Genomic DNA, 109,415 nt, shown 5'->3' on the forward strand with positions numbered 1-109,415 from the left:
ACCGATAGATTATGCATATCAGTTTGGGTGGCTATCACATCAATCAATCTCTCAGATCAATCAATCTCTCAGATCAATCAAATCAAAGTAGAGCAACAGATAGATGATGCATATCAGTTTGGGTGACTATCATATCAATCAATCAATCTCTCAGATCAATCAATCTCTCAGATCAATCGAATCAATCAATCAACTAGAAATAGTATCGTAGCTTCTTGGCCTCAAGGACTTCTTGGCGATTTGAATTACATTGAAAGGAAGCATGTTCTGTGGTTCATCAGTGATACAGGCCGAACATGTGTCAGTGTCCACATCATGACGCATATATGCTATTTGAGGTTCTTTTTCTGGTCGTGTTTATCAAATTGTAGGCTGCATTAACCATGTGTCTACAAAGGTTTCAAAAACTGTGATAAGTAATGCTTGGGTTACTTCTTATAAATTAAAAAAATCCTTTTTTGTTCATGAAACAGATATTTAGAACTGTTATTTGGAATTATTTATTAATAAAGAAAAAACATTATTTTTGGATTTTGTTTATTGTTTGTTTATTTTATTTTGTTTTTTAGATTGGATAAAATAGAAGGTCTTGATGATTCAAATGGTCTACAAGGACTCCCTAGTGAAGTTTACACTCAGGTCCTCAGTAGGAATCCATTTGGATGGGAATCAACAGGTAATAAAACCACAAAACGCAGACCCCTTAAATACATCTACAGGCTTATTGGGTGTTTTATTCTTTAGTTCTTAAGTTGTCAAAATTATCAGTGTTTCAAAACTTTGTAGAAATTTGAGAAATTAATATTGCATATAACCAAACATGATGATGATCTTTTCTTTGTCTATATTTTTTGTTTTTTTGTGAGAGAGAGTGTGTGTTTTTGAATTAAATGAAACATAGCATCATGTTACACGCTTTCAGTTTACATACCTCTCTTTAGCTCTGTCCAGTTCACGAAATCACAAAATCATGATAATAACTGCAGGTGGGTGGGTGCAATAAATAGCTGTTAACAGCATGTGACCGAACTCTATTAGCTTACTAATCTATGGAAATCATCGTAGGAATAAACTGTGCATAATATTTAAGAACTTGCAACGAAAAAATAAACGTATAAAAACAATATTGGTGACAGTTCACTTCTAGCTTGGGAAATCTGTGTTTATTTGTGGTTTTGTTTAATATTTCCTCTATCCTCGTTTTTGTTTGTCCCTCTTTTATTCTTGGACCAAGGAGCTACCGGAGGCAGCAGAGAAGGTGATGAAGAAGATGATGATGATGTTACTGAAGCAGCTAAACATCTGAATATTATTAACCTCGGGATGGTTTAAGGTACTACTGTTGTGAAATATTAAAATCAGTCTTCCAGACGGTATTTGGCCAAGTTTATTCTTTTCTCTTCTACTGTTGCCTATTATCCTCTGTAGATTTGGAAAAATTCATTTCAGGTATGAAAATCTACAAATTTATCTACAAAACTTTAACAAATTTATGTGTTATATCAAAGTCTAATTTATTCTCTTTATTTGTTTTTATTTTTTGGAGAGGAGATGTGGGGGGATGGGGGGGGGGGGCATTCTTAGTCAATCAAAACCTCTTTAGCATCTCCAGCAGCAGGTTCCTCTATATAAGGTGTTTTGTACCTTGGTACAGCAAGAAGTAGTGTTTGACGACCTCAGTTAAAGAATCATCACACAGAAGAACACATAACAATGACAGAATCAAACAGGGATATATTTTGTATTCCAATGGCAGAAATATTGCCAAATGTGGCAAAAACTGAAGAAAAAATTCAGTCTAGACTTATCACTATTTACTAAACTACTAGTTTGGTTTTTTTAAATAAAAAATAAATTAAAATATGAGTATACTTTCTAAAATTGTATGAAAATAAGACCCCTCTGAACTCAAGTGAGAGATATGTCACTGTGGGTTGTTGCACCTAACGAATAATGCAGAGATATGTCACCTAATGAAAAAAGCAGGAGAAATTTTCTCGCCAATCAATCAATCAATCAACGTACATTTTATATAGCGCCAAAATCAACAGAAATTGTTCCCAAAGGCGCTAAATGTACCATAGCATGTATAACTTAACCTTGGTCATTGGTAACTTGTCAAACCTACACACCAAACTGTGCGCAAATCCATTTGAGATTAAATGGTGTCTTAGAATTATATAAACAAAACACAAAGATGGATACCCATAAGCTTTTATCATTATATTAAACTATTAACACATCAAGGGTATTTACATGCCAACTGAGTCATGTAAACACATGAATTTTTTCAAAGGCTGTGAAAGTTTTCTTAAATCCTAGGGTGAACCTCACACCCAGGTCAAGAAGGGAGAGGTTGAAATCTTTTGCACAAAACATTATGTTTTTTGTTTTCATGTAGTTTTCTTGTAGTTGTTCTTCTTTTTTGGGGGGTGGATGGGGATTTTGGAAGGGTTGAAAATTTATGGGAGATTATTTCTTGGTAGGAAAGAGAAATAATCAGGGGTATAGAAGAATTATGGGATTCTAGTTTTAAAATTAATTTTTATTATGTTTATGTCAAAGAATTATATGCAACGTGGACGGAGAAGTAACAGACAAACATAACTGAAACTAGATGGCCATGTATCATCACATCTTACGCAATTGTGTGTTTGAAATGAAACTGGCATATTGCTCATAGTCGCGCTTAGATATATGCAATGCGTCATATGATGTACTTGGGTGTTCTAAAAGTAGTAGAAAGTATAAAATTAATGAAATATTGAAATAATGTCTCTGCTACCACATTAATGTGTTGTATTTTATAATAATTAATGGAAAGGCTGGCATTTGCAATTCTCTACTGTTTCTGTGGACTCACCCGGTTAGTAAAGGATTAAAGGAAACCGTTTATCCTTGACATATTTTATATCACATTGTAAATGTGTCATTTTTGAGAACATAAATGTTTTATGTTTTGTCTTCAAGTTTTGTGTGTCCTATCAGAGGAACTGACATGATGGTCTGATTATTAGACTTTATAATCCAGTCACTTCAATGGATGAACCTCAGCTGTGGTCTGTTTGTTAGACTGTATAATCCAGTCACTTCAATGGATGAACCTCCGCTGTGGTCTGTTTGTTAGACTGTATAATCCAGTCACTTCAATGGATGAACCTTAGCTGTGGTCTGTTTGTTAGACTGTATAATCCAGTCACTTCAATGAATGAGCCTCAGCTGTTAAAATAGGTCATATCTTACAAGTTCAATGTGTCATAGAAGTACAACCTAAACTGAAATCAGTGTTGCTTAAGTAGCGGTCTAAACCATAATCTAATTTGTTTCTGTGCTCAAGTCGTCCTTTGATGATAACATGAAGATATAGCATTATCAGTGCTTTTGAGAGAGACTCATTAGTCTCTGACTTTGAAAGTTGTTAACAAATTTTGAAAAAAGCCCAAAAGATATCAAATTTTTCTTTATATTCCGATTTTGTTCACAAGATACTTTGCCACTTTCTGTTGTATAATTTTTGCTTGCAAGTAAAAAAAAATTCAAAAGTTTCTCGTGAACCCGTCGGCTCTGAAAGAGAACGGATTCAAAGATGGGAATGGGGTTGGTGTAAACTCTGTAGCCTTCAAGTTTATTACTTCTATGATGGATCATGGCATCATTAAAGCAGTTTTCTCTCTCCACCTCTCTCTCTTTTATGTATTCATGCTTTATCCAAAGAAAGATAACGTACTTACTAAACAATTTTTTTTTCATTTAATTTTTTTTATTATTTATTGTATTCTATTCTTGTATTCTGTTTACTGTGACTGCTAAAAAAAACATTCCAAATGAACCAAATTTATGAAAAGGAGAAAAAATATAAAGTTATTTAGGACATTTGCCTTGATGATGTAACAGATCTCTGCTGTCTTGTTTTAGTCATGAAGATAATTATTGTCAGATTTAAAACAATCCCATTTTGATTTTAAAAAGAACATCATAATGAGATATTGCATAGTTTTATGGAATATATTTATATATTGCAAGTAAATATCAACATTATCTACTACTGCGAAATGTCTTTGGTATTTGGTCAGCAAATATTAAAGAACTTTTGATGTAATTTTTTGTTTTTGTTTTTCCATGGTAATTTTTGTCCAATTTTTGTCCATTTTTTTGCAATTTTTTTCCCCCATTTTTGTCTAATTTTTTTTCCATGGTAATTTGAAAGATCCGCAAACCTTTCTGTGGTTGGTGCAGCATTGTAAGAGTATCATTGTATCCAAACATTAGATAAAGGATAACATTGATTTTCATAATCTGCTCAAAATGTCACTAGTAATAGCATCTACTATTGAAATATGCATTGTATCTACTGTATTACTGTTAACCAGCAGACCAAACACAAAAAGCTGATATTAAAGAATTCAGTTTCCATCTGACAAGCAATTTTCTAATTTGGAGAGCCTCATGTTGGTATGTAATATGTTACCTATCGGCTGTTGTCATCTCATGTGCTCATTTTCAGATAACAGAGAGAACATTTTGTTTGTGATCTGTTTTATCTGCTGGTGTTGGGTTATGAAGATAATATGATGACTGCACTGAGTTAAACAAGTGAAGAATCTTTCTACACTTAGTGACACAATTAACAGTTATCACACCATATATGAGTGAGAATTAAGAAAATAATGTAAGGGCATGTTTTGCCCTGTTGATCCTAAAAACCTGTGTTTCTTGAAACTAACAGATTCTTAGAACATTTGAGAAGTATATGAATATGTATGAAGCAAAGTACAATGCCAACCAATGCCTTGCTAGGAAATATCCATAGGAGCTGTTCTTGTTTGTGCAGGAGATATGGGCATATAGAAGTGTGTTCTTCTGTTCATGGAATTTACTTTCTATAGGAAACATCATTTTATTTAAGCCCTAGTGTGACCATAAGGTGGCAACGCTGTTTTATTTTCGAACAGTTTTGATCGACAGCAGAACACTCATTGAACTTTACTGTTTAGTGAAACATGTTTTATTGTCAAACAGTTATGATTCACAGCAGAACACTCCCTAAACTTTACCGTTTAGTATAACATGTTTTATTTTCAAACAGTTATGATTCACAGCAGAACACTCCCTAAACTTTACTGTTTAGTATAACATGTTTTATTGTCAAACAGTTATGATTCACAGCAGAACACTCCTTGAACTTTACTGTTTAGTATAACATGTTTTATTGTCAAACAGTTATGATCGACAGCAGAACACTCCTTGAACTTTACTGTTTAGTATAACATGTTTTATTGTCAAACAGTCACAGCAGAACACTCCCTAAACTTTATTGTTTGGTTTTGCTTCTTTGCCTTCTTTTGTGTGTGTGTGAAAAAACTTTCTGTGGAATTATTTGAGATTTTTTCTTTCTCTTTCTGTTATAAAATCCTGGTAAATATTGATATATTCTGGTCATGTTAACTTCACCAAGCACACACTTTATATAGTCTTATTGGTATGACACATGATGTGATATTTTCTACATAACATGTATTCATTATTTCTTCATCATTAAGTGCAATATAAATGTAATTATATTTATTCCTGTTTGGAAACAATTGAGTAAAATCCCTTCATCTTTTGTCTTTTATTTCTTTGCGAATATTATCTTTGTGATGAAATTAATCCCTTTTATTATTTTACCATTCAAATATGACATGTACTCAGTGGCGTAGGAAGGTACTTTTGAGTGGGGGGGCTGAAGACTGATGGCCGGCCTGGGGGAGGGGTCTAAGGGGAGGGGAAATCCCCTTTGGAATTTTTTGCATTTCCAGGTGGCCTAAGATGCAATTTGTTGCAATATAGCACACTTCAACACCCACTCCATTTTGTAAACTTAATTTTGTATTTTCACCTGGCCTTAGATGCAATTTGGTTCTCCAAATGAGATTTTTTTTCTCATTTGGAAATGAAAAAGGGGTTTTCTGACTTGCGAAGCGGGGGGGCGGAATGATACTTCCACCCCTACACATTTTTCACTGGGGGGCTGGCGCCCCCCAGCCCCCCCCCCCGGTTCCTACGCCCTTGCATGTACTTCAGACTCATGCATATAAACTTGATTGTTCATGTCAACCATTGGTAGCTAGGTGACATGGTTGATGTTATAGTACCATCTGTAAACTTCCAAACCATTAAATGTTGTGCAGTAATTAAGCTTGAGTGAGTGAGCTCGTTTCACAGCTTGTCCATAAAATATTGGAACACAGCCCAACTTTCGTGTCCCCTCAATTTCCCCAACCCTGCTCCCTCTCCGGAAAAATCATTATACATGTATTCAGTGTGGAATCCTTGGGTAAGTCAAAAAAACAAAAATTATGTTATCTGCTAGTTTTAAAGGTCACTAATTAACTTGTCAACCCTAAACAAGTTTCCATCTGTAAAAGAGCTTAAGCATTATAGTTATTTTTGTTATTGTTTTGGTAAATTTCCAAACTATGAAGTTCTCTAACAATGCAGCTCATTATCAGCTACAGTAGGTCAACTTTGCTTCAAAATAAGAAAGAAAGCCTCACATTTTGAACATTTCCGACTCGCTTTTTGGTAGGTTATGTGATAAATATGAGAAATAGTCTGGATGACGACATTCGTGGAGTGGGAGGGAAACTCACTAATACAAATTTGGCGACAAATTTATCATTCTATAGAAATATATTAGTGTAATGCATTCCTTATGTTTCATGAAAGGACTACTCGGTGCATCGGCTTGGACAAATTTGCTCGATATTTTGGCAACGTCACGAACAAAAACTATGCTCAATGTTTCCATTTTCGGCTCTCTTGTGGGTCTACTCTATACACTCATTTAAGTTGCTTTTAATTTACATCTCGTACATTGTACAACTTAATGAAGGGCCTAGTCTAGTTGCGATTAAACGTGGTAAACAGTTGTTCCTGTCTCGTCCATATACCCTTCTATACTAAACGATATTAACGAACGCCAATCGTTGTAGGCATAGGAAATACTGCCCCCACCGCCGTATACCGCCGACTGGGAACCGAGATGCACCGTTGAGTCGGAGGCGCTAAAGTCACCGGGCCAGATCGAGACCCTGAAGTTTAGCTTCGGTTAGTTAAGTAGAAAAAAAGATCAGGGGGTTCCTCAAGTCACCATCAAGGACCCTATAGGAGAGAAAACCAAAACTGAAGACAAAAAAAAAAAATCAGACTCGATTACAATGCTTAAAGTGCTTGTTCATAGCATTCTAAAACCCATTCACAATACTTGCAAGTACAACTTTCTCAGGCAAAAAGTTTCACTAATTCGAACCCCTTTTAGAAAAAAAAAAGTTATGCCGAATATTAATGCTACCTTGTAACTTCTGGAGTTTAAGACAATGACCTCTGGTACAACTACTAGAAGACGCCTCTTTTGAGTCTTAGTCCCGAGAAACGCTGTAGTTTCGTCCGAGACGCCAAAAAAAAGTCGCTTTGTTTGTTCACTGGCCCGGTTTTCCATTTATCCGTGTTTTTTTTTCAAAGAAGAATTTGAAGTCTCTCAAACATAATTTAAAGGGAGTGAAGACTCGCGCACAAAGACACTTCTGATGCTGTTAATCTGACCTAGTTTCGAATGAGGTGTAACAGAAGTGTCAGACACCACCATCGATCCCAGAAAATACACACACAGCTTGCTACCGTTGGTAATTAGACACTAGTGTACAGTCAATACATACAGTTACGGTCAATACCCGAACACAGTGTACATAGCAGCGAAGGGCATCTCGGGTCCAGAAAAAAGATAAGAAGATATCACGTTTCATTACTGTCTTCATTTTGTAGCGACAAGAAAAACAACTTTACTTGCAAGCAACGGAAAGTTAACTTTTTCAGAGGTTTGGGGCGAGTCTGCAATGCCTTTAAAGGTTGTACGAATTTCGATTTGAGATTTTTTCAATTTTATATTGATAAAGACCGTACTGCATGCTCGGACAAGAAATACATGTAACCCTAGGTTCGTTTTGTGTTTCGCTTGCAAAAATTTGGGGTTTTATTAAGTTTTCATCTAAGATTTTAATTCTGTTGATTCTGAAAGGCCACTGTGACAGACGCTAGGGTAGCTTTTCGCAGAAAGTGTACCTGCTTACACCACCGTATATATAAGGTATCGCGCCAGCCAGTACGGGACTTTTGCCTGTATCGTTGTAGTCTTGTTAAGACGCTATTATGAACCAACAATGACGTCACCAGGAGGTGGCCTGGGGGGGGGGGGGAGTAGACACGTGTCCTCCCCAAGAAAAACGTGCCGCCCCCCCCCCCATGATTTATAGTGTTAAAAAAATATTCAAAAACTTGATCTGCCTCAATTAAAACATAAATATCGGACAGACTAAACCCGAAAATTCTTGAACATAAAGTTACTTCAAGTTGCAAAATATAACACAAGGTTGCATGTAAGGACCCATAATTACCGTAATGACACCTCCTCCCCTTAGACCAGGTCGGCGTTCACAAACAAACATTGTGCCCCTAATAAAGTGGACTTTCCCCTCCCCCCCCCCCCAGTGCCCCCAAGATTGGAATGTCTGGCGACGCCACTGTGAACAACTTAGTGTACCTTTCTTTTTACAAAGCTCTTTTCTCGTATCTATAGATATTCGCTGTACTGCTCGGAGAACGCCTCCGGCAACGCATTCGATTAATACGATTGGTTGTATCGGACATCATATCCTCGGGCATCTAAAATACAATGGGCAAGCACATTCGTGATAGGCATAAACGGACTCTGAGGCATGTGTGCACGCGAGAAAAAAAGTATTACAAACGACTTGATCAAGACTAGCATCGTTGTAACAAAGCCCTCGCAATTTCCAAGATAGGAAGCAAGAACAATACCTAAGTCACCGAAACGAAAACAAAGTTTTAATAAGTATAAGCAAAAAGGTCTTCCGGCTCTCACACCTCTCCAAGATCAGTGATTTAGGCCTGGAGCGTGCTTTTTTTTTTCTTAATAACTCTCTACACTTATGTATCAGTGAAAACGTTTGTTTTATTTTATTTTGGTTCCTCGTGGAATTACAAAACCAAATGATATAACCTGTCATACAACTGTTTCCCATAATCACGTTTGAAGGGTCCCAGGGGGATCTGCCCTCACTTTTATCATTCCTTCCTTGAAACAAATCACGTTTATTTCCCATCGAGGACACGTACTGATAATTACATAGTCAAAATGTCATGAGATCTATTTTACTTTATTTAGACCTACAAGACGGAAAAAAGGAACAATTAAACAGCAAAATTGCGACCAAAATAATTTTGCTTCCAAGAAACGAACATACAGTTTGCGTGCGTGTTACTGTTACCGTAATTTATGCTGGGTTCACAAATAATATCAATCTGTAGTTGAATACATGTACCGTTGTACGTGTAGTTTAATCAATTATTATTATAATTATTTCATTTCTTTTATTGATTCGTTCAAAGTTCATTCGTAATTTCTATCTTTAAAAAAGCCGAATAGACCATTTAAGTACTATTTCTTTCCGCTTTTCTAATCGTATATATGTGATGGAATTGTACATAGAATCGTACATGGAATGGGATTGTACATGAAATGGAATTTGGGGTCGGAAAGTCTATGTGTTCTAAAGTGTTGCTCATGGGTAACACATTATTTAATAAATAAATGGTAAATAGTTATCGCTTCCCAACTCAGGTTTTCAATTAATTTAGGGGGTGGGGTGAAAGATGCAAGGTCACGGCTTATTTTATTTTACAGTTGAGTGGAAGAGAATTTCGTGTTGCTATTTTAGCAGAGGACTGACTAGCTCGGTAGGGAACAGTATAGGCAACCATTGTTCAATTAATTATCCACCATGACCCACTCAACATGTCGTTCATCGAAAGTACTCTAGCTACACATCTCAACCAAATCTCAACTTGCACTTAGAAAATAAATATTGTACGCTTGTGCAATGACAGCAGAAAAGTTAGGTAACCATAAGGCTGTTTGGCCGGAAGACTATAGGATGATGAAAGCATACTTTAATCAGTTAAGAAAGCAGGATTAACCTTAATACCTACGACACACAGTGTGGATTGCAATTAATAAGTTAGTCCAAAAATTCCAACCCAATCTTGTTTGGGTAAGAAGGCTTATATGCAAACTGGTGCTATTATTTTCATCATTGTAATTGTATTTGTCTAGCACAAGTTTCGATACTTGTTCGTGTGTCATAAATATTAGCCATTTTGAAGAAAGTATCCTTTTTGGGAGGGGCAAGTGGAGAGCCCCGTGGCTAACTCCCCCCGCCTCACCAATCCTTCTTCAATTGCTTCCATTGAATAGGTACCGTAACTCTGATTATTCTTTCTGAGAGGCTTAATCACCCTGTCCTCAATGATATGTCAATACAAAACGTGAACGTAGCAGTCATAGCAATGACATCGTAGTGTGTGTAAATTGATAAGTGCATCACCGATACAAAATGAAAGGCGCTCACGTCATAGTATACGGAAGGAGCTGTGCGAGGGGGGGGGGGGGGCGGAGAATTTCCCAGTGCAATCACATACTATATGAACCGTCCTCACAACACGACTGCTATGAAAACAATACACATGACCAGTTGGGGGAGACTATTGTTGCCCAATAGGTGAATGCAATCTAACCAAAGATACAAAACGCCCTCTTCATAGATCAGTACGGTACTTTAATACGGTCTTCACTGTTACATTATGAACAGCCTTTCACAGCTGCAGGTGCATTGACGCCTTTCGATGGGATTTCCTTTTTTTATCTATGCTGGAGTGGTGGAAAAGCTAGGAGGGAAATGATAGGGATTTCAGCGACTGAGAAAATACCTCGGACGAAGGCTGTTTACTATAAAGCGCCGTTCACTCAATGTGTACGATCAGGGGGTAGGAGCCGGGGGGCACTGGGGAAACGTGCCCCCCTCACCTCCCCCACTTTCTTCCAAAATAGCAAATGTTCCCTACTGGCAAATAAAATGTGCCCCTTTGATGAAGAACTGTCTTTTGGATATCTTAAGCCTTTGTTAATTTTAATATTTTATTTTAATTATTTATTTTTAGTCTGTACATGCTATTTTTAAAACGGCATCCCATATATCTTTGTAGCACGGTTAACAATAAACAATCTTAATAAATAGTATTGATAGCATATTAACACATCATATATATTTAAGTGATATGGCCGGTGTGTATCGGTTAATAGCATAACGAGTGGTGGTTGTGGAATGAGAAAGTGCCCCTCTGATGTTCTGCCCCCCCCCCATACTTTTTGGAAGCTTCCAACCTCCCTGTGTACGATACGAGACGATACGACAAAACAATCTGTGTTCACGCTATATACACGTGACACATTTATGCAAATAAGTCCATCATCGACGTGGTATTATACTTTGACGGGAGATGCTTGCCGTCGCCTGTCTTGCAACAATACATCCAGACACCAATCATGGCGTGGAGTACATATTTATGGAACGCGAAAAGCGCAACGCATTTCGTTGCCTCGATCGATTTCGCCTCCTTCTATTTCGTTGCCTCCCTTTATTTCGTTGCCTCCTTTGATTTCGTTGCTTCGTTCTATTTTGCTGCCTCGTTCTATTTCGTTGCCTCCTTCTATTTTGCTGCCTCCTTTTATTTCGTTGCCTCCATTGATTTCGTTGCCTCCTGATTTTGCTGCCTCCACCTATTTCGTTGCCTCGTTCTACATCGTTGCCTCGTTCGATTTCGTTGCCTCGATTGAATTCGCCTGGTTATGTTAATTAGGTATTGCAGGCATGCATTGGTGGGCGGAGCTTTTTTCTCCTTCGGTCGCGACCGGCCGGTTAACGCGAACGTTACCTGGTCGATCACAGTGCCTAGCACGTACTGAGCAGCCTAGCACCTGTTTGAACGTAGCAGCCACTAAGAGCAGCCCCTAACAGCAGCCAATAGTGTATACATCAACGTTACACCGCCGTTGGCCACTGATGTTTGTACACTGTGACGAGCGCTGGGTACGCTGTGGCGGGAAAGTGGATCCCCAGCAGCCACTAAGGGCAGCCTAAATTAGCGGACAATAATAAGACTGTTACTTTTTCGTACCTGTTTTAAAGCGATAATAATTAACGCTATGAATACTGTAAAATGCCAATAATTGCACCATATGAGAGAGAAGATGTTGCTCTTTCATGTGTTATAATTTTGGAATTAAATGGTGGACGATTTCTGCATCCATATTGAACTGAAACTTGTGATCCTACCAAATCTTGTGGAGAAAGGCGTAAATTGCGACAATTTTTATACCATTTCTTTTTTTTTTCAAATGTCTAAACAATTAATTTATGAGAATATGCAACAGTCAAGAGAGGTACAATGACGATGTTAAGTTATTCCTATTACACGTGGTATGAAAGAACAGTCAGTAACACTTTGATTTATTCAAATTCGATGGCTACAAACCGTTCGATCCTAACAGGAGTGGGATGCAAATGGGAAAATTAGCTCGAAACGCGCGGTAATGTGTTATGATCCAAACGTATTATTATTTCAAAATCGATTAATTTGAGTTATCGACCTAGTTAGGAGGTTCGGTTAGCATCACATCAAAAAATAAAATTTCTTCTTTCACGTGTTATACCTACTATCGGTAACACAGCCGATTTTTTTTTGGACCAAAAGTGGCTAAAAGTTTTAAAATATTGATTAAATTTTTTATTCTTCAAAATCGATTAATTTGAGTTATCGACCTAGTTAGGAGGTTCGGTTAGCATCACATCAAAAAATAAAATTTCTTCTTTCACGTGTTATACCTACTATCGGTAACACAGCCGATTTTTTTTTGGACCAAAAGTGGCTAAAAGTTTTAAAATATTGATTAAATTTTTTATTCTTCAAAATCGATTAAGTTGAGTTATGGAGCCTATTGAGATGTCCGGTTAGCACCACATTAAAGTAGACAGGTTCATCATTCACGTGGTATATCTCTACTATCGGTAATAAAAATGATTTCTTGACCAAAAGTGGCCTCAAATTTTAACCCGATACGGACATCTTTAAACGCGCATATATATACGTAATGTGTAATGACCAGAAAACTGTTTAATTTTTTTTCCCTTCAAAATCAATTAACTTTAGTTGTGGAGCCTACATTTTTCTGATCATTACACATTATGTATATACAGCGCGTTTAGAGATGTCCGTATCGGGGTTAAAACTTTAAGGCCACTTTTGGTCAAGAAATCATTTTTGTTACCGATAGTAGATAATAGAACGAGGCAACGAAATCAAAGGAGGCAACGAAATCAAAGGAGACAACGAAATAAAGGGAGGCAACGAAATAGAAGGAGGCGAAATCGATCGAGGCAACGAAATACGTTGCGCTTTTGGCGTTCCATACATATTTGCCTCTATACTTCGCCAAACTACACAAAACCGCATCATGTCGGAACAAGATTTGTTGGAAAAAAGTGAAGTAGTTTGTGTTGCTTTGCTCATATAGCAGAGCTACATGTAGAAATGAGAGATCGCTATGTTGTTTCTAAATCCGTACCAATTGCCTCCCATGCGGTTTTTATTCATATATTTTTGGCGGGACGTGTTTGTACGACCTACTTTACATATCCCACAAAGTTCAGAGGGAAACTCGAAATAGCAGATTTTCTTCAAAGGTCGTCATTATTCGGCTGCCAACGAATCATAAAGTTCACCGAAGTTGCACGTATTCACTATAACCCACACTAGAACTATAGATTTACTACCTATTGCCATTATGTATGTTCGTGCTCCATAGCATGATTACGATCCGTCAATAAACAATTTAAAAATAAAAAAACACATCGTATTCCGACACATTTATCAAACGACAAAAGTTGAAATGATTTCAACTTTTTGTTAAGTGTGAGCGGTGTCATCTTATTACATAGTTGAACCATAGTTGAACGAGGCTATAAAGATTCAATACCCATGTGTTGAAATCCGACCGTATATTTATCGATATCAGTCAAATTCTAGGTTAGTTTAGTAGCAAGAAAGGATCAGGAAGGACACTCAAGCCCCTATTGGAGAGGGGGGGGGGGGAACAGAAGACACAAAAAATCAGACCCGATTACAATGCTGAAAGTGCTTGTCCAAAGGATTCTTAAACCTATTCACACTACTTGTAAGTACAACTTCTCGGGTAAACCATTCTTCTCATTAACAACCCTATTAGAAAACAAGTTATGCCGAATATTAATCGTATACTTTGTGACTTTTGGAGTTTGAGACAATGACCTCTGGTACAACTACTATTAGCAAACAAGAAAAAGTCGGTAAAGGATAAATTGTCAAAACCATACACAATCTTGAAAACCTGAATCAAGTCCCCACGTAACCTCCTAAGCTCCAGTGTGGTGAGATTCAACAGTTGTAACCGCCTATTATAAGGAACACCCTTTAAGGAACTAATCATCCTAGAAGCCCTCCTCTGGACCTTTCGCGAGTACTTCCTTATCCTTATAGCAAAATATGGGTTCCAAGACTGCACAGCATACTCCAGATGAGGCCTTACCAACTGCTTATAAAGTCTAACAACTCTGTCCTCTTTCAGAGTACTTCCTTATCCTTATAGCAAAATATGGGTTCCAAGACTGCACAGCATACTCCAGATGAGGCCTTACCAACTGCTTATAAAGTCTAACAACTCTGTCCTCTTTCAGAAAACTAAACTATTTATCAGGGGTTCCCTAACTGGGGTGCATGAACCCCCAGGGGGTGCGTGAGTCCATTCCAGGGGGTTCGTGAGACGTTTCTGAAAGTCAAAACTAGAGTCCTTTTTGTTGAAATCTGATATATCATATAAGTTAGTAATGTACAAAACTCGTACCTATCGACAAACCCTTTTCGCGTTCCATACGCATATGTTGCCATAGTACCGTACCGTACATGAGATGAATAACTGAATTATGAAACAGACACAGGCCGCATGACTTTGGTGAAGTTGGTGTGCGCATGACAGTACGTCATGAAGATAAAGAGCTGAGAAAGTAACTGAAAGGTTGGCCAAAGTAATTATTATTATTTTGGAAATTGCAGATGACCTCCATTTTGCCCGACACAAAGCAAAGTTAGCATAAACGCATTCTTGAAAATGATAGTATAATGACTCAGATCGTGTCTCGAAGAGTTGGGGGTTCGTGGACAACTCTGACATCCTCAGGGGGTTCGTGGGGGGATAAAGTTAGGGAAACCCTGCTATAGATGCTTCACATCCGAATCAAAGTTGCTCTTCGAGTCACCGGTGAACGATCTTTCGACAAGTTTAATATTTTAGTCACGGATGTATTTTATAGGCGGCTGTTAGTGATGCTTTATAAACTAACTTTAGTTCATTTGAAACAATCATAAAAATATTACACGTAGACACGTCATTACTGTCATTTCCCAATAGAACTGGACTATTTTTAGGTATAACACGATTCAACATTGTCACGTTACTAAATCAAACCATTTTATTGTCTCTCACATACATATAGGTGCATCATTAATCCTTCTGTAACACGTATGCCCAGGTACACAGGCTATGGAAGTAGCAGAATTATTTTTAAACAACGAAGAACACGTATGAATTTGGCAATGCGTTTTACAATATCATGAAGATTTTGAATATAGCTAAACAGGGATCAATAAATGGCAAGTATAGGCAAATGGTTGCTGTAACCCCTTGCCCTAGCAAAGTATCAATTTAAACTGTGTTGACGTCACCGCAAACATGTTTTTATTTTTGTTGGCTGGTTTTCACTTCCTGTATTTCTTCTCACGATTCCTCCTATTATAGTTTACAACCAAGACTGGAAGAAGCGTAATGGAGTTAGCCAACCCCGAACAACACCCATCCCCTCGCCAACCCCGAACAATCCCGATCCCCTCGCCAGCCCCGAACAACCCCCATCCCCTCGCCAATCCCGAACAACCCCCATCCCCTCGCCAACCCCGAACAACCCCATCTCCTCGCCAACCCCGAACAGAACAACCCCATCCCCTCGCCAGCCCGGACAACCCCCATCCCCTCGCCAATCCCGGACAACCCCCATCCCCTCGCCAATCACGAACAATCTCCTCGCCAATCCCGAACAACCCCCATCTCCTCGCCAACCCCGAACAACCCCCATCCCCTCGCCAACCCCGAACAACTCCATCTCCTCGCCAATCCCGAACAACCCCCATCCCCTCGCCAACCCCGAACAACCCCCATCCCCTCGCCAATCCCGAACAACCCCCATCCCCTCGCCAACCCCGAACAACCCCATCTCCTCGCCAACCCCGAACAGAACAACCCCATCCCCTCGCCAGCCCCGGACAACCCCCATCCCCTCGCCAATCCCGAACAACCCCCATCCCCTCGCCAATCCCGAACAACCCCCATCTCCTCGCCAATCCCGAACAACCCCCATCCCCTCGCCAGCCCCGAACAACCCCCATCCCCTCGCCAATCCCGAACAATCTCCTCGCCAATCCCGAACAACCCCATCTCCTCGCCAACCCCGAACAACCCCCATCCCCTCGCCAACCCCGAACAACCCCCATCCCCTCGCCAGCCCTGAACAACCCCCATCCCCTCGCCAACCCCGAACAACCCCCATCCCCTCGCCAACCCCGAACAACCCCATCTCCTCGCCAACCCCGAACAGAACAACCCCCATCCCCTCGCCATCCCGGACAAACCCCATCCCCTCGCCAATCCCGAACAATCCCCTCGCCAATCCCGAACAACCCCCATCCCCTCGCCAACCCCGAGCAACCCCCATCCCCTCGCCAATCCCGAACAACCCCCATCTCCTCGCCAATCCCAAACAATCCCCTCGCCAATCCCGAACAACCCCCATCCCCTCGCCAACCCCCATCCCCTCGCCAACCCCGAACAACCCCATCTCCTCGCCAACCCCGAACAACCCCATCCCTCGCCAACCCCCATCCCTCGCCAAACCCGAACAACCCCATCTCCTCGCCAACAGAGATGAGACGAAGCGTACCCCAATGAAGGCAGAATCACTGAAACACCTCTCCCAAGCCCAACAGAGAAGGAGCGGAGCCTATGAAGACCGAAACCCCTGAAAACCCTCTCTTTGGCCCAACAGAGATGAGACGAATTGTATCCAATAAAGGACCGAACTATACGCGCAACAAAATGGCATGCTCGGTTCTTAATGACGTCAGAAAAGGCGGTCATTGTTTACCGGAAATGACGTTTTGACTGACTTTCAGACGTTACATTGGGACATTAATTAAGAAAGTTGAGAACAGAATATCACTTTGGTTCTTTTAAACATTTATTTCAATCGCTTGGATGATTTAACATGGACTTTTTGTAAAAGAGTAAATATAGAATAAATAATTCTTGTGAAATAAATATACAAATTTTAAATAACAAAACAGGACTTGAAAATACGATTTACTTAATGAGAATGAGAACATGGAAATGTTAAACATAAAATGTAAAATTTCGAATAACGTGTGTGAATAAATATATGTAACCTTAATATCTTTCTAATCTTTTACATAGTCTTCTACTTAAAATTATTTCCAAACGTCCAATCTGAAGTTCACCTTCACTCTAAATATTCCCCTTCAGTATTTGGTATCCATTTGGTAATGGAATGTTAAGTTATATATATATGTGGTGTACGCAGTCACGAAGGCACAAACCAACAAGTAAAAATTCTGCTTTTTAATGCTTTTTAAGTAAAAAATTGAGTTTCGTCTCACATTCGTTCTATACTCTCTTTCACTCTTCTCTGAAAGTATTTTACTTTTGCAAGCGACAGCAACAAAAAATAAAATAAAATTATAATAAAAATTATAATTAAAAAAAAATATATAGAGAAAATGATGTCCAATGTAAAGATACAAAACAATGATATAGACAGTTGTACTTGGAGCAGGGAGGGGGCGGGGAGTGGGGAGGGGCGGGGAGTGGGGAGGGGGCGGGTTAAGATATTAAGCCTTCCAGTGTAGAAATCTAAGAGGCGGGGTTCCCCCCCCCCCCCCCCACATGTGATGTGACAGAGAGGGAAAATAGAGTAACTTTTGTCGAGTCGCTCGTGGACCCCCAAGGACAAGGTCAAAGTCTAGATGAATAAAGGGCTGAAAACCAAAGCATAGATCCAGTTGATAGAAAACAAACTGATCAACGATATGAAACCCAAGGAAGATTTTGGATTAGTAATATGTATTAAATGGAAGACGCATTTTAACTTAATATTAAAGAGTAATATCAAAGATATTATAATTCTGAATTATATGACGTTAAATTAAAAATATAATTTATACAAGCCCTTCTTAAGAACTTAAGAATTGAATTGATAATTCGAATTGACCTAAGAAAACTAGTAGCCTAGGTAATTGTTGTGTTCTGGACGTTTCAATTTAAGAAAGGGGGATGTGATGTGACGTCATAAGTCTAATTGTCATGTAACCAGTCACACTGTTATATTATTGGCTTATCAGATAAGATGCTGGTTAAGCCAATTACATCCCATGTTATCTCATTAAGTATGTAAACTATAAATACTCATGTACGCTACTGTATACTATTACTCTCCATGCCTGCTGCTACTCCTTACGGTTATACTATACACAACATTGTTTATGGTTATTGACGTTACGTGAAATATATGTTCAAGAATCAAGAATGACTTTTCCTTCATTATATTGACGTCTTCCGGAACATATAATATGACACCCCCCTATGACATTGAAGAATTGTCCGCAAGTGTTGAGGTTGTATCGCATATACATGTTATATATTATGTCAGCCTGCTGTACACTAGAAATTGCTGTAATGTTACATGTACCAGAAGTAAGCGTGGTTGCGCCCCTGGAAGTAGGTATATTTTATCAATATTTCTATCCTTCACGAAAAACATAACTTAGTATATAAAACGTCATTTATTCCACGCAAACGATAATATGATCAGAAATTAAGTCCTTAACAACAAATGCAAAAAGCACTAGTCGATATAAGTTAACGTTTTGGTCCTTCAAATCCATTTTTACAAACTTAGAAAAATAGTTTACTAGCCGTTAACGTACGCCTCTATCTATATAAAAGTACACTTTGAAATACCTCACCGGTTTTACATCTATTGCTCAGTTTTAGCTTATAAAAATATATATAATTTAATTGGAACAAATTTATTTTACAACTTTATTGATAAAAAAAAAGAACGGAATTCACTTAAAATTCATCATTCCCATACGTCCCTGCCAGTTTTCCACGTTAAAGTGACATTAAAAAAAAGAGGGTGTGGTCGTTGTTCACGCGTCATGCCGAGTACTCTATTTTCGTCACGAATGTAGGACAGAATTTCTCTGTTTATTATGAATTCTCGATCCTTCAGTTTTGGAGGTCCTTGCTTATATAATAATAGGAAGGGCCCGATGGCTAGCCACTTTGTGCGTGTGTGTGTGTTTGTGTATAATGTGTTTGAAACTGTTACCGGTTCGCCAGGATTCGTTTATATGTACAAACAAGATATGGAATGGCGCAAGTAATGGAACAGGTTATCCTCAACTTAATCGGTGTTACAAAGTACAATGTCCTTTAACACCCAATTACTTAAGTTTCATAAAATAGAAGAAAACCTTATCTTCTCATTGGAGCTTGGAAGTAAAATTATTTTGTAATCCATCCTCTTACAGATTCGTCGATACTCATTGTTTTACTTGAAATAGACATAAGGTGAAAGCAGAATGTTCACACGCGTTTAAGACCACCTTGCACTATGCCATCAGGATGGCCTCATTCTTGGAGGTTATTTCCGTCAGCATTTCACTGTCTGTAAGTTCTGTCTGTCTGTTAACTCGTCGAATTGCCCTCATCTTAAAAGGGACGGGACAACGCGTCGTACCTGCGACCCCGTCAAACTCTGGCGTTATCTCGTCATCAGCCGGGAGGATCTCAAAGTGATGTAAGAGAGTAGTGAGGGCTACAAACAGCTCCTTCCTGGCAAGATTCTCACCCATACAGACACGTTTACCTATATAGTTAAAACAAACAAACAAAAGTACACGTGGATAAATGTCTTATTTATACAATGGTTTGTGTCGCTTATAGTTAACGTATTGTCTGTATAATATGCATGCAACTGGCGCCAACAGTGAGACAGCTTTAACTGGTAAGTATATATACCATAAGTCAGATATAAAAATATAAATAGATAACAATTCTACTTAGGGTTACGAACCTTAACCATGGAATGCTTGAATCACAACTTTCACACAGACTTGGTTGTGTATTACTTGGGTTATACCCCCCCCCCCCCCCCCCAAGATTAAGAATGTTCGACTCATCGTATTAAGCGGTGATGTAGCTACACTATATAATACACTTTAAATACACTCTCAAATTAAAAAATTGTCATAAAAAAAATTGTTATAGAAAAAATTATAAACCTTATAGGCTTTCGTATTTTCTGTTTATTTTTGGTTAATGTTTGTTAATGAGAAGAGAATGTCTTTCTTCATTAGCTCCATATCATAAATTTATTTTTTTATGCGGGCAATTTGTTTGAAAGTATAAGATTCGTCGTATAAGCAGCAGGCCTAAATTGGGTATTATCCAGCGTTACCCAATCCAAATGAAGGAAGTCAATATATATCGTATCATAGCAAAATGGAATCTCTGTATAATTATTATTTATCTTCTTACCAACAGAGAATGGCATGTAAGCTTGTGCAATCTTGACTTTGCCAGTTTCATCAATGAAACGACTTGGATCAAACAATTCTGGGTTTCTCCAATCTTTAGGGTCCATATGTGCCCCATAGATATTGGCTAGGATGCGAGTACCAACGGGAAGTTTGTAACCGTCCAAGACAACTGGTTGAGTTACACAATGAGGTATAGCAAACGGTATCACGTTACCAACTCGGTATATCTCCAACAACGTTGCCTGTATCAGATGATAAAGAGAAATTTTGTATAATAATAAATATGAAAAAAATATATATAATGCACAGGAAACAGACAATATTGCATGTTTATAACAAATTGTACTGAAACAAATAAAGGAGAAAAACCGTTCACGTAACACAATACCGGTATACTGATTAATATGTGTCACAATTTTGTATGGAATTCAAACAGTTTTTTTTGCGTTGATTCTTCAGTTTCTGCCACTTTAATCAGTTTTAAAAAGATTTGTCAGTGCTTTCAAAAAGTAGTAAAGCCTACTAAAGCCAACAATTTATTGATCAAAGCACGTGGAATCTTTTGTCAAAGCACGTTATCCTCCTGTTGGTTCATCTATGCATCATTTGAAGTGTTTTTTTTTTGGGGGGGGGGGTGCTCCCAGATCCACTGCACGGGTTATGCTGCTTCAACTCCCTTCCCCCGATCATTGACCCAGGGCCACCCCCCCTCTCTCTATCTGACTCTATGTCTCTTTTCAGCCCTGATCACCAACATTGGTGGTATATATAGGTTCTTAAAATATTTAAGAAAGACGGCCGTAAGAGAGAATGATTTCCCAGCGTATTAGATTTGACAGTTTAAAACTCACCTTGGTATATGGCAATTGGTTTAATTGTTGGTAATCGGGGACACAACCCAATCCGACGACATCTTCCATTTCTTTTTGTATCCGTCTCTGAACATCCGGGTACTTCACCATAGCGCATAGACTCCATAACATTGCGGCGTTAATAGTCTCCAAACCGCCGACGAAGATGTCGAGAACTATGTTAGGTAAGTTAGCTTCGTCTATTTCCTTCATCTTAGTGAAGTTTGGTTGATCGCTGGCTCTGTTTCCATACATCCCTGTTGTATTCATGTTGATGTCTGCTGCGGCTGGGAGAATTCCAATATGATCAATTTCATCCACTGCTTCTGCAGTGCGATTGAAATACATATCCAAAAGATCGTCACATGACCTTGTTCGATCCCGTAATCTCATTGTTTTATGTTCTTCGATCCTCTCTTTGATGAAACTAATAATGCCATCATAGCCTCCTAAAATATTCTGGAAAACTTTCTCAGCTTGGCCAAAGAATGGCAGAGTCCTCGAGGCTTTGGCTAAATTTTGCATGTAAGTATCTGCGTTGCGATGCAGGCGGTGAAATTCCGGATCGTCTGCAGCGTACCGCTTTCCAAAACAAAATCTACAAATGATATTACAAAAGGTCAGTTTCACTAATCCAGATGGGTCAATCGCTTGACCATTTTCCTTAATGAGAGCGTTTTTCATACACTCTACCTCCTCTTTTATGATATGTTGAATCTTGTCTTGGCCAAGTTGACGGAACAAAGAGAACCAGAAGCTACGGTGCAACCTCCACCCGGCATCCGGCTGCTCGTTTGCTACAGCTGTTTCATAGGATAAGAAAAAGTTATTGATAACAATATTATTATTTATTGATAGAAATATTTATTCAAATGGTTAGCGAGTGCAGGATCACGAGGGCAGGACTTTGGAGACTTTGTATGTGTAAGGATAGTTACGACCAATCCACTGACCCAGCGGCAGAAATGGAAACTTTTCAAATTCAATTTTTCACCTGACTTTAAGACCGCCGGTGGAGTAGGGATGAAGTCAGAAAGCTTGTAGCGGTATAGTTAACTGTATAGTGTACAGGGAACCCAACTATATTGATCAATTTGAATCAATGGGCTGCAGACATGGTGGTCAACGTTTGGTAAAACGTTAGTCATGTTTTGTCGACTTTTGATAATGACTATTGGGAGCTCTAGCAGGTCCGTAGTCAAGAATTCTGAGTTGGTGAACAGGCACCAACAATTTAAGGAGGGGCACAATATATCAGAATATTATAATTTCTTGTGAACATGCATGACAATGGCAGAGAGGCACAGTAGTCCTATTGGGCGCCTATCCCCTTGTGCCCCAACCTGTTTACGGACCTAAGCTCTCTAAATGGCAGCTTCATGAGAGGTTCTAACACCGGGATATGAGCTAAGAGAAGATGCACGAAGAGCCTCTCTTGATAAGACACAGAGACGGTTACGTAACTTCTACTCCCCTCCCTTCTCACCAATACCCTGCAGCCGTATTGCCCATGTATATATTCGTATTATCTGTATAAAATGTTGAATCCAAATGGACCCTTTCCTTAATATTCATTGATATGGTCTTTTTTTTGTTGTTGCTCTGATCATTGACACCATTATGGATCTTTTTATTGCTTGAAATATGTTCTCATAAAATATTACGCAATATAAATGAAAATTCCCTCACTATGTTTCATAACAATATAAACAGTTCATATACGACATTACTTTGTGGCTTATTTTACTCCGATTTTAATATGGTAGATTAAAGTACCCCACCCCACCCCTTCCCTTCCGCTCGACACCACACTTCCCATCAATGAGGGCCTTTACTCTCTCCTGTGTTACTAGAAATTCTGCACTGCACTGATAAAGATAAAAGGAATTTATTTTGGCATTACACCATATATAGTTTATACCTTTTCCTTTGAGGATACGGTTTAAAATCCAGTTGGGCCTTCCAGAGCAGGCGGCACCATTTTCGACTAATGCCCGTCTAATTGAGGTGCTTCCGTTTAATACAACGTGCCAACGTTTGCCAAGCCTCACCGAGAACATGTCCCCGTAGCGTTTCCTCATCTCGTGGAAATCTATATAGGGAGTGCCAGATAACCACGGAATATACCCCAGTAGCGGCACACCTGCCGGTCCAGGCGGTAACCCCTGCGGGATCCTGACGAAAGAAGGACATCGATAAATTAATTGGTTCGATTTAATTGAACTATTGGACAATCTTTTATGTCGTGGTCAGTACGCATATTTCAGTTATCATTTTAACAACGTCGTCGGTCGGTTACGCTGACCTTATTTATGGTTGCGGTCACCATAAAACAAAAAATCAATTTGATCTTTTTAGTTTCTTATTAAAATTATATATTTATTTCTCTTCAGATTTCATCAAACGGTTTATACCAAACAACTACATTGTATTGCTTAACCAGGTATTCGGTCGAAGGGCGGGGTGGGTGAGGGGGCTGCTCACGTTGGTATGTGATGTAATATAAATGTTGTGATGATACGAACTCTTTAAAATAATTGCCAAAATTACAGGGCTCCAGGTTACAAATTTGAGATGGGGGTGGGCAGGAGTTGGACCAATGTTCAATGGTGTTGAATGTAACCTCTGCTGTGGTACCATGACCGTGTGGCCATGAGGCTGTGGTGTGGAGCACATATATAGAGGAAGGGAACAGCCAGTGGGGAGGAATGCACGCAAACTTATTACAATACGTTCGAGGTAGGGACAGACAAATTCGCCTTTTAACGATACTTTACAACGTATACATGTGGATTACATCATTATGTCCGGAGGTGGGAAAGAATACTTTATATACATGCTAGGACCTCTGCATGACCTGACCTGGCCATATCACGTAACAGATGTAAAGGTAGGAACTTTTGGCCAAAACGGATCGGTTTGTATATCATTCATACTCTGTACTGGGAGGACCAATATATATAACATTCGAGGAAGTTTTGATAGTATCTTAGATTAACACAGTTCATCGATTCATTAGCTAAAGGAGACACGGAGGTCGAAGGAAAGATTTAATAGTCAGACAACTTCCTGACAATCAAGATAGGTTGTACTTTGTATGCTTCTCTATATAGGGCCTAGTGGTTGTAGCCCCGTGATAGTCAGGGAGACGTTATACATCGGTAGCAACTCCCTGGTTTATATAAGGTTCTGTTCTAGCATGGTGGTTAATGAAGCCATGCGGGGTAAAATCCCAACATGTTGGCCAATGAATAGAATTCCTACACACTCGTATTATCTAAACAGGTCCTCTCTCTCTCCGTCTGAGTCCCTGCGCATGAAGAAATATTACGAAACACCGGCTTCCACTATCATTCCACGAAACACCTGACAACACCACCCTAGTGGTATTAGTTACCATACTGCAGGTTACGCGAGAGAACAGGCAAGCTAAGTTTCTCCTATAAATAATTATAAAAATAGTGCTATAGAGTTGGTGGTTTGTTTGCGGCGACATATATCTTACAGTAGTTTACTTCCAGGTAAGTGCCCTGTGACATGAGTTCTATTCGGCGGTCACACAATTCTGTAGGACAGGTCTTCATGTAGGCATATATACATAGGGTTATACACTAGTAGTGTGTATTATCGTGCACATTCGTAGTCAGTCATAATTATTTCAATTCTCCTTCTTTACGAGCGAAGTTATATGAACAATTCTTGGAAAAAAAATGATCATGAATTCTTGACCCAAAACTCACAAACCCGATCACAAAATACATGCACAACAAGCAGATGAAAAGTTGTGCATGTCTTTCAACGAACTTGCTTGTACGTTACGAAATTACCCGCAGGTCTACCAAATTTACCCACACTTTCCCATGGCCCCAGTTGTAAATTATTTGCACGACACAACCACATGATTCACTCAGGGGACATATCATTAGGGGCGTCCAGAGCAAGGGTGGGCCTAGGGGACATTGACATCCCCGGGCCACCTTTTAAAGTCTTTATTTTACCTTTATTATTATTATACAATTACCAATTGGCGAAATTACGGGGTCGAAACGGCGCGCCATAATTATATACTCTCTTGGTCTGTCTTAATTATCGAAACTGTGACCTTCCTTATTGCGAGACTATGGCCTTCCTTATATCGAATCTTCGTCAGTTTTACGGGAATAATTTTTATTTGCTTGTGGTAAACCACCGTAATCGGAGATGCTGCATGTATAGGCTATTATATATTAGATCAAGGTTGACTGTACTCGAGTAAGGTATAAAGTTAAAGGGAATGATCAAACTGGCCAAGGCTGTCTTTCTTTAAAATCAATCGATGTTATTTTCTCTGCAATGAAATCAATCCTTTTATAATCAGTTTGCCCTTGACCTGGTTTTTACTAATCCTCTATATCCAGGGACTATCTTTCTTTCAAATAGCGCGTTATTGATTACGTAACATTCAACGTGGTTGTTGCAAGTGAATGAATGAGCAGTATATATATATATATATACCACCTATTTTTTTTTTAATGTTTTCTTCGCAAAGGAAACAAAACATGCATTTAGATTTATTGATCAATTGAGCTCGCATAACCGTAATAACAATTATTAAGGCTTGGTATAACTACAAATGCAAAAGAGGCCCACGTAACGATAGCCTTCGATTTGCTCCTCAAGGTGAGATGCGGGGGGGGGGCAGGAGGGGGCTGAAGGTTGGGGGAGCGGTTCGGGAGAGGTTGGGGAGAGGTGGAGGAGGTATTGGAAGCAATGGGCATTGCATGGGGATATTAGTTGTTGTGCAGACACTGCCAGATGGAATTTAAAAACAAGATTATATCGAGAGATTGACTATTTATACTCAAATCTGACCCCCTCCCCCTCTTCACTGACTAGGGCACTTTACTCGGGCCAGTTCCCGCCTACAACAGGTAGACATATATTTGTGTAGCAAAACAGTTTAGCACGAGAACGTACCATACCTGCCTATATCATTCAGACAGTTGAAGAGACAGCGTGACTCTTCTTTTATTATTTACTGTTTCGACATCAACGAAATCTTTGATAAGGGCCCGGGGTGATTATATCGTTATAACCGCGGTATTAACCATACATTTATTTCACAATTTAACGAGACCGTTGAGAGCGCCTGTTCGTAGGGAAAAAAACGATACGTTCTGTAATAAGGGTAGGCTTTAATAGTTATATAATATCGTCGATTGTTTCTCTGAGGAAAAGCAGTTATTGGAATTTTGCAAGAATCCATCACCCCTATAAGACCTCACACGCGACATAGAAAAAATAACAATGGTCCATGCCGTGACGATGCAGTTAATTTCTACGATACGTCGTAACTCCAGGCGTATCTTCGTGCATTGTTCGGACGATATAACTGACGAAGACCGCTAAAGTGGTAGGGGAGAGGGTAGGTGGGAGGGGTAGGTGGGGAGTGGGAGGGGAGGGGTGGGGTATAGCGATTTGTGAATAGGAAGTGGGAATCCGCAATCACCATATACTACAGCTTGTATCACACTCTTACGTGTTATGATATACATAGAAAAAAAAGTATACGCATAACAAGGTATGGTACATATGGAATCACATAAACAATACCGGGAACATAGTGTATGCAACGCTATATATGGATCAGGACGGTGTAACAAATAACTAAATATATCAACCTACCGACATACTAGGTCTGCGTCGATTTTCGAAAACCCGCATACCTATTCTTATCAATAATTCCCACGACTGATATGTTAAACTGAAACTCGACCTGTGACTTTAGCATACAACCTACTAAACTATAGATGTCTTTATCAGTATAGAATTGGCAACACCTCATAATTACTTATTTGATGGAAAGTGCGGGGGGGGGGGGATGAGCAGAGAAGGAGGGGTGATTCAGAGCGTTTCACTGTTTATTGCTTGCCTTTTGAAATATCTTAACCTAATTCAGACCGAGTTTTACTTTCCTGAATAAATATGTGTAATGGCACAATTTTAAGCAGTGGCGAGTTTTATGCAATATAACTTAATAATGTATATCCATTTCTGTCAGTTCTACTTCCTATTGCTTTTCTATGAAAGAAGCTTCTTTACTGTATATGCTAAAGCTATGTGCATGTGTATACCTGTACATTATGTGCATATGTATTCCTACCCCCCCCCCACCCCTCCAATGCGGTCCAACGTTCACATGGGAAGCGAAAATATCTGCTTAGATTGAACATTTAGATGTTTTGCATGGCGTGTGAACGTTTTCTACCCTGTTACACAGAACGAAATACAACCGTGTTGCTATAATAATTCCAGTCAAAACCACCGTAAATATTTTCTCACAGCCTGCAAAACCTACACCTCTAAGTTGCTCACTTGCCATACACAAATAATAAATATTGACACATTCATTTTTTTGATATTAGATGTTCAAAGGCAAAGCAGGCCAATAACTATACAGTGTTCAAAAAATAAAGTGTATTATTGAAAAATCTGCAATTATCGTTCAACTTCAAACTATATTTGTTATCGGTGATTGGTTCCCTGTGAAACGATCGCTTCCCAAAACCAACCCAAATTAGCTGATAGGCCTAGATTAAAAATAGAATAACTTTCCTCTCGATATGCACTGGATGAATATGGCCTTTAATATATCACCAACTTACGAAATACGAGTTGCAAACAACATTATGATGGAGAAACAAATTGGTGATACTTACCTACGATCACGAAAAACAGCCAATGTACATAAAAATGTACAAATAACGAACAAACACAGAGTAACCGAAAAGAAGTCCATTATCGCCAACCAATTTTTCTTTCTTTCTGCTTTCTCCGCGAAACAACGTGAACAACGAAGTAAGAGCAATGAGAGGTACTATTGCTGTCACCATGTGCTTTTAAGGAGGGAATTCACCATGTACACTTGATTGTCACGTGGCCAACCAGAACAGCCAATGGAAATAGCCTGGCGAGTTACCCATGCATATAGCCGGTGGTATGGATGTAACTTTGGGAAAAAGTAATTTGACTCTTTATACCATGCCACTTATCTCGTTAAGAAAGAAAAAAATCTGGAGATAATATTATTTTATGTCTACTGACGTTACGTGTGCAGTGGATTGATACACATGGTTTCAGTCACGTAGCCCAAGCTGCACCATGAATTTCGTGATATGCGCCAGTTTGTGAGCCATGGGAATTTGTACAAGCCTATTGCTTATTTTAGCAATACTCATATTGGTTGACAATCGATGTTGGATTCCCGGTCTAAAGGTTGGCATGTAAACATTATGGTATGATGGGGGAATTCCAATGTTTGCAAGGACGTTGTGACCCCACGGTCATAGCTTTGAATATTATTATTATTATTATTAATAATAATAATAATAATAACACTAATACTAATACTAATAATAATAATGATGATGTTGATAATAATAATAATAATAATAATAATAATAATAACAATAATAATAATAATAATAATAATAATAATAATAATAATAATAATAATAATAATAATAATAACTGGTTTTATATAGCGCATACTCCACCAAAAGTTGTTCAATAGTATACGCGTTACGAGTGCTGAAGGTTCAAAAACTAATAGAGTTGAGAGAAAAGAAAAGTTTTAAGACAGCGCCTAAATTGAGTGAATCCAACGACCTAAGTTCAACCGGGAGGGAGTTCCATAAACGTGGAGCAGAATTCAGAATCAGAAAAATGGCTGACTGAATCATGGAATAACGTATACATACGTATTCTCGGCGGTAGTTGATTGGGAATTGTTATCGCTTTCAGAATTCAAATAAAATAAAAAATCATTTTTATAAAGTATAAATTTTTCTTTCATGTAGTATGTATGAGTCACTATACGCAATCGTGCCTACAGAGACCGTAATGCCACTGAAGGAGGGGTGAACCCCTTTATTGGAACGTTTACACCCCTCCACTACCTCATTGCACTGTTATACTTACTCAACCCAAACCCACATCACCCCCACCCCCAGATGTAACAGACGGTGGGGGATAATTCCATCAGGAGTTAAGAATTAACAATTTGTTGTATATTTGCAGCCTCGATAACATCTTTACAATAGTAACATAGTGGGAAGCATTCTGCTGTATCACTATTCTTTAGTTTATGTTTCATAATTCGAAAAGAGTACTTATTTTTAAAAAGTACCAATGCTTAGTCCAGATCGGACATTTGTACTTCACAACTATTTCCAGTTTTGACTTACAATGGTTGTTGTTGTGTAATTTTGACAAAATGTCGAAAGTATTCATTACGGTACCTGATTAACAAATTAAGCCATTCCTTAATTTGACTGTGGTTGAGCTATATTTCAAGTAATACGGTCCGAGTCAAACTTTAGCAACACGGGCGGCGGAAGAGGGTCCAACCTGAACGGATATAAAGGTCGAGGTTCATGTGAGTTTGATTTTTCTGGCGCAAACCACACATTATCTCAAAACTCTCGACCAAAATGGATCCTATGTACAGTCCGTTCCAAACAAGTCAAGTGTCTGAATGTTTCTGAGCAATTTAATTTTTCATCAAAAGGTCACTATTTTAGTCTATTTACATATCAAAATGTTATACTTTATATACGTACTACGTTAAAAAGGGGGTACTTTGAGGTTTTCACTTATGTGGAGGGCGCTTGTCCAATAATATTTGACTCATATAATTATGATAGAGATCTTTTGTAATGAGCAAACTTCCTCAAACAAAATTTGATGAAATATCAGGAGGTTTGAAGGTCTAGCAGACCAAGGTACGCTAAAATCGGGGAACCTTTCCTGCTCATGTCGAACAGATGAGGTATGACAAGGTTGAGAAATTACTTCGACCATGAATTATCTCATGGGTACTATAAAAGATTCTAGATTCCATCTAGAATCTTGGGTAAATACTATAGCCTATATATATAGGCCTAATACATGTCGTTGAATCACGTTTCCTGCGCTGGTATCGTGATAAACTGGGGACTTGAATACATGGTGAAGGAAACAACAGCCTGGCAGATGGATGATGAAACTTCTGGCATGACATAATTATTTTGAAAGGTCAAAACGAATGGGCGTGGTCTCACTATATTGCTGCAATATTATATACGAAATTCGTTATTTCTTTGTCCTCTTATAGAATCGTACACGTAGGTAGTATCGTACACGTTAACGCTGAAAGATATCGATTTTTTCTTGACATTGAGCTTCCTGTTTTTTATAAGGTGATTTATGTGGTGCATATATTGTATGTCTAGAACAAGACTAGTCCCAGACTTTATTTGTTGTTTTTAACCGGCATTGATAAATATTAACGGCTTTCATAATTTGAGTGATTAAAGACCATCACGTCTTGTTTTCCAGGAAAGTTATAATCTCTAGAGATTGTGCACCCTCAATTTCCATGGTAACATAATTGATATACAATGTACCGCCGATCGGTATAATAATCAAACAGTAAGTATTCCAAAAGGGGTGTAGCTCGACCGGCCTATTTGTGGTCAAATCGAGATTTCCATTCAGACAGCTTACTATAAATTTACCATAGTTCTTCAAAATATTGAGAAACCCTGATCCCAAAGGTGCACATCTTAAAGGCATAGGCCTAGATCTTTTAGCCATTTACACATTATACGTATAGTAACTGGACTTTTCTTCTGCTTACAGGGTTGTGTTATATTTCATGGCATTTCACACACAGATCTAGATGCAAAATAATGTTTGTCTTATCTGTGATTGATTTTAAGACAGCATATATGAGAGCATATTTATGCATTGAGCCAGTATTTGGGAAGAAATAATTCCACTACCCATCATCCTCACATCCTTCCACCATATTCCCATTTCCCTCGCAAATCGTTTCACAATATTGTGACGGTGGCTCTCTGAGGTCTCCTTCGAGAGACTGATTCCAGGAGACCGTACTCCTTGCTCACAGTACTAGATTGAGAGAATGGCCCTCTGAGATGAGATATCCAGGCTCTCACGCTATAGTCTTTGGAAACTTTGTCGCACGCTTGACACACTCTTTGAGGGGTTCATATCGAGTCATTGTTATATATGTAAACCTGAGGGATTCCGTGCGTAACGACAAGGGGAAAGAAACATATAAGACAATGTTTAATCAAAAGTTTTTCTTTATACTTCAATGGGGTACACGTTGTCAGTCCGACACGTTTTCAGTCCGAAAATAAAACACACGTTTTTAGTCCGAAAAAAAAACGAGTTTTCAGTCCGACACGTTCTCAGTCCGAAAATAAAATCCACGTTCTCAGTCGGAGCTTAAATATATACTGTTCATTATATATATATATATATATATATATATATGTCTATATTATTATATATATATATATATATATATATATATATATATATATATATATATATATATATATATATATATATATATATATATATATATATATATATATATATATAACGGAAGGCCCGTTTAGTAAGTCGCTTTGACTTCACAATCATGCCGACACTCTTCTCCACTGACACTGACTCATAATTGACAAATAAGGAATAAAGTTTTAGAAAATACATTGGAATTTTCGGTCCCCCTGACACTAGGTATAAGTGTAAATTGCATTGATGGAATTAGAACCAAATAAACCATGACTATACAGGAAGCGGATTTAAGGAGCAAAGAACGGATAACATATGTTTGTAGAACTTGTTAACGGGTACCAAATCTTTGTTGAGACCGGTGATGTGAGACTTAATACGAAACATTCCAACGATTTCTTTACTATCAGTTCGGGCTGTCATCGTTTATTGGTGATATTATGGCATTAAAACTGCAGGCTTTCATTCCCCAACTGAAAACGTGTATCTCATTTTCGGACTGAAAACGTGTATTTCATTGTCAGACTGAAAACGTGTATTTTATTTTCGGACAGAAAACTTGTCCCACTGAAAACTTGTCGGACTGAGGGGGTGTACCCCCTTCAATGTACCACCGGTGTTGTTCATGGATGAAATATGTCATTTAAGGACTGCAAATGACAACGATAGTTACTAACGGAACGGCGTAAAAACGGTAACATTTTGAAAGCATTTTTGAAGAAGGAAAAATAAATGGTTCCAATTATAAGAGCAACGCGCCTAGATGTGAGTTTAGTAAGAATAATGCAACACTAAACAGCGGCGGTGTCACTGGTGTAACATATGCGAGTTACTCAAGTTTTATATTCCAAATCTGAGTTAAAATATTGCATTGGAAGCCACCCGACGTGAAGTTGTAATCCATTAGTCCTTGGGGGCTTCTCCCATATTCATGGCCTGTATTAATTTCTTTAGCTCCATGGTGGTGTCAGCATGGTATTAATGTATTGGTAAGATATGCATACTGTGCATATACAATATAATCCTATTAGATAGGAGTAGTGCTGTACTAGTGGTGATACCAGTTCTTTTTCATCTCGACTTAATTTTTCCTCTATGCTATTTTTTTTTTTTTCACCGGACAACTATTTTCATAACATAGGACTTTGGAAGCGATATTATTCCTGATATTGAATACACAATAAAGATATTAATCAGTGTTCCTTCGATCAATTTCTTCGAACGTCAGTTGGAACTTGAGCTAACTGTTTACTGTTAGTAGGGCTTATAGGTCTGAGTATGTGTAGCCTGGTCATAGACATATAGTTCTAATAAAGTTACACTAGTAAACCTCCATGGTCAGAGAGATATTGTGAAGATGATCAAATGTCTGTGATACCAAGTTTAGTATCATGTGCGACACTGGGCTAGGTTTTGCACATTTATTACTGTTGTCACCGAGTTTGCTGGTCGCATCGACGACTGCTGTTCTTCGAGAAATGAGAGCTTCATTGATACTGAATATGCATACATTCTCTAATTGGCTTGATTAAATCAAAAGGCATGGAGTAACAGAATACATGGATACATACATACAGCGGATACATTTTTGGATAGTTTCGAACATTAATTTCTTACTTAATGAAATCTTTTGGCAAATAAGCTTGGTGAAACCTTCTCATTTCTCACGGTTCTACAAATAAGCAGAGTAAAGGTCTGCTGTATGGCTAGAACTATACCACGCTATTATGGAAAAGTTTCTTGAGATTACGTAATCGATTTGCCTTGGTCGTAAAAACCTCTTTTTACCAATTAGTCTGCAACGCCTGCCTCATAGTTTTTTCTAGTATGAGGGTCTTTGTGTGAACGCTGAATGATTAAGTACTCTGTAGACATGAACATATTGCCACACAGTCTTCACACAAAGAGCCTAATGATGTTAATTGAACAGCCTGAGGTCGATTACGTAATCACAAAACTTTGCTGGCTATAGAGTGATATAACTGGAGCAATAAAGCAGATCTTTAAACGAAGTTCCACATTTTGAAAATGAATAGTTTGATGTATTTCCTTTTTCGAAACCCACGAATCAATGCAGTAAGCCTGATCACATCGTGACCTTCCAGAATGCAGAAAGTGAAAGTCGTCAGGATTGTAAACAACTGACAGCTGTTAAAGAAGATCAGATTGCATGTAGGCTACTGGATACCTTTAAGAACCTTCTAGAATGCAAAGTCATATGAATAAAATCATTCCAGCGATAAGTAGGATAACAATCTTTTACCTAACAGACAGCCAGAGAGCCTTCATATATATGGACCTGTTCACATCGTCATCGATTTCAATACCTTTAATCGCATATGAAAGCAAAGTATAGAATTCATTAAGGATTAAGGGTTTAAACGAAATCCTCACATCGAGGAAAATTATGTACCGGCGGAGAATCTGTTTCTACGTTATCGGTGCCAGTCTAACCGACAGCTTCCTCGAAACACTAAATCCATACAAATCACTTTTTAAGAAAGAGTCGCCCAGGAAACGGAACCTGGGCACGAAAATCAGACTACCAAACGACTGATCCGCCCTCAACCCCAGTCCCCTTGCATCGGGACTGTGACTGTGATCATCGTCGGGTGTGCATCACCATTTCCCTCGAAAGGGAACAGATACTACACAGTGATCTTAGCCAAAATGATTGCATCATCATGACCATTTCCTCTTACACTATTGGTATACAATGGCCACGATATAAGCTTATCTGGATTAATTTAACCCCCTAGTGTATAGTTACGTTGACCGCGGACTAGATGATTTAGAGTACAACGAAATTAACCATTCTCACAAGATCAGTTTTCAACGTAAAAGGTTATTTTTAAGTCGTATCGAGCTGTTAAGTGACAATTGTACTTAATCTGAAGTAATGTCTCAAAATGGTGATTTCATTGATGATTTTGTTTTTGTTACATATTCTGTTTTTCATTTGAAGCCCGGATATGGGGAAGAGATAGCCTTTGATTTTATTATTGGGGGCGGTGGTTCAATAGAATTATACGTGGCTGTTCCCCTTCACTCATCTCCTACACAACTTCCCCTCTCCCACGCCCCTCCTCGCATACTCTCCGTTTTCCCTTACCCCAAAAAATGAATATTTGGCTACATCTCTGTGTAGAACTTGGTATACGAACGTTCGCTACATACTTTCGGTGCGATCGATAACACGGAAAAGCCAAGTACAGACACAGAAATTTACACAGTATCAGCCCATCATGACGTAATCTGTATGGCACAAAGTTAACAATCAAAAGACACAGAAGCCGGGTTAAATTACTGTCTTTTCGTTCTTATGAGAAAGAAAGAGCTCTGAAGGGGTAAAACTAGTATTTTATTCAAGATATTCAAATATAGGTACACCGATTGCTCGTAAATGACTAAGTAATGGTATTTACGTTACGGTTGCCACCCAAGCGTGTGTCTCGTAATATGTAAAAGTGTAGAGCCTATTTGCGCGAAATCTTGTAAGGCAGCACTGCTAGTCGTTCATTAATTAGGCGTGTTTACCAGTTGTCTCAAACAACTGTATTTTTGTGTATGTATGAAATGCTACTCTGACTATTCCCAGATGTGTGGTAGGTAATCCGAATGCCACCTGTAAGCTATGTTGTTAATTTTACTTTGATGTAAAAGCCAATGATGAAGAATAGGCCTTTACTGCCTAGCTACTAAAATAGGCATTTTCCTGTAGGCTACTATAGGCTAGTTTGATGTCAGACTAAATTAAACTTAGCCATTGTCTCACTAAATGGTCCAACATTATAGGTCTAGTAGTTAGTGGCCTTAATTTGAGCAAATTTTTGCAGCAATGGGTTTTAATAAGTTTGTGCCATTAGGACAAAAACAGTGCATGTTTTGTTTTAAATGCCAAGCACTAATTTGGCATGATATAGTCTTGGAACCTTGGTTTTTAACTATTGGGTTGATTTTATATCACAGTGATACAAACTTAGCCCTGTTTGAAGTGTGATAGTAAGGATCTCAATGTTTATTTCACAAGAGTGAAGTCAAATGATAATGTAACTGTGCAAACTAGTTCCAAGTCATCAATATTCAATAATTTGTTCTGTTATGTCATTTTTAAGGGTTTTTTATGTGCGTGTGTGTACAATTAAAAAAATGAAGACATGGCCCTAGTTATGCTTTCTAAGCCTGTCCAGATTTTGTTATATTATCATATTTGTACAATTACAATAGTAATGTAACGCCTTGAGACTCCTCATATGAATTTTAAAACCCACACCACCAGATAGTGCCATACAGTAAATTTATATCTAACAAAAAGGCCGATATTAAGAGTGATACTTTTCCAGACATTGCCCAAAGTTTCATCTAAATATGTATACTATAGATACATGTACATGTAGCAAACACTGTGCAAAATTCAACTCAATTATTCGTAATCATATTTTTTCCCATTTTGTTAGTGGTTTTCAACAGTACAGATACAGTGTAAACATGTTACACATACTGTTCATACTGTAATTTTTGTTTCATGTCAAACATGACAATGATTTGTCAATATTAATACAGTTACTGAAACAATAACCATTCATATGCTTTTCCTTCTTAATAGTTACACAACATGGCGGACCCATCCAAACTTTTTGGGGAATGGCAGGCTTGTCTCATGAAAGGAGTTGACTGTGATTCATGGGGTTTGCTAGTGGAGGCTGTTGAAGAATATCAAAAGTAAGCTTTTCTGGTAAAGATCCTCTTGAACTTGCAAAGAAAAAATGTGAGGAATTTCTTGGCCTTACCTAATAGCCTAACATGCTATATGATAGCCAAAATATGTTATTCAACCTAGATGACATTGTTGCTCTTTGATGCAGATTTGATTTTACTGTAGTATTTCTTCGTGTTGACCCAACAATTTAGATTGTCAACCGTTTGTAATGATAGAAAACTGTCACAAGAAATACTGATCAGACTGTAAACTGGACTAATGAGACTATGAACATTGGATGTACAGTAGATGAGGTGAGGTAGCGTGGACACTTTTTAGCAATGAGAGGGGAAACTTAAATATAACCAGGAATAATTTCTGCAAGCACATGTTGACTATGTTGGTTTGTGATTCGTACCTAAATTCTTCCATACCAGTGATCTCATGGGGTTTCCTGTTGTGAGAGTGACTTTGTAGGCTAACCTTGAGCTTCATGATTTTGTGATGTAACCTGCCTGTCACACAACATGACAGCAGTTGTAAGTTTGTTGCTGTAGTTAAGACTACGAAGAGAAATGCACAAATTGAACTAGAAGTACACTGCTTTGCCAGGGATGCAACATTTATAGCTACTGTATCAATTCATTCAACATTGATGTTGTATCCCAAATTACCAGGACTTATCTTTGAATAATCTTGTCATGAAGTGTTCTCTATGTATTACATATCATTGGACTTTAAATTATTATCTTAAAGTGATATGATCTTGAAGTTAGTTAGCATTATACAGTTTGTTTTGCAAGTCCTTCAAGAATATTAGCAGTTAATAAGGCAGTACCTTTGGGATTTCAAGTTTAATTGCCACAGCTGTTTTGCCAACTCACTGCAACACACCTATATTTAATCTCTGGAATGCAGTTTCTTTGAAACCCTGAAATTTATTGAGGTTTTCACTATAATGTGGGTTTGGCTTTAATCCCAGTATACTTGTTACCAAAATTAAGATTCAACTTAGTATTGTCAGTAGATTAATGAGAACTGAAATAAAAATAGAAAATGCAACAATGTCTGCATGGAAAGTTGATTAAATGATGATGTCGCATCACCATTATGTGTTCAAGCCGCTTGCTGGGATCTACAGTTTGCTCATCAGATTAGTTCAATTCTCACCATCAGGGGATTATCAGATTACATCTTAGCCAAGGAAGGGCTTAAGCAGACTAAAATGGTGTGAAGAGCAGAAATAAAAGAGTTAACCAGGTTGAACTCGTAATAATAATGGAGACTGAAGCATCATATAATTCATGTTGGTTCTATTACGTCATACCATTTTTTGTACAGGTCCATGCATTTTTCCCATGAAAGGCATTATGATATCCCGAATTGCAAGTCAAGTGTTATTTGATCTTTTGTCTGGCTGTAGTCTATACCACACATGCCTGAAGACTGTCTGCTGACATCACGTTCCAAATGATTTTTTAAACACTTTTTATTTGCCCTTTGGGGTTCATTATTTAAGACGTGTCCGTAGGATTTTGTCTTCATTATTTAAACTGATCGGGTTAAAAACTACCGTGTTGATTTTGTGTTTTCCATAACTATATTTCAATGTTTTGAAGAATTTTACAAAATTACCCCAAATAACTTCCTGATTATTATTATTATTATTATTACTGTTATGCTATTATTATTGGTATCATTATCCTTTATTTATAATTTTTTTATGATCAGTTTATTATTTATTATTTATTTATTTATTTATGATTTATTATCTATTATTATTATAAATTGTTATAATTATTGTGATCATCGTCATCTTTGTTATGATTATCATTATTATTTTGAAGGTACAAATTTTACACTTAAGCAGAGAAATAATACCTTTCTAGATTAATACCAGAATAATACCTTGAAGTAATAAGTACAGAATGATAAGTCCAGAATAATACCTTTAAAAATGTTATTATAAACATGTACATTCACAAAAATTAAAAGAGATTCACAAAGGTTTACAAAGCTACTTTGTACACATGAACTTCACTGAACTGAGCTTGGGAACTACAGGAACATAGATTCAAGCAAAACAAAGATTTACAAAAGAATAACTAGAATGTTTGTGTGACATGTTGAACTGAAAATAAATTTACTTTTACTCTAAACAATCTCATTGAATTGCAGGAGGCACCTTACTAATGCCTGTACTTCTACTTTGGTATATATATCATAGTATTCAACTGAATCTATTGACCTGAACTCCTGAAGAACAATCAAAACTTTCTCTCACCCTTATGACATAGATACTTTATTTCTCATTGGGTTACAGGTTATCAAGACAGGTTATGTACGAAGTTGGCCACTCTTCAACGTTAACAAACAAGCAGAAGGTTGGTATGTATAAAGTAATAACTACAGGAATTCACTATAGTTTATATTCTGATCAATTTATAGATGGATTTCCAAGAAGTTCATGGCTCCCCAGCAAGAATTATTTAACGACCCTGCTATTTCATTGAGTCTCTGTGTTTTTTATGGGGGGGGGGTGTGTGGGTGGGTGGTGGGGGGGAAGTAGGGAACGTAAGAAAGACTGGAGATCTCCCAGGCTATTGGTAAAGTTGTCTGTTATTTGTTATTGTTACTTGGAACAATTAGATAAACAAAGTTGTGATGATTCCATATCAACATGTTTTTTTTTCCAAACCATTTGCCTTCACTTCTGTATTTTACCTGAGGGGGAGGGGAAGGGAGATGGAAGTGAGGGGCATATCAGTTTGATTACTCCAAGTTAGTGAAGTTTGAGAAGGAAATTAGTCTGATTCCACAGTAGTAATTTTATTTTGGTACCAATGGGAATGTTTCCAAGTATTAATCAATAAAAGTTTGAAATTATGCCAAGACATCTGTGATCTTTTTTATTTTATTATTATTTTTATTTTTATTATTTTCATTTTCATTTAGTTATATATATATATATATATTTATATATATAAATATATATTATATATATATATTCTTATCCATCCTCTAGCATGGTTCCATATTTATAGTACATTGCACAACATTTGTACCACACATAATACAATTGAGTGGTTAATGAATGAAACAATGGAAATATTTTCTTTTTCTCCCTTTGTCTTTTTGTCTTTTATGTTATAGCAAACTCTGAACAAAATAGCAGCTTGCCTGGAACTAAGAGCCCAGACATTGCAGGTAAACTTGATTAGATAAGTATTGAACATAAAGTTTGGTTTCTACAAATAATTACGTTTCACTTTGATAAATTTTTGCACCACTGGAACTATCTAATAGGTTCTAGTATCAGAAATTTGAAGGAAAGTCCCAAAAGTCATCGGGAAAAGTTCATAGATAATGGTCTAAACTGGTGTTTTAGTGTATGGTGTGTTAAATGTTTAAATTTCGGATGTTAACTAAACAGAGCAAAACCCTCAAGCTTGTGCAGTACATGTAGAGATGTTGATTAAGATACTGGTCTTTCAAGGCTCGTTCAATTCCCGCATCAATGGACACAGATGTACACAGTTTTCTCTTGGATTGGGAAAATAGCGTAAGCTAACATTGGAAGATATTTACAGTCAAGGAAGTTTCTTCCAGGAAGTAGATTAAAGTACTTAGACTGCCACAGGATGTAACTAGGCCACTATGTGGCTGATAATAACCACATTTGACAACAATTTGAACAATTGAATGGTCTTCAAAAAAAAACGTTTTAATCAGAAACATCTAAGGAAATAGCTAATTATTTATTCTATCATGAGATTGTTTTTTTTTTTTTGCGTGGTTTTTATTGTCCTTGCTGTGACTACTGGACTATTTGCCCTAGTTTGTCAGTCAATTCAAGGTCGTTTATTGTTACAATAAAATCATTCTCAGGAGTATGCGATTTTATATGTTCAGGCTAATAGAATGGATATTAACGGAAAAGTATCACAGCCAACAACTAAAATTAATGTCTGGAAAGGGATTCACATCAGCGTTATCAGGAATAGAGCTCCTGTATTTACTCAAGATCTATGGAAGCTATTTGACCGGTTCTTAGCCTCGGACAGGCATCCCCTACAAAGAAATGGTTATAAAAGGTTTTGTCACCAGTACAGAACTTGATAGGCCAGTCCGTGGATAACAGGACTTGTAGCACAAAGGCCACTGGTTGGAATTCCACACCAGCCAATATTTTATTCCCTCTCTCTGTTTGCATTTTATTATCAAGTCGGAAGTCCAAACACCATAGGGTTGATTCATAGCGCTGTTTAAAATAAGTTGAGAAAGATCGTCACTTCTTGTCCCAGAAGGAGGAAAAAGAATGTATATTATATATATTATAGAGATATAACTTATTGGAACATGGAAATTAAAGAACAACACATTCCAGTCACATAACCAACTACACCCCCCACCCACCCCTCCCTCTCCCTTTCCCATGGATCATTTTGTAAAAAGGGTGAAGTGGATCTCTCATTGAGAAAGTATGGCTGAACTTTCATTACAGACGGTGCAAATATGCTATTGCATATATATCATCGTATTAGTAGTAAACAGAACCAATTTCTCGGAAAGAGTAAAGTTTAGTATAAATGGCAACAAATGTGTACACTTTAGTGACACAAAATTGTGAGGGAAGAAAAAATAAAAACAATCACAAATTAAAGATTCAGGACAAGTAAAGTTCAATCTTTTTCTTTATATATATATATATCTTTACTTCTTCATCTGTCCTGTTGGTTTGCAGAAACCTCAGGATCGGGAAGGTATATCATTGGACGAGCTCAAGAGACTGGAGTCATCGTTAATCTCCTTACAGAACAATGCAGCTTGTGAATTCCCCGTAGACTTCAGTATTAACCCATTAATGACTCAAAGGTATGACGGCAACATCAATTTACAGCTTCTATTACTTTTCTCTTCTCTCTTTATTGTTTAAACATTTTTAAGATTGTCTTACCTTAATTTAAATATAATGACCCCACCCACTCCTCTACCCATCTCAATAACAGGTCACCTTAGTTAGTATATTAGGTACAGTAATTAAACATTGTAAACAAGCAACTAAGAGACTCATCACCCAAAAAATATGACCAGAAAATCATATGATTTTGTTTATTGATTTTGTACCATAAAAGCAATATTGACTACCCCGCCAAGGCCCAGATGTTGTAGATGCATCTCTGTCTAAGTGTACTTCTTATTCAAAAAATCTGGGCTTCACCCTTAGCATTACATTTAACACTACTAATTCTTATTGCAATCTGAAGAAATCTATGTTAAAATCGGGCCTTAATATTAGTATGGCCCTTATCAATGGTACCGCTGGAGACCAACTAATTGTATCATTTTGAAATTATTCTTGTGTTCTTGTGTGTGTTAAAGTAATAACATTCTTAACAGAAAGTGACCAAGCTTATGCGACAAAGATCAATAAGAACCCAAGTCGTTGACTTGGCATTGTGTGAAATATGTTGATTAACAAGACGGACTTTTGTGATAGTGAGCCGATATATACAAGCTACTCTGACTCCGTTTTTTGGTTCCGATGCTTTGGCATGCATCGGAACCCATGCAGTCAAGTTGGTGTATGTGCATATGGGTGTGTTTGTATGTGATGGCAATAGTTTGTAAACACTGTATCTCAAGAAGGAAATATGTGATTGATGTCATACTTGGTATATATGTGTTGTCATTGTCAGTTGATGATCCCTATTATGTTTGTTGGGGCTGTCATGCATATTAATGAGTGGGCGGGGCTTGACGTAAAACTCTGAAAATGTCGATATCTCTTTCACTCTTACATAGTAAGTACATGTTCTTTGCAACAACAATTTTACCTCATTCATATTCATGAGTGGATGGGCTTAATGGAAAATCTTCAAAAACAGCCTGTAAAAATGATATCTCAATAAACACAAATTGAATCATTGTCATACTTGGTAGGTAGGTGACCTAGGATGAGTAGACGTGCCCTCTTGTTTTTGGTTCTCGTCTCATGAACATTAACCGGTGGTCAAGGGCTTATGAGATCATAAAATTTGACCTCATTAATATTCATGCATGTACCTAATTTCATAGGATGTCAATAAATAGACTTTGTCCACATGATAACTGATTCCCGGTACCTTCCTTTATATGTTGCCACATTAGTCAATACATTTTGTTGTGCACAAGTTTATGAATCAACAAAATGTTTGGCCTACCACACTATGAATATGTTTGTGCATTGAACCACTAAACGTTTTCGTTTTCTGGTTATTAAATAACTTTTTTTTAAATATCTTTTTCTTTCATCAATCAAACATATTCCCTTTGTACTCTCACAGTTTTTGGCACTTCCCATTTCATCTACCAGTTAACATTTATCTCCAAACAGTCCAAGATGTTTCTTTCTTCAGAGTCATGATTTGTGTTAAACCTCTTTTTAATTCCGTATAATTTTCAGGTTAAATATTCAGAGAGGTAATTTTGAGATTGATTTAGAGGGAGATGAAATTGATGGACAACAGGTCAGAGATGACAGCGACGAAGATGAAGATGACAAAACCTCTCGAGCAGAATCTCGACTCCAAGATCTGAGAGTATCCCATGCAAGCATCAAACCAGCTGGTATTAAACAAGTTTCTATATCATCATTGTATTCTACTATTCATAAAGTCACCGTATCCATGGTAATAAGTCAGAATAATTGCAACATGTCAGATACCGGTACAGTTGAAATTTATAGATATAATGCTTGTTTTAGACAATTGAAATGTCTGATATAAATAACTATTAATGTCCCCCATCTGCTTGCAGATGTTTCTCGCTTTCTTAATAAACATACAATTTTTTGTTTCTTTGAATAAAGAATAAGCAAAACCAGACATAAAGCGTAAAATAAGGGAAACATGAAAGTGTGTCGCTTGTGTTAATGACCAAAAGAAAACCCCCAGGGATAATCCAATCCCTGCTTCACATGCCATCATTGACAGTTTCAACTAAATTCCAGTCCCACCGAATTTGCAAGTGTTAAAATCTCTTTCATATTTCTTGCTCTTTATTTATCTGTCAGTAGAATTCAGCATGAAGTCAGTTTCAAGTTGGATTTGATTGACACTGCTTACGATCTCTTTGGAACTTTAATTATGGGTACAGGGATGAAAAGGGTTCAGACTATTGTTCTCCCCCCCCCCACCCCCGACCCAACCCCCGGCTTCATGCCACCATCATGTAGTACAAAAAGCTCACAAGTTTAATACAGGGGGACACAGCTAATCTGCTTTAAATTGTTGTTAATGCACTTGCAGCACAGGCCTGTAGAAGACTGCCAGCAACATGAAGTAGTGCTGAAGATGTCTCAAGTCAGAAAATGTGATGTGATATTAATTTCTTTTCTGTCAACAGGAACTTTACTACCGAGGATACCCCCTGAAGCTGGAAAAACAAATCTTACCATTAGAATTGATAAACTTGGACTGAAGGACTTGTTTACTTATTTGGATCCGTTTTTAGTTGTATTAGTGAAGGGTAAGAAAAAATGGGCAAAGTAGTGAAAGTTAGGCGAAGGGTAGAGGATAGATAGAGACAGAAAAAGATTTAAAAAAAGCAAAAGAATTTGAAAGTTAATGTTGTTAATATTTAATGTTGTGTCAAAAATTTGTGTAATTTACAGATATATGTATTGACTTGACACCTCTGGCAAGTGTTTGCTTAGTTTATAAGGAGACTGGCTTATTTATATCATCACTGGATATTATGTATTTTACATGTTATTGTTTAAGCTGATCAATAGGATAAGAGGTTTACATCTGCCTGACAGCCAGTGCAAGTTTTTCTTTCCTCAAATTCCAATTTTGTCGTGTATCGGTGTTCAGCAGAAAAGTCACTTTCAGCAAGAATTCGCCAACCTCTATAGCCCACTGTCATAGCATATGTATGTAAAGCCTAGCCTACTATGCATATAAGAGTTTTTGTCTATAAGATGTTTTTGTCTATAACTGGTGTGGATAATTACTAACTTGTTGGTCAAGAATACAAATATATCATCTACTTGTGTATAGAACTCTGTTTCCCAAACTGTTGTCATGCCATCCATGGTGATCATTATTGTGACTTCTTTAGCCTTTGAAGAAGATCCTGCTAGGATCGAAATGTCAGGCCAACTTACTTTCACACATTCTCCTACACAGGCTCTCTAGTGGATAAGCAGTTTGCTAACAGTTTTATGTTATTTTGTTTTCTTTAGAGTAGCCACAACCCATAATGTTTGAGGGCCTAAAATTCCCCAGAGCCTAACCACAACCCATAATGTACTCCCTGGGGACTCATAATTAAGTTACACATCAACTGATTTGATTGCAAACAGACAGATTATTAAAAGAGCATATTGAGTTAAAGTTTCACCCCAAAGTGATGCCTGCATACTATTAATTATGATCCTAACGCTACTCAAAAACATTTACCAAACTTATTTGTGCGAAAAACGTCTTGAATCTTACCAAATTTAGGATGAACGTTTGTCAGCAAAATGGCTAGTTATCCAAGGATAAGCAACAAATTTAAACGTACTATCTTTTACATAGCCTATGCATTTCATGCATTAAGGTCAAGTCAGGTTGTCTCAGTACTGGCAATATTACATGTGAAATTTTGTCATCAGAAGCTGGGAATGAATCTATTGCGTGCCAGAAACATGGTTTACCAATCAACTTAGTGTTTTTTTTTTACAGCACCCCTGCAGCTCCTGACCCATGTTAACCCCACTTTTGGGTTTTGATATACAGTTTGGGAAAGCATGAGTTATAGAACACTGCTCTAGATATGCAAGTGAGTCTGATTATCAGTGAAATATCGTCGTTGAGTCATTTAGTACAGAATTTTACAAGCTCGGTGCTTTAAGTATTGGGTTATTTGACAATTTCAGGTGCAATGGTTAATAAAGCATGTACTGCTCAAATGAATTACCAGCTAGTGAAAGACAACTCAACTTTCCCAAAACTGTGCAACAAAATACTCTGTAATGTCTAATTTATAATCTCGTCCTCTTGATAGATAAGACCGGTATTGATGTCACCAGGTCCCAGGATACACCAGTCTCCACGGAGAGGGAGGATCCCTACATCTTATTCGGCGTCAATGTTGAAATACAGAAACCGTTAGAGAATTTACCACCAGGTTAGTCTCAGATTCAAGTTGCATAGTAAATTAAGTAATTATTTAATGTTACATTGTTATGTTAACATTTTCACATTAAAATGTTACATTGTCATGTTAACATTATCACATTTAAATGTTACATTTTCATGTTAACATTATCACATTTAAATGTCACATTGTTTTGTCAACATATCACATTTAAATGTTAAATTGTCATGTTAACATTATCACATTTAAATGTTACATTGTCATGTTAACATTATCACATTTTAATGTTGCATTGCCATGTTACATTATCACATTTAAATGTTACATTGTCATGTTAACATTATCACATTTAATGTTACATTGCCATGTTACATTATCACATTTAAATGTTACATTGCCATGTTACATTATCACATTGTCATGTTACATTGTCATGTTCCATTATCACATTTAAATGTTACATTGTCATGTTAACATTATCACATTTAAATGTTACATTGTCATGTTAACATTATCACATTTAAATGTTACATTGCCATGTTAACATTATCACATTTAAATGTTACATTGCCATGTTAACATGATCACATTTAAATGTTACATTGTCATGTTCACATTATCACATTTAAATGTTACATTTTCATGTTAAAATTATCACATTTAAATGTTACATTGTCATGTTACATTATCACATTTAAATTTTACATTGCCATGTTACATGATCCTATTACATGATCACAAATTCATGTTACATTGTTCATACCACCATTAAAACCATATATATATTTATTTGATTCTAACTGTGGATGTAGCATCTGCTACCTATTTACATACCAAAATCATGTTTACCTAAGAAGGCAAAAGACATGACATTTTCATCTCAGTTATAATAGTGAAACTCTATATCGGAATTGATATTGTCCAAAATATTCGAAATATTTCAAATCATTTTCTCCAAGAGATTTTAGTAATGATGAAAGCAAAGGTAAGTTCACAGACTTTACATTAACTTTGTTAGTATCATCTAGGATTTTGCTTTGAAAAGTGTGCACAGTTAAAATGTTAAAACCAAGAAGTTTAGGAAGCCTTTGCCTGACTCTGAAGTAGTTACACCATATCAACTGATAATGTTTTGGATATAGGTATTCTGTCTGAACAGTCAATTGTGGATAAAACAAAGAGAAACATTTTATTGTTGCTAGTTCAGGATTCTTGCCAGTCACTTGAGCAAACTAGTTCTGTGCTCTACCAACACTACGCTACCTCAAGTGTTCACTGGTATTAAAAATTTTACCTTCCGATTGCTTGGAATCCCTTTTTAATGAAATCTTTTGTTGCAAAAGAGCAAAAATTTGTATTTTATTCATGCTGATAATTATGTATGGAGCCATTGTCCACTACAGAAGGTTGGCAAAAATGTTATATCTGTTCATGAACAGTTTTGCCCAAGTCAGTTCTCAATGTTCCGTTGTATGTTACTTTACACGAATAGGTACACTGCTCAACTGAACATACATGGTGTGGTGAATTACACAGTATTAAGTTATGATAAAAATGACACATGGAATAATATATCCAGTACACATTGTGGAATGTTATGCAAAGTGATCAAATTTGCTATGCAAAGTCGTATAGCATCTTTTTTACACTGGAACCATGTCATTATATATTCTGACAGAGTTTAGAACATTCATAACAGCTACACAAACTTTGAACACTAAATTATACCCTGTGATGGTGTGAGGTAGTTTGGGGTAAGAAATTAAGCACACAGTGAATTATTCCATGCTTCTCTTTGTTTCTTACAACAGACTCCTCAAAACACCACTGATTCCTCTTACATCTCCAAAAACATCCAGCCTTCCTTTCCAACTTCCACTATATTCTTCTACACAACACTACTTTTTAAGAAAAAGTCGTCCAGGAAAGAACCTGGGCACGAAAACCAAACTACTGAACGACTGATCCGCTCTCAGCCCCTGGGATGTGACTGGGTGATCATCGTCAGGTGTGAATCACCATTCCCCTCGAAAGGGAACAGATACTACACAACACTGTCTCCTCTATCCTAAAACACACCCTCGGCTTCTCACTTTCCTTTTCGCCGTTCATGCCTCAGCTCCTCACCTCACAAAGGCCACAGCTCAACTCCCCAAAACCCTTCTACCTTCTTCTCCTCGTCTCTAGCTTTTTCCTTTAATCCTTTAATAAGTCTTTACAAGTCTGAGTAAGCCCAGCCTTTTAATCCCCTTAAGCTATCCCTAGGACATTTTTAAGCAGCTAATGTAACAAAGCACAGCTTTCTGCTCCCTACTTGCAGACTTCACTACAGATGGTGACTCTTTTTACTTGTTTTTTGCATTTAAGATTCTATGTTGATATGGATTTGCATAATATCTGCATATCTTATTTGGGGCTTTGTCTTCTATTTTTGCAAAGGTTCTGCCATTTTCTTTGAGTTCAAACACTACAAGTTAAAGAAAAGAGCAATCAGTACCAAATGTTACGCCTTCCTAGAGATGGACGAAATGAAACCTGGACCTCTGGTCATTGAACTGTGAGTTGTTCTGTACATTGTTAAAGCTGTATTTGTAAGTTGAATAGTGACAGTGAAATTATCCGTGTCCCTTCATGTGGTACTCACATAACTGGGTACCCCGCTCTATCTAACTTACTTGTGAGTTGTACTGTACATTGTTAAAGCTGTATTTGTAAGTTGCATGGTGACAGTGAATTATTCGTGTCCCTTCATGTGGTACTCACAATTTAATTGGGTACCCTGCTCTATCTTACTTGTAAGTTGTGAGTTGTACTGTACATTGCTTAAGCTGTATTTGTAAGTTGCATGGTGACAGTGAATTATTTGTGTCCCTTCATGTGGTACTCACATAACTGGGTACCCCGCTCTATCTAACTTACTTGTGAGTTGTACTGTACATTGTTAAAGCTATATTTGTAAGTTGCATGGTCACAGTGAATTATTTGTGTCCCTTCATGTGGTACTCACATATAATTGGGTACCCGCTCTATCTAACTTATTCAGCCTTTTAGCTAAGAGCGTGTGTATTATAGATCTACACCCTTCCAGGAGTCTCAGGATACATATTTGATGTAACATCAAAACGATCACAAGGTCACAGTCTCGATGTCATGTGACTGGTGCTAAGAATGGATCAGTTTGATTGTTTGGCTTTCATGCCCAGGCGATGATAGCGTGGGTAAATTTTCTTAAAAGGCACCCCTCTATCTCTGACCAAGAGATCTATGCTAAATCACGACCGTTTGTCTCTTCCTTATCAAATGAATTGGAAATCGATTCATTCAGTTGATGAAACGTCAAAGTTCAATATTCAATTTCAACATTAGCGATGTGATTTCGATGAACAAAGTGGCACATTATGTTTTGGGCCTTCTTCAATCTAAAATACAGATTTGTGAAAAGGAAATCAATTTCAATTCAAGAGCCCTTTCCCTGCATTAACCAAAACTGATCTTATGGTGTTGATTGTTTGCAAAGAAATCTGATCAAGTAGGAAAGGAATGGTGAGATATTTGTCATATTTCCAAGCATTTATGGGATTATCCTTTGCTTGTTTCTTCAGATATAAGAAGCCGACAGATTACCGAAGAAAGAAACTCAGCTTACTGACCAATAAAACCTTGTATTTACATCTCCATCTCACTCTTCAAAGGTCATAGGTGAAGTCTTATCTAATCCCTACACCCCATCCCCACCAATTATCCACCTTGAAATCCATCAAGTATTAATGTATTGTAGACAAAAATTCATGTATTTTCATAACATTCTTTTATGTGTCCTTTGAAAATTATGTATGTTCATTTTATATTTATCATTTTTTAAATGCTACAGTCTCTTTGGTAAATGACGTTCTTACCTTGCGAACCATTTGCAAAAGAAATTTAGCCTGAGATTTTATGTGTTTGAGAATGTTTGGATCATTCAAGTAACATCTTTGATATTTTATGCTACAATTTTTTTTTAAAGTCCTTGTGCTTTCTTCATAAAAGTATTGCAAATATTATTTGCAAGTTATGTTTAAACCATTTAAGTAATAGTCGGGCCTCCAAATCAGCAGGCACAATTCGACCCCGGCCATTGTGAGTATTCTTGGTTGCGTATGATAGCGGTGTAAGTATTCTTGAGTGAGGACAACAGTCTTATATTGTCCAGTAGTTATGATAGTCCTGTGAGTGGATATATCAAGTTAGGGAATATAACCTTTCATACCGTATTGGTAAGTTGTTAAGGCAAGAGAAAAAAACAGGAAGGAGGGATCCAGCAAAATTGAGAAAACCCTTGCCTCACATTTTATGGAAAAACATTGTATGTAGGTTTTGTATTCATTATAGTACACATTGGTATCTTTCAAAAGTTATAAATGCTCGCTTTCATGGTTGAACCAATGAGAAAGTGGTTCTGTGCAGTTACAAGTATGTTACAATCATTGGTACGTAACAGATTATGGCCTATGGTAAGATGTTTCTCTTTTGGTATAAAGATTCATCTTATACCATGTAAAGACCTCAACAATTAATTTTATTTATTTTTTTTTTGTAATTTGACTGAAAAGTTTAGTGGTTGCATTTGTTTCTTATTTTTCAAGTCAAAAAGCAGTTTTACCAAAATTTAAGTGTTTTTAGTACTTTGAAAGGTCATTGGGGAACTGGTTGTTAAACATAACACAAAATCAGTTTTGCTGATGAACTGCTCAGCCACTGTCACATTACTCTCCACTGCTACAAATATGAAAAAAATAATATAAATATGTCACCAATATATGGCTCTCGTAGATGGTACTACCCATTAACAGGCTCATGTATAAATCCAATCTTTGTGTTAATACAATAATTTACTAATTAAAAACATGTGCAGCTCTTTGTTTCTTCTTTTTTAATTTTTATCCTTGAATTGTTATAAATGCTGCTGCTAAATATTTAAGTACGGATATGTTATCGTGAGCAACTCACCTTGTAAGTGTGGTAAATTTAGTAACTGTAGAGGTTTTTATTAAAACAAATTAAATTGATCACTGGTTTTACTGTTTGTTTGCTGCTTTAATTAAGTGCCTGTCTGGTTTCTGCAGCTGTAATATGTATTGTTTTATATAATATGTAATAATAAAATATGTATTGTTTTAATATGTATTGTAACATGTATAAGTTTTATGATTGTGAACCGTAGTCATTTACAATTGTGATGATTGAGATCTGTATTCTGTATGAGATATGTATTTTGAATTAACCTATCTTTACTGCATATTTGTATTTCCTTATAGAGGTGAAAGGTAGTGAAATGTATATTTGTATTTCTTAATAGAGGTGGAGGGTAGCACCGTGATACAAGTAAAATAGAATCCCTTTGCATTCAGTCTGAGTCATGAATCCAAATGCATCCTTAAAACATAACAATGTTAGATATATACTGCCCTCGCATTGCTGCCTTAGACCAATCCACCATTGCTTAACCTATGCCACTATATCCCACCTTGAACACAACACATTTTACCCAGTGCAAGCTTGGTGACATCTGGACAATAAATATGTCGCCAGTGGGATGAATAACTTGTTAAACTACTCTATATTTCACAATGTTTATAATCCAGCAGACTTTATGTCTCGTGGAACAAGCAAGCACCATTGTTTCTCACCCAACCCTGATACAAAGATTCCAGGTACAATATACTGATTTATATCATATTTGTATTTTGTCATTGCTACAAAGCACCGTAAAGTGGACCTATAAAGGATTTCTTCTTGTTGACAGACAAAATGTTTTCTTTATATGTTGTTACCGAGAAAAGAAAAGAAATATTTGTTTTAAGCATAGTGCCTGTGATACCTTGATTTGGTAGTCCCTTACCAGTTACTTTTTTATGTTGAACATTTTTAATTACTAATAAGGTGTAATTAATATATGCCTTCATTTTTAGCAAAGTGAATTAAATGAGTACTTATGAGCTAGCCTGGTTTTACTTTCTCTGGATGTCTACTAGTATGAGAATTATAGTTGTATTAAAAAGTCTTAACCCTTTAACCCTTATATTGTAACCCACCCCCTCCCCCACCACTGAAACAAACACTCTCCCTGTGATACCTTGATTTGGTTCCTTATAAGCTACTTTATGTTGACCTTTTTTAATTTACTAAGAATGTGAAATTAATATGCTTCATTTTTAGCAGAGTATTATTAAATGAGTACTAATGAAATCTGGTTCTACTTTCTCCTGATTCTATTCCTAGTACTACAACAATTGTGTTAGAAAGATTCAACACTACTCCCGAAAATGTTACAAATTTTAGAAATGGATACAATCAGCCTAAAGTTTTAAAACCTCCTGCCCTCCCCCCCCCCCCCCAAATCCCCTCTTTCCAGGTGTCAGAGTGAAATGTATACAGTAATACTTATTAATCTCTGGAAAAAAATACTAAAATGTTACAAATTGTAGAAATGGATACAATCAGCCTAAAGTTTTTAAACCTCTCTACCTCCCTCACCCCCCCCCCCCTTTCCAGGTGTCACAGTTTAAATGTATACAATAATTCTTATTAATTTCTGGGAATAAAATACTTGTTGGCCACTTGGGCAGGGCCGTCTTAAGAGATTACCGGGCCCTAGGCCCGGCAATGGAGCGGGGCCCCTCAATCAAGTGAGTCCGAAAAAAGTTGCGTGAAAAATTGACATCCTTGACAATCGCTCAAGCATAGACATGCCTGCATTTACCACCCCTCCCTATGTCGCCCATAAAGCATAAAACTTTAGCTGAATAACATACGTGATATATCTAAAAGCTGAAATACATTCTAGAAGAGTAATCTTCCAGTTGCACTCCATCCCTTCCCTAACAATACTGGACTCACCATTTGTAACACCCTTGTGTTGAGTCTTTCAACTGAGGAAACTAACGGAACTTGCGGCATTTCTTGATCGTAAACTGTTGTATGATTGGCTGAAAGTCAATCTTTTTGAGGATGTCGCTTTCTATGCACATGGGAGAGAGCCTATGAAGTCCGAGTTGTCTGGTGTTGTAAGCCTTCGGGGCATTGTATATTCCAGGGTTGCCAACTCAGATTCGAATATTTAATGTCAAACTCTCAAGTGTTTCACCAACTCTCGTCACAAGTTGACAAGTATCGAATTCAATCAGGCATAATGGCCTATTCAATAAGTTTTCCTCCCAGATTAAGACATGGGGTTACTACGATTGCGGGGCCCTGGGCCAGGGCCCAGTGGGCCCATGCGTTAAGACGGCCCTGCACTTGGGGGAGGGGGGGGAGTAGAAACCCAAACTGTTTCTCTTGGAAACACATGACACTCTTCACTATTTGGTAAGTTAACTTTGGGAATTCATTTGGAAATTATATATGGGAAGTTCAAGGCTGGTAATCATATCTACAACTACCATTTGAGACATAATTTAGCATGGTAACTTTTAATGATCATAGGCCGACCCCATGTTCCACAAATTAATAACTATAATCCTATTTTAGCATGGTCACTTTAAATGATCAATGGTTGACCTCATGATTCACAAATTATTCTCTTCACCTTAGAATGCAAAAAAAAGACACAGACCAAATTTTATTTTGTCACTTACAAATTCTTTTAATTTGGAATGCTTTTAAAACAAACTTATTTCTGTTCATTTCTATACAACACAGAAAACATTCCATTACATTCTCACAAATACCCTTACAAAATATTTAAGTGAGTACTCCAAACTTAAAGACCTTTTAAAGCTCATTGAAGCTACAAATACTATCTTAAATGAAATGATGCAAGACCATAACTTATTATAGTTATAGTATAAGACTATTGTTATAGTATAAGACCATAGCTTACGATAGTTATAGTATAAGACTATAGCTTACTATATTTATAGTATAGGACTATGGCTTACGGTTCTTAGCAGACTATAGTTGCTTGTCCCACACAAGGCTTACTTCATGAGTTGAATTGTGTTGGGTTTGCAACATTCTGAATAAGTAAATCTGCAAACAACTCTCAAAGTAAAAACAATTGGCTGCTGAAAGGAATTCTAGAATTAGTAACTGTGAAATCTGATACAGCAATACTTCTGCATAGTTAATTACCTAATTGTCTTAAACTCCTTGTAAGATTTTAGTGGAATAAAGTAACAGTTGTGCAGCAGTGCGTCTTACGGTAACATACATCTCCTTAATTGGTCAGAGTGTGACTGAATCAACGCACACAGCAGCTTTTACAGATGGCATTTCAAAACAAACAAAATAATGATGTGCATTAGAAGTATAGTTTATTGTCATTTACAATTTTCAACTTGCTCATGACAAATTATAAAGTTTCTTCCTTTGGGGTCTTTCATTTCACAACCTTTGTGAGGGAAAAGTTCTGTTATAAAGTCACCTTCCATTGTACAGGAGCTACGTGGCACCATTTCCAACCATCGCAAAGCACAACGTCTTTGTTATACTCATCGTAGCAACCACTTTGTGGTGCAATCTAGAAAGAGCTTGCTCTACGTTGGGGTCAACTTTCAGCTGCTACTAAATACAGAGGCTGAATGTCAATAGCATCGCTAACCTGTCTAAATATTTCAAGTGGTAAATTTGAGATCCATTTCAATTTGATCATCACCAATCCATTCAAGTCTAGTTAGTTGAGTCGCTAGACAGTTTTAAATCAAGATTACGAGGTATTTGAAATGACTTCAGTCAATGCATTAATATTGTCGATGATGGACATCATTCATCTAGCGTCATTTCACCAGGCCATGTTTCTTCGCCTCCACCTCGTATATAAGAAGCCTCCACATCTTCACCACAAACACCTCCGCCTCCTCGTCCAGTACCTTCAAAACAAAGGGACAGCAAATTTAATTAATAAATAGACCAAACAACTCAGAAATCTATCATTGATGTCCTAACAAATACAAGGTTTCAATCAAAAGCTTGTAGAAAGATGTTTTTGATTTTTCCTTTTCTGTTGTTGTTACAAGATCAATAAAATAGCCTGGATGGAGAAATTAACTAAACACAATTAATTTTGAATAGAATTTTCAATGTCACAATTTTAAGTTAAAAACTAGTTTAAATAAAGAGAAATGCAGATTATTAGAAGATTACTTCAAACTAGGACTGTCAAAGAAAATTATTTCATTTGAGGAATCTCAGTCAACCAAATCATGTATCATCCAGTGGATGGCTAACATTGACTTACCATTGTGATATCATTTAATATGCTCTCTGGACCACTGTGCTCTAAAAGCTTTGTACAAATGAAGTCTGTTAGAGTTGGCTCTTCCTCTCCGATGTACTCTACTATCTTCTTGTTAATCCAAGGCCGGATTCTTCTTTCCATCAAGTTCTGAAATGGAAAAAAAAAAAATCCATAACGTACAGTGACAACTTATCAGCAGCACTTTTATAACTATGGGTTGGTTTCTAGGTAACACAAGACAATCACTTGAAGCAGCCAAAAACTAATGCTCAAAAACAAAGGAAGGAAACATGTTCCCTGTAGAAGTGGATCATGACAGGAAGATATACATAGAAATGCAAACGAAGATAAACAAACAAACGTTTAATAAACAGGTTGTCACAAAAACAGAGCTTGGAAAACTCATCGAAAGAGCAAACACAAAGCTTGGAAACTCATTGGAAACGCTAAGTCCCATTGTGACAACTAAAATTTTATCTGGAGTATGAGTTGTAAAAATGGATTATAAAAGTGGGACTGTGATTTGGTATGCATTGTACTACGGCTTCAGACTGTCACCCTCGGCAATAGGATGAGTTGATAAGGGTCGCCACCACCAACATCAGCATTGAACAGCCCGATCGTAAAATACACAGCCGTAGTATTCTGTGGTTCACTCTTTCAAATTTCTTTCTTACCAATACTTTCACTACTCTTTCAAAAATCTTTTGAATGAGAGAAATTTCTTTACTTTTTCGTTTGTAAGCAGAAGTTAAAAACAACACCTTCCTACAGTCGACAGCTAAGATTGCATTTGCTCCTACATTGATGCCGATACAGACAGAGGAGGCAAGTAAATTTCACTTACATTGTCAACGACCGACCAATCCAGTTGGTAGGCGAACAATTCTTTCTTCTCTGTCGGTATCTTTTCGATCAGACTCTTGATGGATTTCCTCTTCTCTTCTGCGACATTTGAGACGACCTTTGTCTCCTTGGCGACGCTGCTCACGGCCTTCATCTCTTCCTCTGAATAATCGATCGGGACGAGTTTTCTCTTCTTTGGACCGTGATCGCCCCCGTCTTCGTCCTGGTTGAATACTTGCTCCACCGTTAGCTTCTTCTTTCGTTTGCCTTTACCATTACTTGAGACATTCGGACTGGAAGACGATCCTTTGATATAAAAAAGAAGGAGGAACAAATTGAGATTTTTAACCATGGGACACTAGACAAATTATGGATGTCAGACATTTGACCTGTAATAAAATAAAAAACTAGAACACTGCTGATATTGTAAGCTCAACTGACTGTAGCTTAGAGTGACGTGTATCACCTATCGTGGGTCACATTCTATGAAATAAACTCACTTTTATTTTCTTCAAAAAAACTCTCCTCAGCTAAATCATGGACGCTTGTCAGCAAATCCCACCCCACTCCATTGACAGAGGAACTTTTCAAACATTTGGGCAAATCTCCACTCGAAGTTTGGAATGACCCTCGATCTGATTGCACACTTTCTCACATTACAACAAACATGTCACATTACCAAAATGATCCAATATATTCATAAAAATTTCACATTTATTATCATTTCATGTATGTACATCATATCACTGAAGACAGTTAATTTAGAAAAGGATATAAAAATACATATAAACAAAGAAAAGAAGAGATGGTATCCAAGGATGCTATGACCCATCGCCAATATTGTCTGTTTACATATTGAGAGTCTGTGCTCTCTTTTCTGCTAAAATGACATCTTCAACTTACCAAGTTTAAGTCCACTGAATCCCATACCCCTCTTGGTTTCTTTAGGAGCCTCTTCCGGTTCAGGTATTGGTTGTTCGGGGATAATCTCCTTGGGAGCAGAAACAAAACCAAAATAGCATATCTTTAAGATCAGTTCGTTTAGCTTCATATAAACTATGTAATGATCAAAGAAGTATTTGTTCATGTGTCGATGGTGTTGCCAAACTATCAGACGAAATGAAAATTCAGTGAAGGGACACGCCGTCCTTTGGAAGAAACTGACACACATTTTTTACCTGACATATCTGACAATACAAACAACTCTTAAGGACTTTTTAACTCATTACTTTTCATTTTAAGACAGATAATACTCTTCGTTATGAGGAGTTTAATTTGCATTAGTAGATCACTTCTATTTAAGTAGTATTCAACTACCAAAAAAAAAAACAATATCCTGTTCCAAATCAGAAATAACAATGAAAATTAATAAATTTAACATACTCTTGACATTGTCTAATTTTTGACCGACACCTTTTCAAGCAAAGACGCTATAATTCGCTTCACTGTATTGTGAAACATCATAAAGCAAAATAGCTCAGAAAACACATTTGACTCTTCTTAGGCCAACAGTTACAAAACTTAACTATTTATTTACATCTTAATCACAAACTCCACGCAAACTTCCGTCCGCATTTTAACCCTACCCCCCTAGTTACGTCTTTTCCCTCTTTTCTTCATTGTTGTGAAAAAATGTAATCCATCTCACCTCCTGGACTTCTGCAAAAGCTGGTTTCAGGTTATGATGGGTGGGTGGTTTCTCCTCCTCTGGTGGTTCCAGTTCCACCATTTCTTCCTCCTCCTCCTCTTCCTCCGGTTCCTCTTCCTCCTCCTCCTCTACCTCTTCTGGTGGTTCATCTATCTGACCGTCATCCTCTACCTCAATTGTTTCTTCCTTCGGTTGTTCTTTTGCCTGGCTCAGTAACTTTGCTAAATCTACATTTTCCAATCTTCTTTGTTTGTGACCATCTCTCTCCTGCTCCAACTGTGAAACGTAAAAGAGAGATGATTCGATTCTCTACGTCGTTTTCATCACAGAAATATTTCAACTTTGCATTTGGACTAAACCGGGCTAACTCCAACAGCGATATTCTTTGGTTGACTTCAAAGCTCATCTCTTTGTAGCAAGAGAAATGCAATCATTTTAATGAAATATTCAATTAACTTTTTTTCCATCAAAGCGTTTATAGTGTGTAGCTCGAAGCCCAAGAAAAAAAAAACCAAGCAATCCCATTCAGCAATCCCGAACAGTGTGATAAAGCTGTTAACAATATATAGCTAACCTCAAACAGATAAAGAACAATTTAATCTACAAAGACTAGGCTTCTGATGTTACTACGCAAAAACGAGCACTTAAAGAGGTCTGATAGGGGCATTTCTACCGCAGACTGCATTGGAATCTTACGAAAAACCTTGTCCGTCTGGAGAACCATGACATCACACCTTAAAATAACTTGACAGCCCAATGATTTGACTAATATGTTTCAAAACCTTGCAGAAAGAGCTGTTTCTAGTTTGGATCAGTTTATGACAAATAACTTTATCTAATGACACAATGATTATGGATTTGTTAATGTTTAACAGCAAATTAACTGACCCTTGCAAGTTCTTCGTCTAAATTTTCTGATCCTTCTTCCTTTAATCTTCTCTTAATTTCATGGATCTCCTCTGCCTCTCTCCTCCTGTCCCTCATATCCGCTTCCATCTCCTTTTCTCTGTCCTCTCTCCTCTTCTCAAGAGCTGCTCCTCTGCAAGACGGGAACAGAACACATGAAGTAGCTTGCAATATGCATGTAATGAAATGGGCGGTGTTTAGTACACCAATCAATAGACACCAAGAAGAAGTACCTTTTACACTTCCTAAGAATTACTGAATGTTTTGTCCTTGCCCCTCTCATATATATCTATATCTATCTATATCTATCTATCTATATATATATATATATATATTTATATATATATATAAATATATATATATATATATATATATAAATATATATATATATAATTGAAATTGTAAGTGAGTTTGAAAATCCAGAACAGTGGAAAAACTTCCAGCTGCCACCGGGATTCGAACCCAGGCCTCCCGCTTTATATGCGGACACCCTAACCAACTAGACTATGGTTGTATACGGTTGTATGTCCTGAGGTTCAAAATATATTACTGGGGGTGGGGGGTGTCGTTCTTTTTGTGTTTTGTATATTGCTATTATATACTGTAATATTTTGTTCTAATACTTTAATTATTGGGAGCCGGGCACTTAATGAAGCCTGAGAGAGTTTATTATTCTATTTACGTCACATCATGTCTCTTTTATCACTCTCTCTTCTTACCCTCTGATTATTGTATATATTAAATGCATTATGTGAGAAACAAAAAAATGATGTGAAATATATCAATATATATCTACATATATATGTGGGCAGGGTCAAGCGGTAACGGAGGGACATTTGACTGTTTTCCTTACACATTTTGTCTCTCTTTGCATTAGTTTGACGGAGTATGTTGCAATTTCTTGTGTGGTTATCAAGACAGGTAGTTACTTGCTTTATACCCATAAACTTAATTCTTGTGGCTGTTACTGTAGGGAAAATATGGCATGATAAACATCATGGTAACGGAGGGACACCAAATGAACACGTGTTTTCACACTTTTTTTGGAAGATGTCAAATCCACTGTTCTTAAGTTGCACTGACCATGTAACTTATATCAGGTGTTGGCTGGTACATTGCTTCACATACACCATGGAAAAATTAGATGAACAGGCATCAATTGTCAAATCTACAGCTGATTTCGTACAGTAACGGAGGGACAATTCCGATGGTAACGGAGGGACACAAAATGTTCAGTGTTGTTTAGTGTAGCCTTTTGCCTGTTTTTGCTGCTTAGATTCAATATTTTTATTGCTGTTGGACTAAAAGTTATATTACTTAGGGAAACAAGGATAAGAACATTTATCCAACAGCTATGTTCACCAAAACATTAGCAATTTTAGTTGTTAATAAATATGTAAGAAAAAATAGTACGAAATTGATTAAAAGAACAAGTTTAAACAGACCACTCTTCATCATTTAGCACTCTCTAACTGCATTATTAGCAACTGTTGGGAGGGGGGGGGGCTGGTGGCTAGTGCACTTCTAAACAAGTCAGTAAATCACATATTTACAATAGACAGTTCACATATTTACAATAGACAGTTCACATGTACTGTACTGTACCATGTGCAGAAAGGAAATTTCATTACAGTAGTACGACAGTCACATTTTGTCTTCCAAATACTACTAGTACCTTGCAGAAACCACTTGGTGCAATAATTGATACTGGGCTTAAAAGTGAAATGCTGCGGTAACTTCTAACTTTAATGATAAAACCATATATACTGTAATAATGCAGTGGTATTATAAAAATTTAACAACTATCAACAATAATAATACAAAAACATTTTGAGACATAACATGATACAGTTACAGTAGCTACTACTGTACTGCAGAGGTTCAGTATGCCTGAATGTAATATTTGTGGATTAGAAACTATAGATGAGTTAACTTCCTGTGATTTTTTATAAACTCAAAACAAAACAACAATATCATAAAAATAAAAGACAATATTCCAATCACAACTATGCTTTGAAGATGTCTGCAAACTTTTCTATTATTTTTAATCCTGATCAACAAATTTTGAGTTTGCTCTTGCTGAAGGAAAGTGGCTTTGGAAGCTCTTGCAAATGGAAGAAAATGTCCTTGATTCTCACAGCTGAAATATTGCTCACAGTTTTGAACTGGTTGGCAATCAGCAGTGTATGAATGAAAACTTCCATTCTGTACCTTCCAGCCAGTGTTTGTGGTGTGTTTTTTTTTCTAACTCAAAGGTAGCTTTACTTGAGTTCCATAACTTCACATTCTGAGGAACTTATTAATGTTAGTCAATCTGTTGTTCTCCTCACATAAACAGGAAGTCAAGAATTCCATTTTAAGAACACAACTGCTTAGCAAGTAAACTCCCACTGGCAGGAATCTGTGCACAATCTTGCATTAAACAATTGTCCCTCCGTTACCAGTAACGGAGGGACACTACTTCACTTGTTCTTTATTTTAGCATAAAAGTAGCTAACTCCTTGGTTTAACTTTTCTTTAGTGGTTATCCCTATGAAAGTGTTTTATACAAATTATGAAATTTTTCCAGCATTGAATGACTGAGAAATTAAAAAAAAAGTATTTTTTTGGTAACGGAGGGACAGGTAACGGAGGGACAAATCAGGTAATTAGCAATTACTGCTAATTAACAATTTACATACATTGAAGGGGAATTATTCCTGTGATATGCATAATATTGACCATGACTACTAGGCTGTGCAAGTAATCTTTTTAAGTCATCTTTGTACTAGGAAAAATTTGGTTTTAAAAATATCCCCAAAATTCAATAATTTTTGGCATAACGCAAGTGCAAATTGGCATGTGTTATATATGTCTATAACTTTTTATTAAATTAGTATATTTTTGTTCTGCAAGCACAGTGGTAAAATATAACTCTTTACCTATCTAGCCATACCACATTTGACCATGTTCTGTACATTTCCAATTTCAACCCAATTGTTACATTTCCCTTGACCCTGCCCATATATTCATGCTAAAATGAACATACAATCATTACAAATGTATATTTAACAGATGGGTGGCTTGCAGAACACTTACATCTAGTGGTTGAGACAAACTGAAATTATGCAAATCACATAAGGCAGGGTTTCCCTAACTTCATTCCCCCACGAACCCCCTGTGGATGTCAGAGTTGTCCACCAACCCCCAACTTTATTATTATACTATAATACGCTTAACAGTGCTTCGTAAAAGATCAAGTATCACATGCATGGTATGGTACTACTATGGCAACATATGCGTATGGAACGCAAAAAGAGTTTGTCGATAGGACGAGTTTTGTACATTACTAAATTATATGATATATCAGATTTTAGTTCAACAAAAAGTACTCTAGTTTTGATTTTCAGAAACGTCTCACGAACCCCCTGGGATGAACTCACACACCCCCTAGGGGGTTCATGCACCCAAGTTAGGGAACCCCTGACATAAGGTGATGACAAACCAATCTTTCTTTATATCACATTCTGACCAATATCTCAGCAAACTTTGTAATAACTGAAGTTGTAGATAGATGAAGATACCCCCAATACTATTTTTCTGCTCCTTGCATTATCCTTCAAGTGGTTTGCCTTACTTGTAATACTTGATGTCCTGTTTATCGTCATCGTAATCTTCCAGGAAGTCGTGTAAACTCCTCTTGTCCTTATCCACTTCAATCTTCTCATGTTTCTCCTTCTCCTTTGATTTATCGTAGTCTCTTCCCCTCTTCCTCTCTCTGTTCACCCAATTTTTGAGTCTCTGTTATGCATTTGAAAATGAAAATATTTCACAACTTGACCGGATAGGTTACTGCAGTGATCTTATCTGGTATATGAGAATTACATACAGAAATAGAAGAGAAAACATATCTCACAATGTGTTCCTACAGTGGACCAAACCAACAATGTTAATGCCATGTATATTTCATATGTCTCACATTCAATAAAGTTAAATATATAATAGCCAGATATTAAATATTCCTTCATAGTGACATAAAATTACCTGTACAAAATTTTTGGTAAACATTTTGATATTATGCTATACAATTCCATATAACAATGCAGGTCATAGGCAATGCATTGTTAAAATGAAGCCAAAAATAAAGTAACAACTAAAATGTTGACACTTGACAGAAATTGATGTTTTTTTCTGTCATTTCTGGTAGAATCTGAGATATTCATTCATCCATACCTCCTGATAAGCATCTTCTTTTTCTCGTAGTTTCCTCTCCAACTTTCTCCTCTCGTGTTCATCTTCATCGCTGCCCATTTTGTCTCTTTCTCTCTCACGTTCTCTCTCCCTTTCTCTTTCTCTCCTCCTTAACAGAAAGTATAAGAAAAAGAACAATAGTTTTGTTAATTGTTCGAAAGCAAAACGTAGTTAATGAAGGTGGAAGCAGAGGTCTCAAAGACTTACACTTAAAGTAGCTAACTGCATCTGCAACATCAGGTCTCATTCTACATAAAGGACTTTAATGAACAGTATATAACTTGTCTTCTGCTGTAGTGTCTTAAAGGTATTGCCCAGAGGAAAGTTAAGAAAAAAATTCTTGTTGAAATTTTGCTTACAATTCCAACATTATATTTTAAGCTATTTAAAGTCGAAATTTTCAGGTTGTATCATGTAAGTCTTGCAAATGATATTCAGGAATTGAATGCAAATTTCACCTGGATGTTTGAAATATGTTTCTCTTTCATAAGCCAAATATAAACTCTCCTCTCAACTGTCTTTCCAATAAAGAAATGGAATCACAAGATATTCTCTTGCATATCAAACAGACATCAACACAACACTGCCACTTTGACTAGGCCTTAAACAACACAATATTGACACTTACCCTATGCCTTAAAAACACAACACTAACAATTAGCCTAGGCCTTAAACAACACAACATTGACACTTAGCCTAGGCATGAAACAGCACAACACTTACACTAAGCCTAGGCTTTCAACCTTGGTATCATCTTTAAGTACCTCCTCGCCTACCTTTCTCTTTCACGTTCCCGCTCTTCTTCAACCCTCTCTCGTTTCTCTCTCTCTCGTCTCAGTCTGTCTCGTTCTCTCTCCCTCTCCTCTTGTTCCCTCCTTTCTCTCTCCTTGCGTCGTTCACGCTCCCTCTCTCTATCTCTGTCCCTGTCTCTGTCCCGCTCTCTCGGTCTCTCCCGATCACCACCGTCCCTCTCTCTTCGTCTTTCCTTTTCACCGCTGCCTTTGCTGCTCTCTTTCTCTCCTTCCCTTTCCTTTGAGCTATCTCTGTCAGTTTCATCCTAAAATTAAGAAATTCCACAATTTCACATGAAAAGTTTGGCCCAAACATTATTATCTGGAGTAGTATGTAATCTGATCAATTACAACACCCCAAAACTTTAGTCATGAGGTAACAACCTTTTCAACTGTTCTATCAGCATCAATGATGAAGAGTATGGAATAGGGACATGACTGTTGGCATTAAGCAAAATTTGATTTTCTTCATAAATATCTTCTGCAAATAGCTGCATCATTATCACTAAGAGGTGACTGACTTTCAAAAGAATACTACAGCTTGTACGAAGGACAACCCCTGAATTCTTGTTTAAAATTGTCTAAAGAAAATTGGTCTGGGGCTGCTTAGAACTTAAAATATCAATGTAACCAGAAAGCCAGCAAGCTCAGTGATTCCTTGTCTCATAAGTTTATACTGTAAATGGAATCACTTGATTGAAAGAGCAACTGAGGAAAATGTGCCCTGAAGTCAAGTACCAGAACATCATACCAGATACTTGATCATTGTAAAGGTATTACCCTTTTGAATGTTGATGACAGATAACTGTCATTACTGAAAGTGGAAAACCCTCTCAGCCACTTATAAGTGTGGTAAGCCTTACATGTTCATATACATGAACTTGCACTCAAAATCGAAAAGGATTATCCATTGACTTAGCAGCATCAAATAAAGTAAGGTATCAGGAATCAGTTGTCATTTTGACAAAGCATCAACCAGTCAATTCACTTGTAACGATTTTACAGTATAGAATTGTAATTCCAATTTCTAATGCAAATCCCTTTAAAATTTGTTGTCACAGTCTGACAGCCTAAAAGAGATTGTTTATATGCACAGGGAAATATTTAGCCATCCTACTAGTCATCTGGTATAAATCACAAAACAAATTTGCCAATTGGAGATCTATTGAGATAACCTTTTGACCCCTTGAGCCAATTTTTTCACCATTTAAGATAACCTGTTGACCCCTTGAAAAAAGGTTACTCACACTTCCTTTGGCATCATAACCAAACATTGATGAACTGCTGATTGTTCTTAGTGTCAATAAACTGTTTGATATTCAAATCACCAGGACATCTTTAGAAACCCGGCTCTGATTAAATAAACCTTATCCTGTGATGATCAAAAACTTAACAAATTCAGAAATGTTCATGAATGATGAACCTTACCTTATGAGTCAATCTAAAACGATCAATCTCTCTACTGATGATTTGCTTCTTATCGTCTTCCATTTCCAGATCGTCAATTTTCTCCTTTGAGAGTAAAATAAGGGGAAAAAATCCATTATTGGAAAACCCGAGGCAAGAGTTAATCGCAAGTGTGATTGCCCTACCAATAAAACTCGCTAAATAGAGATCAGCAATTGTATTTCACATTTAGCTATCATCAAAACTATGCACAGGAAAATGTAGTATTAGGCTGTCTGTAGATCACAACACATGTATAAACCCCTAACATTTAAACCTTTCTGTTGTCAGTTACTTATTTTATTCCTTCAAACTTGTTCCTGTTATGATTTGCTTCTGTATACATATCAAAAACAGCTGTCTTCATTGATTTAGAAACTTTTTGAAAATATTGTATGATACTAAAATCACGTCAAAAAATGCAGTTCATTCTCTTAAGAGGGAAGGAAGAAAACTATTGGAGAATTTTCAAAATTTTGGTTTGATTTTGACAAGTAGTTTAATAAATAATATGCAAAGGTGTCCAGATTTAAACTTGAATAGAATCTATACCAGCTCGCTAATTAACAAAACATTCGCCTGATGAAGACATCTCACAGTGTGTCTTATGTTGATCTTTCTTAATCTTATTTTGAGAAATATTCTGTAGGTTTGGCAAATTTTAATTATTTAACCATATGCAAACAGCTGTTTATCCAAATGGATATGCCAACAATTCTCTTCAGATCGATTCACTGCCACTTTCTGGAATGTATTGAAGAAACTGGTGTGTGATCCCTGTTTCATGGTAAACAGAATACTGTGGGTAACGACAGGCACCACCCGCAAAGTAATGGTTAACACCAGCAGGTTCTTCAGAACAAATCCTGTCATAGCCGATAACTTATTTTTTAAATTTATTCCAAAATTCCACTTCATTTTTTCTGTTATTTGATTCTATGAGGGACAAAATCTGCTTTGTGATAAATCTTTTTGCTTAAAATAACAACATTCTTTTTACTTACATCGCGTTGCTCCTTTGGTTTCTTCAACATTTTCTTGTTTTCATCTCTGTTGTTATCAGAAGCTTGATGAAAAGAAACAAAACAAGAAATTATAACTCAAATTGCCTAAATTGGAAGCTTGTTCACAGGGTCAAGTTCTTACCCTCACCTGTACTGACACTAAACTTTGAACCAACATCAAAGTTCCTTTTCACTTTTCTATATTATTAATTTTTTTTAATTATGTCAAACAGTGAAGATAAAGAATAGATAAAACATGTTAATATTCATATTCACAGCAAACTGAAAGAAATCTATCTTTACAAGGATCTTAGTCTTATCAACACAAATTTCAACCAAAGTAATACTATTTGTATCCCAACTCTAGAATTTGAGAACAAAATATTCCACTGGAAAGGACTGATTGCTAAATTAGGGATACAAATAATAAGCAGCACAAAAGTACAGGAAGATATCTTTGGAGTTTTAAGAGCAAATTATGGGAGAGTTCGCTTCATCTATTGTATTTTAATAGGAGCCTAATGGAAGTGAGAATAGTAACAGGTAAGTAAAGTAGGTGACCCCATGAGCATTTCTAACTTGCAAGACATCTTTGTTCATGCACTGGCCAAGAACTGCAAACTTCCTGGTCTTTAAGCTGTCCTAGTAAAGGACACTACCTCTAAAATGATGTCATGTTCTATCTATTACATATAGTCTAAGCTCATGCAGTATGATAATACAATGATTATTTGCAAATTTCTTTAACCTACATTCAACACCACCAACATTTTTGAAGGCAAAAGAAAATCTAAGAATAAAATGCTTTCTGTATTTTAATAGGAGAATATCATAGCAAAAATTTCAATTGAAGATAAGGAGTTACAAGAATAATAATGGAAGGTTGATGGCCTGAGCTAGATTTATTTGTGGAATCACTGGTAAATCTCCTTGAGAGGCACAACTCAGATAACCATATTGGACTGATTATAAACACCTATATGCATGGTCAGAGTATTAACAGTTCACACTGGACTTGTCTATGACTTAACCATACCTAACAGGGAATTACTTATCACACAGAGACATGAGTATTATCTTATGATAAGCAAACTTTATCAACACCACATTTATTATTTCAAACGTAAAAATAACTGAAGTTGTCTGTTCTAAGCATTTTGGTTTTGTTATTAATTCTCAGGTCTCTTTCGTGTTCTCTTAACCTTGTGACTCCCAAAACTTTAATAGCATCCTACTGAATCTCATGGCAAAAGGAAATCCTTGAAATTGGCCATTGTTTCCTCTCCTCTCATGCAAGCAGTACTTCAATGATAAATATGGAGAATAGTGAAGAAAGATTGGAAGGAGGAAATAACAGGCCAACTTACAAAAGGGAGTATAACTGGAGGTACGCCCCATGTTTCCTGGAATAAATAGAAACACGTTCTGGTTCCAGTGTTTGCTCATGTACATAGCAAACAATTGATAGGATTAAAATGGATAGAACATTTTGAATGTAATACAGTCTTGTCGCACACTAACAGTGCCAAACTGACGAGGGGAACACTTTAAATTCCTTCCGAAGATGACACGTGTAAAACAGCATAAAAGAAGAAAAGGCTCACTACCATTTTACCGAAGCAAATAGTTTTAAATTTTGAGGACTACACTTGAAAATGATCTAATGCTTTTGAAACAAATAAAATCCGACACAAGACATTTTCACTATTTTGTCTTTGAGGGAGTCAACTATATACAAAGAGACAAAAACCCAACCATTATCATTTACCTATGCCAAAAAAATAACTGTCATGAACGACTATCCCCCCTCCCCGCCCCCCACCATGGCTAAGAGAAACCGTTATGCACCTAGCAGATGGTATTTGTTTTCTATTCTAAAGTCATCTCTGGTGCTACCCTGAGTGTTCACCATTTGGTGGAACTATGAGGACACAATGTATTATGCAAATTGACATGATTTTTCAACATCACTATCTAGCAAACAGGTAGGGATTTTTTTTATGTTGCCCCTCCTTTAGTATGCCTACCGGACACAGCACAACATTTAAAAAAAAAAATTTTCATACTCAAAATTTATTTCAAAACAAAGGCTGATATGGATGCATTATGGCAAAGATTGAACAGAGGAGAAAGTTTCCTCAAATTCATGAATAATGAGATGTTTGAAATGAGTTTAATATGTTAAGTTTGGACGGTCCCACATCATATCACAGTCCATTGGTGAAATATATGAATAAAATATATCATATATTAACACACTGAGAAGTGTCTGCATGTTCGTAAAAGCCTTGCAATCAACTTTTTGTCTCATCACATTCCATTTCCACAACCAAAGATACCGGTTAACTTTAAAGAACAATGAAAAGATTAATCAAAAACAAAACAAAGGAAAGTGACAATCAAGTTAATGTGCCAAAGAAAACTGAGAGAAAGAAATTGCAGATGGAATGCGGATATTTGGGAGGAAAAGAAAACCTAACCAACATTAGTCAACTTATAGAGATTTGTATAACGAACAACTCCCACAGGTAACTATATAAAGAAATCTCTTTATTTTAGAGATATCATGATTTCATATCCCTTCCTTCATCAATATAACTAAGGACATCCATTAAAATTATGACCACTGAGGCTCAAACTTTATTATCTCATTATTCACTTTGTATGTATATTTGTTAAATCTTCAGCATTTCCTTCATTTTGGCATTGTTTAACTCTCACCATGAAATATGAAAGCAAACACACTTTAATATATTTTCCCCCTGGTTGTACAATGATATAACAGAACATGACAACAAATATTGCAATCCCTTAACACTTTATTTGTCATCTGTTGATGGGTTAGGTAATCTCCTCCTGTTAACTCGCAACATGTGCAAGACATTTGATCTGCTAACAAACTAACCAAGAGAGAGAAAGAAATATGTGACAGATCAAAGAGGTCTCTATCTTCCTACGAGTGCTTAAAATTAGGTGAGAGAACCCGTCCTGAAGAGAACATAAATGATCAGAGCGATCCTTACTTGAAAGGCAAACCTTGCACAGCAAGTCAACAGATACTGTTATAATTACCACACGAATGATGGAGAACGTTAGAGATGAACGGCTGGTTTGATTAGAAAGTTAAATGGAAAGTTAAAAACTTACGGGGAGGTTTGTTTAAGACTGCCTTATAATCGATGATTAGTTTGTTCATCTCCAACTTGATTCTTTCGTCTTCCATCCTGGTTCGATCGTCGATATCTTCCTCGGAGCTCTACGTCAGAAAGGATAAAAATAATAGATCAAACTTAAGATGGTCGCTCCAAACCTCTCTCGAGGGAGGCCAGAGCAAGATCGTATAGTCTTTCGTTTGCAAACTACGAGCCACTGCATTTTGATAAGCAAAGAATTAACTAGGACTCAATTTTTGTTTTAATTACAAATTTGTCTTCCTCTTTAGAGGAGAGGTTTTTGATGTCAGTCTGTCGTTGTTAGTTACATTCGTAACCGTTCCCAATGTAGTATCCCAAACTAGTATTTCTATAAGCTTTTTTAACTTATTACAAGCAATTTACTTTTAGCATTTCGATACATTTCTGCAGTCCTTTTCAAAGGGAAATGAGCTCTTCCTCAAAAGTGAAAACAATATATTTTATATCAAGCTTTCTGAACTTCTGAATATGAATATAGAGAGAGGGAGAGCTGATGAACTGATACGGATGCAAACTATGATCTCCCACGGATATGTTCAAAACAATTAGGGGAAAAGATTGTCTAAAAACGGTTCACTCCTTTCTTACTATAAAATGATAAAGCAAGATATGAAATGGTCTCGTTTTACCACAGCTGCCGTTAGTGAAAGTTATAAAGGAGAGCTTTATATGGACAAGCATTCAAGCAAGTTAAGTATATATAACCACAACCAGAACTCTGAACACCACTGCCCCTGTACTTGCAAGGCAGTACTTTAACTACAGGGTATGTGACTTGTTAACATTCCTATATTACCTTAATTGATATTTCTATTCCAGGTATAGTTTATGTGTCAAATTGTTATGTAGTCAAATGTTGTCTTTGCAGGGAAAGCTAAAAAAGATGTCGCTATTGCTATCCTATAGTACCTATACAAATAAATGCATCCTAATTAATTAACAAAGCTTGAATATAAAAAATAAACTAAATAAATAAAGTAGTTACACAAAGTAAATCTCTCCTGAGTAAGAAGTTATGAAGACTTGATCATTTAAAGTACAAGGTATGTGTACTACATTGCATGGTTCAGTCATTAGATTCTTGCCTACACTATCAGAATCTATGCACTTGGTCCTAGTTTCACATTCTCCTCTCAATCTTGTCACCTAACTGCAACATGTGTTCCCATCCGAACTCATTATATTGCTCAGGTATAGTGCATATATAGCATATATAAACTCATGTATAGCTTTAGATTACAAGAAGTCTAGACCCCCCATAAGTCTATCAAGTGTAACATAATTTGATGGCATTCTCATCAAATTTCTATGTTATAAAATTTGCAGCTATCTGATGTTATAGTGTAGAGGTTAACCTTTGGCCCTGAATAATATGAATGCCTTAAGACACCTTTGGGACCAAACAACACACAGTTACTGTAACTGGCAGATTGGACTGCGTGGACTGGATTTAGTGCTTAAGAGAGAGCAAAACTGTCAAGATTATGCAAGAAAAAGAGGCACGAAAATGGAGAAGGGGAAAAAAGCTGAAATCCAAACACCATTTGTGGCCTTTCTCTTTTGAATGGATCAAAATAGCCGTTCTTTTCGGAATGTATAACTGCGATGTGGAAAGGCCTTCTTACAAATAGATGTAACAGTGGGATGATAAATTTCAACTCCTCTTTCTGATATCGGGTGGGGGGGGGGGGGGGAATCTTCAAAATTAGAAGGGAAATAAAAACGCCTTTGCTGCAGATTTTTGTAGTCTTCCTTTATAACCCATATTTGAATACTAATGAAAATAGTAATGAAAAAAGCCTCGGTTTTCTACACCAGAGATGGAAGCAATACCAAAGGAAAGCCAATGAGAGAGAGATATAGGCGTATCAGAGAAGAGACTGTGACATAATGAATCTATGGGAAAGATCGGCTGAAGGAAGAGTAATACAGACTGTACTTACACTTTTATCATCCTGTAAAAATTAATAGAGTATTTCAAAACAGTTAATCCACAAACTGATGATTTTCAGTTGCAACAACTATTACCGGGACCTCACTTTATATGAACTACAACAATGCAGGAGTCATACAGCGATGCACTCCCATCGTAGTGTCTAGGGTCAAAACCTCATGGCATTAAATCATCATTGAGACTGTAAGTTTAATGCTGTAGTGTGACACAGGTACCCATGTCCCACTAGACACAATTTTTCCTCCGATCACATTACTCTACTTATTGAGCGTTCCCAGGGACTAAGATTCCGTACAAAGGTAGGTAATATAAATGAGTATCATTAACAGAACAAGTCAATTATGAAATGATTACTGTAATATCTGTAGAGACCTATTGAGGTAAACAATATCAGCCACTATATCTGCTACTTGTCTAGACTGTTCAAAGAGGTCCTTGAATGCCCCCTCCCCCCCTCAAAGAGGGGATCAATAAAGGCATTCTAATATATATGAGAAGCAACAAAACATCTGACAGCGGTTAATTGCAGTAAGAGGTATACTTTCATGTCAAAAATGTTACCGTCACATCTTGAGCTGTTAGGTTGAGGAGGGCATTCCTTATCTCTCTCTCTCTTTGCCCAATGTACCAGAATAACTGACTTAGATTATCCTTTTGTTTTCAAAACTTTCAATTTGCAAAACTGATCATAAGATTCAAGCTTAGTCCTTTTATTGAAACAAGTGCTTCTAAAAACATGGCAACGCATGAAACAAACCAACAGGCTTATCCGATGCACTCAGAGCAAGCCAATATAATTTAAACATGATAAGGTTCCCACATCACTCTTGGAATCTCATCAAACCTAGAAAATGTAGAATTTTAGTCTTGCCAAGTTGCCATTATCTTTTGTCCTGTATACATCTTGCTTTGAAAAGAGAAGAGTGTCTTTCTTGAAATTAAAGTTTAATAAGCCAGATTACCAAATAAATGGAATGTAGCTATGATGTTAATTCCTTCACCATTTTGTAGAGCTTAAAACACAACTGTACAGACAACTTGGTCAGTGAATAATATAGTCTATAACATCGTGTCAAAACTGAATCAACTGTAAAGCGCTCACCTCCTTGCCCTTCAGTTTGTTCTTCTCTGACAGGTACGTATCCAATAATGCTCGGGTCTTGGCATCAACTTTGACCTACAAAGAAACAAACATCTCTTCTGATGATAAAAGTGTTCAATGACATGTCAATATTTCAACAGTTAGTCTGTTCTTTCCAACAGCTAGTTAAAATCCATGAAATCAATAGAAATTTAGTGACCTGTTAGTAAATATATTTTATCAGAATCCAGAGCCAATTTCTCAGATGACAGAAAGAGGTCATACCCATAGACGAAACACTCTTGAGATAAAATGTCATAACACGCAACAGAGGTGCATCGACAACGTGGAAGTATGATGTCAGACCAAAACGTTCATTCAATTCAAAATTTCAAATTTTCCGTATCCTATAAATAATCTCATTTCCAATGATTTTATGACAAATATCAGAACAAACGTACAAACTCGAATGGTCAAAGACCCACAGTAAACAATTGTAAAAAACAATTTGTTACAGGAATGACCGACAGGTGAGTCAAATTGATTATTCGGGTCTTTTGACCTCTACAGTTGCGATAAATCACCCCTAGAGTTGTTAAATGAAACCATTTTATCTCCGGAGTGCTTCTTCGAGAGGGATGAACCTTGACTGGTGCACCAATCCGTGACAGCAGGGGTACTGCAGGGTGGTAAGACTTGGGTCAGCTGGGTCTGGTATCGTACCTTTTATGATCTCTCACCTCTAGATGACATTCCCAGTGACATCGATCAGCTTCTCCATCTTGGGCTGTCTTCGATGACGACAGTTAAGCTCTCCCGTCGTCCACCAAGACTCTGTTCTTCTTTCTCATGACTTCCACCAAAGATTAGGCAGGTGTAAGAAAGGTTTGTGAAAGGCATGCTACCTTGTTCCACATATCAACTACAAGACTCTATTAAAGATGTATCTCGGATTCTTTGTATCTCTGCATTTCATAGTGAGGGAGAGCAAGGGGACAGGGGGTGAGTATTTTCTCTAGCAATAAATGCACTAGTACCACAGCCATGTTGATATATGCATTGGAGGTAGGAAGACATCCCAAGGTAACGGTTTCAATTTTTTTGGGACTTGTTGATAAATAATACCGTCTCATCTTTCCAGTCTGTAGTTATCGTGTTAAACAAATATTGCATGCCTTTCACAGAACTTTCAGTGCAACCCATTACATAATTTAAACTTAACCTTAATACCATTTTCAGCTGACCCAAACCTTACCAATAACCATCACAACTTCTATAAAGTCGAGTTTATCTTTTTGTCTTTTATCGACTTGCCAGTGACTTGCAACTTTCAGAAAGCTCATACTGCTATTAAACCAACAGTAAATTAAAAACAGTAACCGATAAACTATAGAAAACCTAGGAAAGGTAGAATTAGGTAGATTCTAAGTTGATGCACCAATCAAGGTTACTGACTTTATATATCAGTAAGGGTATTAACATGTGTCAACAAATTAAAAAAAAAACTCTGTACCTACTACATTCACCATACCACAAAATTGGCTTTAAAATTCAGGGTCAACAGACCCAACAAAAAATGAATTTTATGCTACATCCTGTATAATGCACTGCTTCAGCAATTAACTACTTTTGCAACCGACAAAGAAGATATTCCAAGCTTTAATCACCTTTGCTTGAATATCCTCAAGATTTAAACATCAAGGTCTGCTTCAACCGTTTCTAAATTCATCGATTTCAAAGCAAACAAACAGATCTAGATTTACTAAACATGGCAAAAATCTCATAATTCCAATAAGATGATATTAGATAGTGGTCTTCCATAGCCACTACAAGCACTGAAATAATTACATTCAATCAACAACGAAAAAGGCAAAATGCTAATCAACAAAAATATAACTTTCTTTTTTTCTTTCTAAATCTCTGAATATAGAGAACAATAGAAAACCTTCAAAGGAAGAAGACAAATTAAATTCAAACACAATGGTAGTCCAAATACACAAATAAGGGTGGAGTCAGATCTTCTGAAACACCAATGAAGGAGTAGTAAATTCTTTCACAGAATGACTGGAGAAGTTCAATGGGTTTTGTTTCTATGAAGAGAGACGATTGCACTACTAAGTATCTGGCGTCTATACTTACCAACCAATCAATTCTCACATCTCTGGTTGTGGAACGCATCAAAGGTTATCAGAGGCAATGAAATTCCTTCCTTGGCTGTCACCCTCAAATCATGAAATGTTATTAGTGTCTTAATGAAATGATCATATTTTTTTTCAACTTACAGAGAATGGTTAAGGCCAAACAATTGCTTACGGTACAAGCAGAGTGATGCACCAAGGCCTACAATTAAGTGCCTGTCCCTTGGGAGTGTGTCCTGTGAAAAGTAATGTTCAGTTAAGGCTGAGGTTTCGTGGGATGTAAAGGAGAAAGCTATTGTTTCTATACTGTCGCTTTCTCTGTAAATCCATCCAGAATGCATGAAAATGTTACTTTTACATGCAGAGCCATTTTAACTGGCCACAAGTTGCTTTTATCCTTTCTACTCTAAGTGCTCACCAGAGAGCAATATTAAGATATCTAAGTTTCAAATTTATAAATAGTCCGGGTTGGACTAAGATTTTGTTTCTGACCGAGATTTCTCCCCGAAAGCTTTTTGTGTTTCCCACAAACTTGGTTTAAGTTAATTTTCAAACTGAGTGGTTGTACATACTAATTTAAGGATGGACCCCCCAATCAACTTTCTTGCGGGATAAATATATTCTGTAAGAGGGGGATTTTATTCGTACCAGTCCGCTAAGTGTACTTACCAGGAGGTTTTTATCGCCAAGAGTCAATTCATGCAACAGTCTTATTGCCCTCAGTGTATTCTCCGGCTCTTTGTACTCACAAAATCCAAACGCTTGAAGGTTGCCGGAGGCTCCTTGAACACGTTTCCAATTCAGTACTATTCCACATCTCTGAGGACATAAAACACAAGACTAAAACTAAAACAAAGATTTAAACATTCCGTGCTGTAACCCCTAATTCATTCAAGAGAGCAGCGAATAAAATAATTAACTAACCATGATATGAGTCTAATGACAACCGTTGTGAAAAGTTACCGCCTTCAGTACCACATGCTGCAAGAGGTCAATATCACTAAGCAAACCTGAAATTTCCAAAGTTTTTAAATTCTTATGGAGCCTCGGTCATGGATGTACGATACTAATCCTAGATATACTGATCCATAGGTTATATCAGTCTTAATCCGGTTACTCATTTTGGCTCTGACTTTGCGGTTTCAATATAACAGCTAAATCATTGTAGGAATAGTGTAAATTTGCACTTCTGCTGCCACCACATCTTGTTCGTACCCTGTCTTCATGTTAGCACATAGATGCTCATAATCACGGTACAAATAATAAAGGTACACATATCAATATATGATGATCATATCATCATATCATAATCAATAATGAAGGTACACATTATCAATAATCAATACCATAATCATATCATAGTCAATATATGAAGGTACACATATAGCTACAAATTGGTCTTTTTGTATATGACTTTTAAATAATTGAAGCAAGAAGTCACAGGTGGTAATTTTGTTGGCTATGTGTGTACCATAGCGAGGAGTAGTAACAGAACTAGGGCTGTGTGTTTTCGTTTAAAGACCTAAACGTTTAAACGGCCGATTTTTTGTTCATTTAAACGTTTAAACGTTTGCGAAAATCGTGAGAAAACGCCGAGCACGCGTAGCGAGCGAGCCTAAAGGCGTGGGGTCCAGGGGATCGCCCTAGGGCCCTGGTGGGGCGAAGACCCCGGAAAAGGAAAAGGAAATTTTTGCGTGTCTGGTGAAAAAAAAATTCGCAGTTAAGGATGCAAAATACTGACAACTTTTTTAATTTAAATTGTCACGAAGATGATGACAAATTTTAAATGACAAGTTAGAGTAGCTATATTACGTTATAAAATGAAAAGAGATTTAATCTGTCTTACAATCTTTGAAAAGTTTAACTTACAGAACCTCCGATATTATGAAACAAAAAAAGTTCGGCAAAGCCCCGTTTCTAGACTGCCTAACAATGAATAGCGCGCACTAAACGTACATCAGTTTACAACTGCAGTACGGTTTAACCGAACTTAAAAACTACGGTAGGATACTGTACATGTGCTCAGAATTTTCCCAGGTACCTTGCCAAACAACTGTGCACTCATCCCCTGTCTAACACCTGTTTGTTAACATTTTTGGCACGTTTCCAAGAAACATTTCATGGAGTTTTCCCATGATACACGAGACACAGTTCATACATGCAGCACAAGATATCAAGCTATGGCCATCTTTATGAAAGTAAACCTTGTAATAAAATATGTTTTAGGCCACACGGCATGATTAACTAATGCTAAACATTATTTCCATGTTCTTGTGGAAAACGTCAAGTTGGCAAAATACAATTAGTTGTGTTTTTGTAGTTACGTGAGATCCATAAAAGACGAGGTGGTTAGGCTATTTGCTATACACTTAACTATGGTAGGACATTTTTTCCGTATTTTGGAAATTCTAGAAAATACTTTCCTTTCCCCCCGCTTAACACCAGATGTGGTCTTACGGTTTATTCATAAATGGGTGTACTAGAGCCTTGTTTACATGACATTAGTTGCATTTAGCACGATATGCCAGTTTCGCGTGAATTTTTCGAAAGTGTTTTGCTGGATCTTTCGTAAAATTTGAAAGGACCGAACTTACTTTTCGTACCCATTGGTAATTTCTATACTGATTTTCAAAGTTTTTTTCGATCTCCAATCAATACATTTCCTTTGATCATGGATTTGAACAACTATTACCAAGTCGAGTATTCGACCCGGTATTGTCTGGTCGGAGAGTTCAACGTGATGGACAGGGATTGTAATCATTTCGATCGAACATGCATTGACTGGATTATCTGCGCCACCACTTTTGGCTCGATATGAAGTACACTTGTGCCGCGAATCAGGAAGTTTTCACAAAAGGATAACAGCGTTCAAGTTAAAGCCATTCATATTGCCGGATACATCGGGGGGGCAAAAGTTGGATTACGTTCGCGGTTTATGATTCGACTGATCTTAAGTTGTGTTGTTATTTCGCGTAGTAGACAAAATAAACACGGGAATTGATACGCGATTTTTGCCAATAATTTAATTTTCAGTTGATATCATAGTTTCGTTTAAACGTTCATCAGGTTTTATTAAACGTTTAAACGATGTTTCGTTCGTTTACACGTTTAGACGTGTAAACAGCACAGCACTAAACAGAACCATTAAGGTAAAAGCTTACCGCCAGCAGTTGTCGAATTAAAACATCAGGAGCTTTCTCTGATATATTTCCTACAAAGACAGTGGTTTTGGGTGCCTCGGGGCCTCCGTCACTTTTCTCTGGCTCCTTCTGAAAGTGATTGAAAACAAACCAAGTTGTTAGTGATTCTGGCGCTGACAAAAATACAAACTTCAAGTGTAACAGATTTACCAGGAAGTATAATCCATATCAATCCTCCCCATCATGAATAAGTATCAACATCCAACATGGGAGCTTCTATGAATATATTAAATATTATTTAGATAAGGAGTTACCATAATTAATTTTCCCATCATAAATAATGGACAGTAACTATGGACTGTAAATGCCTCTCTGTAACCTTATACCTGAAGAAATATTCTCAGAAAAGAAAACTATGGGTGGACTAAGAGAACAACAAATTCCACATATGAAAATAAATCATACATGGTTATATGCTTTCCATCCAAGTTGATGAAAGTGTTCATTACTTCATTAAGTTCAGAGCAAGTACTGATCAGAGTAACTTTGTAACCTCCTTTAACTGTCAAATATAATCCTCAGCATAATCTCTCCCTAGGATCAATCACAAAACACAGCTATGATCTCCTTGAAGGATTGCACTTACAGTCTCAGCAGGTTTGGGAGGTATCGGTGAAGGCTGGCTGTTCCTCAGATGCATAGACGCTGCTGTCCTGGCTATGATACCCTGACATGAAACAAAATATTCAAACGCTGAGAAACAACGCAATAGGTGACATCTCACTGAGAGAAACAACCCAAAAATAGGCAATCTATACATCAGGCTTTATTTACTAAATTTCAAGCTGAAAAATTTGACAACAGATTATATGATGAATATTCTTAGGTTAAGTGCTAATGTTTGAAGGAAGCTGGTTTATAGGAGACACCAACATGCTAGCAATGATCAACCTTCAGATCAACTGGACCATGTAATACTTTTTAGCCTTATGGTTATTTCCAAGAGCTACAGACATGGACAAATAAGTTAATAAAATGTTCTGGTTACAAGAAGTATAAAATATACTTCACAAGCACTGTGTAAGGCCTGCGCATTACCTCCAGATCTGAAGATATGCATGCAGATTACATAACTGGCATATGTATAAGTCTTGAAGAGTATATTGCACAAAAAACTGAAAGACATATATGCTTTACATACTTCTTAATGAATCATTTAAGAACCATTCTGTATCATATTGAAATGAAAAGATGAAAAAGGTACTACTGGAAGCTGAGTGAAAAATAGACGTCCTTGATTCACCTTGAACCTCATTGTTTACTAAATCTTTTACTTAAATCAAGCAAAAAGGAAAAATTTACATTAATGCAATCTTGAAGCCACAACTTACCCCAGGTGGTGCTGAAATAAGACCAACTTGTGTTGCAGGAACAAACACCCCACCTACAAGACAAAGCAAGTACTAACATTATTGCCAATGCCTTCTCAACATGGGCTTTAATGAATAGAATGGTTAAATTTTCAACATGATATAAAGTCTGAAATACCATATCATTCATAGGTAATCAAAACCTTTCTAAATTCCTGACTGGACGGAAATTTCATGTTTCAATTTGAATGTTTCTCAACATAATACTGTTGAGCCCCTCTTAAACTAAGGGATTGTAAGATCACAAATTTGTAAACATGTGACTTAGCACTGTGTCAAGGTATATCCTGCATGAATTACATAATTTCTGGAGCATTTTACAAAAAATGTTAACAATACCAGCCTCAAAATGCCTTTAAGAAATTAATGCATACCTGGCATGTGCGGGTTGAACGGACCACCACCTGCCATTGTTCCTGGTACAGCAGCAAAACCAGGCAAGCCAAATGCCGGCCTCCCTGGAAACGACATATTTCTATAAAGTCACCACAGAAATAAGTTGACGATGAAAGACCAGAAGTACCTGTGCAAAATAACATAATCAAAAATCTTATTACATTTACAAAAGGGGATGGCCTATCTACTTTTGAAACCTGCAACGGTTTCAGCCACTTAACTTACTGCTGGTAGTAGGCCTTATCTAATTCTCTCCCTACTGCTGGAATGTTATGTCGATATAATGAGTCGGGTTAGTTATGGCAGGCATACTCATACTAGGCTAGTTAGTAGTTGTTTATTATCAATTGCCTAGCCTAATTACTGATAAGACAATAACTAGGAATTTAATTGTTTTAATCCATACATGGGTTAGCCACTAGATTATTAGTTCTAGCAATTAAGACTAAATCTAGGCCTACAGCTACTGACTTACAAGTAACACTTACAAGTTACTTAATATTTTGTTATTTGTCATTACGTTCAGTACGAAGACTAGCTTAGGATTCGTTTTTGACTTGAACCACAACGTTAGGATAGACATCACTTAACATATGCGAATCACACGTTTTACATTAAAAATTAACTAGATAATACACGAAAACGATAAAATCAGATACCATCGTGTAAATGTGATGGGTTTTAATTTTGATTCAATAATCGCAAAAAGGAAGTGAACCTTTCAACTGGCAGTTTTCCTCGGAGAAGTAATATCGTGGTAGCCTAGATATGCTTTCCTTCTAGTTTCACGCGTTGTATGGCAATTCGTTGTAACCAATAGAGGGCGCTTGATCGAAATGTACAAATTTAAGAAAAGTATCGTACATAATTAGAATACATTGAAAACAAAGTATGATCATATTCCTGACTAAATTCTCATCCAATTTAGTACTAAATTTGGTTCATCATTTTATTATCACACCAAATTCATTTGTATTCCAGAAGTGTAAATGGTTTTAAGAATGCTTTGGTTATTTAAACAATTACAACATTTTTCCACGACACTAAACCAGGCGCGGCGGAACGGAAAAATTATTGGGGGGGGGGGGGGGGGGGCAGTGGCGTCGCCAAGGGGGGGCCGGGGGGCACGTGCCCCCCTGGAAAACCTACTGCCCCCCCCCCCGGGTGCCCCCCCCCATCTGAGATTTGGGTTGGTAAAAAAATATATATATATATATTTTGTTATATTCAACTCCCATCATCTGAGTTGGTTTTTCATAAGGACAAAGAAGCACAGTAATTCGTATTTTCTTCAAATGAGCTGCGAAAAAAATTAACAAGTTTATCCTTCAACGTCGGGTATCGAAGTCGTAACCCGCGCCATCACAACAGGTGTCGATACTAACATTGAATGTGTCAGTACTCAAGCCATACCAGCGGATATACAAGTCCGCTTCGCGAGCTACATGACTGTGAGAAGGGAGGGTACTGCAATATGTTGCCTTGGTCTGAGGTTGACAGGTTAGGAGCTGACGAAATGTGAGAATGTGAGGGTCCGCAGGCACCATACTTGCCTATATTTGTGGACCCATATATTAACCCTGTTGTGTAAGGGGTGCAGAGGTCATTTGAGGTCAGATGCTTGTAGGAACAAATGGCGAATGTTCACACCTGCATACTGAGCCATACTCGATGTGTGATCAAACTTTGGATTGCATGGTGAGATCCCTGATAGGAGCCAATAACGATGCTGGAACCTGTTACATCTTAATAGATAATGTGCGAAAACGAGAAGGACAAGAAAGGAGTCGGGGTCATGCACACATTAATTCAACAAATGTAGCTTTTATTGATAGGGTTAGGCATAATATCGACAGCATGTGGTTCATATCCTCCGCAAAATTCTGCGCCTTGTTAAAATCATTACCTCAAAAAGAGCAATTTCTGGAGATATCTTCAGATCGAATTTAGCATCAAATGTGGCAGCACTTTGCATCTAGCCCATCCTCCGTATGCGAAAATTTTCCAAAGGGGAGGAGGGGGGGCAGTGGCGGCGGAACCGGGGGGGCTTGCAATCTGAGAAATTGCAGGCTTGAGACCCATATTTTAGGGCTAGGTATTCGCAGCATAAAACACTCGGGAAGTGCCGTTTCCGGCCATCTGGGGGTTTGAAAAACCCAAAATTTTCTTGTACGCTCCGCGCCAACCGATGGTGGCGCTCCGCTTAGATAGTCTCTACACATTAGTCCCCCCCCCCCCAATAATTTTCCCGTTCCGCCGCGCCTGGAGGGGCACCCCCTCCCCTTAGACCCCTCCCCAGGACGTTAATCCGTATCCACCTAAGTGCCCCCATCAAATGCTGGTTCCCCCCTGTGCCCCCCAGACTGAAAAGTCTGGTGACGCCACTGGGGGGGGGGCTAATGTGTGGAGACTATCTAAGCGGAGCGCCACCATCGGTTGGCGCGGAGCGTACAAGAAAATTTTGGGGTTTTTCAAACCCCCAGATGGCCGGAAACGAGTGTTTTATGCTGCGAATACCTAGCCCTAAAATATGGGTCTCAAGCCTGCAATTTCTCAGATTGCACGTAAAAGTCTGTAAAAACATTGTAATTTGTATATTCGATGGTGTTTTAAGAGAGTACCTATTACTCGTAGTGTACTCGCAAAGACGTTTTTGAGTGTAGTAAGGGCAGTGGCGGAGCTAGGGGTATTGGTCAGGGGGACAAGAATGGTCTGTAGGGGCGCTTTCGACACTATCTAAGCGGAGCGCCACCACAGGTTGGCGCGGAGCGTACAGAAAATTTTTGAGTAAAGATACTCCCTAGATTGCAGGAAATGATCCTTTCCGGGCCTTGCTAATTTGCAGATAAACGGAAAATAAATAGGTGTCGCCATTTTGTCGAAAAATTACACCAAAAGAATATGGCAAATGTCAAAGGTAGATGAGAGCGCAATAAAATAGTCAATAATCGCGAATAAGTAAAAAGTAGTGAAAAGCTGAAAAGGGCGCCTGCAGTCCATTTGGGTCAGTCAGGGGGCATCCGCCCCTGACTGTATGGACACTCCGCCACTGAGTAAGGGGATGTTGGAGAACTGGCTGAAATGATGCAAGTCATTGGCCTAAGACGAAGTTGTGTTGCGCTTACCGGTACTCACACTCATTGCTTCCACTTTTCACGGGGCGTGAAGACGCGGTTGAGGTGACAATGTGGTCTATAGCCAGGGGACGGGCCGAGGGTCCCCCAGCATTTACTAAAATTATTACACCTATAAAGTATACGTGTGCATCGGACAGATCGACAAGTATGCATTGAAAAATGGGCAGATGCACGTTTCGGAGCCTTGGTAAATATTGGGGGGGCTTATCATGCATTTGCCCCCTCAACTTTTTCATTGGGGGGGGCTGAGCCCCCCCCCCCAAGCCCCCCGGTTCCGCCGCCACTGCACTAAACTGAAAAACTTCATAGCCCAGTCCTTTAGCTGGACGCTACCAGGCTGTCTATTGATCCAAGATCAATCAATAGCCTGTGTGCCAAGAAATGTAGGCACCAGAAAAAGAGAAAAAAATTAAATGATCATGGTGTATATTCTGATCTGTTTCTTTCACGTTTACTTTTGCTACAAACTTGCGGCATCTTCAAATATCAATATCATAAAAACGGACAGCCTATAGATTGGCTAGTGGACTGTAAATGTCTCCAAGGATGCATAGCTAGATTGCTTTTCCCTCCAGTCAAACAATGTTCACCAACGGACTATGTCAAAAGTTGAGAGGAAGGCTACAAGAAAATTGAATCCCTCCAAGTTACGCCAGGAGGATGCCGATTAAAAGCATTGAATGTTCAATCTAAGGATTTTTAAAATTTATTGTACGCTTCAAACATGCAAGAAGTAGACCACACCTCAAGCCCTATGACGTGATCAGACATGGATGCAGGAGGGGGGTGTAACCCTCCCCTGAGTCCCCTTTCAACCTCATAAAATATCCAATAGTATTTCTAAGTGTGTACAAACTTTGTGTTTAGACCTAATTATAGCCCTAATTTATTGTCTAAGCAATGTCACATGTGGTTGAACTTATATGGGAGTTGGTTTCAGGGAACTGCCCATAGCTAAACCCTTTTTAAATAACTCTGAATCCACCTCTGTCCTTTCCATAAAGGTTTATCCTTTATCTAAATCAGTCGGGGAATTCCGTTGAATTCCTGTGCAAGTCGCTGCCACAGATGGTATGTGAGGGAAGTTAATTCTTAAAGTAAGATTAAAGAAAAAAAAAATCTATAACAAAGAGGCGATTGAAGATGATTCAATCTGGAGGGATAAAACCTTTAAGGGCAGTGGGACGTTTGACAATCATGTGAGAGGGTAACCACAAAATCACCTTGAAACATCCAAACAAAATAGACCCTCTGTTAATTCTTTTTTTTTTCTTTCTTCAGCAAACAGCATTTCCTAATTACAATTTTTTTTTGTGGAAATTTAGAAAGCAAAAGGGCACTTAACCACTGCAAATACTAGGAAGGGGTTGTTGTCATTAACATAAAAGAGAACTTCCAATGTAAAGAAATGGGTACTTGTGATAACTGCACACAATTGACTGGGAGGGGCCACTTGCCAATGTGCCCAATACCCACCCCCCCCCCACCCACACTTGCTCCGTGCACACAGAAACCTGTATTAATAGTAAGATCTTTTGAGACAAATAACATAATCTGAATGTTTCTTTTTACAATGTTAGGTACATAACACTATGTACAATCAAACTATCAATTATATTTGCAATGTTTCCCTGATAATTATTATTATTATTATTTTTGTAAAATTTGGAATGAGAAAAATATTCTTGCTTGGTCTTATCATCATAGTACATGCTCGATAACAAGATTCTTGCAGCTGAAAGAAGCTATCATTCTTGTTTCGACGAATTGGGCAACAACTGTTTGGATACTCAACACTAACGAGCTTACCTGTCTCTCCGCAACCTTTGCACTCTCGCTATATTGTGTGCCGCCAAAAAAATAGGAAAATTTAAATTATGCTATTGGTCTCATAAGATCTTAGTAATAATAATATGAGTGAACTGTTCATATGCTTGAGTGAACCGTGCAATTCACACAGCCTGCACGGTAGAGCTAAGGTTGCAAAGGAGTGCTAAGGTTGTCAGGAGACAGCCTTGAGCAAGATGTAAAGTAACTTTAAGAATGTATGTTCTGCACACGACATGAAAAATAAAGAGATTGATTACGTGGTACATAAGTAAATATTAATTTACAACTTAGAATGACTGTGGGAATTTCCCACCTCTTTGCAATAGAACTTGGAAGTGCCATATTTTCAAGCATATATAACGCCTTCATGATGTTACAATAGTTTCTGATCAGTTACAAGACCAAACAAAATGATTGTTTTGTAAGTAAATCATTTGTGACTTTTATGTAAACAAGCCTTGAAACTTAAAGCAACAATAAGAGGAACTGACTCCAGGCTACAAGCTACGTGACATGCAAATGACAAGTAAACAATGGGTTATCATATCAGCATAATTCAAAGAGGAAGGCAACCCACGGTGTTGCATATCTAATAACAACATCACTATCATGAATAATTTATGAGCTTCATAACAACTTTTAAACATCACACCCTTAATGTAATTGAGAACGTCGCACTGAACAATACACCATTTGTACTTTTATCACTTTTGTATTATGACATTATATATCACCTTTGATTGTTACAGTCAGTTCTTATTTAGAATTACTGCCCACTATTTTTAAGAACTGTGTATTTTTTAGTATATGCTGTTAATGGCTGCTAACTTTTATTGAGTATGTGTAAACTTCACAACAACACAATACCCAACGTTAAAGACAAACCGTTACTCAAACAGAATTAAACGTGCTAATTGCCTTATACGTACTAAGATAAGTTGGCAAAACTTCAATCACTTTATCGTAACTTTTAATTAAGTCTGTTCAACATTTGTCATTGTTATCATATCGAAAAGTCACTGTTTCTCCTTTCAATTGACCTTTCATCGCGAAGGTATTAAGGGCAAAAGTCGCTAGCACGGGGCATCTTCATATCAAACTTGAAGAAAGCATCTTCGCTAGTTTGCTTCTTCATCAAGTGCATACGAACACGCTGTCAAAATTCTTGTGAAAAACACGCTGTGGCGTGCATGCACTGCGGTCACCTGTTTGTGTTTAAGAAGTATATAGTATACTCTAGCGCGTTCGGCGCGTCACAAAATATTTGTAGACCCTTGAAGTTGTAGCTAAATGTCCCTTGTAGCTAAATGTCTTGCTTATTTTGATCTCTTGAACTCTGAAAATTCGCATTTGTTACCATAGCGACCACCCTTTTTTATATTTCTTGAAATTCCTATTATACCTGTGAAAGTCAATTCAGTGCTTCCCCTTGGAAAAATAGCAAAAGGTACATTTCGACTACTCTTTTAATTCTGATGTAGGCTTTTGACCTTAGTTACCACATTTTTTGATAGTACTTGGCATATTCACTACATTTGTGAAGGTTGGAAGTCAATTCAATACCTACCCTTATAGTTACAGCAATAGGTCGCATTATTCCTAATTTGACATACAACCTTAAGTTGACTTTGACCTGTTACCATGGTAACCATTCATTTTGAGCGAACTTGCCAATCCCATTATACTTGTGGAGGTTGCATGTCAATTCAATATCCCCTCTTGAAATTCTACCAAAAACTTGCTTTTCAATTAATTTGAACTCTGACCTTTCACTCTGAGGTCTGCCTACCATGTTTGAGGAAATTCAACGAAGCCATTTAGGAGTTTTTTACACAAGATTGCTCTAAAAAGATATATTTGACCGTGACATTGACTACCCACATAGTTTGATAGACCCTGACATTCCTATTATACCTGTGGATGTTCCATATCAAATCAATATTTCCCCTTGAAGTTATAGCAGAAAGCACTTTTGACTTAATTTTACCTCTGACCTTTTGTTCCGAGGGTCTGTGAGACACAAAATTCTATCATGCAGCACCTTCCTACCAAGTTTGAGGAAAATCAGCCAAACCATTTTGGGGGAGGTTTTGACACAAAATTGTTGATGTAACATACAAACACCCACACAAACACCCAGCTTTTGATCCCCCCCACCCAGATATGGACTTCCTGTCACCCTTGGTTACCCACTATGGGTGACTCCCCTGAGAATCGCTACTTAGGAACAAAAAGTATTATCATAGCAACTGCTGTTATGGCAACAGAGACAGCTAGCTGCAAATGTCTCAACTGATCAACAAACTACAGTGTGTCATCCTCCTAATGGGAATGATGTGATAACAATGCACACAATAAAATAAAGTCTCAATTCATCTTGTCTCCAATGATAGGCAGACCTTGTTTATTTCCATGTTCCATTGCAACATACAGATAATTCAAATGTAAATAATCTGAGAATAGGCTGAGAAGGGTTTGAAGGGGGGAGTAGGAGAATTAGGGGAGAGGGAGGGGGAGAGGGAGGAAAGATGAAATGTTGTCCTGTATCCACACTCCGCAATGTCAAATATTGTCAATGTCAATTCAGAACGACTTGTTAAGGTCCAAAATTGGAAAATTTTAAACAAGTTTCAACTTCAAAAGTAAGTATTTTGTGAAACTTGAAACTGTGATATCATAGCTGACCCCCCCCCCCCCCTCTGCCATCTGGTACTTATCCTTGCTTTCTTGAAACTCTCATGTGTTATCTTTTAAATCACTGACCTTCAAGGTACATTTATAAATCACTCACTCATGCTATTTGCAGCAAATGTGAAACCACATAAAACCTAAATTCTCTGAAATACATATTCAACTGTAATAAACATTGTAATAGATAGGGCTGCTCTCTGCACATGTTGCTTCCTTCCATAAATCTCTTCTTCCAGAAAAGCAAATTGCGGATTTGGAGAAGACAAAAATCACAATCCTCGTGAAGCATAGTTCAACTCGTTTCTAATTCCTCATTTTACGAGATACTCTTTCTCTGTCTCTCTCTCTCTTTCACGTTCCATTCTTCTTTAAACGTTATCTTAAGAGTTCTCAGTGTCCAATATTTCAGTTATCCTGAGCTGTTTTGTTCCAACTGTGCTGTCACCATTCTTCTTTAATTGAACTTGAACCTGGGGAAAAGAGAAATAGCAAAGATTAAAATTTCTTTATGTTATCACTCCATCTTCCTCTACCATGTCCATCCCTGGACACCCCGATCCACATCCCCCATTTCCACAAATGCAGGTCAGTTTAGAAAAGGAAACCCCTTCTCTGACTAACACATAGTGAAAGTAAACTCATTTCCACCAGGATCACAAATGAGGTAAACAGTAACAACATTTACACTTACAGTGATTTGGGTTTTGGGTTTTTTGTCTAGTCAGAAAGATGGCAAAAAAAATGAAATAAAAAAAATTTAAAAAACAATTAGTGTTCATAATATACAGTATGCATGCAACTTTCAATCATTAATAGTATCAAATTAAGGAAAGGATTTATTAAATTTCTATTTCTATTTCAAAATATTCTGCTCCACAGATAGACATATATAAATATATATATATATATTTATATATATACATACAGACATGAGAAGGATTATTTGACAATTGGCTGTCTTTCATCACCCAACAACTTGAAATCCTCTGCTCTACAGATAGACATATATATGTAGACATAATGAGTAGACAAAATAACTATCAATGTAGACATAAGCGAACAAAGATGAAAGAGGAAGTGCAAGAAACACAAGGAAACGATCAAACAAGGAAATTCATGTCACGGTCACGCTAAACAAAACCTTTATAACAGTTCAAAGATGATTCTGAAGCAAATCTTGCTTGCAATGGATAACAACTGCAAATCATATAACAACATTTTATGAATGGTAACATGATCCTTTGATGACTTCCTAGCTGACCTATTAGAAAATGAATTTGTATTGGTTTCACTTTCAACAGTAGATAATATTCAACAGAATGCAACATGAAACTTTTCTGTTTGGTCTGGCCAGGGGTCATGGGGATGACTTCTTCTGTAATTAAAATTAGAGACGAACACAACTTTTGATAATTTTTATAACATAACAACCATCAGAACGGCGTCGAGATTGGGCTGAACTTTCATAATCAGTACTCAGCCCTCGTCTTGAGAAGTGTTGCAAGTGTTCAGAAGGCAGCCCCTGGTGACTAAGATCTGACAACCACACCAAACCACTACATTACCAACATGACAGAAATAACAGCCAAAACTTATTTCCCTGATACTAGAAATAAAACTGGGGGCAAATGGTATGGACTCACATCTGTGACATAAGGTCTTAGGGTTCAAATTTCTACCTTTCTCCTTATGAGCCCTAAAAAGGTTGAAACCAATCCTGGAATGGATTTGTCTTGTTGGTGTATTGACTTACTTTCAAATTCATATTTCTGCAGTATCTCATTTCACATATTTAGTACATACAGTATGTATTGTATTTATGGGAAAACTGCTACAATGAGGAATGGCTAATCTTTGCATAGATACGGAATAGCAAACTCCGCATAGAATATGGAATAGCAATTTGGCTACAAAAATGAAAATTGAACAGCCAAGAAATTGGTTTGCATAGCTTTGGGGAATACTAGCTCAATCTCCGTACAGGGTCACAGAAAATGACGGTGGGAGTGCATTTACAGTACATGGACATTTTTCATAGTGGGCATAGACAAAATTGACAGCTGCTCTTGTGGTACAAAGGAAAACTATTATGTTTTGGGTAAGTTTCAAAAACCTTCTGTTTGGTTTTTCTTGCCCTATCACTTCAATTAACATTTTGGTTAGTGCCTATAACAAATAAATTTGTTATCCAATTTTGGGGCAATTTGGAGTGTTTGGCTACCGGTTGGTCAAGTCCTTTTATTCCAAGGGCTGATATGTGCTCGCTGAGTCATTCACATTCAGAGCATGTTTCTAGACTACCCACTGTACTGTATTCCACATACAGGTAGATAACAATAGATCAGGTAGATAACAATAGATCAGGTAGATAACAATAGATCAGGTAGATGACAATAGATCAGGTAGATGACAAATAGATCAGGTAGATGACAATAGATCAGGTAGATGACAATAGATCAGGTAGATAACAATAGATCAGGTAGATAACAATAGATCAGATAGATAACAATAGATCAGATAGATAACAATGGATCAGGTAGTTAACAATAGATCAGGTATATAACAATAGATCAGGTATATAACAATAGATCAGGTAGATGACAATAGATCAGGTAGATGACAATAGATCAGGTAGATGACAATAGATCAGGTAGATAACAATAGATCAGGTATGTTGCATCCTTTGAGAGACGATTAATTTGTCTGATTATGAAGGTACGAGACGTTACATTATGTTGATTTCAATAGTTTTCGTACAGTATAGTCAACTAGAGCACAGGTTTTACAATTTGCAGGACGAGTAAAAAATACGTTCAATACATCAGCAGTCTCTTACAGATTGAAACTAGCTCGCACTAGAATATCCCGTAAGTTTGGCGGTTACTGGACCTTCTAGAAAGACTGACTGTTAGGCAGTCTGTGTTCTGAAGAGTCGGTAGGTGTTACTGAATGTTTGGAAGACTAGGGGTGGTACTCAAGCTTTTGCTGGCTTGTTTTGTAATGTCACAGTCCGGGCATAGGGAAACTTTGTACTTAATGGCGTATTCAAAAAAGGGTTCCCTTTAAAGTAAACATTTCCTTTGCTGTATATATACACACCTTTTGGCCATCCATAACATGGAATCCCTTCTTCAAGGCTGCCTGTACCGTTGCTGGGTTAGAAAACCCAATAAACCCGAAACCCTTGGAGAATCCTGTCTTTTGGTCCTGTCAAGAAACAAAGAGAATGCAAACGTCACCTTTTATTAATATTTACAGTATCATTTTATACATGCAACAGCAACTTATTCAATAACAAAAGATTTCAAGCATGAGTTCATTTATTATCTTTTCCTGCCCAGTTTTCATGAAACCATTCAAGAAACACAATGTACTGTACCATCCTGTCCACACTTCTCTGACAATGTACATGTGTGCTTAGTCTCACACTGACAAGATCGTAAACGTAAATACGTGACAAGGGTAAAATGTATGAAAGTCTTTCACAATGAAGATCCTTGCCAGTTATTGTATACATATCCTTAAACTGCATACATGCTCTTTGAGTTATTTAAGAATATTTCAGTGACCACTGTTTATCTAACTTTTCTTTACACTTTATTTCTCTCTCCACCTCTTTCTCTCCACATCTCTCTCTCTTTCTCTACTTCTATTAGTATGAAAGTCTTTCACAATGAGGATCCTTGCCAGTTATTGTATACATATCCTTAAACTGCATACATGCTCTTTGAGTTATTTAAGAATATTTCAGTGACCACTGTTTATCTAACTTTTTTTTACACTTTATTTCTCTCTCCACCTCTTTCTCTCCACATCTCTCTCTCTTTCTCTACTTCTATTAGTTACCCTTTTTTTATCCCTTTTGGCTTCTTTAGCAATATCAGTTACAAGTGTTACAAGTTACAAGTGCCAAGGCCTCTTAAGAGCTTCTACTGATTATTGGGAAAGCAACAACTTGAGATGAATCAACTGTAAGCACTTTTGCTTAATACCCTATGGTAGTTCTCAGGCAATGCATCTCACTAGGAGTCAACGTTTTCATGCAGGACAGATGAGAGAACGAACCACTTGATTTACAAAGAGTTCACTTAGTTACGCATAGCCCTAGACAAAGTTTGAACTTCTCCCCCGTACAAAAAAGTCAAATTTCTCTTCCCTTCTGCAAGGCTCAATGAAACTGAGGTGTAACACCTGATATTAACACAATGTACTGTGGCTTCTGATTGGTGGTATCACAGTTGGTCAAGCACAGAACTTGTAAACCTGAGATTGCAAATTTTCCATTTTTGTTGACAATATCTTTGCCCTAGATACTACACTACATTTATGCAGTCCATGGTATCTTGCAAATTTGTCAGGGGTGCTATATCCCAACTATGACGATGAAATTCATCTGTTTTTTTTACCTTTCCTATTAAAAACAAACGTGCCTCATATTTCATTTAGATAATAAAGTCAGGCCTTAGAGCAGCATCAGATGTTTCACTCCTTAAGAAAAAATTCTTTGAACTTTCTGAAACACTGTCAACTAAATGCAAGGTACTGCTGATGACTATGTTAAAATATTTGTGGGAGGTTGAAAGAGGAGGTGTTCATTCCCTGCCCCCCCCACCCCACCCATCCACTCCTTCCCCATCCCTTGATGCATGCCTGGTTCATACAAGCAAAATTCACTTTTCAGTCACAGTAGTAACAGGGTTGCATTAGTTTAGTCATGAAAAGTAGCCATCTGGATTTGGCAAATTAATAAAACAAAATAATAATAAACTAAATAGGACAATAAAGTCATTGATGATGCATATCCAGTGATTAGGTTTCCTGAATGTGGAGTAACATAACAACTGCCAAGTCGAGTTGCTGCGCTGAGTAAAAAATTGATTTCAACTTTCTTCATTCTGAACTTTGGCAAAGTAAAAATCAATCTGTCAATTGATAACAAAAATTGTAATAAAAACTTCCATCTTTTGTTTCCTCACTAGGGGTAATTTACGGTTGCAATTGATTAATAAACCAGAGAGCCGGCAGGCCTAGTGACTCTTTACCTTATAAGTTTGTACTACAGTACAGTATATATGTAATCACCTGACTGATAGAAGAACTGAGGAAAATGTGTCCTGAAGTCAGGTACCAGAACATCAGAAATGAGTTCTAGATTTAAGTTGATCATTGCAAAGGTATTACCCTTCTGAAAAATGATGACAAATAACAGTCATTTATGGTGGAAAGTGGAAAACCCTGTCAGCCATTTAAAAGAGGAAAGGTCAAATCCTGACACAGAAAAGTTATTCATCGGGAATGGTTGAAACTGTCACATGACAGTCCATCAGAATCATATCTGGGCAAAATATTTGGACAATATCTGTCACTAAATGTCCTTGTGGAATACCAAGCACTAATAAGGACAATTGTAATGTCTTAAAGTCAGCTAAATACGTCAGGTCTTTAATATTGAGTATTTAGATCTGTTTTGCAGTACATTCTGACTTACAAAGAAATGACATCTTAAAACAGCATTGTAACCTGTTCCAATTAAGTATGGTGAGGGCATGGGTGTATACCAAGATAGTGAGAGCAAATGAAGTATTCCCATGACATGGTGTAAACCTTCAGGAATTAATTAGGCTCTTAATAATACAAACGATTTCATAACAAATAACATCAATTAAAGTCTGACCAAGTATGTGCTTTTCTGTACACCATGTCCTTCCACAAAATGTTACGCTTGAAACCAACAGCTTATTACCACATCCCTATAGAACTAAAAAGAAAGGTTTTCAGGAATTAAATTCTGCTAGCCTTAAGCAACCATTGATTTGAAACAGGATTATAGTGCTTTTAAGGGTTTACACATTCCCCCCTCACTGAGCTAACATGACCTTTGACCTTCACAAAGAATTACTGGCTCTTGTACAGGACTTACTCATTGTAGGAAAGTCATATGCCAATATGACACCTGATCAAACTGATCAACATTATCTTCTGATGTCATGTTTAAAATTTCCAAAATGTAACCTCTGCTGAACCAAATGACCTGTACCCTCCACCAAAAACAATCAGGTTCTTATACTCATTATTGAGAAGCCATAGCCATACATACCAGCTACTACAGTTTTCTATCTAGAAATATTGTATTTACATAGTGTTCAATTTTTCACACCTGGTGACCTTAACTGAACTCTGACCTACATCAAATTGTATACAAACTATACAACACACAAGACTATCATACCATACATATATGAGCTCCCTTCATGTACTGGTTCAGGAGATATAGAACTTTTGATATAATCACATTTTGCCCTCTGCTGACCCCAAATGTCATTTGACCTCCACCAAAAACAATAGGGTTCGCTGAACTAATTAAAGGAAATCCACATGCCAAATATTTAATAGTGCATAGGCGACCTTCCTTAGGATATCATGCTTACACAAGATTTCACACTTTTCCCCTCTGTTGACCCCAAATAACCTTTGAAATTCATGAAAAACACTACAGATCCTCTACTCACCAACGGCAAGCTACACACCAAGTTTGAACTTCCTGCAACTTGCACTTCTTCAGGCATTGTGTGAATGATGTTTCAGACATTGACCCTTGCTGACTTCAAATGACCTTTGACAAATACCAACAACAATCCCAAACCTATTCTTCCTCAGGGAAACCTACATACCAATTTATATGAACTGAACCCCAGTTATCTATCTGAAGTTAGAGCATTTACGAGCAAAGTGTCACGCACACAGACATAAACACGCTATCACCATCGCATAGATTCCTTCTGTCTTCGGCAAGGAATCTGGATAGACCATCGCTCCAAGCACTATTTCATTTTGGTGCACTTTTTATGTCCATGCAAGAAGTAAATCAAAAGTCTTGAAATTAGTGTACAAAGTTCTTCATTAGTTGAAACGAAAACCATTTCCAGAAAAGTTAATGAGCCACACTTGTTTTTAATTTTAGTTCTAATTGATGTTACTTGACACTACTCATCATATACCTAGTTAGTATCGGAAATTTCCCAGAACCGACATAAAGACTTGCTTAGCTTTAGGTTCCGTGTAAGTCATTCACACTCGCTTACACAAAGAGAAACTACTTTCACATTTTCATAAACTGCATGGAAGCAGAGACTCTTGAAACTAAATTTTTAGCCTACTTTTGTTCTAACAGGCACTTAAATTATATGTACATGGCTAATTTACTGTAGCTTACAGTTTCACCATTTTTGCACATGATTTTTCACAATTTATCCATATGACTCTCTCCTTGTTAGGGTCATCATTATACAACAAATGAAAAAAAAAACTTCCATTCAAAGTATTTAAGAAAACAGTTACAGAGCAAATATTGACTGTCAAACTGTTGCCAAGGTTATTGAAATCACTCTGTAGAACAAATATGAAACTTTAAAGGACCTTTCCTTTTCTTGCACTAATGGGTTCCCTGGATGAGAGAAGGAAACAATATGATTTAACTGCTTTCCATTTGATATAAGAGGAACCGATGAACATGACATGCATGTACTGTAATACCGTCTTAACATTGACAGTATTTAACACAGTCGCCTGACATCACACATCCACCTCAGGGACTAGAATATTCCTTAGTATAAACAACAACATGTAGGTCTAGTAAATACCTCAACACCTTTACTTAACTCATCTAAAACCACATAAACCCAGTAAGTACCCTTTTGGCACTTAATGCCTTTCCCCTCACCCTCCTGCTCCCCCTCGCCCCTCAAGTCTGTGTCGCAGTTTTGAAGGTTCTGGCCGTTTCTCTCTTAATAACTTGTCCTATACTTTGCTTTACAACACAACTACTATATATCTTTACACTTGTGGAGCAAACTTGATAACACTTTTCATAGAAGATTGTATTGTTATACCAGACAAATGATTCCCTGTATCCTTCTGAAAGGGTGTTTACGTCTGTCACGTTGCCAGATGGAATTCAGTCACGTCGTAAGCAAATAACTGTGTCGGGATATTCAAGGGCTAGGGAATGCCTGGGCATCTGGACTACGCGGAGTAAATTTGCGTAACCTCAATTCACATTCATTCAGTGTTTGGATGGAATGTTTGCCTGAGATGCCGAGGGCTAGTATAAAAGTAGTAGTTGCAATTGGGGCGTGGCTCATTATTATTATTATGTCGGTGCAAGAGTGACGACGCACTCTTCCGTACCGTGCAGGTATACTGTGTGTTTCCTGCCGAACTGGGTCAAAGGTAGCTACTGTTGCCTTTCAATCATAAGGTCCCCGGTTCGAGTCACTCCCAGATTAATGTATATGTTGTCCAGTTACAGAGTTGTTGACAATCAACAATTCATAATCATGGACGTTAAATATGAATGTAAGAGACCGATTTCGGTCAGCTTGCGGCTTTGATAAGCCAATGAGGCTTCTTCGGGAGTTCCTGCTTGCAGGAGGATCTAAAATACATACATACATACATACATACATACTGTGTGTTCCTGCCAACTTTTATGTATTGTAAGTCGGGGTACTGAGTGTTCCCGCATGTGGCTTCAGGGTCACTTCATGTTCCCACGTGTTTTGGCTGGCAAGTGAAGAACCGGATTTGCTTAAACAACGGTCCCGTAATTAACTGCATACTTGTTGTCATTACGTATACTTTAGAATCCAATTAATTTAATACCGTATTTCGTGTGTAAAGAGTTGCTTAATATTATATTCGGTGGACTCTGATGGAATTCTTGCAATTGTAGTGATGGAATATTAAGTTAATGCAATGTATGAATGTACAGTAACTGTGTCAGTCCGATATGTTATAATATCAAACAATTCATGTGTGAGGGTTTATGGTTTTATGTTTACACTCTAACATGTTGAGAACATGCTAACATTTTCGTCATTCTATTATTCTTCTTGCAGGGTTTTGTTTGTATCTTATAATAAATTAGAAACTGGACCACCGTGCCATCATTGTTTTATTTCCTGTCCACCACCTTACTACGTAACCTATGACAACGTCCAAGCCTGGACGTAAACAATTTAAAATGACACCGCTGTCTCATTTGATCATGTCAACATTATATCAGAGGGAACCTTTTCGTCTTGAGAGAACCTTCTCATCTTGTCGCCAATCTGTACTTGTTGTGTTGATCATGATAATAATGGTGGATAACCATTTTCTGTCGCCAGAAACCAAGTGATTAAGTCTCGATACATAAGCCATAAAAGGAAGGATTGATACATTAATGGACAACTGGTACGAAATGAGTTTTATGTACTGTACCCTAATATTGACTTTAAGGATGCTCACTCTGAATTAATCAATTATCCTTAAGTATATTAGAGCATTATTTCAGCAAATTATATATTCTACTGGAAGAGATGATGCCAAGGTGTACAGTAAGTGTTGTGACATCACAAGGTGACAACTGCATCCTAATACAGTACCATGTTGTCATAACAAAAAAGATAAAAAAAAGATGGTTGTGTAGAGTAATGGGAAAATATCACAAATGTTTCTTGCGATAGTAATTTACCACCTACAATTCATTGATCAAGAGAGGCATGTAACACGCTGCAGTTGAACGAAAGGGACATGGACGACATGGACGATGGTGACACAAACTTCTAGACTAAAAGGAATCATGTTTCAAAATTTATACATGCTTCAAAATTTTTCCAAGAACAGTAGAGATATTCCGGGGGTGGATCCAGGAGTTGAAGAACAACGGCCCTGGGATCGTTGAAAGTGGATTCCCATGTAGGGGGATTCCTGGACATGAAATGGTGTATGAGGTATATTCAGGCTATAACTTAGGTCTACTGTATGTGCAAGTCGGTTCTAACAACTACTTTTATATTGGGGTTTGAGGTTGAAAAGGGGACGGTGTTCACCCACTGCACACCCCCTCCCCTTCCTCTTGGATCCGTGCCTGCCTTTGAAGAACATTTAAATTGGCGGCTCGTGTCATTCAGGGCATGAAGGTTTCATTGATACCACAATCTAATGCTAAGTAGACAGAAATTTGCAAATAAAGATGAGAAACCTGAAAGCATGATCTATCATTTTCATTCACAAGCATCATTCCAGAAAGAAAGAAACCCAGAGAGAAACTTCAAAAGTTTGCAAAACCCTCACATCAAATTTGTGGGACAAAACATTGTCTGTATCGTTTCAAACCCTTGGTAGCTAACGAAGAGGAACCAAACAAATTTAAACCATAGTGATAATGTAGTTGGATTCAAGTGTGTACCACTGTTATGTGCAAGACTGACAGAATTACACAAGACTACAGTACTAAAGAAAAGTTTAACAACGGCATAAATTTCGAGCAGCCACGTCTTACATTAAGTTTACATTACGGACAAGTTATTGATGAATATGTATACAACTGATAGTGTGTCTGTGAATGAGCCACATTGACTTCCATCTGAATAAACATATTGAGTTTAAAGGTCTATCGAAACCTTGAACAACATTGTTCTAATCAGTAGTAATCACTCTAATAGGCATTAGAAGTTGTAAAAATAGCTGCAACTCCCGTCAAAACCCATCAAAGATTGACAATTTTTACAAGTAATTTTGTACTTTTAGTTTTGTTAATAAATGAACATTAGCTAATTAGTGACATTGATGATGTAAATGGAGGAGTGACTGCCTAAGTAATTTTCTGTTATGTTTTTCTTTTCTTTTTTACAACCTTTGTTTCAAGGACACTGAACACAGGTTTGTAGTCTAAGGCAATTTTTGGAAATATTTTGTTGTCTTCTGTGAAAAGAGGAACATCACATTAATCAAGTGATATATGTCAGCTTATAATTAGAGGTTAACTTATTAAGGGCTAAAATATATAAGACATATTGATGAGCGTAACACTCCATGCCATAGTTTTGCACATATTTAATGAGCTTTCCCATATTAATCAGAACTTCAAAGGGAGGGGGAGGGATGGGGAAGGGAGGGGGAGGGAGGGGGAGGGGGAGGGAGGGGGAGGGGGAGGGAGGGGGAGGGAGGGGGAGGGGCGACGTCTGCCCTGGGTACCAGTTGGGGATGGCATGATGCAGCTCCCCCCCCCAAAAAAAAACTTCCCAATAATTGTATTAAAATCATGTGTAGATAGCATCATTTTGCATCTAAGCCACCTTACATAAACAAATTTTATAATTATAAGTTTGAAAATTTTATATATTCAAACGTATAACGTTCAGTGGAGATGTTAATGTATGTTGTTGTTTAGTTGCTTGTCAACGTACATTTAGCTGTATATTTAATAGGGAGTGTAGAGTGGAGTTATTTAGCGTATTATTTGTATCAAGGGCTAGGCTATTATGGTGGGGATTGTTTACACGTGGTTCTGCTAGGTTAGGCCTGTGAGCTCATTCTTAGTTATGACCTGTTACTGGGTCGAGAGATGTATACAGTTGCTATTAACCTACTTTCTACTTTTTTACCCTAAGTTGTGTATGTATATTTTAAGTTATAAGTTGACCTAGAGGTCACAGGTTCTAGCTGGCTGAATATTTCTTCCTATGTCGTTAAGGCTACTGGGAATGCTTTGTCGAATGTATTGTACGGATGCCCTTAAGTGCCATAAGTTTTAAATAAATACTTCAAGGTTACATATTTCAGTTGGGCTTATTTCTCACCGTTTTTGGGAGAAAAACTGGTAACCATGTTGTCGCATGACGTTCTTCTTTTAAGTATGCTTATGCCACTAGTAACACTGTTTTCTTCCTTTTTTTCCTTTCAGAAATCATACACAGTTGTTAAACTTTTTAGTTTACCAATAAACAGGGATGAGACTGAGCCGGGGGAAAAAAAATCTGAAATTTATCGATCGCCGTCCTGGGGGAGGTCAGGTAAGGAGGGCTTAGATGCAAAATGGTGGACTCTAGATGGAATCTTTCACATCACGTAACTCGCCAAAAAAGTGTGGAATTTCTGCTTGTATAATTTATCCATTAGCTTTTTTGAACCAAAAAAAGGCTTTTTTGCTTGCTTTGTGCTACTTGATTCCACCACTGGTCAAATTCGGTGTTCCTTCCCTTCACAGTCCAGCATGTTCGGCGAAAAAAAAAAAAAAAAATTAAATCAAAAAAATAATAAAAAACGCGAATTACGAGAAAAAACGCGAAAATGAGAAGAAAAAAAAATCGGAAATCCGCGTTTCCGCGGAAGAGTCTCATGCCTGAATAAAGGAAGAACGTGGGAGAATAAAGGGAAACAACCACAAGAATTTTGCCGCCAGTATGCAACAGTGTGTATGACATCATCACATATGTACTGCATGCGTCAACACTCAAAACTGTGACAATTCCAACCATCTGGAATATGCAATGTACAGTAGGAATTGCATGCAGATTTCACCAGGATACTTAGTACATATACATATTCTTAATTCATTTGTCTAAATAAATGTTTCAGATGGACTATCCGTTTGGTTACATGTATCACTTCATTGCCAGTCATTTCTGACCTGAGTCCAGTCCTTTCCTTGAGTCACTGCATTGTATCCGGGGAGAAAAATTCTTCACTAAAATTTTCCTTTCGAGCGAGTCCCCTTTTGAAATTAATAAGTGACTCCACTCATGACTAATTATAACACTCACTCGTTTTGGCGATCCGTCAAGTGCATTTGTTTGGGTATTAAAGATGAAACAGTCTCTAATACTCAGTGCAAACAAGTTGATTGAGTGACTGTGACTGAAAGTGGAAAGTGTTATTCTAGCAATGTCAATAAAAGTCAACAAGCTTGATTTAAACTTTGAAATTAAATTGTAATTCAGTCTGCTTGCATCAGTGTTGATAATTAAGTCTGATGGAGTCATCCTACAGGTTCGATGGCAAGGCATTGACAGTAACACACCGAACATCCTCAGTAAGAGATCTTTCTTTGACCACCATCATAAATTCATATAAATTCAAGATAATACTGATACATCATTTATGAAAAAGGCTTTCATACTTACAAATGCGACCCTGCAGGCTTTCACTGTTCCGTACTGTGCAAAGTATTCTCGCAGTTCATCTACACAAACAAATGAGGAAATGAAACTGTTTAATAAGAATCCACCGTGACCAATTATGAGAGTGCCGTGCTTTAGGTTGGCATACATCAACTCTCACAGAATAACAACCAGAATGCAAAAATGCATTGTGGTTTCGATGATGTGACATCAGCAGTTTTCTACAAAAATCTGACCTAATGTAGTTATCATGTTTACAAGGTTTTCACAATTTGACCTCTGATGACCCCAAATGATCTTTGACCTCCTCCAAAAACAATAGGCTTCTTGCACTGTATGTGGTACTTCTACACACCAAATAAGGGGTCTGCCCAATATTCCCTTTTTGACATTTTGTGTTTACGAGGTTTTCACAATTTGACCCCTGGTGACCCCAACTGACCTTTGACCTCCACCAAACACAACTGGCTTCTGGTACTCAATGTGGTACTTTTGCACACTAAATATCAGGTCTGTCAAAGCTTCCCTTCCTGAGATATTGTGTTTACAAGGTTTTCACAATTTGACCCCTGGTGACCCCAGATGACCTTTGACCTTCACCAAAATCAATAGGCTTCTTGTACTCAATGTAGTACTTTTACACACTAAATATAAAATTGGTCCAACCTTCCCTTCTTGAGATATTGTGTTCACAAGCTGGGCGTCATAAACCCACCCACAAACACCCACCCACACACACACATACTTACACACATACGCCATCATGAATGCAAAGGTTACAGTTATCATCTAAACCAAAAAGGCAGTTTCACATATGTGATACTTACTGTACTATAGACCTGTAGTCGAGTACTTAATTGCATGCACTAAGGGATTCAGTACCACCGAGATAAAAATCCTTTTATCAAAGTTTGAGTACTTTGAGACTCTTTAGTTAAGTACATGGCTGATTCATTTCAATTTGAACCCATTATCAGAACTCAGACATACATGACATCCATCTGTTTGGTTTCTCATAGTACTTAAATAATTGTAACTTCACAAGAACACTTAACTTTTTGACAAACATGTTTGTGCTACCCTTTGTGATATCTCTGACTGATATCTACGAATCCATCCGGTTTTGCAATCTATATCGTCTACTAACCACAATGGAAACCTGCATCAAAGGTTCCATTCAAATTTGATTATTTTACAACTGTAAAGTCATGAAATGAAAGAAAAACTTTAAAGCAATGTTTACAAATAGAATTAAAGGGACAGCTCAATCGAAGCTACAGTTATTAATGAATCCAAACTTTAAATGTTTTAATGCAGCTGGTAATCAAATTTCCCAAGATATTTCACAAAGTTTTAAATCTCTTGATTTTTTATTAGTAAGCATAATATCAACCAATTTCCTTTTACTTATTGTTGAATCCTACCTTGTGACAGGTTAATTTTATATATAAAATAAATTATATAAATTCAATTCTCACAAATAAGATACTCACTCACAAAAAGGGCAACAAAGTTTGTTTATATGCATTTATTACTTTGGATAAACTCTCCACTCCCTGTTTTTGTTTTTACTTTTGTTTCATGTACAGTAAAATGGAAATCTAAGATTCCATAGTTTCAATTGTGTTGTCTGGAACATATACAATTTTTTTTTTCTGTACCTTTTGTGGTTCAGACAATGAAACTTGGAAACACATCTTTCTGTATTGTCCATTTTGTAAAAAAAATAATTGGGATGAAACTTGTTTCAAAAAAGTGAAAGAATAGTATGACTTAGCTGTGTTAAAAATATAAAACTTTGTGCTTTTAGAGAGTTGGAAAGTCTTGTGAAATATTTCCATACTTTATAGAAAACATGTTGCATGGGTGGGTAAGAACAAGGCAGACACTTCAGAAGTAAGACTGCTGAATTATAGATTTAAATTCACTCTTAATATTGAATTGAATCCACCTATTTTTATTTTCTCTTCAATATTTCAAGGTAAAATCTTCTGCTCCAGGGAATTAAATATATACCTCTTTTCTCTTAGAAAACCTTATCTACGATTTCTTGACCATTTAATGTCTCAATATGAAATATTTTAAAATAGTCGCTGTAAATTTTACTGTTAAATATCTCTCATAATTAAGTGGGATCTACCTGTACAGTATATACTTAGCAAATTGTACATACCAGGGGCCAAAATATTTTTTTCAGACATAAGGGCTCTCTATAGTGAACTGAAGCATGTGTTTTCATGGGGCTATTTTGGGGCTAATGAGAGCTTTTCCAAGGCTTTCAAGTGCTCTTTCTATTTTCACATTGAACAGAAAGAAAATCTTTTCAATGTGTTGGTCTCATTTCTTGTTAAAAGTTTATATCATCAGCAGTCAAGAGTACATACATGGATGATAATTAATTAAATATTGAGTTGTTTCAGTTGGATTGGTGTTTTGAGCCACGTCCACTACATTTGTACACCAATCACCAGTAGCAAATGTGCCAAACGCTCAGTTTTAGAACATCCAACAAAAGACTGCAGTGTCCCCCTTCTCCTTCACATGGGTGGATTTTTCAAATTTTATGATATTTTTTCTCAATTTTCTCTACAAGAGATTTTTTACAGTTTTGCAGGGGAATTGCCCATCACCCCGATGCATTTTGAGTACTGGTACTCAAATAGGATCACAAGTTTTACTAAGTTAGACCTTGTGTAAAAGTATTAAGATAGACTGATGTTTCAATCCTACTAGGATCTTCTTCATTGTGTCATTTAGCATCTGAAGATCCTGCTAGGATCGAAACGTCAGGCTTACTTTTACATTTTCTTACTCAGGCTCAAGTTCTAGTGGATAAGCAGTTTGCTAACAGTTTTGAACTTTATTTTTAGACTTCGGCAGATTGGGACATAACACTGGTGGTGGCGCAACATTCTGCCTATATTAAGCTCTGTGGTGACAACTGCCAATGTTTGCATATTATAAAGTACGTTGCTTTAGTTTAGACCATAATATCAAGCATATACCATGGGACTATATCTGGGAAACCCAGGTCCGTAAAATGTACAGTAGTAGCCTAACAGTAACAGTATGTACACTATTACCAAGTATTAAATAACACTGACATTACCATAGCCTTACGCTACAGTACAGCCTACACTACAGGTTATACTGTAGGATACTATCATTGTGTATGTTGCAATTTTTCCTGCAGTAGGCTAATTACGCACATGTGTAACTATAAGGATACAGTCATACCGAATACACGAAACATTAAAGGCAGCCTAAGGGAGAGAAACGCTTTTTATAAAGTTTCATTAAACAGTCATACATCACAGTTAAACTCACTGTTTCCTATTGTCCAAGGAAGCCGAGTTACGACAAGATCGAAAACTCTCCTACCACGCGCTGCTGCCATTTTTCGAGATGTTTCTCAAAACAACCAAGCAACTTCATATGAATGCACGGAAGTAAGTTCTCAACCATTACATTTATGAAACTGCATTCGTTCCAACGACTTACACACTAAAGTCGCCACTTCGAATTCCAATCCCGTTAAATCACCCTACTTTCACATTTTTATTTCTGTGATGTATGCTTGTTATCATACGAGTTGAAGTAGGAGAAAAATAAATGATGTCTGCAAACATGCAAAATGAAACACGGCATTAGAAATATAAAAACGGTTTAAATTTTGAACAGATCGTAATTATTAATTCGTTGCCAGGCAGTATACTGTTCGGAATTTCAGGTCTTCAGTTTATGAGATAGCTTTACATCAGGGGTTCCCCAACCTGGGGTGTATGAACCCCCAGGGGTGCGTGAGTCCATTCCAGGAGGTTCGTGAGACGTTTCTGAAAGTCAAAACTAGAATACATTTTGTTGAACTAAAATCTGATATACCATTATAATATACTAATGTACAAAAGTCGTACCTATCGACAAACTCTTTTCGCGATACCGCATATGTTGCCATACGTACCATGCATGTGATACTTGATCTTTTAGGAAGCACTGTTATGCGTATTATAATATAATAATGACTCAGATCGTGCCTCGAAAAGCTGGGGTTCGTGGGCAACTCTGGCAACCACAGGGGATTCGTGGGGTGGGATAAAGTTAGGGAAACCCTGCTTTACATGGTAAATGTTACTAGGTGGTTAGGATGGGGATGTCGATGTCATATAGGCACTTGTAACGAGTAAAGTGTGCACATTTGGGATGAATTTATTATTTGTTCACGCGGCGTCATACACTGGAGTCTGCATCCTTTTTGCCGGATGAAGAAAACGTATGCGTTGAGTTTTATGTGGTTCATTTCCACAAGTATAACTGTAACACATGTTTATCCAACACCCAAAGTAGGTAATTTTAGAATACTTTACTCAGTTCCGGTGGTTTATCTATGATCAGATAAGGTCTTCCGATCCTTCAAGTTACGGATTCAAGTGAAAACACAATCGATGGTTATTTGTCCACTCGAACATTCTTTCTTATATACTGATATATGATGGAAATTACACAGGAAATAACTAATATATCAGGAGTTAAGTTACATACTTGTATACCGGGCTACCTGCGGCGCTGGGTGAGCCAAACCTCTAAGAGAAAATTATGAGTTTCAGAAGTTCATACCGCGGAGTAGCGAATCACTCTGTTATATCAGGTGACGTAAGACCCAGTAAGCTTACCACATAATACCACAGATGATCATATTTTGAAAATTTAATACATTTTATACATTTCAATCTACAGACTTCCGCCTTTCAAAGCAATTGGCTGTGTGTTTAGTTTTCTTGGGAATCGTTTGCTGCGGTATAATTATTTACTTTATCAAGACTTCCGTCCGATAATGAAGGTGATAACAAACGGATGCATAAGGTGATATCAATGGTGATATATGATGCCTTTAATTTCAGTTAAAGGAAGTTGATTTATACCAATTGAAGGTCAAATTTCATTAGTTGTATACCGCGCATAGGAAGGATCGAGCTGGTCATCTTTCACAAATTTGGACGCTCGGGCTTAACTGTAAGCCCTATCAAAGCGGTTTCATAAAAAAAATATCATATTATGCTATATAATGTTGTGGAGGTAAATTTTACATTTGCGTTTTCCTTTCTTTCTGTTACATTTATATTTATTCAAACTATGTCATAATGAATTATCAGACCCGGAGATACAACGAATTATAAACAAACTCAAATGAGTTTTTTTTTTTATAAGTAGCCTATACAAAATATCAAATTTAATTTTGTGGGTAAAGATACCCAGTCCGTTACGACCTGTTAACTTTGACCAAATCTTACATTTCAAACGTGATGGTGGTTTTCTTCTCTTTCGTTGACTATTGTAAGCCGTTTGGTCCAGCTTATCATACCAACGGGAAGTTCATTTCAACGAACTTTGGCCAACCGACCACATGATATACACAAACCAATGACTTAGTGAATAACTTCCGTTCAGTGATGATGTCAAGGTTACTGGTTTAGACCCAGAACCGTTACATTTTCTTTTAAAACTCATATATTTTGCACTAAACTATATACGGACAATTGTTGTTGCATGCTGACCACTGATGTATATGTGATAATCACTAACAAATCATTGGTATACTTGAGAGTACAATGCCACACTGGAACATCATTCTGAAACCAGTGTGTTGTGCATTTGATATACCAATGAATTGCCGACTATATTCCCTGGGGAAATATGAAAGTAAAAACACATAAAAAAGAGCACTAAATAATTTTAGGCCTATAATATATAGCTGTGCTCACTTTTACTGCCATCAATAATCTCATCTAAAAGTATATGGGAAGCATGATCGTACTCTTTTCATTCTTCTCCTGGTGCTTCTTTCCACGTCACTGCAGGCAGTGATTTGGATTTTTTTTGCATTTCCATGCAGGTGGCCTCAGATGCAATTTGGTGCAATATAGCACACTTCAACACCCACTCCATTTTGTAAATAATTTTGCATTTTCACCTGGCCTTAAATGCAATTTGGTACTCCAAATGAGATTTTTTTTCTCATTTGGAAATGGAAAAGGGGTTTTCTGACTTGTGAAGCGGGGGGGGGGGGGGCGGAATGATACTTCCGTCCCACCATATTTTTCACTGGGGGACTGGCGCCCCCAGCCCCCCCCCCCGGTTCCTACGCCCTTGACTGCAGGGATAGGTATACCGATATTTTAGCTGCGATTCAATTTCATATGTGGTAAGTTAATAGTCTTAGACCCCTCCCACCCCCTACAATCAACCAACAAACTTTACCATTTCAAAACGTTACCACTTCAGTGAGTACGACAGATTTGCGGCCGACATTTTGTTTAACGTCGCTCAGTCATCACTGATCAAAATGCTTACAAAATGAAAACAGATTAATGCATGTACAAGAAGTCTTTCAACATTTTCAAAACAAAGTAGGGTTAAAAAAGACAAAGTGTTTGAAGCCAGGGAGGTGTCATTTAGGTGCGGGCAGCTCCCTGGTAGAACTATTGTATTCATCCGCACATACATGGTGCCCTGTTCCGTGCTGCTTTCATATGCATGGGAGCCCAGGTATATCAACTGCATGATTGGAAACCTACATTTTGGATGCTACTTTTTCTTACACGAAACCATCACTTGATCTCATGACAAGAAAAGGCCGATACGGATCGGGACGGACGGATGAGGCAATTATCGACCCCACTCTCCAATTCGAGGTGTCACGGTTTGTGGCCATGGGGCGGTGGGGGGGGGCGTGTCCTTCCCTCCCCATCCCCAAATTGTTCAGACTTTTTGCCAAGTGACTTATACATTTTATAACACACATAGCCTATATACCCAAGCCGAGGCTGGCAAAATTATAATGGATGAAGATCATAACGTCATGTATATCTTAGTCACTTTACCTAAGAAAAACTATATTAAATGGAAGGGGATACTTCCACCCCACCCACCTACCCCTCCCCAGAACAGACATCAGGCAACAATTATGCAAATAAATTCAAAATCTGGATATACGGACCTGTAAGTTCGAAACTCAATGAGCTTCAATTTTTCTTAGTAGAAGCATATATATCCTAAAGGTGTATTTGTAGCAAAGGTTCCATACTTGGCATGCGGTCTTCACATTGCCCTATAATATATATATATATATATATATATATGAAAATCGTAATGAGTTGGAAAATCAAGAACAGTGAAAAAACTTTCAGCCTCCACCGGGATTCGAACCACGGGCCTCCCGCTCTGTACGCGGACACCCTAACCACTAGGCTATGGACGCTGATTGTATGTCCAGAGGTTCGAAACCGGTAAGGAAGATCGTAATTCCACTGTAGGCGTTTGTCACCTGTATCGAACAATACTAGTTCTGTTTTTGGTGACATATTTTGCCTTACTCTAGAGATCAAACATGATGCTAACCAACTCGAAAATCATTTGTGATTCCTAAAGCCGGATCTCGAAAAAGATACTTTGAACAGACTTTGTGTTAATGCAATGGAGGTAAACGACAAAGACAAATGAATATATATAAATGAAAATCGTAATGAGTTGGAAAATCAAGAACAGTGAAAAAACTTTCAGCCTCCACCGGGATTCGAACCACGGGCCTCCCGCTCTGTACGCGGACACCCTAACCACTAGGCTATGGACGCTGATTGTATGTCCAGAGGTTCGAAACCGGTAAGGAAGATCGTAATTCCACTGTAGGCGTTTGTCACCTGTATCGAACAATACTAGTTCTGTTTTTGGTGACATATTTTGCCTTACTCTAGAGATCAAACATGATGCTAACCAACTCGAAAATCATTTGTGATTCCTAAAGCCGGATCTCGAAAGAGATACTTTGAACAGACTTTGTGTTAATGCAATGGAGGTAAACGACAAAGGCAAATGAATATATATAAATGAAAATCGTAATGAGTTGGAAAATCAAGAACAGTGAAAAAACTTTCAGCCTCCACCGGGATTCGAACCACGGGCCTCCCGCTCTGTACGCGGACACCCTAACCACTAGGCTATGGACGCTGATTGTATGTCCAGATATCGTAACACCTGCTAGTTCAAGAACTAGGTTTCCTCTTCCACTGCGATTAGATCCAGTAGTGGCTCATTTCCTACGATCTAAAGACAGGGGCCAAGGAAAAACAAAAACTGTCATATAGGAAGATAAATATGATCAGACCTCCGGAATAAAACAAGACTCCCCCAAAAAACCAAGAAAAGGAAGGAAGAAGCTATTAGCTGTTAATAGCAAATTCACTTCTGTTATATATTTACAGAGAGGTGAAGCCTTCTGATGAGCTGAAGTGTTTAACCCAAGAACGGATACACATATGTTAATAGTGTGCAGATTATCGCTATACAGCCAATTGTTCACTTCATGTGATGTCGCACACACACACACACACACCATTGTAATCGGAAATAATACCAATTATCTATTGGACGATAAGTCGATCAAGTTCTCCTTCGATATTATAATAAACAGTCTGGGATTAGATCTCCATTTAGGGTATCGCCAGATAATGCTAATAATAACATCAAAATAATGGAAATTACAGGTGCAGAAGTCCTTCCTTTTTTCCCCTTTCTATTCTTGTATAGTTGGTGAAACGAGCAGGAAAGCGATGGTTCGGATACAAGTGAATCGAGTCACTTGTTTTTGAAAATGAAGACATTGCTGTAGAGGTTCGACTTGGGTTGGAACAATTTCGGAACTCTACCCTATATATTAAGGACATAATTATGTGATATTGACCGCAGATATCATGATGAAACATAAAATAACTACACTACATAACTCTTATCACCCTTACTATCACCATATTCAAGCTATATCTGGGCAAAATGTTCCATTTCGAAATACTGTAAGGTATTACAGGACGTACCGTATATCAGATTTCGACCTGAATATCACATATATAAAGTAGACTATAGACTGTATAAGAACATGCTTGGAGAGTATCATATAGGCTAGGTTAATTTCATGGGGCGGCGGAAGAGGGTTCAATATGGGTCGGGAAGGGGGACGGGGCTGTACAAACTTCAAGAGGTATAATGGGACATGTGTCTCTGATCTGAGGGACAAACCTCGAAGTTACCTTATTAACACTTCCCAACAAAATGGCGCCTCTGTGCTTGCCGTACCATATATTCCGGTTTCAACACATTTTAACTAATCTACATGGATACAACAAAATGGCGCTTTTGACATATCTAGGAAACTCTTGAATTACGAAACATAAGAAAAAGAGTACTTTTCTTTTTTATTTTAACGGTGCATTTCAGATTTATGAGAAGTGGGACTTTGGCGGTTTTTCGCAAACAGAACTGGCGACGGGGGTGGGGTAGGGTGTGGTGGGTACTAGGGGCGGTGATACGGTAACTATGTAGGAGATGCTGAAGAAAGTCGTATGTTAGGTTCAACAACCCACAACAAGGTATATATCCCGGATAACTTTCCTTTCATGACATCGTTGACGGCCTCCGTTGAACTGTAATTTCTGACTTTCCCTCCCCTCTGACGAGATTCTCAAGCATAGACAAACAGACAGGGTGGGTGATTTAGAGTTCAGTTAGACATCGTTATAGGCCTACTCTGCCACATTACACCTCCCAGACATGATTAAGATCATATCAACCATGTATGTACACATAATGAAATCGCCAGTAACGGAGAACAGAATATAACTTGACTATAACGAATGCATTTATAAAGTTTCTTCGGCAACCTGG

The 109,415-nt window shown here is 37.4% G+C and overlaps 5 protein-coding genes across 11 annotated transcripts in view; 2 read left to right on the forward strand and 3 right to left on the reverse strand.

The window, feature by feature from the left end:
• LOC139971630 (WD repeat-containing and planar cell polarity effector protein fritz homolog) overlaps nt 1–5,598 on the forward strand; it is a 25,354-nt gene extending 19,756 nt beyond the window's left edge. Inside the window, exons 25-26 of the mRNA XM_071978267.1 lie at nt 570–676; nt 1,235–5,598. Coding sequence (XP_071834368.1) covers nt 570–676; nt 1,235–1,332 — 205 coding nt within the window. The 3' untranslated portion in view covers nt 1,333–5,598. The remainder of the gene's footprint in view (nt 1–569; nt 677–1,234) is intronic.
• An 11,656-nt stretch (nt 5,599–17,254) lies between these two features.
• Nucleotides 17,255–28,431, reverse strand: LOC139971632 (cytochrome P450 2B4-like). Its single transcript, XM_071978269.1, has 5 exons — nt 28,208–28,431; nt 23,431–23,684; nt 21,510–22,312; nt 20,657–20,900; nt 17,255–19,985 (listed from the first exon to the last, which is right to left on the reverse strand). The coding sequence occupies exons 1-5, from the start codon at nt 28,285–28,287 to the stop codon at nt 19,729–19,731; spliced, it is 1,638 nt and encodes a 545-aa protein (XP_071834370.1). The 5' UTR covers nt 28,288–28,431; the 3' UTR covers nt 17,255–19,728.
• Nucleotides 28,432–34,934: 6,503 nt separating this feature from the next.
• On the forward strand, nt 34,935–51,649 carry LOC139971633 (axin interactor, dorsalization-associated protein A-like). 4 transcript variants are annotated; one of them, XM_071978273.1, is made up of 10 exons: nt 34,935–35,240; nt 36,463–36,578; nt 38,879–38,939; nt 39,709–39,762; nt 41,300–41,430; nt 43,001–43,164; nt 43,942–44,064; nt 45,589–45,711; nt 48,121–48,238; nt 49,284–51,649. In XM_071978273.1, the coding sequence occupies exons 2-10, from the start codon at nt 36,472–36,474 to the stop codon at nt 49,378–49,380; spliced, it is 978 nt and encodes a 325-aa protein (XP_071834374.1). In that variant the 5' UTR covers nt 34,935–35,240; nt 36,463–36,471; the 3' UTR covers nt 49,381–51,649. The 4 variants fall into 4 exon arrangements, with proteins under 4 accessions (XP_071834374.1, XP_071834373.1, XP_071834375.1 ...); XM_071978272.1 differs by having other exon boundaries at nt 34,973–35,203; XM_071978274.1 differs by lacking the exon at nt 34,935–35,240 and adding an exon at nt 35,321–35,461.
• Nucleotides 51,650–53,275: 1,626 nt separating this feature from the next.
• Nucleotides 53,276–79,954, reverse strand: LOC139971634 (RNA-binding protein 25-like). 4 transcript variants are annotated; one of them, XM_071978275.1, is made up of 20 exons: nt 79,821–79,954; nt 79,081–79,229; nt 78,668–78,720; nt 77,923–78,003; nt 77,298–77,405; nt 74,806–74,955; nt 72,020–72,094; nt 68,917–69,025; nt 67,137–67,172; nt 65,770–65,831; nt 64,748–64,831; nt 63,305–63,585; nt 62,511–62,637; nt 61,915–62,078; nt 58,281–58,431; nt 57,393–57,668; nt 56,648–56,735; nt 55,746–56,050; nt 54,899–55,045; nt 53,276–54,530 (listed from the first exon to the last, which is right to left on the reverse strand). In XM_071978275.1, exons 2-20 carry the CDS (start codon nt 79,175–79,177, stop codon nt 54,438–54,440), a joined length of 2,487 nt encoding a protein of 828 aa, XP_071834376.1. In that variant the 5' UTR covers nt 79,178–79,229; nt 79,821–79,954; the 3' UTR covers nt 53,276–54,437. The 4 variants fall into 4 exon arrangements, with proteins under 4 accessions (XP_071834376.1, XP_071834377.1, XP_071834378.1 ...); XM_071978276.1 differs by having other exon boundaries at nt 79,762–79,876; XM_071978277.1 differs by lacking the exon at nt 67,137–67,172.
• Nucleotides 79,955–86,440: 6,486 nt separating this feature from the next.
• LOC139971635 (SRA stem-loop-interacting RNA-binding protein, mitochondrial-like) lies at nt 86,441–103,191 on the reverse strand. Its single transcript, XM_071978280.1, has 4 exons — nt 103,032–103,191; nt 99,708–99,766; nt 89,860–89,967; nt 86,441–87,230 (listed from the first exon to the last, which is right to left on the reverse strand). Exons 1-4 carry the CDS (start codon nt 103,099–103,101, stop codon nt 87,141–87,143), a joined length of 327 nt encoding a protein of 108 aa, XP_071834381.1. The 5' UTR covers nt 103,102–103,191; the 3' UTR covers nt 86,441–87,140.
• Nucleotides 103,192–109,415: the final 6,224 nt, after the last annotated feature.

The sequence above is a fragment of the Apostichopus japonicus genome, chromosome 8 (assembly GCF_037975245.1).
Source record: "Apostichopus japonicus isolate 1M-3 chromosome 8, ASM3797524v1, whole genome shotgun sequence".
In the NCBI taxonomy this organism is placed as follows: domain Eukaryota; kingdom Metazoa; phylum Echinodermata; class Holothuroidea; order Aspidochirotida; family Stichopodidae; genus Apostichopus; species Apostichopus japonicus.

Coding starts and splice junctions, on each gene's coding strand:
- LOC139971632 (XM_071978269.1), bottom strand. CDS start 28,287: ATGGACTTCTTTTCGGTTACTCTGTGTTTGTTCGTTATTTGTACATTT. Junction 23,685..28,207: donor GCTGTTTTTCGTGATCGTAG/GTAAGTATCACC, acceptor TTCTTTCGTCAG/GATCCCGCAGGGGTTACCGC. Junction 22,313..23,430: donor CCGTATCCTCAAAGGAAAAG/GTATAAACTATA, acceptor CCTATGAAACAG/CTGTAGCAAACGAGCAGCCG.
- LOC139971633 (XM_071978271.1), top strand. Junction 43,165..43,941: donor TGCAAGCATCAAACCAGCTG/GTATTAAACAAG, acceptor TTCTGTCAACAG/GAACTTTACTACCGAGGATA. Junction 48,239..49,283: donor GGACCTCTGGTCATTGAACT/GTGAGTTGTTCT, acceptor TTGTTTCTTCAG/ATATAAGAAGCCGACAGATT.
- LOC139971634 (XM_071978275.1), bottom strand. CDS start 79,177: ATGTCGTTTCCAGGGAGGCCGGCATTTGGCTTGCCTGGTTTTGCTGCT. Junction 77,406..77,922: donor CTCCCAAACCTGCTGAGACT/GTAAGTGCAATC, acceptor AATCACTTTCAG/AAGGAGCCAGAGAAAAGTGA. Junction 74,956..77,297: donor TAATTCGACAACTGCTGGCG/GTAAGCTTTTAC, acceptor TTATGTCCTCAG/AGATGTGGAATAGTACTGAA.
- LOC139971635 (XM_071978280.1), bottom strand. CDS start 103,101: ATGGCAGCAGCGCGTGGTAGGAGAGTTTTCGATCTTGTCGTAACTCGG. Junction 99,767..103,031: donor TCCTTGGACAATAGGAAACA/GTGAGTTTAACT, acceptor TTGTTTGTGTAG/ATGAACTGCGAGAATACTTT. Junction 87,231..89,859: donor ATGTTATGGATGGCCAAAAG/GTGTGTATATAT, acceptor TCTTTTCCCCAG/GTTCAAGTTCAATTAAAGAA.